At 40.1% G+C, this 144,179-nt stretch overlaps 9 protein-coding genes across 22 annotated transcripts; 7 read left to right on the plus strand and 2 right to left on the minus strand.

Moving 5' to 3' along the window:
• Window positions 1–17,459: 17,459 nt before the first annotated feature.
• On the minus strand, window positions 17,460–44,147 carry LOC123513206 (hepatoma-derived growth factor-related protein 2-like). Of its 7 annotated transcripts, none has more exons than XM_045270202.1 (14): window positions 43,812–44,146; window positions 37,441–37,517; window positions 35,417–35,549; window positions 34,475–34,652; window positions 34,055–34,209; window positions 33,028–33,424; window positions 32,405–32,547; window positions 31,164–31,338; window positions 28,311–28,366; window positions 27,540–27,706; window positions 27,248–27,422; window positions 26,873–26,938; window positions 25,893–26,031; window positions 17,460–18,111 (listed from the first exon to the last, which is right to left on the minus strand). In XM_045270202.1, exons 1-14 carry the CDS (start codon window positions 43,887–43,889, stop codon window positions 18,089–18,091), a joined length of 1,962 nt encoding a protein of 653 aa, XP_045126137.1. In that variant the 5' UTR covers window positions 43,890–44,146; the 3' UTR covers window positions 17,460–18,088. The 7 variants fall into 7 exon arrangements, with proteins under 7 accessions (XP_045126137.1, XP_045126134.1, XP_045126133.1 ...); XM_045270199.1 differs by lacking the exon at window positions 17,460–18,111 and adding an exon at window positions 18,622–20,030 and having other exon boundaries at window positions 32,405–32,544; window positions 43,812–44,147; XM_045270198.1 differs by lacking the exon at window positions 17,460–18,111 and adding an exon at window positions 18,622–20,030 and having other exon boundaries at window positions 33,028–33,421.
• A 1,182-nt stretch (window positions 44,148–45,329) lies between these two features.
• LOC123513207 (ubiquitin-conjugating enzyme E2 G1-like) lies at window positions 45,330–55,577 on the plus strand. Its single transcript, XM_045270205.1, has 6 exons — window positions 45,330–45,626; window positions 48,384–48,486; window positions 48,731–48,828; window positions 51,251–51,429; window positions 51,673–51,773; window positions 53,369–55,577. Exons 1-5 carry the CDS (start codon window positions 45,485–45,487, stop codon window positions 51,745–51,747), a joined length of 597 nt encoding a protein of 198 aa, XP_045126140.1. The 5' UTR covers window positions 45,330–45,484; the 3' UTR covers window positions 51,748–51,773; window positions 53,369–55,577.
• Window positions 55,578–58,658: 3,081 nt separating this feature from the next.
• Window positions 58,659–75,631, minus strand: LOC123513208. 2 transcript variants are annotated; one of them, XM_045270206.1, is made up of 13 exons: window positions 75,518–75,631; window positions 72,534–73,039; window positions 71,690–71,869; window positions 71,432–71,592; window positions 71,246–71,335; window positions 67,126–71,064; window positions 63,645–66,891; window positions 63,196–63,374; window positions 61,473–61,676; window positions 60,772–61,001; window positions 60,303–60,506; window positions 59,736–60,045; window positions 58,659–59,332 (listed from the first exon to the last, which is right to left on the minus strand). In XM_045270206.1, the coding sequence occupies exons 2-13, from the start codon at window positions 72,922–72,924 to the stop codon at window positions 59,162–59,164; spliced, it is 9,306 nt and encodes a 3,101-aa protein (XP_045126141.1). In that variant the 5' UTR covers window positions 72,925–73,039; window positions 75,518–75,631; the 3' UTR covers window positions 58,659–59,161. The 2 variants fall into 2 exon arrangements, with proteins under 2 accessions (XP_045126141.1, XP_045126142.1); XM_045270207.1 differs by lacking the exon at window positions 71,246–71,335.
• On the plus strand, window positions 74,008–76,263 carry LOC123513257. Its single transcript, XM_045270329.1, has 2 exons — window positions 74,008–74,976; window positions 76,177–76,263. The coding sequence occupies exons 1-2, from the start codon at window positions 74,008–74,010 to the stop codon at window positions 76,261–76,263; spliced, it is 1,056 nt and encodes a 351-aa protein (XP_045126264.1).
• On the plus strand, window positions 75,647–77,002 carry LOC123513258. Its single transcript, XM_045270330.1, has one exon. It carries the CDS (start codon window positions 76,304–76,306, stop codon window positions 77,000–77,002), a length of 699 nt encoding a protein of 232 aa, XP_045126265.1. The 5' UTR covers window positions 75,647–76,303.
• Window positions 77,003–81,847: 4,845 nt separating this feature from the next.
• LOC123513209 (translin-associated protein X-like) lies at window positions 81,848–86,705 on the plus strand. Of its 4 annotated transcripts, none has more exons than XM_045270209.1 (5): window positions 81,848–82,048; window positions 83,872–84,062; window positions 84,577–84,808; window positions 84,930–85,069; window positions 85,401–86,705. In XM_045270209.1, exons 3-5 carry the CDS (start codon window positions 84,594–84,596, stop codon window positions 85,868–85,870), a joined length of 825 nt encoding a protein of 274 aa, XP_045126144.1. In that variant the 5' UTR covers window positions 81,848–82,048; window positions 83,872–84,062; window positions 84,577–84,593; the 3' UTR covers window positions 85,871–86,705. The 4 variants fall into 4 exon arrangements, with proteins under 4 accessions (XP_045126144.1, XP_045126143.1, XP_045126146.1 ...); XM_045270208.1 differs by having other exon boundaries at window positions 81,853–81,934; XM_045270211.1 differs by having other exon boundaries at window positions 81,868–81,925.
• A 16,605-nt stretch (window positions 86,706–103,310) lies between these two features.
• On the plus strand, window positions 103,311–113,077 carry LOC123513210 (alkaline phosphatase-like). 4 transcript variants are annotated; one of them, XM_045270216.1, is made up of 11 exons: window positions 103,311–103,574; window positions 105,425–105,564; window positions 105,853–106,073; window positions 107,273–107,462; window positions 107,606–107,769; window positions 108,022–108,238; window positions 108,352–108,485; window positions 109,039–109,155; window positions 111,258–111,339; window positions 111,646–111,834; window positions 112,182–113,077. In XM_045270216.1, the coding sequence occupies exons 2-11, from the start codon at window positions 105,444–105,446 to the stop codon at window positions 112,352–112,354; spliced, it is 1,608 nt and encodes a 535-aa protein (XP_045126151.1). In that variant the 5' UTR covers window positions 103,311–103,574; window positions 105,425–105,443; the 3' UTR covers window positions 112,355–113,077. The 4 variants fall into 4 exon arrangements, with proteins under 4 accessions (XP_045126151.1, XP_045126150.1, XP_045126149.1 ...); XM_045270215.1 differs by having other exon boundaries at window positions 103,356–103,574; window positions 105,422–105,564; XM_045270214.1 differs by having other exon boundaries at window positions 103,357–103,574; window positions 105,397–105,564.
• Window positions 113,078–114,750: 1,673 nt separating this feature from the next.
• On the plus strand, window positions 114,751–115,164 carry LOC123513260. The gene has a single exon (XM_045270331.1). The coding sequence runs from the start codon at window positions 114,751–114,753 to the stop codon at window positions 115,162–115,164; it is 414 nt and encodes a 137-aa protein (XP_045126266.1).
• Window positions 115,165–133,479: 18,315 nt separating this feature from the next.
• On the plus strand, window positions 133,480–134,841 carry LOC123513261. Its single transcript, XM_045270332.1, has 2 exons — window positions 133,480–133,571; window positions 133,679–134,841. The coding sequence occupies exons 1-2, from the start codon at window positions 133,480–133,482 to the stop codon at window positions 134,811–134,813; spliced, it is 1,227 nt and encodes a 408-aa protein (XP_045126267.1). The 3' UTR covers window positions 134,814–134,841.
• Window positions 134,842–144,179: the final 9,338 nt, after the last annotated feature.

The following is a 144,179-nucleotide window of genomic DNA, read 5'->3' on the forward strand; positions in this document are numbered from 1 at the left end:
TTATCTTTTTCTTTTTTAACCCTTGACTGGCCCTCTTTCCTACATAAAAAAGAAAGGTGTATTCATTCTGAAGACATAATACTAAAATGCATACTAAAGTATTTAATCAATCAAATACATATATGAAATTACTGAGCTACTATGTTTTGCTTTGTTTGCCAAGCTGGTGTAATGGTTTCGAGTATGATGATATATACGCTTTCTCTTCGTGTCTTTTTTTTTTTTTTTATACCATGTGGGCTTTTCATGGGAATTTATGGGCTAAATGAAATGAATACTTTTCTCTACGGGAATAAGATGATGAACATTCATAATATCAATCTATGAAACGCGTGCTATGATTTTCACATAGCGATACCTCTGTAAAGCCTGTATTAGATAGACTCTTTCACGTTGCCAGGTGACGATGTTTGCTAACTAGATAACGTCCAGGTTGATTGGTGTCTCAAGAAGAATGGATAAAAACATATACAGTATAGAAAATGGTTTTGAAATAGTGTAGCATTTAATGATTTGAAACATCTGTTACGGCTGTTAAGTAATTATCTATTTACCTTATCCTGACATGGATGTTATCTATTGAATGTTTGGTTTACTTATCTGTTCATTCATATACTCATTAATTAATCTATTTCTATATCTATTTTCTTCTTTTCATTCCAAGGATACGTCAGAAGAAGGTAATGTCCCTTGATCACCAAAGCAAATGGCATCCTTACAGCGGCACACGGTACACGGGGCATGATTTAATGACAGGAAACACACAGTCAGGGACGCGAGCCACCCCATCACTCCCTTCCCTGGAGCCCGGGGTGTGTTGACATCAATGTTTACTTACCACAACTGTGATAGTCCCGCCTGGTCTCCCGGACACGATAATCAAAAGACCATCAGTATCACATCAAAACCCTCTTTTCTTTTTCATGGGTCGACACAACAACGTCATTTTCTCCCGTAATATCCGGCTGGAAAAGAGGTGAATATCCTTCCCCTCCCACCTCCCTGCACCTCCCTCCTTCCCTCCCTCCCTCCCTCCCTCCCTCCCTGCTTCCCTCCCTCCCTCTCTCTCAAAACATTTGCTCCTTTTCGCAGCTAAACTTTACGCATTTTATTTACAAGGAAACTGCACGCAGGGTTGCCCAAGTTTCAGGAGCGGCCTGGACACGAAAGGAAAGTAACTTACCTTTACCAGACACACAAAATGGAAGCCGTCCACTTCATGTCATAAATAAAGGAGCGAAAAAAGCGTACTACACGTGAATAAATATTTGACAGGAAACGCTATACGACCATTTCGTTGAGAATGTGAAGAAAAGTGAGCGAAGCGAGGCCCGGGTTGGCTGGCGGCGTACGTGGCGCGGGGGACACACTACGAACATTACAGAGAAAAAGAGTGAAAAAAAAAAATGTAAGGCGTCATTAACGTCTATCAAATGACCAGTACTAATAACGTTCTCTCTCTCTCTCTCTCTCTCTCTCTCTCTCTCTCTCTCTCTCTCTCTCTCTCTCTCTCCTCCGCCTCATTACTTCCCCTCCCTTGCCTTCCCTCATTCTTCCTCTTCATCCCTACCCTTCCCTGCACCTCTCCCATCCCCACACTTCATTCTTCTTTCACCTCTCCCACTTTCCTGCTTCCCTCCATTCCTCCTCCTCCTCCTCCTCCTCCTCCTTCCTGCATCTTTCTCCTCCTTTCCTCCGACGATTATGGGAGACACGAGGCATGTCCTCATTCACCTTTTCTCTCTCTCTCTCTCTCTCTCTCTCTCTCTCTCTCTCTCTCTCTCTCTGAAAATGTCTCAAGTATATATTTTATTTTCCTTTTTTTTACCATTTCATATTTTTTTTACGTTGAGAGAGAGAGAGAGAGAGAGAGAGAGAGAGAGAGAGAGAGAGAGAGAGAGAGAGAGTAAGGCAAAGTCTACGTCGCATACTGAAAGATTGATGCAATAAAGGGGAACTGATGAGAGAGACTGCCGGGCAAGGGTAACATTGCCCCTCCTCTCTCTCTCTCTCTCTCTCTCTCTCTCTGAATTCATGTTAACTTTCGTCCGGTCCTTTCTCACAGTACCTCTTCTTCCTCCTCCTCCTCCTCCTCCTCCTCCTCCTCCTCCTCCTCCTCCTCTTCCTCTTCTTCTTCCTCCTCATCCTGCTCCTCCTGCTCCTCTTTCCCTTATCTCCTCCTGGTGGCTTCACTAATATATTCCGACCCCCAGCTGACCGATCCTTCCTTTTCCCCCTGAACGGAGAGAACATTTAGTGAAGAGCCTCGGAAAATCACCCCATAAGGGAGCAAAATGGACGGCACTTGTGAGGCGCCGTCAGCTACTATTATTACTCTCCTGCTGGGCGTTTGCTGCTGTTGTTGTTCTTTTTTTTTCCGTTTATACTTTCTTTCCTCCCTCCGATACACGTGTGCAACTGTAACTGGGGATAAAATCCTCCAGGGTTCGTATTTTGAAGCGCTCTCGACTCTCATAAGGGTTCATAAAGGCTACAAAGGTTTTTTTTTTTTTTTTTTTGGTGCTATTTGCTCATGATGATGTAAATGCTTGTCGAATTGTGACTATAGAATCATGAAGACGCTTTTGAAATCCACGATACTTTTCATTTATTTTTTTATCTTATTTTATTTTCATTTTTTTTTTTTACTTGAGACTGTTTGAAGTAGTGAAGATTAAGACGCTGGAATGTTCGAGCACGTATTTCCAAGTCTTTTTTCAGTCTGCTACAGTATCGCATGAATCACGACATTAAAAGCAGTGCCGCAACTCTCGTATAGGCAAGTCATTCAGAGCCCCAGCCTCCCTAGCGCCGCGTGTGAATTAAGGCAAGTGCACGAATAAATAACACGAACAAATGGATAGATAAATATATAAAGCGTTGTGCGTTTGGTCCATAAATGTTGGGATGGGTCTGGAGCAACGCCGCCCGCTCCCAGTGCCGCGTGGTCCTGGCCAGCATGAGTGGGCACCGCACAAGTTTGGCCCGCGGAGTTGACAATGTTGCCAATTAGGAGGAACTCGGAATCAGTCGGTGTGTTTCTACGAGCGTTCATTTTACACGGCGTTAAGCCAGATTTAGTGCGAGTTTCCCAGCTGAGACGCGGACGGACAGCAGAATGAGGGAACGGAGGGAGCGCTGGGCTGGCATCGACGTGACCATCCTCCCCACCGCCTCCCCACCTCCCTTCCTCCCCACCTACCCCCGTCCTCGCCAGCCTCTTCCTCTCCGGTGAGCGTCCTTCCCTACGTCGGGAGGAATGGCCGAAGGGAGCGAGGTGTTCCGGCGGCCCTCGGCAAGCTAATTAATTCCCTAATGCGACAGCGCTCACCAAAGCCTTATGAACGGGGAAGGGCTCGATTCCCAGAAGTGGATCCAGGTAATAGGGTTATTTCTGACGGGGAGGAAAGTGGGGCCGCCCGAACCACCACCCAGTTCCCCACCGCCGCCGCCGCCACCGCCCGCCAGTCAGATCGATGTGGCCTGCTGCGGGGCGCTCCGAGAGATGGTGTCTGCTTGAGAGAGAGAGAGAGAGAGAGAGAGAGAGAGAGAGAGAGAGAGAGAGACGTAGTATGGATGACAAGTTGCAGAACTCCCATTGAAATACTAAGCTTCCGTACATAATACTATTTCCTCTCTCTCTCTCTCTCTCTCTCTCTCTCTCTCTCTCTCTCTCTCTCTCTCTCTCTCTCTCTCTCTCTGCCTCCTCCTCCTTCTCCTCCTCCTCTCCTTTCACCTCCCACGTTAGGACCCGAAGGTAAAGAAATTAATAGAAAGGAGGAGAGAAAAGGAAAGACTTACGTATAAAGAACTGCGCTGGAAGGAGCTTGTGTGTTTTTACCTCTCGTCGATCGCCACCAAGAAAGGAAAAAGGAAAGAAACACCATTGCTCAAACACACACACACACACACACACACACACACACAATAAGGAATAAGCTAAAGAGAGAGAGAGAGAGAGAGAGAGAGAGAGAGAGAGAGAGAGAGAGAGAGAGAGAGAGAGAGAGAGAGAGAGAGAGAGAGCATCAATATATACACTCGCTCTAAAGAAAATAGTAATAATACAAAAGGTTAAAAACTAAAGACTCAATATATACAAGAAATACCTTCCTTACCTCTCTCTCTCTCTCTCTCTCTCTCTCTCTCTCTCTCTCTCTCTCTCTCTCTCTCTCTCTCTTCCTTCCCCCTACATACCTGGATATAAAAGCAGACAACCCCGGCTCACATACTGCTGGCTGCTCCCCAAGGGCTTGTCAAGGCGAGCAGGAACGGTCAATGGCTCCCTGCCCCTCCTGACAACGAGTGTAGGTGATGCGAGGTGTGCTCAAGGGTACAGAACCAACCCGGCTTTCCAAGTACTACACGCATTGCCAGTATAGGGAATGGTGCCTTTTTCTTTCTCTCTCTTTTCTGTTATTGAAACTGTTAAAACTACAAACCTGTGCTATTTTAGTCTCTGGTGTTCTATTTTGACTATTTACATACGGTTCCCTTTTTCTCCTTCGTTTCTTTCTTTTTGTTCTGACGTTGAGGTTGTTAATCTAAGACGTGTATTGTTTGGCTCTTCGGTGTCTTGTCTTGTGTTTTCTTTCTCTCTCTTCTCTGATATTGAAACTTAAACTGAAATCTGTATTATTTATTTCTATACGGTGTCTTCTTTCTTTCCTCCTTCTCTGTTAATGAAAACGTTAAACTGCATTATTCAACACAGAAAGAGATATATATATATATATATATATATATATATATATATATAGAGAGAGAGAGAGAGAGAGAGAGAGAGAGAGAGAGAGAGAGAGAGAGAGAGAGAGAGAGAGAGAGAGAGAGAGAGAGAGAGAGAGAGAGAGCATCAGGTTACGAGACTTCTGGCCTCTACTGTACCTCATTCCTCATGTCGGCTTGAACAGGTGGGCGGTGTGGACTTAGAGAGCTGATAACTGATGTTTGCCGTAGAATGCACTAGATCCTTCTTGATTCCCTTTAGGCTCCCAACAAGGACTATTTTTAAAGGCCACATAGATGACTGGCCCAATGTTTGTTTTTTTCCATTGGCTATGCAAAATTTAGGTTATAGCTTCACTAAAAACATTAATACACTTCTGAAAATCTTGGTGACTTCCACTTCTGAATGTTTAGAGCTGACGAACGAAGATGCTAAGATGTTTGATAAAATTATCTTTGTCGGGCAGACTGTTAGGTTAGGTTTCCTATGATGAATATACAAGAACTGAGGGTTGTGCAATTTGTACTGAAGATATTTTACTGAAGTTCATCTCTTTTCAATGCACAAGTGCTAAGTTTAAAAAGAAAATTGTAGTGGCTTAATTAAGTCAAGTTCTGAAATGAATGGAATATTTTCAGCAGAATTTTGAATGAACAAGAAACTGAAGCGAAATTAGAATTGTGATTTGATTCATATCTGGCACTTGAATTAGTGTGTGTGTGTGTGTGTGTGTGTGTGTGTGTGTGTGTGTGTGTGTGTGTGTGTGTGTGTGTGTGTGTGTGTGTGTGTGTGTGTGTCTCCTACTGCCTCCGCCACCACAAAAATGTTGAAACATGACTTTTATATTTTTACTTTCTACTTTTTTTTTAAGGTACTAATATATTTGCAATGCATATGAGCCGGCTAGCAATTGTGTTGAGGTACTGCTCCAAAACTAATATATTTCAGCTTTTTCTTTTTTCTTTCCTCTCCCCCTGCCTCCCCTGTGACTAAAAATAAAAAAAAAAAAAGCAGGCAGGTGTACCAAGTTTAGAAGACACTGTTTGTAATTTTTATGTTTTGCAGCGCGGGACTGGCATAACTAAGCACTGTTGTGACCTAGTACTGCTCGCGGTTAGGTCATCCCCAGCAACCTTAGTCAAACATTCATATGACCCAGTTGTTGCGATGCCTTAAATTAAGAAGAAAAAAAAAAGCTAAACTCGCACAGCAATCAACCATATTCCCTCTCTCTGTGTCTCTTTCCGCCAATACAAATCTAGATCAATAACTCTTTGTTGAAACGCCTTAGAATCAACCGATAGATCAAAGCAAAGCATCTACATATCCACCATATTCTGTTTGCCTTTCCCTGCCGACGAAGAGCGATACAGGATAAACAGGAGGTAACATTTAACGTGACAACACAAACCTACATCAAAAGAGCAGCCCGCAACTCCCCAACGGCACGCGAGACAAAGAGAGGCCAAATACCACGACCACATGTGATGCCGCCAGACCACAGACCGCTATCAAAACACAGTACGTAGCCGCCTCAGCCCTCCCTCCCTCAGCGCACCCACCACCGCCACCACCATCACAGCCGCCGCCGCCACTGTTACCGTAGCTTGGGTGTTTCAGAAGAGCCCAAGTGCTTTTCTTTCTTTATACTGCCTTTGTGGTGATAATCTTAGTTGATTCTTTGTGTTCTTTGTTTTCTTGGTCTTCCTTTTTTTTTTTATATCTCTTGCTTGTTCTTTTTCGTTTTCTTGTTTTTATCATTTGTTGTTATCTAATAGTGGTGTTATTTTAGTAGTAGTAGTAGTAGTAGTAGTAGTAGTAGTAGTAGTAGTAGTAGTAGTAGTAGTAGTAGTAGTAGTAGTAGTAGTAGCAGTAGTAGTAGTAGTAGTAGTGGTGGTGGTAGTAGTAGTAGTAGTAGTAGTAGTAGTAGTAGTAGTAGTAGTAGTAGTGTAGTAGTAGTAGTGGTAGTAGTAGTAGTGGTAGTAGTAGTAGTAGTAGTAGTAGTAGTAGTAGTAGTGTAGTAGTAGTTGTTGTTGTTGTTGTTGTTGTTGTTGTTGTTGTTGTTGTTGTTGTTGTTGTTGTTGTTGTTGTTGTTGTTGTTGTTGTAGTAGTTGTAGTAGTAGTAGTAGTAGTAGTAGTAGTAGTAGTAGTAGTAGTAGTAGTAGTAGTAGTAGTAGTAGTAGTAGTAGTAGTAGTAGTAGTAGTAGTAGTAGTTAAACAGCTTTGAATTTCAGTCTCCATTAGAAGAACATGACACTTTATAATTCATGCAGTAAAATGCGAATAAACTTTTTTTTTACACAGAAATAATAAATAAATAAATAAATAAATAAAACAATACGGTCTCCGCGAAAAACAAGTGACAGTGTTGACAACTCATTTCGCAACATAAAACAAAACAAAATTATGTTATGAAACACGTGGCTGGAAAAAAAAATAGAATAAAATAACAAAATGAAATAATAAAAAAACAAAACAATGAAAAATACTTGTAATATAGACCAAATAACTTTTTTCTTCGTTATTTTTCATTCATCATATTAGCATTCTGACGTATTTTATGTTCTCTCTCTCTCTCTCTCTCTCTCTCTCTCTCTCTCTCTCTCTCTCTCTCTCTCTCTCTCTCTCTCTCTCTCTTTCTCTCTCCAGTAGCAGACCCTGTACTCCTCCATCTCTCCTCCTCGGGTGAGTGTCTCCATCAATATCCTGTACAGCCTCCATCTATCTAAATCTTCCCCACCATCTGTCCTTCTCCCTCCCCATTACCACAATCAGTCCACTCCATCACGACTGCTCGCACTCCACCACACTAATTAATGGCCTGCGAGAGGAGGAGGAGGAGGAGGAGGAGGAGGAGGAAAAGAAGAAAGAAGGGGATGAAAACGAAGAAAATGTGAAGGAAAAGAAAGAAATGAGATTGAAAATGAATAACAATAATAATGAAAGAAAACTGAAGGCAGATTATTAAACTTCCCTAGAGAGAGAGAGAGAGAGAGAGAGAGAGAGAGAGAGAGAGAGAGAGAGAGAGAGAGAGAGAGAGAGAGAGAATATTTATCCCCCCTCACTCTCCTAACACCACCTGTCCTATTAGTGTCTGTCACCTGCCTCCCCCTCTCCTTCCCCCTCTCCCCGGAGCTGTCACTGTAGGTAATATCACGCTGTCACTCCCCTTGCTTAATGACAGCGCTGTAGAGGAGCCCGAATGAGGGAATGTATTCGTCGCTGCTACACTAATCATGTCTGTTAGTGTTCTTTTTTTCTTTTCGTTCCTTTTTTTTTATTTGAATGAGGTTGTGCATTAGTTTGTCAGTGTTCTTTTGTTTATTTCCTGTATGTGTTTTAATGCTATGGTGTTATTTTCTTCTTTTTATATATTTTTTTTCCTTTTCGTTCTTTTTTTTTTTTTTTTTTTGGTTTGAATGAGGTTGTGCATTAGTTTGTCAGTGTTCTTTTGTCTATTTCCTGTATGTTTTTAATGCTTGGTGTTTTTTCTTCTTTTTATATATATTTTTTCCTTTTCGTTCTTTTTTTTTTTTGATTAGTTTGTCAGTGTTCTTTTGTCTATTTCCTGTGTTTATTTTAAAAGAATGTGTTTTTTTCCCCTTTTCATATTTTTTCCTTCATTTTTTTTAGTTTGAATGAGGTTGTGTATTAGTTTGTTAGTGCTATTTTGTCTATTTCCCATGAGTATGCAGTGGTATGGTGTCTTTCAACTTTTTATATGTTTCTTTTTATTTTTCCTCTTTATCATTCTTTTTTTTAGATTGAGTGAGGCAGTGTATTACTTTCCACATTACTGATCATGTTTCTTGGCGTTCTTTTCTCTATTTCCCACGTGTATTTTAATGGAATGGATGTATTTCTTCCTTTTTATTTATTTTTTCTCTCTTTTTTCTTTTATTTTGAGTTTGAGCGAGGTGGTGCATCAGTTTTCTCACCAGTTATTCATGTTTCTCAGCGTTTTTTTTTTTTTTTTTTTTTATCAATATCCCATGTATTTGTAATGGTATTCTCTTTTTTCCTTTCAATGTTTTTTTTTTTCTTTTTCGTTTCTTTTGATTTTGAATGAGGTGGTGCATCAGTTTTCTCACCAATTATCTTGTTTGTCAGTGTTCTCTTTTCTATTTCCATGCGTATATGATGGTGTGTCTTTTTCCTTTAATGCGTGTTTGTTTTGTTTTGTTTTTCGTTTTTTTTTCTTTTTCGTTCTTTTTTTCTGAGATCGAATGAGGTGGTGCAGTAGTTTTGTCTTGTCATCAGTTATTATGTTTGTTAGCGTTCTTTTGTCCATTTTTCACGTGTTTCTAATGTTATGGTGTCCTTTTCCTTTCAATGTGTGGTTTTCTTTTTCTTTTTCGTTCCTTTTGAGTTTGAATGAGGTGGTGTATTAGTTTCCACATCACTTATGTTTGTTATTTATCTATTTACTATTATCGTTTTTTTCTTTTCTTTTTTCTTTTTTACTATTTCCCATGTGTATTCAGTAATATGGTGTACTTCTTCATTTTGATATGTGTTTTTCCCCCCTTTTTTCGTTCCTTTTTTTTAAGTTTGAATAAGGGGGTACACTAGTTTCCATATCACTAATTATGTTCGCTAGACTTCTTTTTGTCTATTTCCCATGCATATATAACAGTACAGTGCCTTTCCTTCAATGCGTGAGGGGTTTTTTTTTCCACTTTTCGTTCTTTTTTTTTTTTTTTTGAGTTCGAGTGAGGTGTTGCATCAGTTTTCTCATCACTTATTTTGCTTGTTAGTGTTCTTTTGTCTATTCCCTTTGTGTACATAATGATAAGGCGCACGTTTTTTCCTTCTATTTTTTTTTTCTTTTTCTGTTCCTTTTTTTAGTTCCAGTGAGGTGATGTAACAGTTTTCACAAGCAACTATGTGTGTCTCTCTTTTTATTTCATGTTGCCCTTGGCCAGTTTTCCTCCTCTTAGGAAAAAGTAATATCCTGTTCCGTTGTTTATTTTTCATTTGTATATACGTAATGCTATGCTCTCTTTTCTTTTTAATGTGGTTTCCTTCTTCTTCTTTTTCGTTCCTTTTTTTAAGTTCGTGAGGTAATGCATTACTTTCCACATCACTCATCATGTTTGCCAGCGTTCTGTTCTCCATTCTCCATGTATACACCATGTAGTGGTATGCTCTCCTTTCCTTTTTCCAGTGTTTTTTTTTTCTTTTCCTTCTTCTTGAGTTCAATTGAGGCAATGTATCACTTTCCGCACTACCAATCATGTATTTTAGCATTTTCTTACTTCCAACATGTCTATACCAGCATTGTGTGTCTTCTTTTTTTTTTTTTTTCTTTTTCTCTCTCTTTTGTGTGTCGGAATGAGTTTATCAGGGTAGCACCACTAATCATGTGTTGGTATTCTGTTTGACATTTGCTGCGTATAAACTCACATGGTGTCCTTTCCTTTCTTCTTTTCCACGTATTTTGTCGAGCTCGAGGTGTGTATAATGTCTTTATGCGACCGATCATTTTCTATTCACTGTTGTTGTTGTTGTTTTACGTTTTATTTCTTTTTCCCTTATTTTTCTTCCTCAGTAACTTATTATATGTCTTGTATTTCGTTATTTTTTTCATATCTGCAGCCTTTACGTCATCTTTTCTGGGCTTACGAGTTTTTTTTTTTTTTTTTTCTTCTCCCTCTAAGACATATTCTCGGGTTTTAATTCCTTCATTGCAAGTAAAGTTTTCCATTACTACTCAAAACTTCTACAGATACTATTTTTCTACCTTGGAGCACAGAGGAGACAAGACTAAGCTCTCTCTCCATAATCTATTCTGACATCACTGTATATTCCACAATTACATACGTCATTACTCATTTTTTTTCTAGCTAGCTCTAATCAACCTAGTTTAACCTAACCGCCACGCACGAGTACAATTCCCTGACCTATAATAATGATGATAACCGCGACAGTAATGTACGCAACAATCAAGAATATGATGTTTCCAGGACTGGCAGAGTGAGTTGTGCGTAATTTCGTGACAACGCCGTGACGTTTTCATAATGGCATGGATTAACTACGTCAGGGCAAAGGATTCTAACGCAGAGTACCTCGTTAGCATATTATGGGAAATGGCAACAGTGTTTCCTTTTTTTTTTTTTATCTTTCTCTTCACTAAAAAAAAGTTTTAACATAAGAAGCTACGCAATATACTCTTACTTCATATAACCTTTAGCCTGTCCACTCCTAAGCTAGTAATTATTAAATGCAATAGAGAAATTAATGCTTCATGAAGGCTGATGGGCATACACAATAACCATCAGTGTAAGCAAGTGCGCCATCACTCTTAACTGCTACTAGTACTCTCCACACGCCCTCCAGTGTTCATGAGGGAAGTCTGACCTCGGGAGATCCTTGATAACCAAACACTTCTTCCAGCCATCCACTTCGCTTCCACCTTGCCACATGAGTATTTTAGCAGACAGCAACAGAACAAACCGATGCTAGCCTGCCTTATTTCCACAACCACTGATACAGCGACAGTGTGGCGTTGCTTTCTCCCACACGAGGCACCAGCACTCACTGATAAACCCTTTCACTGCGACACGAAACAGTTAACAGCACCAGAAGCAATGCGTTAAATCTAATGAGCATCTACAAGAAAGAAATATATGAACGAAAAAAATGGAGTTTCTTCCCAATTCAAAGAATGGCTGTGGCTGCAGAATTAGCAAAGATGTCTCAGAGTGAATGGTAATAAGGGAAAGATGAACCAAGTGGCATTCAGAAGGTTAACACTACAAAATGAAGCAAAAAATCCGCATCCCAATCACTTCAGAACACAATGACCTGTATTCTGAAACGCTTTATTCTTGTTCTTCCACGTGGACTAATTTGAAAGGAGACAGTCATGATATTTTTTCGGGTTCCCATTAACACCCTAAGTTCCATGACGCGTTTCCATATTCCTTCTGCTTACTATTTAGTGATTTTATACAGCTTTAGGAACCTATCTGAAGGATTAAGATAGTGAAGACTGTGACCGTTAATCTTCTGATCTCCATAGATCTTTCCTAATGTCGATAAAATAGTCCAATGATACACAAATCTCAAGGTAAAAATGTGTCCTAGTATTGTAAGGGTTATAGACGCAGGATCCTTGTTAAACTATCAATGGAATCGTGGAAACAACTTTGACGACCTCGAACAACGCCAGTGATAATGATAAGTCGAACAAGGAAATTAGTACAGTCACTGCCTCTTGTCTTCCCATCGACCTCTCTGACCTCATCCAAATATTTTTAACACGAACAGAATGACTTTTATCAATTACATTTCCTATACCATTAGCATCATCCATACGCTTTCATCTTATTTTTTACCCTGTCACATACGAATTTTTTCTTCTTTTTACTCTTTTTCACCCACTTTCCACAGGCTGATCTGCTGGTCTCTCCGCTAAATACTTCCGGCTTAAACATGAGAGAGTTAGGTGAAAAATAAGTTACTAATTAGACTTGGAAAATGTACGAGACAGTTAATCAGTCACGTTCCGACGCTTATCGAGGCCACGGAGCTCAAGGGAAAGGATGAGCGTGAGCGTGAAAATGGGAGAAGGCAGAATGGGTACAAGAAAGAAAATGGGAGAGAAAATGGGTACGAGAGAAAGAAAATGAGAAGAGAAATAGTAGGAGAAAGAGAAAATGGAAGGGAGAATGGATAGAAGGGAAAGAAATTTAGAAGAGAAATGGAAGGAGAGAGAGACAATGAAAAGGAGAATAAGAAAAATGCTATGAAAGGGAAAATTGGAGGGAAGAATGGATAGGAGAAAGAAAATAGGAGGAGGATAGGTAGGAAAAAGAAAATGGAAGGGAGAAAAGGTAAGAGAGAGAAAATAGAATGGGGAATGAGTGGGAGAGGAAAAATGGAAAAAGAGAAAAGGAAAGAGGGAAAAAATGAGAGGGAATTATAAGTAAGAGAGAGGGAAAATGAATAAATTAATATATGAATAAATAAATAAATGAACAAGCGGAAGGTAAACACAGAGAAAGAATGAAAGACTGCATAAATGATTAAACAAATGAATAAATACGTAAAAGAAAGGAGAATGGTAAAGAAAATGAATGAATGAATGAATGAATGAATGAATGAATGAATGAATGAACACAACAAAAGGAAAATAAATTAAAAGTACAATGCAAAGCCTAAAAAAAGAAGTTTATCTGTGGAACAAGCAAAAGAAAAAAAGAAAACATTTATAAATAAACAAATAAAACAAGAAAAGAATAATGAAATGAAGGTTAGCAGACAGAAAAAGAATGAAATAAACAAACAAACAAGTAAAAAAATACACAAATATAGTCAAAGAAATAAGAAAAATGGCTAAAGCTAAAACAAAAATAATAATAATATGCTAATATAATAAATAACAATAAGCAAATAAAAAAAAAGCTATTCAGAGAGAGAGAGAGAGAGAGAGAGAGAGAGAGAGAGAGAGAGAGAGAGAGAGAGAGAGAGAGAATGTCAATGCGCATCCAATCTGGGGGGGGGTGTTCATGGGTGTTGGCAACCTCACACAGATGGCGGGCGTAAAGGTAATGATGTGCTTAATTACCCGCTGTCGGAAGTTAACGGCGCCAGACTGAGAAAGAGAGATACAATGCGCTTTAAATCTCTCCAGTGTTGGAAGTGTTAACAGCGCCAGACTTAGCGACGGTAAAATAGTGCCTGATTATGCGGTCACAAGACGTTGATCTGCACCCACTCTCGTTCCTGACTTAAGTACGCTACCCCGCCCTACTCCGTCCAGCCCAGCCCCGCCCCGCCTCTCCTCGCCCTTCCCCACTTCTTTCCAACATGTTCAGCAGGACAGGAATGTGGGGGTCGGAGGAGTAAAGGACATGAGAAGCGTGTATGAAAGTTATGAAAATCAGTGATAAAAAACTGATGGTAAAAAAATTCTCTCTCTCTCTCTCTCTCTCTCTCTCTCTCTTATCATTACTATTATCATTATTATTGTTATAAGTAGTAGTAGTAGTAGTAGTAGTAGTAGTAGTAGTAGTAGTAGTAGTAGTTGCTGTTGTTGTTGTTGTTGTTGTTGTAGTTATTATTATTATTATTATTATTATTATTATTATTATTATTATCATTATTATTATTATTATTATCATCATCATCATCATCATTTTACTCTTGTCAGGGAAGCACACGACGTAAGAGTTCAACAAATAAACAAGCGATTGTAAGTGTAAAAGCATAAAAACAAAGACACAGCGACCAGTCAGTCAGAAACGCGAGCGGCGTTGAAACAAGGGATTAACTTCAAATACTGCGCTGTGGAAGTGTTGCGTAGTACAGCCTTTGAACCTGCAGCAAAAAAATGAAGGGTGTTTAATTATCCGAAACTGATTAACTGAGCAGATTCGACAAGGAAGAAACACTACTACTTCCTCCGTGGATGAAGCACAAGGTCGCATTAACCTCTTTAATACTAGAACGCGTTTTCATGCTTATTCTGATCAATATTTAGTCATTTTATGCAGCTTCAGAAACTTATGTTGGGATTAAAATAGCAAAGACTCTGCCTATTTAATCTTTTAACCTCCATAGATCCTTCCTAATGCAAATACATTCATCTAATCATACCCCAAAAAATCGTGGTAAAAATACGTCTCAGTACTGAAGGGGTTAAGCTTAACATGAAGGGCAGACACAACTGAAGTTTCATTATCCAAAGCCAACGAAGAAGAAATACGTTGTAGGAAATGATGGAGATGTTACAATGCGTTACAGATGCAGAGAAATTTTGTGTGTTACGACATTTTAATATCGGTAGTAAAAGTACGAAGGAGAGGGGAGAGAAAAAAAGAGGAAGAAGAATGAAAAATGAAAGGAGGGTTTCGAAATTACGATGGTATTTCAAAGCGTTACATGTAGATATTCTTTTTCATACGGTTGTTATGAAAATTTAATATGAGTTGTAAAAAGTAAAAGAGAGAGAGAGAGAGAGAGAGAGAGAGAGAGAGAGAGAGAGAGAGAGAGAGAGCAAGGGGAGGGGACAAAAAAAAACGAGGTCCCTAAAAAAGTTGGTTTGGAAAAAAATGAGAACGAAAAAAAAAAAAAAAAAAAAAAAAAAGGCAAGGTTCGTCAGGACAAGAGAAGGTTTCGTCTGGAAAAGAAAATGAGAAAAAAAAAATCGTCGGGGAGAGAATGAAAAGTGAGAGAGAAAAGAGGTTCGCTGGGAAACAAGAAGGGAACAGAGAAGGATGACGCTCATCGGGTAGAGGACTAAAAAAAAAGAGGGAGGGTGGGAGGATTCATCGAGAAAATTAGGCAGGGGATAAAAAAGAGATTTCCTTGAAAGTTAAGACCAAATAGAAGAAAAGTATAAATAAACAATAATTGATAGACAGAGCAGGAATTTGTTGCATAAATTAATAAGGTAGTATAAGGAATTTAGGAGACTTTCATTAGCTATCAAGACCAAAAATAAAAATAAATGAATGAATAAATAAATAATGAAAATGAGGATAAATAGGTAAATAAGTGAAATAAAAGGACTACTCTTGAAAAAAAAAGGAGTGAGGGTGAGGGAAGGTATTTCGTCTTCACTGGCAAGATTAACGTATCGGCACTTGACTGGCGTTGAAGGGGAAATAATGCAGTGTCAGGCTGGAGGCGGCGATATGAAGTGATGATAGGATACACTAGCGTCGTGTTAAAGGACTGGGGGGAAGGGGCTGGAAGAAGGGGGATGGAGGGTGGGAGGAGTGGCGGGGAGGCGGCTGGCTTGTACAGGATAACAAAGTGCAGCTCAAGGATACTGACAGTGTTGAAGTGACCCGCACTGCTATCGAGATCGGAGCATTAATCCTCATGACGAGATATACACAGGCTGATACACACACACACACACACACTCTCTCTCTCTCTCTCTCTCTCTCTCTCTACACGTGTGGTAGATCCATAAATTTTGCGAATGTCATTGTAGGTTTCAGAATACGTACAGTGGGAGGATAGTGTGGGCGGCGGTAGGTGGAGCCTGTTGTGTATACAGGCCGCTGGGAGGGCAGTGTGTCGGTGGAGTGGGGGGATGCGAACCTCAGACCTCGACAGGGTGAGAACAGATGGGTTAGGTGGGGCGGCATGGTGGTGGTGTGAGAGGGTGGCAATAGTAGGAGAGATGGGCGGCGTGAGTGGGTGGGATGGGTGGCAGTGTGAGGGCGGGGTTGCAGGCGGTGGGAGGCAGATGGGAATCAATGCGAGGGGCCGAGTAAGCATTTTCCCTTGGCGGACGGCCAGACCCGCACCCTGCCGCCACCGCCGCTGCTCACACTCCTACTGGTGTTGATGATAGCCGCCAAAATCCTTCCATTATAAGAGTTCATTATATTGTAATTGGTGTCCACGCCGACGCCGCTGCTGCCGCCGATCACGACACGCCCGGCACGAGCGCGGCAGTGATCGCGTTAATGCAGCCTCGTGTATAATACAGTGCCCTGCCCATTTGCCGTTATTTATTTTATGTACTATTCGCTCGTTGAGGCGGCCACCATCAACAGAAAAATAGCCTGCACAAAAAAGTGCCCCAGTAATTTATTATCCACACGAGAGCGAACATTCGTTTTTTTTTTTTTTTTTTTTAAAGCCCGAAATTCCATAATCCCTGAATAATGGAGCTGTAATACACCAATTAATCTCCAAACTGAAAGTTCATTATTTTCAAGTTTGCATCCATTTTGCGTCGACGGCTCACAGTTTGACCTTTTTGAGTGTTTGCAAGGGTGAAGCTGGCGTGAGTATCCCTGCAGGGCACAGTTAAAGCCTTACAGCGGCACAGCCTGCCCTCGCCGTCAGTGGGATAAAGCTCATTCTTACAGCGTGCAGCTGGCAGCGAGTGCTCAGCGGTGCTTAAAGATAAAACTGTTTGGACGTTGATTCTGACGTGTGTCCAGTACTGCCGCCCTGAATAACTCACGAAGGGCACGCTTCCCAGAGACCAGCCGAGGCAGGCCTAACTACCTCTCTCGCTCACTCCCATTCCTCTCGTAAGTCTCAACACTTGATCAGACTCGCGCATTTACCAAATTAAAATAGGTACTACTGACTGTGATACGCAGTAAGAGTTGCTGTAATTCTTTCTAATCCTGATCTGCTGTGAATCAGAGTTAATAGATACAAAAGATTTTGAGTTTTAACAGAAAATACCAATGGCGGCTTAAAAAATAAATAAATATATAAAATAAAATAAAAGGTGTAGATGGCAGCAGCACGGGGCCCGCCCTATTCCTTTTTTCCCCTACAGAAACTTAGGATTCCACCCAGGTTTAAGCATACACGCAAACACCAAGCAGCCTAAGCTGACGATAAACTATCTTATAGCAGACTAGATTTCTTACTTTATTCGTGTAAAAATCACACATATCTTTGGCAAGGAATTGAGAAAATGAAATTGAATCTATCCTGGAACGTCACTGACTCAAGTGTGGTGAGTGACACGCCGTCTGAAGTGGTGATGATCTGTGTATGTACGATAATAACAGGAACATTCTCATTTGTTATTCTATAGTAAACGCACGGCGCGCACATCTTGGCGAATCCTTACTAAAGAGGCTTCCAAACCATGGTTGCTCACCAGGCAGCCACAGCAGAATTTAATCCTATCACTGCACCAGCTGCACTGTGGGATGCCTGTGCTGGAAAATATAGGCAGCAGCAGTACTGTAGGTGCTGCACAAGCACAATAAGCCAGGACTCAGCATGGAGGGAAACCCGCCAATCAGTGTACGGCAATTTAACTTTTATTCTGGGAGTGATTCGATACACAGTATAGCACTACTTACTGCACCTTTGTACTTAAAGTCAAGTGCTAATTTCTCTTATGCATAAAATTGAACTAAGCCCTTGATGTGGAATACAATTATTTAAGGGTAAATTTTGGTCACAGATCCATTGGAGAGCTTCCTAATAAACTCAAAAGCCAACTTAAGTATTTGTTGATTTTTTTATTGTAAAAAAGCACAAAATTCATTTGTAGAATTTTCATGAGTGAAATTTAAAAATAGTGGTGCCTCAATGGATCAGACCCTCCAGTAAAAAAAAATAAATAAATAAATAATATATATAAAATAAAATAATCATAATAATAATAGTAATAATAATAATAATAATAATAATAATAATAATAATAATAATTAATAATAATAATAAAAATTAAAAATAAACAAATAAAAAACAAAAATAAAATTAAATTAAAAACCAGCTATAGCATACCACCATCCAGTTTTGAGGAAAATGGCTTAACATAACATTAAAACATTCAATCACAATTACACCTACTGGAAAAAGAAAGATTTGGAGAGCTATCAACAAAAACCTGGTCCTCGTGTGAGTGGAGATCAGCTACTATTACCATCGCTTAACTGATAAATCTGCAAAAAAAACATATCAGCTACCATCAAGTACCAAATTTCCTTCAACAGTTCCATAACAATAAATTCCTGCATATATATATATATATATATATATATATATATATATATATATATATATATATATATATATATATATATATATATATATATATATACTTGTATTTTTTGTACATTTCCAATCGATTAATCCAAGACACTTTTAAAACACAAAATTTAATGCAATTATTCATCAACAAAGCTTCTAATTTGACTTGTTATCACTTCACAGAAAAACCTTCATTTTATCTTTCACACAAACTATGTAAGCCAAAGACAGACAGGTAAGACAAAGAAATATAGAAGGAGAGAAACGTTCACTCCCAGTCAGATGTCTCTGGTCATCCTACTGAATGCCAGACAAGTGTGTGACTGTCTTCACCAATGCTTGTCACAATTAAGGCATTTTCGCTTTCATTACTAAAAGTATACTGACCTTAGAGCTTCTCTTGGTTGACTTAAAAAAATTTATGACTTTAAGACAATATTTAATCCTTATTCATTTCAAATGGATTTTTTTTCTTTAAATAGCTTAATTTTAATCCATCACAAGGAATACATGTTGCACATTATCACCCAGTCTATGAGATTTGTCTTATAAATGCATCATAATGAATGGGTCAATACTGCTCCTACTCTATCACCGACACATGAAAACAACACACCCAGGCATAAGTTTGTGTCTACTTCAACACAGTAGTCTTTCTCTCACTGGCCATGCTCCACTGAGCTTGTATTGGGTCTCCTACACCTGTGCTACTCTTTCTAATCATGATGATATTAACTGCAGACCAAAGGTAGAAATGCTGAAACCCACATACTGATTTGTCATACATCCACTTTAAGGAAATAATGAAATAAAATAAAATATAATAATAATAACCATAATAATGACAATAAAATAATAATAATAATGATGATAATAATAATATCCTGTTCCATAACAAAAGACAACAAAAACAATGTTTTCCATTAGTTTGACTGTCAAATCAAAGCAAAAAGATAAAGTATGTACACACTTTCCATCAGTACATCTCACTACTACATATGCATTAAATAATAAGCTGTATTTCCTGTTTGTGGTTGCTACTAACTCAACATGTGGTGGACAGAATGTGAGCACAGTTACTGCTGTCATTTTTTGGTGGATGGGGATTTTGTTTTCTTTATAGAACATGAACAGTAAAATTTTGTTTTATGCTATGGTTTAATTCTACGTCTTATAGCTTTACAAGTATAGAGAAAATATATTGTATATACACAAGGACACAGGACATGATAAAATCTTGCAACTTTTCTTCTACATTTTAAGATTTCAAAATAGTACATATTTTCACTAAGCATCTACTTCAACCCTTAACATCTGATACAATGGTGGGAGCTACATACAATCCTGAACTCAATAGCATTTACAGCCAATCTAACTAGTCTTTTTTTTTCACATACTAATGAATATAAAGACCTAGGTAAGGCTTAAACTATCATGTGCTATGAAATGTAGTAGTAACCCTATGTTTAGGACCAATTCTCACAGATCCAACCAAGCTTGTAACAGCATTCACATCAGCACAAAACTCTTCTACTCAAAAGGAGTCAATAACCACAGGATGAAGTTATCTGCATACCTGGTTACCTCTTCAGCCACTCAATCTTGAGCCAAATGTGTGATCTTCCAAGAATACAGCTTTACCCACACAAACATTACCTTAAACGCTAAGGTAGCCATGACATTGTTCAGTTGAAGCCTTATTTTAAGTACTAGCTAGATCTTAATTTTGTTGATCTCTTAATACTATGTGGCTTTCCTTCTGTTCAGCTTTTTGACAAAGGACTTGTATTTTCTTTTCCCCTTTTCCCAGCCTCTTCCTGAGGGCCTTCAACTGAAAGGTAAGTAAGGAGGTGTCTAGTGAGTAACTGTCATGGCACCAATCACTTATAGCACCTACCAACCAGCATGGTAGATTATTACAATGTTGTAATATAGGCTACTTTACCATATAATGAAGAAAAATATTGGAGGAAAAAAAAAAAAAAAATTCAGTGCATATCCTCAACAAAGTTTACTTAGCAGCAATGAAAGAAAACCTCTGGAGCAATGGAAAAGACAAGCATGACAGAACAGTTGCAGTAAATACCCATTCATCCACAAGCACACTGACATACATGCTACAAGATATTCATCAACTTGGGGATTTTGAGATTTACTGATATCAGTCTTCCACATCTGTTGATCTAAATATTTCTGAAAATAAAGACATAAGAACTTCAGCCAACATGTTCCACTGTAGCACAAAAAAATATCCAGCAAATAATCATCTCAGATAAAATTATTGCTTCCTTTCAAGTTATGACATCAAATACAATAGAAAATATAAACTTTAAAACTGTAGTATACACTTAACTTTAGGATGTATCTTATGGGATCTTAAGCTATGCATTTCTAGAGTGTGGCCTGAGTTAACTATTCTATACTTCACTGCCAATAGCTGCTTCTCAAAACTATTCCCACAAGATGAATGAGACATAAGACTCTATTGCATTCCCTCCTTATATTCTCAAACCTTCTCATCACAACATCAGAAAAGCACATGTCATCTAAGGTTCACTGAACTGGATTCAGTGTTGCTCATCCTGTTTTCATATAACACCATAAAAACATATCTACATTACTGTGTACTTACAACTTTACTTCCTTGCATAACTCTTTCATCTCACCTTCCATACATTCATATATACACATAACTGAATCTAAATCATTCAATTCCCCCAACTAATGTGCTAAATAGAGAAAACAATTCATACAGCAGCAACTGATCATTTCAAAGACAACAGCTAAAATAAAGAGCAGAACTTTGTGGGGAAAACTAAGTATATGTAGGCTCATTATGGGTTATGATGATTATACCAAGCTCAATATTCAATGAAATAGTGACCACAATTATTGGAACCAAAAATGTTCATCTAAGTGAATGCAAATAATGTATCAGTTTCAAAAATTGCTAAATCTGTTTGTTAATATTTTGAAAACAGTGCTAGCCCCATAGGTTAGAACACTGCTACCATACTCCTTGTGTGTTGTATAAGAGTGGTAGAGACAAGAGACTGGAACTCCATCCTGTTTTTTTTCTTTTTTTTCTTTTTTTCAATGACAAAAGCTAGTCTTGGCTATCCCCCACCTAAGATAAATGCTATATCAAATAAGAGGCATCTAGAATCAAAACATTATAAGCACCATCAAAAATAAATAAATAAAAACAATTGTCTAGTCTGATGTGTGACAACATAACCATTCAAGGCATTACAGACTGCAAATAGTATACCCTCTTTCAATCAATAAATGCAGTCTAAAAGATAAAAGTGCATGATTCCCTTTAACTCACCCACCAATGGCCTGTGCTATTATGATTGGCTGGGAGGCTACACATGTAATTTACATTCCTATAATTCTACTTCTTCACCCAGGAGAATCTAAGACCAGCAAAAATCAGTTACCTATATCCTTTATATAGTGAAAATTATCATACTTATAGTTTTACAAAGATAAGGCAATGATAACTGGATAGAGCAAGCTTTGGTGAGGTACTTGGTATGTACCAGCAACTCAGTGTCCCCCTGCAGCAACAGCAGCAGCAGCAGTGCTTACTATGTTGTGATTCTAGATACCTAGTATGATGTTTCAGCTAACTTTATACATAATCTTTTAACAGCATTCAATCTCAACATAAAATTTCCAGTGTTACCAAATGTTTGATCTGGACCTTTATGGAACTCCTGAAGACCATTCACCAGCATCACTTACAATGCTAGTGTTGTGTATAACCTAAAAGCTTATATATATATATTGTAGTCACAAAGTATTTTGAGGTACTGTTACGAAGAAATACTGAGATGAAACTTTTGTACTCTCAATAATTAATCATCAAAGAGCTCTTTAACCACAAGAAAACGCTAAATCTATAAAGAGCAACTCCTTGAACACTTAATAATATGCACATTTGTGATTGACTATTTGTCAGGTACTAAATTTGCCCTTTCTTCCCACTGAATTGGATTATCTTGCATTTATTTATTACCCATGTATAGAAAATGGTAAGTTTATATATGCAAACATAGCAATTTGTAATAACATAATGACTCACATCCACAATAAATCCAGTATCACTTATTTCAATTAAATGTTTTATCCAGAAACAAAAATAACATCCTGTTTAATTGTAACAGGTAACCTTTTCTGGAAACCTGCAGCACCAACAGAGATCATGGCAACTAGCCACACCCAACAATCCCTATTGGCTCGGCTTATATCATGACAATACTTGTACTTTAGGTAGGTTTCAAATCCCAGCAGCTGAAATGTGTTTTGCCTCATCTATCTTCGCTTTGGTTTGGGACTCATGAAGGGTGCAGACCTCTTACCCACTCCAAGGCCAAGTATAGTAACTGGATTATCACAAGCTAACTTTTCCAGGTTTTTCAAAATTCATTTACTGATCATTCTGCAAGGAAGGATAAGCAGATGTAAAGATTGAATGCCATTTTTCCTGACTAGACATGAATCCAAGTCAATAAACTATATATGTACCATGATACCACATGATTATACAACAATATACTCTCTCAAATTAATCTTTTATTCTACGACCAGTACTGGTATCCCACAACCTACAATCTACATAACTTCATTAACAGAGGAATAGAAACCATGAGTGCAATCTCAAATATATAAGAATCACAACGCTCTTCAAAATAAAGCTCTTTTAATAAACATGTTTACAAAGGTATAAGCCATTATCAAATTTGTAAGTGGAACAGCTTGTTTTACAAAATATTATGTTGTCTGTATTGGGCATTCTCACTAAACATTCTTAAAAATGAAGCTGCATGTCTCTTTGATCACTGTGCTGTCTCAACTGGGACCAAGGATTCCTAAAGAATAAAAGCTTGGGCTTAAGGTCAATTCCTAATGCAAAAAATCAATATTTCTCCTTTTTAAGAAGGAAGTATTTAAGAAGGAAGTATTGCAGGAGACTCAAATTACTGATCTTCACTTCACACATACATTTCTTGCATTCCCAATTTTTTTTTTCTTTAAACTTTCAATTACTGCCTGATAATATAAACATCATCTCACACCTGTCACCTCATTTTCTAAACATATTTGTTTTCCTTTCCTCCTAATTACAAACTTCTCCAATTTTGTAATTAATTTTTCCATTCTTACAATTCAAACACTTTCATAATGACCAATTCAAACAAGTTATTCACTTTAATTGATTCATAATTAGACTACCAAATTTCCATCTTCCTTCCATGCCATAAAACAGAACAAACTTGCTTTCTGTTCTCCTCAGAAAGTGTGCAGTAAATACATTAAACAAGCACCAACTCATACGAGATATTGTAAGAACATTAGTATTTACAATACACTTACATAATGATTCTTAATCAAAGAATGTATAAATTATATCAAATACCAAAGATCACATAAGTGGTCAACAATTCCAGTCATCTACTGACCTCTTATGACAGTCTAAACACATTGCATATCCCCTTGACTTTTCCTGAGAGACAGTTTATATAATGTTCCTAATGCTAAGATAGTTCTAATGATGCAATCCCCTCACTTCCAGTAAGATTTTTTTTCTGAGAATTTAAACACAAAGTCTTGAAGTGGAAAGATTGAGTGTATTATCATCAATGTATGATACATACTACCATGTTGTACAAATGGTGTTCTTGTCACCAATTCTCCCCCCCACCATACTTTTAACACCATTATGGGAATATCAGCCTAGTGTATGGGTCATATATATCATAATATAAATTTAGGCTTCTATGCCCTAAAGTGATCTGGCATGACTACCTTCCTTAAAAAAAAAAAAAAAAAAAAAAAAATAAATATATATATATATATATATATATATATATATATATATATATATATATATATATATATATATATATATATATATATATATATATATATGGATAGAACCCATAACTTAGTTGTGATTTTCACATACATAGATAAGGGCAAAATAAACTTACCTAGCAAGTCATTCTAATATCTGCTATTTGTGATTCTTTCAAGATGGCTATGGCAGTAATTCCGTTATTTCACTGCAGCAGAATACTCTTCCTTATTGGCAATTTCCAACATACCATTCCTGATGTCCCTTACTTTTCATCAAACTTATTGAAAAGTACAATTCCTGTTTGTAAATTGTCATTTATATCATCAATTCTATTCAGATGCACAGACAGCAGTTAGATTAAGTTGGATTCAGAACCTTCTTAGGAACTAAATCATGGAGTGGTACACAAGCTCACTTAAAATTTTAAGATTTCTTCAAAAAGGAAACAATTTCAACATTGTTAATGGAAATCTGTAGGTATGTTTTACCAACATATAAGACAATGCCGGATGTGGTTGATGATACTCAGTGTGATCATGACTAATCAAATATTCAGCATTATATCAGCAGTTAACATAACTGTGGTCACAATCATCCTTTCCCTCCTAATCATTTCTTCTTGAATAGTCAACTGCTGCTCTCTGGATTCCTATCCCTCTGATACAACTCAATTTGGTTTGAAGATATTGATAAACCTGAGAAATGAATTTCTAAAATGTTTGCTGATTGTATTGTTCCCATCTATTAGTGCTATTAATTATGATAATTAATTTCATTTAATTAAGACCTGTAATATCCAAAAAAAACTTTTCTCAAAATTTTGCGATTCTTAAACAACCAACAAGCTCTGTGTACTAGGCCAGGAAGCTTTTACATGCACACACATATACACACACTCACACAAACTCACACCATCCTGTTTATAGAATTCATTTTAATAGTTTTATCATAACCAAAGACATCTAACCAGAGCATATCACAAATAAAGAATCACTACAGCTATTGTCTTACTACAGAAAAATAATAATTTTAATGGAAAATTCATCCAAGAAGAAAGTGCATAAAGTTTTGAAATTTGGTATTCACCAACTTAGAAGCTACATTTATTTTAATAGTTTTATTGTAATGTACCATCTCATTTGTTTGTGAGATCAGCCATATGAAAACAAATAACTGATTGATGCTATTACTCTTAAAATGAAGATTAAAAAAAACAGGCAATTAAAAATTGTACCAACAAAATTAGAGTAAGGTCCTGATATGAACAAATTACATTAACTCTTATCCTAAGATGACATGTTAAATGGTGACATGAAATAGTAATGGAGCCAAATCCAGTGCTTTGGACAAAGGATCAAACACTAAATCAATTCCATACCCCACACACTCCCTCAATCCCCTCATTACTTAGGTAAAAATAAAACATAAAGTTTTGGATTGACTAAAAGCCTATGGATCTATTGAATCCTGCAAATGAGATTGTTAAGCATTCAGACACTTGACCACTTCCCTCATTACCAAGAGAAACAGGAGTTGGAGTGGGATGAGTAGAGGGTTAATTTCAGGTGTTCAATCATCATAGCCACAATAACTGGATTTGGCTGTGGAACTATTTTACATCAGATATTAACATTTCATTTTGGGAAAGAAAAAAATGTGTAATTCATTCATTATGCCAGGAACTCACCCTTAAATCTTAATGGTATAGTTTTCAATCAAACTTCCAATAACTCAATTTGTGCAGAATTTGGAATTGAGCACAGCTTGTAAGTGGGAGAATATGGTATATGTAATAGTATTTCAACAAAAGTATATCTTGTTACTTACTGTGGTGAGTTGGGTCTCTAACAAGTGAGATTTTGCTTTCCTCAGAAATACCCGACCGATGACAAGCATCATCAAATTCAGCTACTTTTTCAGCAAACATTGTGTCCCATTCTTGACTTTCAGGCACCACAAACAGCAGCTGGTGGAAATAAAGAAATGTTTAGCACAACTTGAGGTGTATCACATAAACATACGTAAATCCATATCCTTTAATTATCCAAATCCTATTTTCTATTACAAACAAAAGTGGCATAATTACATAGGCTGGTCATTTATATTCTTGCACAACTTACATGTCAAACATTCGTTTACCAAATAAGTATGTGTCAGTAATCATAGTGATAGTTCTATGTCAATTGGGAGTTTAAAAAATTACACAAAATTATAGATGGGGATGATAGGAGAATTTAGGGACTATCACTTGTAGGCCTGGCTGCCTCTTGCAGTTTCTCTCATTTTATATTTCTTATGTACCAATCTGATCCCCATGCAGAAAGACAGTCAGGAAATGCCACAATATCCATTGTCATGCAATAATAAGGCCCTCCATTATAATAGCTGTCAAAACTTTTATGAGAATCTAGATCAAGTCTTTTGGTTTAAGTCTTATAAAACTTAGATAGGTATTAAAAATGCAGCAGTCCTCTCCTACTGGCAACATTCTGTTTAAATTTTCACTAGAGAACATGTAAATCCAAAAAAATTCAACAAAGCAAAAAAATTCCTGTAATTTTTTAAACTGGTAATCATAAATACACTGAATCTATGAGGCCAAGGTTCATCATAAAAAGTAACAATAAACCACTTAAAAAGATAGATATAAAAAAAAAAAAAAAAAAAAAAAAAAAATATATATATATATATATATATATATATATATATATATATATATATATATATATATATATATATATATATATATATATATATATATATATATATTTAGGTCATAATTTAAAAATCAGGCTGTTGTGACAAACCTTAAATCTGTTGTACACCATATCTGCCTTCAGCCGAACCTCATCATCATACTTGTATCTGCGGCACTGAAAAGACAAGACCTCTTAGCAACAGTGGTGGACTTCAACTTCATTCTTCAGCACAAATGATGAACAGAGTATTATAGTTTTGTTTCTAAATGTAAATCAACCCCCTTGTACTTCCCAAAATTAAACCCTTTCCTTCCTCTCCCCTTTCATCTCCAGCCACTCTGATGTTAGCTCTCTTACCCTAATCTAAAGAGTACCTCCTCTCCATTCCTTTTTACAATATTTTGTCAAATTTTCTTCAGAGATTTCTTAATATCATGCAAACTAATCAGCTTTAATACAACCAGAAACCTTTCATTTACTTACTTTTTTAATAGCATCCACAACATGAGGATTCTTCTTTAGCATTAATCCAGAAATGACTAATTTTGACATTTTTTCTAGGTAGAGTTTGGCATCATCCTTCCTAGGATTCGTTACAGACAAGGCCTCGCGGATCTTCTGGTCCAGGTCAAGCAGCTGTGCTTCCATGTCCAGGGTCCTGTTCACAAATACCCATCAATCCATTACCTGTGACAATCTCATATGAAGACAAGTACCCACATTGACAACACATACTGCCACATATTCTATCAGAGGCACTTGTGACTCCACTTACTTGGCTTTACATGTCTCTGTATATCTTCTGTTTTCTTCTACAATTGCTGCATGCATTTCATCTTTCTCACTTGCTTTTGAAAGTTCCTTAAGTTCATCAGCATTTAGTGTTCCAGACTCAATATCAGTTTTTAGTTTCAAAAATGTCTGCTTACTTGAAACATCCGTCTGAAAAACAGTAAGTTTTGTAATCTTATATAAGATGCAACATAATAGAGCCTTGATGCATAACTACATAAATTTTTCCTATCCATAATATATGCAAAAAACCCGATGGTTAAAATGTTCTGTTACAGAATATAAATGAAATGTAGTAAAACATTCTCAGGGATTGAATAAAATGCATCATACGAATTTCCATTTCAGTAAAACATGTATTTCTAACCAACATCAGGGTTAAGTAGTAGGAGACTTCTACACCTACAGCCCTAGCTTAATGAAACCATGGACAGTGACAATGGGAAAATAAGATTTAAAAAAATAAGTAAAATCATAATAAAATCAAATACAATGAAGTTTGGACTTCAAATAGCAGAGAATTAAAAAAGAAAACATATGCAAAGAGATCTAAATGTAGAACAAAACTTACAAGTTTAATTTTCAAGCTAGTCAGATTTTTGAGTATCACTACTTTTAGCAGAATGAATGGTAAGATGCTATATTTGGAGCATCTAATATCACTATAATGGCACTATTAACTACCAATTAAACTAAGAACTAAAATCAATACAAATGTGAAGTAAATCTGTCTTTTATACATATAATTACATACCTCTTTAGGGAGTTCTATTTCATTCTGTTTCAACTGATTTTTCCCCTTTTCTCTTGCTGAAATAGATAAGAAAAATTTGACGATTTCACTAGATACTAATATACTGATACCAACACTAGGCTAGTCAAGACTATTATAGAGGACAAGTAAAGCTACCATAAAAAAATAAAGACAGTAAAGATAGTTCAATATTCCATATACTTACATATGTGCTTTATTAAATGATATTAGAAATATCAGCAAAATGTAGCTGGTTACTATTCACAGATACTGTTGAACCTCGATAACTCAGATTTCACGACAAGTCAGACTCTGATCGATCCAGGAACTAAAGTTAGAGTTGAACTGTCCGCCACAGCCCACCCTGCCCCACGCTTTTTTCCTGTATCTCGTTTTCTATTGACATTATCAAAAATCTAATTCCAACCAAAAATTGCATTTTAGTTGTACAGTAAGGTCCCGGGTTACGTCAAACTCGTAGTTACGTCAGTCCACTATAAGGCAATTTAAGATTTTAAAAAATTGAAAATTTATAAATCGTAAAGCGCGAGATTTATTGTTATTGTTGGCCGCCAGGCATCACTAGTGGTTACCCACCACACCGCCCACCTCACGCTTGAATACAATAACACCCTGCCTCAGTTCCACCACACAGTCGTCCCTGGCAAGTGTTATCCTACTTCTGCGTTTACTGACTCAAGTTCTTAGTATCTTGCTCAATGGCAGAATGAGTGAGCGAGTGAGGCAGCAGCTGTGTGAGGGAGGGAAGAAGAAAATGGGAAGCCCGTTACCATGACAACAGGGAGGTTGACGAACATCACAACAATAACAACTCTGGAGCCTTCGCCTGGGCCACACGACACTCGCAGCTAACTTGCACCGTCTGCGCCTGTCTGCTGATCCCTATTGCATTTCCTGCTCCGCTGCCCACACTTCTACTCCCACCGCACTGCACTACGCTCCCAGCTGTCTGCCCTGGGCGTCACAACATTCAACCTGCCCACCCTCCTGGCGGCCTCAGGTGTCCACCCCTCTCAGCAACCTGCAGTCCTTCGCGTTTGCGGCCCTTATCAACAACAAAAACAAGCTTGTGTTTCATATTCCTACATAGTTGTAAATAATATAACAATATAACCTTTAACTTACCTGAATGACCATAAACAATGATTGGTTGAAAACTTGATAATATGCTTTGAAATGTACGGAAACTCGAGTTACGTACAAAAATCAACTTATGTCATGTTTCAGGAACGTAACTCTGACGTAAACCGAGACCTTACTGTAGTTAAAAATTATACCAAAAAAAAAGTTGATCAGAGTTTAGACCAGTTTAGTGAAAATTTTTTAAGTGTAAAAAAACAGTAAGAAATATTTGCTCCTAATGATTTTTCATAATTTCATCTTTGTTTTGTTAGGTTAGGTTAGGTTTGTATTCATCTGATTGTCATGAAATTTTCACACATGATTGTGTATACAATACTGACTTCCTGGAGCATGATACGATGATAACAGTGGTACAGTAGAACCATGCGTGCTTTAGGGTCTGAGGGGTCTTCAAGCGCACAGGTTCAAATCCTGTCCACTGTCCGAGTGTAGGTTGGGCATCCTCACTCGAGGCAACGGTTTCCTAGTGGGTGGGCTTTGAGATAGGAGGTACCCTAAAAAGTATCCACTTTAGCCCATAAATTCCCATGAAAAGTCCACATGGTATGGAGAGAGAGAAAAAAAAAAAAAAAAAAAAAAATTCACTCATATGTGAGGGTTGGGAAGACTCCATCAGCAGCGTCATGGCAATCTGCTGTATTACAACTGAATTAGACTCTCTCTGAGTTGCCCTGAAGTGAGATAAAGATACAGTGAAGTATTTATTACTTGTCTGGTCCAGCTTTATACCTGTCTCAACATAATCTTTTGTAATAGTGTTATTGTGAGTTATGTGATGTATAGTTGTGATGATGAAGGTAGTGAAAAAAAAACAGTGTTTGAAAAGATAATAGCAGTATTATGATGTAGAGAGATGGTGAATGAGGTGGCAGTGAGGCATGGGGAGGCGAGGGTCTTGGAAGGGGAGATATCATACATGATGGAGGGGAGAGGGGAGGAAAGGATTCAAGGTCCAGCTGTCTTCCAATGATGCATTTGTTTGTTTGTTTCTTTTATCTTCTCTTAAAGTTTCTGATTCTAATTCTCTTCAATTTATGCCTGTAAGGACGTTATTTCTGAAAAGTAGAGAGCACCTCTCCTCATGACGCTCGGCCATGTACTGTAAAGGGTGTAAGTCAGGTTATGACGCAACCGCACTAGACATTTAAAAATCGCTTCCTGGTGGGAAGGGTATTTAAATATCAATAAAAAAAATAAAAAAAACTACACCATCTGGTAATTTAGGGTCTGAAGATTTCAGAGAGACAACTGTAATCCCAAAATTTTAAATCCTCCCAAAATTAATTAAATAGTGTGTGTGTGTGTGTGTGTGTGTGTGTGTGTGTGTGTGTGTGTGTGTGTGTGTGTGTGTGTGTGTGTGTGTGTGTGTGTGAGAGAGAGAGAGAGAGAGAGAGAGAGAGAGAGAGAGAGAGAGAGAGAGAGAGAGAGAGAGAGAGAGAGAGAGAGAGAGAGAGAGAGAGAGAGAGAGAGAGAGAGCAATTCATATAAGCTGGACAAACATATTTGTCAGACAAACCTTTCCACCTAATTATTAGTCCAAGTTAGCGAGGGTCAACAGTAATGGAAAATTTTAAATCCATCCAACAGAAGCCTGAGTTAGAGAAATATGGGATGAAGTTCTTGTGTTGAATCGCAACTGCCAATAAAATGCAGATAACAGTGCTAACAAATACTACAACAAACAATCACCTGGCAACTGTTTCACACTGTCTCCAAGAGCCTTAGTGGCTGGTGAGAATGACTTTGAGGTAGTATCTTGTGATGCAGGAGTCTTGGGTGTGGAGACAGAGTTTGCAGCGACTTTTGGGGAAGCATCAACATCTCGATTCTTTGCAGGACGGCCTCTCTTCTTAGGAGGAGGGGCCTGTACATAAAGACTAAGTGTCAAGCATGTAAAAAAAAAGGTTGTTAGGTGAGAAGGATAATCCTAATGTCACAATCTCTAAAGATAGTAAGCTATGCATTTGAGCTGTTGAAGAATCAATTAGATTTTTATTACGCACTTCTGCCTTAAAATATAATCAGGTTGCCATTAACACACAATATACTTAGATGAATTGTGTCTATGGTTAAGATTAGTTTGCTTCTAAATCATACTCTAACATAGGGATTTTACAAGCCTTATGCATGAACACACCATAAGCTGCAGAGAACTCCATAACAAAGAGGAAAGAACACACCACTTTCACAACCTACAGTAACACAAAATATATGAGAAGGCAGGGTGCTGCTGTTACTGCTACTGCTGCCATCCACTCCTACATCAACTGTGAGCGTTCACCAATTTGATATGCAAACAATGGCTCAGCTTGGGTTTTTTAATGATTTTGGGGATGTCTTAACCAGAATGGAAACATAGTCATTTACTCAATGTTCTAACTGAACAAGAATTGCATCTAGCACAGGCTGATAGTGGAAATGATACCCTGCAGAGTTACCTGACTATACTCACTTGCAAATGCAATATTATAAGCAAATTCCTTAAATATTTCTTAGATATCATTTTTTTATCCACCAGACTTTTCTGGTATTCCATAAACACTGTTAGTGCAGCTTGAACATCCATGAATATTTAAGATGGATATTGACACAATAACAAAAATATATGACCTGAGATTGATGCAGGCTAAAGTAATGTTAGATCAGAAAAAAAATAATAAATAAATAAATAAAAAATAATAATAATAATACAAGATTGGCATATGCTTTGTAAAAAAAAACAAAAAAAAAAAAACAAAAAAAAAAAAAAACTGAATATGTAAGGAATATGTGTTCACTGTATGTATAAGAAAAGTACATCCAGAAATAGGAAAGAATCCAGAGTTCCCTATGCACTAATGTACTCAATCTGGTTCTCTAAAAACAAAGGAAAGGCAATAAAAGCAAACTCAACACACAACACACATTCCTCACTGCATCCTGCTGCTTACCGTTGGTGTAGACACTTCTGGTGTTGCTGGAGTCTCCTCAGCAGTGGCCTGTGACAACCTCTTCTTGTTGGTGGCTGCTGCTGGTGGGGGTGAGCTTGGGGTCTTGATAGCATTGGTGTTATTCACTGGGGTATCCTTGCCTTCTGAAACAGAAATGAATTTGTTGTATTACAACACCTCCCTGCTTTAACACAAGACAGGTTCAACACTTCACACAAGAGCACACTTCTAATGACAAACTGTTATATTACAAGATGATCAATTTTTTCTCTCTCTGCTGTTCAGTTAAAAACAATTTCTCAGAAACTATCCACTCACAGTTCCCCAGCCACTGCCAGTACAAGTCAATGCAACTCTGCCAGTCCCAGGCCCAGACAAACAATAAGGATATCAGATAGGAGACCCAGCATCAAACCTATACTAAATGACCAAGCACATTAGATTTGCACAAAGACCCCCAGAGATAAGCTAAAAGAATATTGGATTTAAATCAGAACAAGTAATCATAATGGTACTAATTACAAAAGAGTGTTGGGGGGGGTGGAACTAAAATGTCTACAGATGGTCTATTACCTAAGTTATTCAATCAAGATGTCATGAAAGCAAATAAATAATATACTCACCTGGCAGCGAGGCCTCAGCTGGTGCTTTAGAAACAGGAGTGTCTGCTGGAGTGGGTGTGTCTTCACCAGCAGCAGAAGGAGCCACACCTGATGATGGAGCTGCAGCAGCAGCAGAATTAGGGGCTGAAGAAGAGACTGAACTTGCATCAGATTCAGGAACAGAGGTGTGGGTGGAAATAGGGGTTGTGGCAGGAGTGGGTGCAAGTGTGGCACGAGTGGCAGGAGTTCCAGAAGCTGGTGTACCAGGGGCTCCCACAGGAGTCCCTACTGGAGCAGATGTCGGGGTTGCAGCAGCAGATGGTGGACGGGAAGCTTCCTCCCCTTCATCTAGGAACTTTTTAGGCTTAATCAACCGACCACTCCTGCTAACTTGTGGCTCAGCTGTTTCTGTTGCCTGCTGAAATGACAACACAAATCAATACCAAATAAATCAATATTAACCATCACATTTCTAGTTTACTAAACAACTGAAAGTAGGTTTTTGACTAAACCACCTGCTTCTGACCTAAGCCAGTTCTCTTGAAAGAGAGAGACACACAGGCACAGGTAACCAATATCACTCCCAACCAGTTTGTCAATTGTCTCCACCAAACTGGAGTGATTTCTTTTCTTTTTTCCACTCTATATTTGAGGAAAGAAAAAAAATAAAAAATAAATAAATAATTGACTCATTGCACTTACCTGTAAAGCCTAATTCAGTGTTAATTTCAGTTCATAATAACCTATTACTACAGATTTCATTGGCATGTTGCTTATACCCATGCCAGCAGTGTCTTAAAGACTTTTACAATCAATCAGGAGTTCCAGACCTATCCGTGTATGGCTGAAGAGATTGGCAAAAATTACCCAAGGAAACAAAAAATCAGGTTCATGGCAGCTGCAACCATCACCATGCTCAAACCCACTTTATAATATGTGCCTGTACATTTGTTTACATGGCTTACTTTTTGCCAGCAGAATGGAACTGGAATGACTGCTTTCCTAGCGTACATACTGACTAAGACTCCTGAAGACAAATGGCACTCACCCCTTCCTTGGCTCCAAGCCGTGTCTTGGGAGTGTCTTTGGGAGTTTCTTTCTGAAGGCCTCTGGTCTGCTTTGGTGTGTCTTTGGGAGTCTTCTTTACCTCAGCTGGTGTGCCGTCTGAATCTTGTCTCTTACGTTTTCTACCAGCTCTTTTCTCTGCATTGAAGCAATACATAGTTCAATTTGTAAATACTGCAGTAACAAATCATAATACAGAACTTTACCACAATCACACTGCACCCATGTCTATTTTCTTGTAAGTACTCAGGAGTCCCTTTATCGTTTTGTTGAATCATTTCAACAACATTCCTTTGTATACATTCCCTACCACATATTTCACCTATTCTATGACCTTTAATTGTGATTATCAAACAGGTCATTGTTCTTATACCTCGATCATCTTCATTCACTCATGACTAACCTTTACCACTGGACTCATCAATAACCAGATCAGCAACTTCTTCATCAGACTCTTCTGTCTTTATCTTCACTCCATCAACTGGAGTAGAGTCCACAGATTTTGTCCCAGGTTTCCCAAGAGGAGTCCTTGGTGTACTTGGTGCTGAATTACAGCTTGCCAATATTTCAGGAGGTATGGGCTGAAATACAGATAGATAGGAGATATCCATACTTACATTCTTTTCACAACAAGCAAGCCATTTCAAATGAAAGGTGATACTCTAAGAATAAGCAAGAAAATATTTTTGTAACAACAATAACCAACAGTCCCATACATGGTGGTACGGATATAAAACCACACACTCAAACACACAACATTCATCCTCTTAATCTTGTTAGCTCCTGATGGAAAATGATAGGAATATTTACATACATACACCAAAATTATCTCTTCCCATAAAAGAGAACTAGCCAAGACAAGACACGCAACTTGCACATTAACTCTCATTTACACTACTCTTAGCCCCTTGGCCTACAACGGAAAGGGGAAAGTACTCCATCCTCACTTTATAGGGATCAGCAACAGTTTGGTCAAGGACAAGCCTCCTTCACAGCATCACTAGTATGAGACTATTGATGTGTGGTGCCTCCCTCAGGTCACTGGGCCATGACAGTTCCTCACACACTCACAACTGTCCTCCACTTGCTTCTGTCAGACACAATCATTCTACTATGCCTCAGTGTAAGTCCTCTTTCCTCCAAGACCTCTTTTACTTACACTATCTACAAAACCCTTCAACAGCCTACCTTGCAAGTTCACACCTAATTCCTAATCTTACTCTCTTCTTCACTAGTCTATCATCCTCTATTTCCTCAACATGTTCGTACCATCTCAGCATATACTGCTCTGCTTATCTTACCAAGTCTCTCACAACGCCCACTCTAAAAGCTGAAGCCAACTTACAATATTTGGGTCAAAGTTAGGATTGTGTACAATCTGCCATAAGCCTTCATTGAAGCCTTTCCTCTTCTGAGCCTTTCCAAATTTTTCTAAATTTTCTTCATATGGATAGATATCATCTGGCTTCAATGTTGCCCTGAAAATATGATACATTCATAATCAGTAACTGTAGATAAGTTAGTAATAATATGAAAACAAATAAATGCAATTTATACATAGAATGCCACTGTTTGTACACACAAACAACTATAAAGTTTTTATCTATCCATCTACATCTAAAAAAGCTGTAAAAACTAAATTGATGAAATTAATGCAAAAAAATTACAAAATCAAAAAACAAAATTGTCCTAAAAGATGGCTATAGGTGCTTTCTACAGGAGAGCACCCAATAATCTCAAAAGAAGACTGCTAGAACACATTAAGGTAATGGTGACAGCTACAAGCCCTGATGACAGCCTTGCATCACAGCTACAACAATACCCATGGTTCAAAAGTTAATCGGGTGGACAGATTTCAATGTCCAAAAACTAAAAAAAAAGTGCAATTATTACATCTCCTGTCACTTATATCTAGCTGCCAAGAAAACTTGGCCAATACACAGTACAGTAATTCATATGTGATAAGAAATCTACAAGAAAGCATTACATTATAAAGAATAATACACTTTGGAAGATATATATATTCCATATCTTTGAAGATAAGGCACTGACATGTTTGTAGCAATCGCACATTCTGCCTGTTCTTCAGACTAGACTGTCGGCAAGCTACATGTTGCTCTGAGCTCTCTTATCACCGACATTAGATCCTCCTTAATGTCACTCCTATGAGAGCTAACATACTTCAAAGTGTATAGACTGAATTTTTAAGGTAAAATAATCAGGTAATTGGAATCAGGTAATTGGTGATTAATTTTTATATACAGATTAAATTTTTCAAGTTGAAAATCCTGGAATTCAAACCAGGTATAAAAAGCCAGTAGCAACTGTTGCATCTCTTTCTATCTTTTATCACTATTTTCATGCTAACTGCCCTACTGATCTTGCTAACTGCATGCCTCCCCTCCTCCTGTGGCCTCGCTGCACAAGGCTTTCTTCTTCCTCTCACCCCTATTTTGTCCAACTCTCTAATGCAAGAGTTAACCAGTGTTTTCAATCATTCATACCTTTCTCTCTCTCTCTCTCTCTCTCTCTCTCTCTCTCTCTCTCTCTTACCATGTGGGCTTTTCATGGGAATTTATGGGCTAAAGGGGGTACTTTTTAGGGTACCTCCTATCTCAAAGTCCACCCGTTAGGAAACCCTTACCCACGAGTGAGGAACCCCAACCTACACTCAGACCATGAACAGGATTCGAACCCATGCACTCGGGAGACCCCAAAGCACGCATGGTTCCAATGTACCACAGTGGCCCTCTGGTAAACTCTGGAACTTCCTGCCTGCTTCTGTATTTCCACATTCCTACAACTTGACTGGCCAAGGACAACAAAAATATAAAGAAAAAAAGGGCCACTCAGTTTTCAGCCTCCTTAAAGAGCCAATAGAATTAGCCAAAGGATAGGAACAAATGTCTTCAAACCTCCCTCTTGAATGAAGTCAAGTCATAGGAAATTGGAAATACAGACACAGGCAGGAAGTTCCAGAGTTTACCAGAGAAAGGTATGAAAGACTGAGAGTACTGGTTAACTCTTGCATTAAAGAGTTGGACAATATGGGTGAGAGGAAGAAGAAAGCCTTGTGCAGCAAGGCTGCAGGAGGAAGGAAGGCATGCATTTAGCAAGATCATAAAAGCAGTCTGCATAAAAATAGCAATAAAAGACAGCAAGATATGCAACATTCCAGTGATGAGAAAGAGGCTGAAGACAGTCAGTTAGAGGGGAATTGATGAGACAAAAAGTTTTGGATTCCACCCTATCTAATAAAGCTATATGAGTGGAACCCCTCAAACATGCAAAGAGTACTCCATACAAGGGCAGATAAGGCCCTTGTACTAAGTTAGTAGTCGGGGGAGGTGAGAAAAACTGTTTACTTACGTTTCATATGTTCCATAAAACAATACTGGATATTTCTTCAGTGCTTTCCCAGATGGATCTGGCTCAAAGTTTTCAACCTGAAAGTAAAAGCATAAATAAATAAACATTCTTTTCAAGCTAATTCGTAAGTAAATTACAAATTACGTTTTTAATAAGTTCCCCTACCCAACAAATACACACACAGCATGCATATATATATATATATATATATATATATATATATATATATATATATATATATATATATATATATATATATATCAAGCAGTAACATCTGATACACTGTGGCTACAAGAGAATGGAAGGTGTTTGGATATCACAAAACTTTACACATGTCAATGTGAAGAGTGGCTTGTAGAGTAAATACCCTTGCCAAGACCAATTATGATGATACAACATTCATCACTTGGCACGGACTTTGTGTGTGTGTGTGTGTGTGTGTGTGTGTGTGTGTGTGTGTGTGTGTGTGTGTGTGTGTGTGTGTGTGTGTGTGTGTGTGTGTGTGTGTATTTACCTAGTTGTATTTACCTAGTTGTAGTTTTACAGGGCCTGGGCTTTATGCTCGTGTGGTCCCGTCTCCATATCTACACTTATCCAATTTTTCTTTAAAACTATGCACACTCTTTGCTGACACCACTTCCTCACTCAAACTGTTCCAAGTCTCAAGTGTGTGTGTGTGTGTGTGTGTGTGTGTGTGTGTGTTTACCTAGTTGTAGTTTTACAGGGCCTGGGCTTTATGCTCGTGCTCCATATCTACACTTATCCAATTTTTCTTTAAAACTATGCACACTCGTTGCAGACACCAGTTCTTCACTCAAACTGTTCCACGTCTCAACACATCTTTGTGGGAAACTATATTTTTTAACATCTCTCAGACATCTTCCCTTTCTCAGCTTTTTACTGTGCAATGCTTCGAATGTCATATTCTTCTCTCAGGATCAGTTTCTCATTATCCACTTGATCCATTCCATTGATCAATTTATAAACTTGTATCAGATCCCCTCTCTCCCTTCTCTGTTCCAGGGTTGATATATCCACAGTCTCTCCTCATATGTCATCCCTTCAAATTCTGGAACCATTCTTGTAGCCATTTTTTGTAGTCTCTCCAGCTTCCTTAAGGCGGCGTCACACTAGCACTTTTTCCGTCGTCTCAGGCGATTTCCATCGTCTTTTTACTCTTCCATCGTCTTGAGTCAGTCGGAACGCATCGTTTTCGTCTAGCGCCAATTTTTAGTCAAAATAAGAACTATAGTTTCTAATCAACACTTTTATTAAAAAAATATTTTTTGTTAAACGGAAGAATGCTATTATCATGGCATGAAATTTAAATGAGTTGGTGAATATATGTTTGTATACATTTTTTTTTTCTTCTAGCCTAGCAATGAAAAGTTCCTCAGTTGTTTGTGTACATTTCAAGGGGAGTGCGAATGTGCGATGCTTTTGAATATTTCCAAGGCAACTTCCAAGTAGCTGGCCAAGATGAGCAGTGGACAAAACACACTGACGAATTTCTCATAGAGAGTATTAGAGGTCACCGTTGCCTTTGGGATCACAGAACAGCTGATTAGATTATAAGGTGCAAAAAAGCCACGGCTTGCTGGGGTGAATGAGGAGCCATGTTTGTTTACAATCGCCAAGCACGGCAAAGGCGGAAGCAAGCTTGTGTGTGACGGCCACCGTCTGCAAAAGTTGACAGTCGTCAGAAAATTGACGGAAAAAGAAGACGGAAAAGTGCTAGTGTGACGCCGCCTTTATGTGTTGTTTCTTTTTATGAGGGGTCCACACTACTCCTGCATATTCCAATCTGGGTCTTATTATAGTACTTATCAATTTCTTCATCACTTCTTTGTCCATGTAGTGAAATGCTTATTCAATATTCCTTAGCAAATTATGTCTCTGAAAATTCTATCAATATGGCTTACCGGTTGATTGTTTTCTTTCATCGTCACTCCTAAGTCCTTTTCCTTTTTTTACTTTCTCCAGTTCTACTCCATCTCCCATCTTATAGATTCCCACGGGTCGTCTTTCACTCTTTCCTATTTCCATGACATGGCTTTTGTCCACACTGAATTCCATTTCCCACTTTTTACTCTATTCCCAGATCTTATTTAGGTCTTCCTGCAGTATTTCATAATCCTCTTTTTGCTTTATAACTCTGCACAGTTTTGTATCATCCACAAACAGATTTATGTAGCTGCTCACTCCTTCTGGCATGTCGTTATATATAATGAGGAAAAGTATTGGTGCCAATACTGACCCTGTGGCACTCCGCTTTCTACTGCTCTCCACTTGGACTTCATATCTTTAACTACCGTCCTTATTTCTCTCCCCTCAAATAATTTTCCATCCATCTCAATGTGCTTCCTTTTAAGCCACCCTTCTCCTCTAACTTCCACAGTAATCTTGCATGTGGCACTTTGTCAAACGCCTTTTTAAATCCAAATAAATACAGTCAACCCATCCTCTCTCTCTTGTACTCTATCAACTATTCTAGAATAGAAACTCAATAAATTAGTTACACACGACCGTCTTTTCTAAAACCAAATTGGCTATTTGATATTAATTTGTTGTCTTCAAGGAACTCGATCCATTGTTTCTTTATTATTCTTTCACACATCTTGCATATTACACTAGTTAGTGATACCGGTCTGTAATTTAAAGGTTCTTCCTTCCTTCCGCTCTTATATATGGGAACCACCTCAGCTCTTTTCCATTCTACTGGTACTGTTCCATTTTCTATTGAGCATTTTATGATGTTGTATATAGGACTTGCTAGTTCTTCCCTACATTCTTTCAGTATTCTGCCTGAGACTTCATCCGGTCCCATTGCCTTCTCTTCATCCAGTTCCTTCATTAACTCTTTTATTTCAAGCTTGGTTACTTTAATCTCTTTCATATAGACAGTCTCTCTATTACCCTGTGGCCTTTCAAATTTGGATTCCTTAGTAAAGACCTCCTGGAATTTATTATTTAATAGTTCTGCCATACTTTTTGGGTCTTCCACCATCCCGTTCTCTCCTTTTAACCTTTCTATTGTTTCTTTTTGCCTAATTTTTCCATTTATGAATCTGTAGAACAATTTTGGTTGCTCCTTACATTTTTCGACAATGTCCTTTTCATAGTTCTTTTCCTCTTCCTTCCTCACCTTAACATATTCATTTCTCGCTGCCTTGAAGTTTTCCTTATTTACTGGATTTCTATTTCTCCTCCACCTTTTCCATGCTCCATCTCTTTTCTCCTTTGCCCTAGCACACCTTGCATTAAACCAATCTTTCTTTCCTTCTTCTTTAGGTCTATATTTTGGGACATATTCCCTGACTCCTGTTTTGTATATTTCCAAAAATAAGTTATACTTCTCTTGCACTGTCTCTGAGTTTTCCATCTCCTCCCAGTTAACGTTTTAAAATAGTTCTTGAGATTCTCAATATCAGCCTTTCTGTAATTTAATCAGTCTCCTTTGTATGATTCGTCTCTATCTTCCTTTCCCTCTTCTATATCCATTTCTAATATTACATGGTCACTCTTTCCCAATGGGCACTTATATCTTATATCATCGTTCATTTGTATACCCCTTGTAAAAACTAGGTCCAATCTCGCCGGCTCGTCATTTTCTCTGAATCTTGTGTTTTCCTTTACTCTCTGGTCCATCACATTATCTATCATTAGGTTCAGGAATCTTTCTCCCCGAGCTTCTTCCCCCATACCACTATCATAATTTTCCCAGTCCACTTCTTTACAATTTAAATCTCCTACTAATATAACTTTTCTCCTTTCTTTAATGATTCTCGTTAGACTCCTTATTGTGTCATTTATCATGTCTTTATATTCTTGATTGGTCCATGAATTTGTTTTTTGTGGCACATTTGTTACAATAATTGTTAACTCTTTTTTATTAATATGTATCTTAACATACAGTACTTTTGCTTTTCCTTCCCTACATTCCACTTTGTTTACCACCATCTCCTTCCTTAACATTATCATGACTCCTCCTCCTCCTCCTTTATCCCCTCTGTCTCTCCTCCATACATTATACCTATTATCCAAGTCTATTTTGAATGCCTCATTTAGTTTTGTTTCAGCCAGGCATACAATATCCAGTTCTTCTTTCTTTATGTAATCTCTTAATTCTAATTTACTTGATAAAACCCTGTCTATGTCCATTTACATAATTTTTAGCCTCTTGCATTTATCACGTTTAGTTAAACTTGTTCCACTTTTGTGTGTGTGTGTGTGTGTGTGTGTGTGTGTGTGTGTGTGTGTGTGTGTGTGTGTGTGTGTGTTGATTCAACATGGGTCAGTGGGTGCAAACCTATCTAAAATATACTTGAGGACTTATCTCACATTAACAGAGGCTTAATTATTGTTTATAATCTACTTCTGATATCATAAAGTTGGCAATACATTCAATACTCTCAAACACATATATACTCCTCTAAACTTCAAAATTCAGTTACAATTTCAAGACACGTAAAATGAAATAATTATATTCAATCATTATAACATACAAAGACTGAGCCATAAGCAAGACTCATTTCCATTTGTGTACGTTTAGTTGTTAAATTCACAAGTGCATAGTTCTCATTCACCATACCTTTAGCTTCATCTCACCACACACACACACACACACACACACACACACACACACACACACACACACACACACACAGCACAAGATCACATAGTAAGAAACTGAGGAAGGGAAGATGTCAGAGAGATGTTAAAAAATATAGTTTCCCGCAAAGATGTGTTGAGACTTGGAACAGTTTGAGTGAGGAAGTGGTGTCAGCAACGAGTGTGCATGGTTTTAAAGAAAAATTGGATAAGTGTAGATATGGAGATGGGGCCACATGAGCATAAAGCCCAGGCCCTGTAAAACTACAACTACAACTACAACTACGTAAATACACACACACACACACACACACACACACACACACACACACACACACACACACACACACACACACAGAATGGTGAAAAAGTGGAATGCTTTAAATGATGAAGTTGTTGCTGCACATAATGTGCATAGCTTTAAAGAAAAATTAGATAAATGGAGATATGAAGACAGGACAGTATGAGCCCTGCTCAAATCCTGTACAATACAACTAGGTAAACTCGGTAAATACACACAGATCCTAAATTTATAAACGAAACTACCAACACATGGAATTAATAATACCTGCAAAACAAGGTGTCAAATTACAAGCAATCTTCAGTGTGTATAGATACACACTGAATTATATATCATGTGCCTTCACTCTGGCAAGTGCCATATCCAAGTGCTTAACAGCGTGCCACGTAATCATACATATTATAATCAGTAACATGCATGCCTTCCACTTGCTAAATATGGGAATCCCAGTGATAATAGTCACCAGCATTGCATTCACCCCTCATTTCCTCCGGCAATCTGACAAAAAGGTTTGCCTCAACACTCCCCAGACACTTTATGTACTTTCCAGTTTCTGCCACACCTTGCGTATCATAAAAGTTAGTTTCATACACAGCCTTCTGCTGTGTTCATCCTCCCTCCCCCAACCTATGAGGCATCTCTGTATTTGTCTGCCCAGCCTTGGAGATAAACATGACTGGTGGCTCTGACATATTTCTGTACAGCACTGTAAATTTACCATACTCCAGATCTTTACCAAATGGTGTCCTATCTCACTGTGTCTAAATTAGTCCACACCACTGGAACAAAATTAATGATGAAGAAATAATAATACTTAAGTATTACAGCTTATCATCAATATGAGTATGTGGAAATGTTCACTGCATCTTCTAGAATATTCCACAATAATTTTGGATTATCCTTAACCTAACCTAATACCTGGCACTTATTTACTAATGTTTGGAAGGAAATAGACGAAAATTAACGCGCATGAGCTATACTGGACATTTACCGTGATGTGCAAGTGGTTAAGGAACAACACCTGACAAGTAATCCTTAACATGTAAATAGTTCCATGTACAACCAAAACAAATTCCCATGCAGTGAAGGGCATAGCAGGATTACTCACTCCATCTACACACCACTCGTATTGGGGAAGGCAGGAATAACCAAGATAAACAAAGACGAGATACTGCTACTCTCATATACACTCTTGAACCAAACATCCTCCATATTCTTTGTGTCACGGGGAAAACAGTCACGCTAAGATGCTGACACTGAAGAAATGAGAAGCAAATGCGGGAGAAATAAGTACACCATAAGCTAGAGCCAGGCAAAAATTCTCCTTCAAGGACTCCCTAGGCGCGGCTCCCGGTCCTCGTCCCGCCCTCCCTTTGCCCTCCCTCCTCCATGTGCCCGCCGCTGCTACACTCCTCCTGCCTCTTATACTACCCCATGACAACACTGCCACTGTACTCACCCTCGCCGGCCAGTGTGGGTAGCCCTTCACCTTGGCAAACACCGGGTCGCCGGGCTTAAACACGTCTTTCTTGGGCATTTTGAATTTGCTTAGATGACTATGTTGTCCCACGTCCCCGAGTGGCGCCAACACCTCTTCCGCCGCTCACTTGGTCTGCCGCGCTCTATCTAAGCCCCTCCTAACGTCCAGGGTGATTACGGTTCACCGAGGTCCTGTAGGAAGCCGGTAATACCAATTTCTTTGTGTATTTGATGCGAAAACTGTGTTGTAATAAAGGACACACTCAGCGGGGCCTGGTCGCCATAATGGTAAACAACGTCTTCAAATGAGCGTCGTCTTGCGTCACTGTACACGCCGCTTCCCGCTACACGCGTTTTTTTTCATACATAATTTATAATTTTATTCACAATTATATGAACAAAAATCATTCATAGAATTAATCGAAACAATATAATGCAAAGGCAATTGTTTCATGTTACAGTAGGATATATTTTTACAAGGACACTTAGGAAATTTAAGCAAAATTTTACCATATATTATCGATATTGTAGTTCAGTTTATATGCTTACACATATAAAGCAAAAGAAAATACTTATTTCCATATATAATTAAATAAACAAACAATAGATCCGCGAGATATGTTTTATGTATAACCAATGACCAAATTTGTGTCTAAACTTTTCTTTTATACGAATACGATACAATACACAAAATAGTCCTTAAAGTTAACCTAATGCAGGAACGTTTGCATTTCGTCCATCATCACCTACATACGTGCTTACAAGTAAACAATTAACGTGCGACAGAATTATAGGCAATGGTTTGACACAATTAAGGCTGAAAAGATACGTACCATAAGAATACATTGTACTGTATGGAGTCAGTCTCTGATAGTTTCTGTGAGTCAAGAAATTCAGTACTCGGACATTTCATGTATTACAAACTGATAGGTATTAATGTAAATGCACACAGACAGGTAGATGGATAATTTGATATGTGTATATACCTACTGTACTTGTGTAGATGCATAAGTCACTAATTGATTGACTGGAGGAGAATTCTCATATACGTACTACAATCCACCTATAAAATTACTTGATAACTTTCTACATCCAACGCGACTGCATTATCACAAGTTGTGTACAGTACATGTACGTACCAGTGCGTGATAATTTAATTATGTTATAACTTGATTAAAACCACAAATATGATCCTAATAACTTGATAATATTACTAGACTGCTTTAATTTTTGTTTAAAGGTCTAATATGAGTGATTATTGGGATTGATTATTCTCATTAATTCAAATTCTAATTCATTGTTGTATTTCATTCAGTGCCTCATTGTACCATCATTTTACTCGACTTCACCATGTACAGTATCAATCTACAGGTAATATGAAGGTTTTCAAAAGTAACTCTTCTTATTACTAATCATTAATAACTTATTGTATTACCAAAATGCAAAAAAAAAAAAATAAATAAATAAATATTCGCATTTTTTCACGTCAAACCCTCACAAATCACATGCAACGATCCTGCCTTCCCAGAGCCATGAGCCAGGCACAGGGAGGCTGCTGTAATACATAGGGTGTAGGCACACGCCTTGGCGGCACTACACACCACATGCAGGCCTACGAGATACAGTGAAGTGGGGAAAAAACGCTTTACATTAATGAAGGTGAGGGCGGCGGTGCGCATGCGCGGCGGAAGGTGCGGGACAGTGATAACACAGCCTCGCCGCTCCTCTATATTGCCATTTTTCTCCACCATGGGGGAGCCACAGAGTGCTTTATTGCTTCGGAAACAGCTCGCAGGTAATTTTTCTTTCCTTCCCAGGCATTTAATGGTATTTATTTGCTCGATGGAAGGACATAATGGGGCAGTATGAGCAGTGTCCTTCAGGCAGACGATGGTGTACGGGGGGAAAGAAAAACAAAGCATGTGTTGTTTTCTGTGTCAATGATGGCTTGTGTGTGTCCTGTTTCCTCCTGGCGAGGTAACTGAGGTCTAATACTGCCACCAGGACTAGCCATGGCCTGATAAATAAGGAAGAAAGGGCGGCCTTTGTCATGCAGGATTGAGGTCGGTCAGGGTCACCAAGGGAGTCTTAGACATTCTCCGTAACCAACGTTATGTCTTTTCTGACTCCAAACTTCAAATTACTCACGTTATAAAAACATAAATATGAAAGTGTTCGTGCCACAGTATTTAAATGGCGGTTGGTGCTTGGAATTCCATGTAAATTAATTAACTTCTAGGTGGCCAAGGACCTCTCACTCGCCACCACTTTGCCTTGATCATTGAATTCTCAAGTCCACGGAGACCTTATATCCTTGACCTGAATAACAAAGAATGAAACGCCACAGAGGATGAACAGCGGCTGCATCAGGCGCCAGTAGAGCATGGTATTCGATGTGCTGGAAGGCTTGCTTATTTATTGATGCATAATGAGAAGGACTGCTCATTATCTTACTATTACATGTGTTGATGCTTGGCGGGTTAATAGTACTGGTTAGACTTTGAGCGTTGGTTGGCCTGGTGAAGGGAGAAGTATTGTGGCTTTGTTAGTGTACCCAATTGAGCCACGAGGGTGAGGCTGAGTCACCTGGCTGAGTAAGGGTCATGTGGGAAATGCCAAGTACTTTCTGCCTACCTTGCCTCATCATCCCCCCCTTCCATCCCCACAACTACCTTGACTCCTAGCTTCCCAACACACTCTCCTACCTTACTTTTCTCAATCCTGCCCATTACATTTAGGTGGTTGAAGTTTTCTTTGTGATTGTGCACCTTAAGGCTAATCTGCTAATCCCCACACAGCTGGAAGACTTGCTGCTGCAGAAAGATTGATGTTGTAGAAGGGATATGACAGCAAAGCCAATTCTAATATACCAAAGTTTCATGAACTAGATTATTTTTGGCGAGAAAAATTAATAAGAAAGTAGGAAATGTTTAATGACAATTTTGTCCATTATATATGTGAATATTTGGATCACATTAAGTTTAGTTATCTTTGGTGCTTTATGGTTGGATAGCTCTGGTGGTATAGCAACAGGGACATTCAGAGGACACATTCTCTCCGCATGAGAATTATCACCCTGAGGTGCCCCATGCCTGTCACAGCAGCCATATACCACTCTTGCTGTACATTTTAATGTAGCATCAGTATTCCTCTGACTTCCACTTCCCTTGTGTTCCTGCACACTCCACTGTGACTCCCCTCCATTGATAGACAGCCACACCACTTTGTATCATATTTGTTAACCAAGCTTTAACCAATCTAATTAGCTCTACTGAACAAAAAGACAGCTTATCTTCACATGATCCAGCATTTCATACAGGAAGTATGTGTATCCACATTCTTTTTCAAGTAACAAATTATTACATAATGATGTAGTTCAGTATAGTACTAAATTACATTTCTTGGGGGAATGGGTTGATTGTGGTTTTCTATGTTCCCACTTACACACCCAAAAAACCCTCCATCTGTAATCTTCCTCAGTATTTTAGCTATAATATTGTCATGTAAAAATGTTCCTTTCATATCTTCAACATTTTGCCTTTGAACATCATCATCATCATATTTAATTCCAGTCTCCCATTATGATTTTTTTCATCTACTACACATTTCAGTCAATTAATTTTTCATAGACACTTTGAACATTCATCATGTTCACACCACAAATATTTAGAAATTTACCTGCTGTATGAATCCTAACTCTTTATGAGCTATTGGTTCATCAGTATATATAAGACATACTTGAAGAATTGTGCCTTCTATATCTCTGAAGTCATTTTATTTCTTTGTTCATTATGATCAGTTGTTATCTAGCAAAATGAAGCATTCTGGCAAGACACTTTAGCATTGTAACATTATTTTAAAGATCCTTCCAAGCAAGGGTTTTAACAGAAGCCAATAGTGGCTAAGCCACTAATTGCTATGCTCACCAAGCAACCACTGCCAGTTGCTACCTGGCATCAGGTGTTAGGCTGCAATTGTGCTTTTGGTTACTATGTAAATGGTGTTTGGTGAATTTGAAGTATTAAAAATTAGCTGAGTTCATTACATTTAAAGTTTTGCACAGTTTTGTTTGTTTACTCTGATCAACTGTTACTAAGGAACTTTGAGAAGGGTTTCCATGTCATTTCATGTTATTTCACCATAAACCACTTACAAGGTTTCTTATATTTCATTTATCAATTGTTAATGGAAATTGTTAATGGCCTTGCTACGTACATATTGTATTCAACACCATTTTTCTTATGAATTTCATGTTTGTCATTATATTGCACGATAATTGTGGTTTTTCTGTTTTGCATTTTCATAGACAAAATTAAGAAGATACTTTTGTCACACATCTTGCCATGTCAAAGGATGGTGACTATGGCTGTCATTGATACCACTGGTTATGTATAGCTGGAATAGAGAAGTCTTTGCTCTGGCAAGGCAGTGATATTTTACAGAACAAGTATATATATTTGATATTTACTCATTGTCTTGACTCAGAAATTCATTCATAAACTTATCATTTTACATGGATATCTATTTTAAAATATGTTTTGTTCTTCCGCAGAATTAAACAAGAATCCTGTCGAAGGCTTCTCAGCGGGACTTATTGATGACAACGACATTTTCAAGTGGGAAGTTCTCATTATAGGTCCTCCAGACACACTTTAGTAAGGCCATCTCTATTTTGTTTCTGTGATAAAACTTACTTATTTTCTGTAAAGCATCTCATATATTGCATATTCTTATAGATGATGACCATTATTATATTCAATTTTTTCACTATTTTGTAATTTTTTAAATGTTTATTTATATATTTATTTTTGTTTTTATAAATTGTGTCTTGTCTTTGTGTGTGCATAGATGCATGTATGTTTGTGTTGATGATATTAAGAAATTCATTATGCTTTTCAGTGAAGGAGGATTTTTCAAAGCACATTTAATATTTCCCCGAGAGTATCCTCTCCGACCGCCCAAAATGAAATTCATCACAGACATTTGGCATCCAAATAGTAAGTCAAATGTGTTGTCTGTAAATTATGAGATTTCTAGTATTATATTGCCTTATAGAGTGAGCAAATAGGATATTCCTCTTGTAGGATAGTTTGGGTTTGAATTTTGTGTGTGGTACTTAAGATATGCTGTCTCCACATATTAATGATGAGTTATTGTCTTGTTGCATCTTTGAAAACTTTTATTTATTTATTATTATTTTATTTTTAAATATTCTGACGACATACCTACACTATAACTTTGATTTCCTGTATATACCTAAAGCTTTTTAGTCTACTCTAAATCTCTTCTCTTTCTTCTCTATCTTGAATTACTCATTCATTGCTGCAATGTTTCATATCTTTCTCTCTTCTATCTTTATATCCAAGATTACTGGTCTTTAGAACTTTCTGACTGCATGCCTCAGCTCATCCAATAACCTTACTGCAAGAAATGTTCTACATTCACACTTGTTTTACCCATCTCACTAATGTAAAAATAACCAGTACAGTGGAGACTCAACACTAACTTAATTTGTTCCAAATGGCTGTTTGAGTATTAAAAAGTTTGACTATTGATACTTATAAATCAGATAATTTGTTCTAATCTTAGTAAAACCTCAAGTTTATAGAAATTTCAGTGTTTCTACAATTTTGATTTGTACATACCATAAGTGAAGGCTGGTGATGGATAACTTAGAAGAAGCGAGGAGAAGGGTAGGGAGAAGGAGGAAGATAGCCGGAGAATTAGACACCTTCCATGATTTTCTCCTGATTCCTGTGAATCCACTAGTGCAGGGCTGTGGCTCACTAACACTTGCACTCTCACTAAATTCCTTATTTTCATTACTAATAAGCCTCTTTGGTGCCATTGTAAGCAGGGGTGTGGAGTCGGAGTCGAGGAGTCAAGGAGTCGGTTACTTTTGGCCGAAGTCGGAGTCTGAGTCAGAGTCAGTAAAAATATTAACAACTCAGACTCCTTTACGTGATAAATTTTCGAGTAAAGATTCCACTTCATGGAGATTGGAAATTCCTACAAATTGGGAGAAATTGACTTTGTGGAGGATGTGTCCAATCAAGCACTACATATAAAGATAATTTTATTAATTTATGATAATTATATAATCGTCAAGTACACTTTTATTATGGATTGACTCGAAAATATGTAAGTATTGATTCTTTTAACTTTCGTCTTTTTTGGGTGTGGCAAGTAGCAGGCTTTTTGCTTAATCTTTTCTGTTGGCCACCATCCCTGATGTAAAAAAATAGACTATATCGTTGTACTGTAAAAAAAAAATAAATAAATAAAAAAACAGAGTCGGAGTCGGAGTCGCAACATTTAAATTTACTGGAGTCAGAGTCGGACTTTTGAAAATCCGACTCCACACCCCTGATTGTAAGTCTCCAAATGAAAAACTACCGACAGAATGCAGAAGATTATTGCTTTTCCCAAGACACGGTAGAACAATGGAATGCACACCGGCATCCAGTATACAGGTATTACGGTAATACCGATATTACCAGTAATATGGTATCAAACAGTACAGTGGCGGCTGCGAGAAGGGAGATGACAAAGCTTTGTATATGACCAAATGTGCAACCAGCTATTTTCACCACTAATAAGCCTTTGGTGTTAATGTAAGTTTATAAATGAAAGACTACAGATAGAATGCAGGAAAATGTTATTCTGATGACTGCAGCAGCACAAGTCACAACTGGCGGTGGGGAGGGGGATGCCAGAGAGACTTTGTTTACAACCACGTGTGTGGACGTTCAACTATCAGATTTTTTTTTTTTTTAGTATTAAATCAAACTTTTGCATTCAAGTATTGGGTCTCCACTGTATCTTTACTCTTTTATCCCTTCCATTGCTAAACTCTGGAATATCTTCCTGTTTCTATTTCCATTTTTTTCTTGTTTGCCATGACTTGCAACGTTTTCAAAAGATGAGTGTCTAGACAATTTGCAACAAATCGACCAACCCTTTAGATTCTTCTTGTGCTGCTTTTTATGAGAACTTGAGAACATTTTACTCATAAGCTCACTTTTGTGCCCTTATTTTAGACACAAACACACAGAAAAAGGGGAGAAGGAATCTTTCAGAAATAAAATTGAAATTACAATTGTAAATTTAAATTTAAATTTAAATTAGTTCTTGCTCACATGGAGCAGGTTTTATAATTTTACTGATAAAATAACTGCAGTAGGTTATTTCCTGCACATAACTTGTTGGTCCTTTAAAAAATCTTGCAATAAATGGAATGGTTTGGGGGAAATGTCTTTGCATTCTTGAAATATAGGAAATCTATTAACACATTTTGTGGGAAGAAATTCACCAATTTTAGAGGGATTTGAATGAAGGGAGAAAAATGGTGATACAGCAGACAGTTAAGAAGGCATTAACCAAACAGTGTGAAGTCAAAAACTAATTTTTCATTTTCAGTTGAGAAGAATGGAGATGTATGTATCTCAATCCTCCATGAACCTGGAGATGATAAGTGGGGTTATGAAAAAGCCTCGGAGCGTTGGCTTCCTGTGCATACGGTTGAAACCATCCTCATCTCCGTCATTAGTATGCTAGCAGATCCCAATGATGAAAGTCCAGCAAATGTTGATGCAGCGGTAAGTCAAAATATTGCACCCATGACCACTATTGTGTTTGTGAAAGTTTAGGCACTGCTTGTTTAGGACAGCTTTTTCAAATACATAATGCATTAACGTCCAGTACTTCTGTCCTGGTAAAAGTCAAGGCTTGACATTTAGCACAGATTTTTAAATTATTAAGAAAAAAGTAAACATTGACTAATTGATTTAAGTATTTCTTTCTATATGTAGTTACTCAATAACATTTACTATCCATTACAGAAAGATTGGCGTGAAGATTACAATATCTTTAAGAAGAAAGTAGCGCGTTGTGTTCGGAGAAGTCAAGAGGAATAGGATCTCTAGACATTAGCATATCCCTGGTAAGTATTATTACTTTCTGTAGTGATAGTTATAGTTTATCATTCCCTTTATGTTTAGGAAATGCAACAAATATCTCTTAAGAAGCTTTTGCTTCTTGTTTTTATTTGTTTCTGATGAAAGTTTGATTTCATTAGAGGAAATCAATGGATTGAAACCTTGAATAATTACAAAGAGATTGAGTTTAATTCGTTCTGTGATGCAGCTCATATCTCAAAAAGCTCGTATCAAAAAAATTTTTCCCATTGAAATTCCATTAATTCATTCCAGCCTCCCCAAAAAAGAGCACCCCTATTTTTTTGGTGTGATTTCAGGTAAGAAAAAGGTATCTTTAAATAATGATTGTTAACAGAAACATGATAAAACATAACAAAAGATAATATAAATAGATAAACTACTTATATAAAGTATATTTATCTCGGCGGATGCATTTCACAGGACGTTACTTCATTCCCAATCCTCACTTGGGACTGTCAGTCAGCTGGTGTGTACAAATATAGCCATCCACAAAAGACTGGGTGCTCTAATAATCACAGAAGAGGTCATTGACAACCCTGTAAACATTACTCACTGAATAGATGAAGTTTTAAGTAGGAGAGAGAGAGGGGGGGGGAGAGGAGCACTGCCTTAGCCCTTAGCTGTAGAGGTTTGTTTACATTGTTCTCCCGCCCTCTGTGATAAGCATGGAGGAGGTAGGGGGAGACAGGAGAAATTTGTTTTGTCTTTTCAGTTACGTACACATGCATACTTTATTGATGCATGAAAATATATAAATGAGCAGCAAATGTTTATTTAGTGTTCTTACCTTGGAGACACGTTTTTTGCTAGCTAATGGTGGTAAATGGTGGAGGAGGAGGAGGGAAGGAGGAAAGGATGCAGGCATCATTCACACGTAAACATTAAACATAAATTAAAATTGCACTTCCTTAAAAAAAATTTAAAAAATAAAAAAAAAATAAAATAACAATCACAGTGCATGAGATCCACGGGAAACATGTAAATACTAGCTCAGCTGAGGTTGGACTGACACACCGAGCTGCCAACTACAGTGGCAACATCCCCAAGCGTGACTTGTATCTCAAAATTTTGCTCATAGCTATTTCAAAAAACTTGTATCTCAAGGTACCACTGTACTTAAATATAATTTTATCCTTCCTAGTGCTCTAATATTATTATTATTGTTCAGTGCAAAGATACATCATATGGTATAAATTAAGCAGAATTTGGAAAAAAAAAAGTGAGTGAGGTTATAGTACTTTTGAAGCATTAGGCACTTAATTTCAAAACCTTCAGTTTCACACACACTTTTTTTAATAAACTCTTGGTCCTCAGTATGATCAACCCCTCTTTTTGTATTTTGTATTACTCTAAGGATGATTTCAGCATGACATAAATATGAAGTGGAATCTCCTTATGACAAACTGATTCCATGCCAAATTTGTAGCCAACCTCCTGACTATTGTGAGAACGTGTCTCCTATATCCTTGTGACATTATTACTAAGAAAAGTGTTCTTGATTTACATTTTTCAGGGATAATTCATAAAGAATAATGTTAAGGACACCATTTAATTAATTGAATGAACTATCTTGTTTCAGGTTTAAGACTGTGAATGGGTGTGGTAGTGAGTCCCAGAAGGCCACATATGGTCAGGAATCTGGACAGTAACAACTCCCAAGCTGCAACACACCTCTGATAAACTGATGTTGAAATACCTTGCAATTATGAGCAAGCACAATACTTAGTGATATAGGTCACTGATATGACCATTTTAACTTGCAAGATGGAAATTGGGTTTACAAGTTATAAACAACAAAAATAAACAAAAAAAATACTTTGTGGTTTAGTGGTGCAAGATCTGGGACCAGATGATGGAGTGAGACAAGTGTTGAACAGCACCCTTGTGGCATTATTTCTGATCAGGGTCACATTGTGAATAACGAGTGATCATTTTTTTAATAAAAGTGAAAACTCTTCGACCTACCCCAGGGAGAGAACAGCAGTGGAAAAGTTCACAGCCATTTCTACGACACTTAACGAGACCTGATTATGTCAGAGCAAAATTGATATAAGTATATCTCCCTGTCATTGATTTTTTAATGTAACAGCATGAAAATTTAAATAAATTTAACTTTTCTTCATCACACAGGTCTTCTAAAATTTCGAATGATACTGTGTCATTTGAAATATTCGGGTAAGAAGAAAAGTTTGTTACTTTGCTATGATAAAATTAGGCAAGTTAAGGTCTAGAGTGGATAGTTTGTGGAAGTACATACAGGAAGGAGTGACTGCCTTTCCTTACTCAAATCCACAGTGCTCTTATAGATATTAAACTACTTGGTCAAGCCCTACTGTTAAAGAAATTTAGATTTTGTTAGGTATTTTGATAATTACTTCATTTGCAGCTTTGTATCAACAGGTAGCATTAAATCTAAGTTGGTCCTGAGCAAGACAGTTAACTGATAATTTAGCAATGAGATTCTTAATGGCTCCCATATAATTAAAATTTTCATACTGTTCCATTCACTCGGCTATTGGGTTAGGGCTGTACCTTTGCCCATTAGGAAAATAAATAAATAAAATAACTAAAAGTGTGGTGTTACATGAAACAAGTTCCATGCTGTTATGATGCAGCTGATTCATCATTAATAGGATCCTGCTATTGAGCTGAAGGAATCTATCTCCTCAAGATAGCACTATCAAAGTTGTTTTGAAAAAACATTTTTTTTTGTAATGAAATTAGAATAAGATCATAGTTGCTGTCTTGAGTCTTAAACTTTGTAATGAAAATGTGTTGCAAATTTTCAGCTTTATATATATATATATATATATATATATATATATATATATATATATATATATATATATATATATATATATATATATATATATATATATATACACACACTGAAAGGGAATATGTAAACTTTGCTCACTTATCATGGTGGTGATGGACGTAGTCAAAACTCAAAACTGCAAATTTTCCGGTGTACTTCACTATTGATATTCAGCTTGAGGAATGAGAGCTCAAGGAACCACTACTTGTTACCACCCTTTTTCCTTTCCTTCATATCACACTAAGTACCTTCAGCAGCAGGAAACAAGGCTGTTTACAAGGAATGCTTTCATTTTGTTATTACATGAATGGGTTAGTGGCTCATCATTGTTATATATGCCTTCAGATGGAGCACCCTTTAACTGGCAGATTTGGTAGCTTTTAGTTTGTGCCAAAAAAGAAGCCTTCTTCATACATTGTAAATTTCTTAATTGATTCACAAACATTTCTAAGTACTGCTGCTTTTGTCCAATATACAAATGGTAAACTATCAGCAGCAATATCTTCTCATCACTTATGCTGCCAAAAGGGCGTCTTCCTGAAGTGTATCTTCAGGTCAGTAAATCAACAATTTAAAAATTTTATTTGCAACTCATCCAACCTGGCTTGATTTTGCCATGATAGTTGACTACATGTTCTGTAGAAACCCCATGAAAGATTTAATACCTCAAGTGTTAAGTTGTCTCATTGTTCATGTGTTGGGTCGGGAGATGATGGTGTCACCTAGCCATAGGGGAATTTAAGAATCTGTCACTGTTAAGCCTTAAGGAGGTAAAGGTGGAACACAATCATTCCCCTGACCCAGCAATAAATGGAAACCCCAGTATGGAAAAGAAAAACACGTGTGATATTATACTGGACATATGAACTGCTACTGTGAACATTTGTTTTCTACTTTTTTCCATATTACTGCAATATGTTTTAAGTAACAGTTTGTAGTTGTCCTTCAATTCAATAAACACCAAGCTTCAGTGATTATTTTTAGTGATAGTATCTAATTATTTATTGACTGAGAGGAAGAACAAAAATATTTTTTCAAGGGCACCACCATTACAAGAAACAACTGTTACCAAAACCAGCCCCTGGTGGATTGAAAATTTAGAATTAGAGAGACAACTTGTGATGAAAACTGAACGTCAAGGATGGATGTAAGGTTACAGTTATGAGAATTAATGACACACACACACACACACCCGGTAGCTCAGTGGTTAGAGCGCTGGCTTCACAAGCCAGAGGACCAGGGTTCGATTCCCCGGCCGGGTGGAGATATTTGGGTGTGTTTCCTTTCACGTGTAGCCCCTGTTCACCTAGCAGTGAGTAGGTACGGGATGTAAATCGAGGAGTTGTGACCTTGTTGTCCCGGTGTGTGGTGTGTGCCTGGTCTCAGGCCTATCCGAAGATCGGAAAAAATGAGCTCTGAGCTCATTCCGTAGGGTAACGTCTGGTTGTTTCGTCAGAGACTGCAGCAGATCAAACAGTGAAACACAGTGCCACATGCAAGATTACTATGGAAGTTAGAGGAGAAGGGTGGCTTAAAAGGAAGCACATTGAGATGGATAGAAAATTATTTGAGGGGGAGAGAAATAAGGACGGTAGTTAAAGATATGAAGTCCAAGTGGAGAGCAGTAGAAAGCGGAGTGCCACAGGGGTCAGTATTGGCACCAATACTTTTCCTCATTTATATTAACGACATGCCAGAACCAGGAGTGAACAGCTACATAAATCTGTTTGCAGATGATACAAAACTGTGCAGAGTTATAAAGCAAAAAGAGGATTGTGAAATACTGCAAGAAGACCTAAATAAGATCTGGGAATGGAGTAAAATGTGGGAAATGGAATTCAATGTGAACAAAAGCCATGTCATGGAAATGGGAAAGAGTGAAAGATGACCCGTGGGAATCTATAAGATGGGAGATGGAGTAGAACTGGAGAAAGTAAAAAAAAAAAAAGGACTTAAGAGTGACGATGGAAGAAAACAATCAACCAGTAAGCCATATTGATAGAATTTTTTGAAGGAATATTGGAGTAGCATATAATTTGCTAAGGAATATTGGAGTAGCATTTCACTACATGGACAAAGAAATGATGAAGAAATTGATAAGTACTATAATAAGACCCAGATTGGAATATGCAGGAGTAGTGTGGACCCCTCATAAAAAGAAACACATAAGGAAGTTGGAGAGACTACAAAAAATGGCTACAAGAATGGTTCCAGAATTTGAAGGGATGACATGTGAGGAGAGACTAAAGGCTATGGATCTACCAACCCTGGAACAAAGAAGGGAGAGAGGAGATCTGATACAAGTTTATAAATTGATCAACGAAATGGACCAAGTGGATAATGAGAAACTGATCTTGAGAGAAGAATATGACAATCAAAGCACAAGATCACATAGTAAAAAGCTGAGAAAAGGAAGATGTCTGAGAGATGTTAAAAAATATAGTTTCCCGCACAGGTGCATTGAGACATGGAACAGTTTAAATGAAGAAGTAGTGTCTGCAACGAGTGTGCATACTTTTAAAGTAAGATTGGATAAGTGTAGATATGGAGACGGGGCCACACGAGCATAAAGCCCAGGCCCTGTAAAACTACAACTAGGTAAGTACACACAGGGCCACACGAGCATAAAGCCCAGGCCCTGTAAAACTACAACTAGGTAAATACACACACACACACACAGTGTCATCTGACCTTGATGTGAAGATGCCTGAGTAATATTGACCCTTAGTGTAGTCAATGTCTTCTATTTCCTAGAGGCTTAAATGCTACAATATGGGATAAAAAAAAAAAAAAAAAAAAAATGTAAATGTGAAAGCATTCATATAGATGCTTTATCTCAGCTACCTTCCCTAAAAGGGAACATTGATTTGGTATATTTATTTGTCTGTATATTAGGTTGCTGACATTTCCACAAAGTTGGCTGAGAAAAAGCAGCTGCCAACATAGTCACACATTGAAGTATCCCCATAAGTTACTTAAAGTCTGTCTGGAGGCCTCCAATGTGGTGAGGACTGATCCTCTCTGTGTAAGTCAGTGGCATACCACCTACAGGTCTTCAATACCAGCAACCAACAAATGTACTGCAATAACACCAAACCCCTCTCTGCATGACATAGTCAGCTGGCAAAGCTACGTAAATGCAGAGATGAACTTGCCAAAGGTGTATATGTTCTCAAGGCTCTCTTCTCATTCCATCGGTGATCTTCCTTTTAGCTTACACTATTAATGTTTAATTGTCATTTTCAAAAATGTCAATCCTCTCATGTTCTTTACATGCCCAAACCATTGTAACATGCTTAGCTCTGCATCATCAACCAGTCCTCATCCAATCCCTCACATTTCCTTGTTCTTCACAACACATTTCCTTATTTTCAATCACTTTTGTTATTCATTTCTGGCCCATCAAATGTAGCTACCACTAAACCCTAAGCTTTTCTTAGCATTCATTCCAAGTGATCCATGATAAGTTTAAAATTTTTACTCTAACCTTTCTTGCATCATTCATTCTGAACATAAATGTACAAATTAATAAGGGGAGGAATATCTTTCAGTAGCAAGCAAAGCTAAATGCTTGAAAAAGTCTACTTCATCAAACAAACCCATCCTTGAAAGCCACATTCATCCACCAACCACCTCTCATCCTTGTACAACTATTACTTTAGGGTCAATTTCCTGCTTACACACCTTTCAACTCCCTTACTAGCTGTCTTAATCTCTTTCTGAATCACCTATAAGTTGATAATAATCTGCAAACAGCAGTAAATTCAGATTCAACTCTACCATCACCAGTCACCAAACCAGAGCCTCTATTTAACATTTGCATACATTTCCCTACAAATTTAAACTATAGAGAAATTAAACAACTAGGGGAATATCACAGATCACAACAAAGTCCAGTTTGAGCTGAAATACTACTGGTTTACCCTGCTACACCTGTTGCAGTTCTCTCTAAATCCAAGAATACTAAAAACACCTTATCTTACCAAATGCATACTTAAAACTCCTCTCTTACAGCTAACAAGAGGTTCATGCATAAACATATACACAGTACTGCATCCCAGAAATAAATATTTACTTTTTGAAACTATAAACAAATACAAAAATATAAAAACTTAAACCTACTCAGTCTATTCCTTGTATTCAAACATGTCTTACTTGTTTAACACATACTTTCTACAGTTAAAAATAGGTTGCATTTAAAATTAGTAATTATATTGACACACTCCATCCACATTTTATATTTTCAAGATATATAAGGAAAACTTTCACACACTTATATTTTGTTAGGTTAGTTATTATTGCTAAAATATCACAAATAACATATCCACAGAACTGGAAATCATCTGGCACTGAGGTTATCACTACGTCTTTTACATTTGGTGAACATGAAGGGAGATGTAAAGCCTGTGAGAAGTCTGCATCAGTCTACTCACTTGTGAATCTACTTGGCAGCCGTAAGAGATGCTCCCTTTATATTCACTATGTATATGGTACACTGATTACTTACCTATTTATGACAAGTGGACACACTTTTTGAGTACTTGGATGCATAATCTAGTGAGCAATGTATCCTAACTTTCTGACTAAGATGCTTGATATCAAGGCAACTGTTTCTGATAGTAAAGCATCAAAGATTTCACTGGCAACTTTAGTCTTGACAGCTGCCTCATCTTCATCATAGTTGGTCCAGCTGGCTTCCTCTGCCTGCAGTTCTTTCACCAGCACCTGGAGGAGGGAAAAAAAAAAAAAAAAAAAAAAAAATGAAGAGCTTTAAGTAATTCATCAAACTGGTTAATGTGCACTATCACATCCTAAATAGGATATAGAGTTCTTAAAACGATCTTTGCACCTCCAGAGCTGTCTGTAATTGTGGCTAGTATTTTGTGACTTGCTCATTCAGTTAGCTCATACTCTACAAAATTTCTCAAATGTTAACAAATTATAACATACTGTAACCTTCCACAACCCTGTCTTTTTAAAGACTGCATCATACCTATGCAGAAAATTATTTACTACTACAGTCCAGAAAAAAATTAATGAATGAATAAGTAAAAATAAATAAATAAATAAATCTAAATAAATAATAATTTTATGAAGCCTAGGTATTCAGAGGAGCCTATAAACTTACCTGATCCACAAGATCCCGATGCTTTTGTGCCCAACGGATCATAAGGGATTCTTTACGCAGTGGTGGCTTCCAGCTAAACAGTACCTTGACTTGCTCTTGGATATGAGAGAACCGCTCAGTAGGAGACTTTGTATGCAGCATGCTCAACATATGCCCCTGGGGCAGTGCCTGCTTCATCCAAGGTGGGGGAAGGGAGGCATTCTGCATCTTGTAAGGCACGCTGAGCAGCTCTCGAGCCAAACAGAACAGCAGAAGATGAAATGCTCTGGTGCTAGTCTTTTCATCTTCATGCATTCCTTCCTCAATGAGGCTGTTAATCAACAATTAAAATAAATACTTTATAATCCTGAATACTGCAACACCATTCTAATGTAAATTCCCCTGAACTTAATCCAGTGCTACTATGACACACACACACAAACACACAAAACTACATATAATACAGAAAAGCATGCAGGGAAATAAAATCATGGTTAAGTTAAAAGTATCCAACAATTATTTTTTCATTCACACAGGAAAATATTCGCAGTCAAACTGATTGTGAATTTCTGTAATAATGTTGCTTACCTGTTTTGAGAAAACACATCTGCCATTACGGTGTGAGGTGGTGGAGGTATGTCTCCTGGATCAACGTTATTGCGCCATGCTTCATAGAGGATGTCAAGGGCACTGTTAATGATGGGCAAGGCTTCCTCCTCTGTGATGGGGACCACCTGGGTTACATGAGCAGCCAACCTCCGCTGGTCTGCCTTACTGAGGCGATGTGAGATGCTGAAAGTAAGTCACACACACACACAAACACAAAATATTAAGTATATTGCATGTGGCTATACATGTTAAATGTTTTTAAATGTCACATTCTCTAATGATGTGTCATTAAATAAAGAAAAACAAGCTTACTTTTTTTTTTTATAGAAAGCACACTTCACACTTACATGTCACATCTAGCAACATAACATTTGAAGAGGAAAGAAAAATTAAGTAAAATCATGTTCATTGCGTAGACATGTCTGCACTCCATACACTATACATATACCTGGAGGACTGTGTGGAAGTGAGGGGTTCTGTCTCAGGTAGAACAGGACTGCTAGGTGGGCTGCTATAGGCTGGGGGTCTGACAGGAGTAGGTGAGGTGACTGGTGAGGAGGTGGGTGGAGAGATAACTTGTGGAGGTGTGTATGGAGGTGGTGGTTTGTCAGGGACCTCCCGAAATATCAGGCCTGGATACTTTTGTTGTAGGTGCTGAAGCTCTTCTAGGCGAGCAATCTAAGGAAGAAAAGATAATTTCACTGCTATCATTTCCTTCTATCTTCAGATGCATCTCAGATGCTGTATCTTCTAGAATTTAGACTTTAACAAACACAATATATAGCTGTAGTCACTTTGTGCATACATGATCAAAGTACACAACGAAAACATTTTTTTTTCCTGAAACAACTGTAACATGTTTAGGTTTAATCCAATGAAAGGTTATGTCTACAATTCTACAAGCTTCTGCTAAATACTTGTTTCTTTTGATGAAGTACTCTATTGAGGAGGGTAAATGTCTGATATAACAAGACTTAAACTAGACTTTTTTTTTCAAATATTGAGGTGTTTCTTATGAGTTCCTTCATAAAGCATAATGGTATTACCTTTCCAAATCAATAAGACAATGGTATTCTTCAACAATGGCTTTCCACTACTCCAAGAATATACATACATAACTTGATAACCTGATTTTCACTTATTACTCACCTCAGCAGTAATTCTCTCCTCTTCTGCTTTCAACTGTTGCTGCTTCTTTTTGTTATCAGAAGATGTCCAAAAATTATCATCAAACCAATTTCCCTCAATTCCCTCCACAGAAAATTCAGTGTTTTCAGCCAGCTGACCAAGCCGTGCCTCCAGCTCCAGCTCCGGGACAGAGGCCAGGTTCAACAGCCGGTCAGTCAAGGTCTCCTGAAGCACAATCACACATGATGTCATTATTGTTACACCAAAACTATGAAACCTACCAAAATAAGGACCGCCATCTCCAAGAATTACAGTACACTTAACCCTCGGCTATCACGCCCAATTGGGGCCGAAATGGCCGCGCCATAGCCGAAAATGCGATAGCCAAATTCAACAACTAATGGTGAAAATTGTTATTGGTGCTGCAATCACATACTTTACTCCTAGTATCCCTCATTTTTACCTTTTTTTTTAATTACTGTATAATCCATTGGTACCAATTAAAACATGTCAAGGTTATAACAAAAAAAATTACATCAGCTCATTGTATTTACTGTAAATTTCTCGTACAGTCGATTCATTTATCCCAAACTTTTCCCAACACTTCTTTTCGTCTCACCACTGTCTATGCACTTCACTATTTCAAGTTTCTGCGCGGATGTTAAGTTCTTTCTTTACTTTATTTCCCTGCCAGGTGCCGCTGCCTTACGTTCGGCAATGGTAAGTCATGGCTGGGCACGCGATAGCAGGCATCTGAGGTCACAATAATGAAATTTTAGCAGCTTTTCATGGGTGCGTGATAGCAATAAAACGCGATAGCTCAAGTCGCGATACCCGAGGGTTGACTGTAGTGTATTTTAGGAATAATTCAACAATTCACTGGTTTTGCATGTTTTTTGTACAATTCAACAATTTCCTAAGATTCTCAATGTTTTCTGATTATATAATTCAATGGCTAAAGCATTTAAACTTTTAATCATGATGGTTAGAATTTCTTTTTGTTTAATGTAGATTCTAGTAGATGTTGATTCTGATACAAAATAACTGAAAATCATCAAATTACAGTATATCAATTCTGAGATAATATACCTGTAATGTATTAGGTATGTTCTGACGTTTGCATGCATTAGGGATGAAAAAAATTTACAAATACATCAGTGATTCTCGAAGAACATTTACAGGGTTTGGTGCAAGAAAGAACTGCAGTGCTGTCCTGTACAAACACATATAAAGCCATTGTAAGTCTAGCAGCTCACCGGATCAATAGCAAAACTATCGCCTTCCATATCCTTTGTTGCATACAGAAAGTGATAAAATAAAAAATCATCTCAATTAAACACAACTTTTTAGTAAAGAAATTGAATCTTTTGTCATTCCAACTTTTCTCCACAATAAACTTTAAACGAATTATTGTATACACATTAAAGCAATATCAATAATACTGCAGAGAATAAATTTCAGTGACAGTAGGAAAAAAAAGTAACATTAAGGAATAGACAGTCTTCAAGACAGAGCACGCACTAGCCAAACATGTTTACACTTGTGAAATCTACAACTACTATGTATAATACAAAGAGTCTGAAACAAAGAATGCAGCTTGAGAGAGAGAGAGAGAGAGAGAGAGAGAGAGAGAGAGAGAGAGAGAGAGAGAGAGAGAGAGAGAGAGAGAGAGAGAGAGAGAGAGAGAGAGAGAGAGAGAGAGAGAGAGAGAGAGAGAGAGAGAGAGAGACTAGGGATTACTTACTGTATCTAGTTTGTACTCTTCAGCTTTAACAATATCATGACTTGGAGAGAGAGAGTCGTGTTGCTCTTCTTCGTTGGGTTTGGACTGGGTGGCAGGGAGACTGGGGATAGTTGTTTCTTCACCAGAATAACTTTTTGATTCTTCTGCCTCTTCATGTTTTTCCACATCGGATGGTTTTGCTAAAATAAAAAAAATATTAATAGACAACAACAATAACAACAACAACAATGATAATAATAATAATAATAAATCAACAAAAATTAACTATCTTTGATTGTCAGTGAAAGATAGGGAAAAATAAATAAATATAAAAAGTTTAACTTTAAGATGTTCTGCCTTTAGCACAAGAAATGGTTCAAGTTGAAAAATATGCAATATATACATTAATGCAAGAGGTATTTTTCTGCATACAGCATTCAACTATCACATCTATTTGAGATTCAACTAACCTGTGGTCAGAGAAACTGGTGAAGAGCTCTCAGAACTTAAGTTAAAAGTCATTTGAAGATTCAGCTGTACATTTCCAGATTTTAGAGAAGTGGCAGAGGGAAGATGTGGAGATACAGATCCACCCTCGCCAATGAATTCATTCACTTGTTGAAGAATCTCTGGCTTGTTGTTAGAAACTGGCCGGGCAACAGTGGAATCCTCTTCTAGCACTGACAATGAGGAGTGTCGGCACTGTGGACCACCATCCCTCTGAGGTTCTGGAGTTTTTCCACTTACATCTGGAGATGTGGAATCCTTAACTTCAACAAAGCTATCAGTTTCTGACAATTTAGAGGTTCCAATCTTATCTTTTACAATAGTAGTAAAGAGCTGGTTGGTTTCTTTCATCATAACAGCAAGAATGTTATTAGAAATGTCATCAACCAGTCTCTGTCGGTCAGGGGTTGGAGGAAGTCTCTTGCTTTCATTCTCAGAAGGAATCTCCTTTGCTTCTGGAGTGTGGCTTGTTGATGTTTCCACTTCAGTGGCAGATTCAGTCTTTATGGAAGATTCCTTATCTTCTGAGAAAGAAGATGAATAACTAACATCATCTTTTTTATGAGATTCAAGCTCAGTATCTGTAACCACTGGGGGAGGTTTATCTTCGAAACCTTCTTTTTCTTGACTGAAGCCTTCACTTTCAGCTTCCTCAAAGTCATCAAGTACTTCCTCACACATGCTTTGCTCAGCACTCGTATTTGTATTCCCTTCCATAAAGTCTTCTGCCTCTGAAGATTTTAAACCAGATGTTGGTATATATATTTCCAACTTCTTATCACCTTCATCTTTGACTTCATACTCATTATCATCACCTTTTCTAAGACTTGTGGGTTCATTTCTGTAATTGTCTTTCAGTACTTCTAGAAGTGCTGCATTTACTTCATTCATGGAGATGGCAGTTTCATCCTTCGGTGATGAATCAAGCTTCTGTGGACTATGAACTATTGTCTCTGTGCTTGAGGCTTGAGACTGAGTTGGGTCAGTTTCAACACTAGATTCTTGAGAGAAGGATTGTTTGGAAGAGGCTTCATCTTCTGTGTGCTCCGAAACTGATTCTTCATATAAACTTTCTGAGATTGATGATGTGAGAGATGTCTTTTCTGATTCGTTCTCCTTTTGTGACTCTACAGCCTCTGTTATTACTTTCTTGCTGGATGAGGACAGCTCTTTGGTCTCCACTTCCTTACTAATACCAGATGATACTGTTTGCTCTTTAGCTGAAACAACTCCCATGTGTTTAAGATGCAACTCTTGTGCTTTAATTATTTCAAGAGGTTTGACATGTTGTAGCTCCTTTAAGCTTGTATCTAGAGACTTTGAAACACTTGAGTGATCTGATTTTGAACCCTCTGAGATCAAAGACACATCTGAATGATCAGACTTTTCTGGACTAACTGTAAAAGATTCTGAAAGTCTTGATTTCTTGGTTTCTGCAACTTGAGGTTTCTTGATTAGAGGCCTGACCATAGATGCCTGCTGCAATTCTTTTGATTCTTTCTCTAGTTCCATGCGTGCATGCTGTATGTAGGCATCATAGGTTGAAATTTGCTGTCTAAGGGCTCTCTCCTGAGAAGCCAAACGCTCTCGACGCAGCCTCCTCTTCTCCTTCTTAAGGCGCTCAGCCTCAGCTCGTCTGACAGCTAATTCCTCTTTGAGAGCGAGGAGCTTACCCTCTCCATCCGACATATCGGAGGCTGTTTCTGTCTGGGAGAGAGTAAAAGAGTCGTCTGATTCACTGGAATAGCGTCTATGTTGCCTGTGTGGAGACCTGGGAGACAAAGGGACCTTCAAAGGCAAGGGAAGCCCTCTTGTGGATGATTTCTGGCTAAATGACTTGCCTTCTACTGACTTACTATCACTAGATTTTGCCCCAGAGTCTGTCCTTGTCTCAGTGCTGCACCATGAAGAACTAGTGGTAACTTTTGTCTTTGAATTATCTGTGATATCCTCAGGGATCAGGGAGTCTGACTTGTTACTCACACACCCAGACTTGGCTGATCCAGTGGAGCCAAATTTAGTTTTTATGGATGATTCTTGAGACTCTGGACATTTTTCAGATATTTCTGACTTTGCAATACTTGCCTTTTCAGAGCATCTAGAGTTTCTTTCACTTTTATCATGGTCTAGTCTCTTTTCTTTTGAATCAGTGGTATCTCCACCAGTAATAATTTTACTTGAGCTACTTCTTTCAGTGCTTTTAGAGTCAATATCTGAATATTGTTCTTTAATGGTCTCAGATTCACTGGATGTCACTTTGGTTTTGGAGCCGTGGGACTCACTTATTTTCCTCTCAGTTACTGCATATGACAGTGGCCTCTTCGAACCATTACTCTCCTTGGATTGGGAATTCCCTGTTCTATGACTTGTGCTTGTCAGCCCCTCCTGCTCTGACACAGATGATGCAACATCACTGTGTGATATCACTTCACTGCTCATTTCTTCATGAACAGAACTCTGGCTGTTGTGAGTTGTAGCAACTATACTTTCTGAAGGAACTGAACTGTCTGTTGATGTTCTGCTGCCTTGTTTCATGAATGAGTGAGGAGAAACTGATCCAGAATTTTTTTCCTTTTTCTCTCGAGATCTCTTTGTTATGAAATCTCCCTTTCTTTTTGGCTTTACAGAATCTTTATCATGAATATCATATGGAGACTTGGCCTTTAGACGAAGAATCTCTTTATCCTCATGTAATAATTGTTGCTGCAAAGCTTCAATTTCAGCTGTCCGTCTCTTTTCATGAAGTCTACCAGAAACAATTTTCTGTCTGTCTTCTGAATGGGATCTTCTTTTCTCACGACCACCACCACTTTCTGAGGGGCTGGTTGAGTCAGAATCTCGGCCTCTCACCAACAAGTTGAGAGTCACATCATCTGGAGCATCACTGGAGGATGAACTGTACATTTCCATTACTCTGGGAGTCAAGCGTGGAGAGCTTGGATTAGGAGACTGTCCTCTGGGTGTAGTTAAATAATTTTTTGTGCTAAATCCTGGCAGATGTGTGGTTGTCCCAAGAAGGTGATGGAGCTGCATCAGCATAAGTTTTCTCTGCTGTGCTCCAATATTCTGTGTTTCTCTGAGGCGCTTGAGGTATGCTTTCTGCTCCCGTAGTTGCAACACAATGACTCGCTGGCGCCGCCGCATCCCTGGTCCTCCTTCAGACTGCAGGGCAGCCAGTTTCCACCTTGTTTCCTCAACTAATGATTGCTCCTTTGGGATGAAACAACAGAGCTCTAATTAAATACAAATAACAGGTTAAATGTAAGTCAAATAAATTTAGAAAAAAAATGTAAACTTAATAGGTAAATCCAACAGTTTTAAATGTTTCTTGACAAATAAGATCGGATACATACAGTCTTGTTATTTTGTGGCATTACATATAAGGGAATCAATGGAATGAATTATATAATCTTAATACACATGGTTCATGAGAAACACTCTTACCTGAAGCTTCAAAAGGGCTTTCTGATGTTGATGATGGACCTCTTCTTCTTTAAGCAGTGATTCTACCACACTAAGTGTTACTCCCAAGGCACTCTCTCCTCCCCCTGGCATTGGTGCAGTCACTCCTCCAACACCATGAGCAGAGGTCCTATAACCCATATCACTCAAGATGTTGCCAGATGACACCACTAGGGCCAGGTCTCCCCCATATGTTCCTTGACTCCGCCCTTGAAATTGGGATGACAAAGTATTTGAATTTTCATTCTCTGAGTCAACCTCAAACGATTCTGAATAAATGTCTGATGTGTTTCTTTCTTCTTTCTTTCTTTCTTTTTCTTTAGATTTAGAAACCAAACTGATAAAGGGAGATCCATGGTTCTTTTTTGAAGCCACAGATTCCTTCATCTGTTGTTTCTTGTCTTTGAAATTTGAGCTCTTCTGTGTTGGGGAATGAGACTTAACATTACTGGCAACATCACTTTTATTATTTTTGGTGGCACTGGACACATCAGTCTTTGATATGGCTTCACTCACTGTATCTGAAGTTTTGCAATGCAAAATGTCTTCAGGCACTAAATTTGAAGCAGACATCACTTCATCTGAACTGGCTTTCATTTGTGAATTGGACACAATGTCAATCTTTTCTGATATAGAATTTACATATTCATTTCCTTTTGGTAAAAGTTCTTTGTCACCTTGTGCTATGGATTCACCGTACGACTGTGTGAAACCATTACTCTTCGTTTTGATGGTGGATGCACTTACAGAATTCTGCTGATCCGTTGTGGGGACAGAGCCTTCCAAACTGGCAATACTTTCTGGTACAGATTCCTGTGTTGAGTTAATTTCTAATTCAGTTCCACTTTTGCTTGCAGACTGCTCCTCAATTACTGAGCTATTCAACAATTTTTTATCTAATTTTTCAGAAACAGAGTATGATGTCTTATCAGCAGCAGATTGGTTGTCCCTGGAGGAAGGTGAGACACTGTAAGTTCTTGGATGAGATTCATCACTAAACAGATTGGAAGAGAAAGCATTATTTTGATTTGAAGCAGATTCAGGAGAAATGGATTCTTCTGTCAGTATGACTGAACCATGAGACTTATGACCAGACACTGGTCTTAACTGCTTCCACTGTGATATTGTTGCCCCAACTGCAGCAACTGCTGCTGCTGCTATGACATCTGACTGTGCACTGCTTGGCTGAGGAATTCTTTCTGTAGCTTGAGCAATCATCTGTTCAGCTCTTGCACGAACTTCCCTCTCTAACTCTGCAAAACGATTCCTGGCTTCCCTTTCAGTCTTTTCAACTTTCTGCAGTGCCTCTTCTTGCTGTTTCAGCTTTTCTTTCAGTCGCCTTTCGTAATCCTCTCTTCGTTTTGTTTCCTCTTCTTGAGTTCTCGTTTCATCTTCAGTCTTCCACTGAGCAGTTAATTCTACTTTTTGTTGTTGTAAAGCAAAGGACTGAGACAAAGCCATTGCTTCTTGTCGACTTCGATTAAGTATGTTGAGCTGCTCTACATTATGCAATTCATTTAGAGCTTTGCCCAAAGTATCCTGGTACATAAGTTCAGCATTAAGTCTTAACCTGAGACTTGCTGGGCCAATATGCATACCCTCTCCTAATAATTCATGAGGAGCAGATACTTCTTCAACCAAAGCAGAGGTATTGTCATTTGATGATTCTGTAATTCCTGAAGTTTCCACAGGAGGTCCTTCTTCAGTGACGAGCTGAGGTTCAATGCTGCCCGATTCAAGAGTTCCATTTTCTAATGCCTGAAATGAATTATCTTCTTCCAAAGCTTCCTCTATAAGGCCTTCTTCCAGTGTGTTTTCATCATTTCTTTGTGAAAAAACTGATTGTACTGCATCCACGGCATCACTTGCAAAGGTTTCCAACATTTCTCCTTTCTGGATATTATTAATGCTATTTCTATTTTGTGATGACAAAGCTTTTTTTCTCGATAACTTTTTTAAATCTACAAATTCAGCTTCATTGGCTTCTGGCATTACATTTCTCTTATTTTCTTCATCCATGTATTTATTATAACTAGTCTGAGTTTCTTTATTAAAACAGGAAACTGTATCTTTTTCTAAATCTGATAATGGTCCTTCTGTCAAAGTAACATTATGCATTGGCTTTTCAAAATCTGACTGTGGATGGTTCTGGGTGCCAACAACTTGACTTTCAGAATTAATCATACAACTGCTTTTGTCATTTTCAGTCCCTTCACCTGCACCTGAATCATGATGATCTATCTGTGTTTCAAGGAAGTGCTTTATATCTCCAGTTTCACTGAGCACAAAATATGGTTGAATCCATCTTGGCAAATCAGATCTCTGGGAAATGTAATAAGATTCCTTGTGAGGTTTTAAAGTTTTGCTTTCAAGCACTGACTGAATTTCCTTCCAATTTACTTGTTCTCTTCCTTCTTTGGATTTCTGTTTTGAGTCATTACTTTCCTCAACATTGGTGTCATTGTTTCTAGAAAGCCTACAAGATCCTGGGACAGCAATGAACTGGGCACTACTGGGCCCTTTTACAGAATTAATCTCAGTGGCATCCTTTACTTTTCTAGGAGTCAGGTGACTTATCAATACATTTGTAATTTTCCTTACTCGATAGCCTCTATATGTGGCCTGGATGACAGTGGCAGCATGTTCCAGTCTCTTTTTACTAATATTCAGATATCTACCAGGGTTATGCAATAAATGTGACTGATCCTGCAGTCTTCCAGTCAGATAACTTTCAGACTGAGGGATCACATACCTGTGTTGCAATCTGTGGGTGGGTGTCATTTTCACAAACACTTGTTTCTCTTCATCTGTCTGAGACTTGAGATCCTTCCCACACTGCACCACATTATGTCCCGGCAACATGGAAAGGTCCTCATGCTGGGCACTCTTCAGTGGTTCTTTTACTTTCCTGTCTATATCTGACAATTTCAGCTTTGGAACATCTGGAACAACCAGCTTGGGCAACTGCTCCATTAACATTTCCTGTATGCCTCCCCTTGCTGGCATGTCTCCACTGTGTTCACGTGTCACGTTTTCACTTCTAATTTGATTTTGAGTATTGCATTCAAACTCCTGATTTTCATCAAGAACATTTCTATTTATGCCTTGATGGTCAGTTTGAAGTATATTTGACTTCCCTTCATTCAAAAATTTATTTGGCAGCATTGCAGTCATTTTGGCAATCAGTTCTTCCACAGACATTTTTTCTATCTGGGAAAGAGAGAGAGATGCTCCTGGATCATTTTTAATATTGGAACTTTTTGCTGAAGCTCTTCTCATTGCCTGCTTTTCAGTACTTGTGCCTGTTGCCTTATGAGGTGTAGTAGTTACATCCTTACTCTGCTTTTCCCAGTGAGTTAAATTACTGGTTTCCTGAGTGACTCTGCTTGTGAGCTTCTGTGCTAGCTGGCCCAGTGCCAATGCCCGCTCCTTTGGTGCTAAGTCCAAATCAGAGCTGAGAGGTTCCAACTGACTACTTCTTGACTCAACATCTGATGAGCTACAAGAAAATGAGGACAGTGAAGATAAACTTTCCACGGATACACTGGAGGACTTCACTTGTCGTTCACATTCCTCCACAGTGCGACTAACTATGTCACTGATGGCCTCACTGTCACTCATGGAATGCCTCTTTTTCCTTCTTTTGTTGTCCTTTTTGCTCCTTTTCTTAACATTAAAATCCTCATGCTTCTCTTTCTCTTCCATAGCAAACCTTTGAGACACTTCTGCAACTTTGCTGATTTGTCTTTCTGTTTCAACTTGTTTGGTTGGCTTTCCTGCTCTGCTAACAGGGTTGTGAGACACACCCGGTGACAGGCTCTGCTCCTTGAGATGTGTTTGCATGTGCTTGGGAGATGATATCCATGGATGTGCATCAGACTGGTTGCCCCAGTCTATGGAAGGCTGTTGCTTCAACTGATTCTAGCAAAAAAAGTAAAAATGTGTAACTAAATTATGGGTTTGATCATCGATATGTAATAAATTTCATATGGAAAATTACAGATATTAGCAAAGAAAATTAAGTGACCAGTTCTTTTAAAAAGTTCAATACTTCACATATTTAAGTCACAAGTAAAGTAAGGATGTTAAAAGAATAAAATACCTGTTTTTTATTAAGTACTTCAGGAGTCTTTGAACTGTAGTTGCTTTTTTTGTTTGCCTGTGACAATTGCTTGGTTTTGATGGCTAATTCCTTGAAAAGAAGAAAAAAAAAAGACTCATGGATTGCTTATTCACATTAATATTATACTATAGTTTACATTAAGAAAGGTCACACTCAGTCACTCACCTTCATTCTCTCACTTTTCACAATCTTCTCTTGTTCTTGCCTCTTCTGTAGCTCCTTAATGGTCTTGGAGCGCTCACACTGCTTCTCCCTCATGTACTTCCTCACTTGATCCACTTCATAGTGCCTCACACGGGACTGAGGCTTCTCTATTCTTTCAACCTCTGTAAAAAAAAACACACCTCCATAGCAAAAGGAGCACAAAAGAGATATCCAATACAGGGTTAAAAAAGAACACATGTGGTCACATGATAACCTTACCTTCCTGACTAGCCACTGCATGCCTTTTCTTCTCAGCATCAGCTTGGGTCTGGGATGTAGACAGATCTCTCTTGCCATTCTTTTCTTTTGTTGACTCTTTCTCATGTTTTTCCTCCTCTTCATTTTTATTTCTTTCCTTGTAAAGCTTGTCTCCTGGCCACCAGCTTATACTTGAAATGGCTAGAATTTTAGAAAAAATTACATATTATCTCTGACTTTTTTTATGCAAGAGTGAAGAAAAAAAAAAGCCCACTGGAACTGCAGGTTCCCTAAAGGGTCCAAAAGTCTGCAGAAAATCAGCTCACTTCCTTCAAGAGTCACCTCATTTAATGGAACACAGGTGTCTTAAGCCACAAGCAACAATCCTTTACTATTTTCTCTTTCTATTCCTTTAAAGCAAAATTGGCTACTGTGGCTATGTGTACAATGATATCACCTGCTCTCATGTTGACTCTCTTAAATCTTCACACTTTCCATCAAATAGAGCAGCTTATCCACCTCTTCCAACTATACAACTTGTTCATGTATATGACTTCCAGTATGTTGTATATCATAAGTTGAACTTCTCTTACTGGTCTCTCTATTTGCATTTGACTATTCTAGCATACACTAACAGCTTTGGTTATAATGATCTTTCACTCATCTATGTTCATTTACATTCAATACAAATGCATCTTTGTTGTCACATATCCTACATTTTTCAATGTAATGAAAAATTAAATGGTTTCTTTTTATAAAAGCATGTAATAAAAAACCAATACACAGATCTCACTTACAATATATGTAGTACAATGCTGAAGAAAGAAAGAAGATAAATAAATAAAAGATTTTTCTTAACACTTACTATCATTATCTATTCTGCCACCATAAATCTTCTTCATGATAGGTTTTGGTCCCTCTTGATTTACTAATGCATTATCTTGAGGGTTACCATTCCCACTTTGTATGGGAGGGGCAGCATCCTGACTTGAAAAGTTTCCAGGGTTGTCTTGATGAGGAGGTTCTTGGGAACATGAGGTCTGGTCAACATGCTTCTGGTTTGTGTGGTGTGCCTGAGAGATCTCTTCTCCACACGGAGCTTCTGAGAGCATCATGTTTTCTTCCTGATGATCCTTGTGACTAGAGGGACTCTCAAGTTGATGATGGAATGGAGTGTCATGTGCTGCATTTGGAACAATGTGGCAATTTCTTCTCAAGATTTTATTGAGTCTCTCAGCCTTACTCTTGAGACACATTTCCTCACCCTCACTGGTACTCCCTCTTGGGCTATCAATGAAGATGTTACTATGTTCCAGAGGATAAAATTCTTGCAGCTATCTTTCACATCCTCCCATACTGCTTGCACTTTACCTAGTGAAGGTCACACATTTAATGGAAAGAAATATTCACCTAAATAAGTCATATTATACATTATTACAGTATATCTATTCCAAAATACCTCATATTCATAATTCACAGACACTTCATGAGCATTCAATATCACACAGGAAATGGAAAACTCATACCAAAACTTCACAAACAAAAAGTAATAGATTGGCATAATGCAATATCTCAAAGGGAAGATTAGGAGAGGCTTTCTTCACCAACAGACGGTAAAAATGCACAGGTAAAAATGGCACAGTAAAATTGTCACTGGTAAAAATGGCACAGGTAAAAATGCCACAATGTAAAAAGTAGGAAAAATGGCACAAAATTATAATTGAAGTCAGAATTTTGAGAAAATATGTATGTTTCTTTGAATTTCTTGAATTCTTGAGTTAGTGAGTTTAACTCAAAACATATTTCGAAACTCGAAGCATTAGTGTTTCATGAATTTGTCTCGAAGCAGGCTCATTGTTTATTTCTTGAATTCTTTAGTGAGTTTAACTCAAACCATATTTCGATACTCGAAGCATTAGTGTTTCACGAATTTGTCTCGAAGCAAGTTCATTGTTTACTTTATGTATTTCACACTACACAGCCACAGACAAGTTGTAGAAGCAGTCAATAACACATCTCAGATCTCAGTGGCTCTACCAAATCTTTAATCATGGAAGTTATACAGAGCAATAAAGGAAAAGAGAAGATCTGCCTCCAGGGATATATGTACACAAAACAGATTACAAGATCAACTATCAGATGGAAATGTGTTAAGAGAACATCTTTTTGTAAAGGCACCATGACCACTAGCCTTAATATGACTGATCCTCTACCAGCAAATGAACACAACCACGCTCCTGATCATGCAGCCATCTGAGCAACAAAATGTATTACGAACATGAAGAGAAAAGCAGCTGAAACAGAAGATAAACCTAGCCAGATTTACAACAATAACCTGCATGACTTATCAGCTAAAGCAAAGGTGGCACTACCAAGTGAAGACATCAATCATAAAGAGAACTTTGCACAACCAAAGATCAAAACTCTATCCACCAGTACCAGAAAGCCTTAAGGATCTGAAACTTATTGGGGAATGGACAACTACTGCAGCTCCAGAACCAAAGCCTTTCCTGTTTTTCGACAATGGCCCAGACACTGAGGACCGTATCATTGCTTTTGGTTCTGATGAATCGTTGAGTCTACTTGCTTCGGCTGATACATGGCTGATGGATGGCAACTATGCAATGGCTCCACAAGGCTTTCTACAGCTTTATGTCATAAGGGTTCCAATCGGAAATACTGCAGTTTCTACTATTTTTGCTTGCCTGCAGAACAAAACACAACATACCTATGAAACATTCTTACAAGCATTGATGGATCACTGTCATGAGATTGAACTCTACCCAGACCCAACAACCATAATTGTTGACTTTGAGCAGGCGGTCATCCAAGCCATTAGCAATATTTTTGGGCCGGAAACACATACACAAGGCTGCTTCTATCACCTAACTCAAAGTACCTGGCGAAAAATACAGGACCTTGGTCTGACCACTCACTACAAAGACAGTGAGGCTTTTTGTCAGTTCTGTGGACAGATAGACTCACTGGCATTTCTACCAGTTGAAGATGTTACAGTGGGAATACAGCTACTGAAGGATAGATGTACTGAAGAGGCAGCTCCCCTGTTAGAATACTTTGACCAAACATATGTTTCTGGTACATATGTTCAAAGAAGATGCCACCAGCAGCGACGTATTCCACCAAGATTTCCTCCTGAACTTTGGAACATACATGAAGCTACCTTGAATGACTGTCCCAGGACCAACAACCTATGTGAAGGATGGAACAACAAATTTTACCATCTTGTTGGCTACCAGCACCTGTCTATTTGGAAACTTATACGGGTGATCCAACAGGAAGAGGCAGCTGTGAGTGCAGTTATTGCAAAGGACTCAGTTGGTGAACCACCCAAAAAGAAAACAAAAAAGACATATGTTGATCTACAACAATTTCTCAAAAATCTGTGCAAAGATTACATAAAAGGAATAAAAAACCTTGATCAAGTGTTGTGTGGACTTGGTCACAACATAAGATTCTATGCTTTTATTTTTTAAAGTTTAACAACAAAAGATTTTAAGCTTCATTGTTTTAAGGTTTGACGTAAAAAAATTGTTCTTGTGTTTGAACGTTCAGTGTTTCTAAATTACCTTTACCTCAATAAAACTTTTGTAGTTGTGCCATTTTTTTCCTACTTTTTACATTGTGCCATTTTTACCTGTGTTATTTTTACCTGTGCCATTTTTACCGTGCCATTTTTACCTGAGCCATTTTTACTTAAATTCGCTTATGACTGGTGACTGAAATAGATTACATGCACACAAAATAGCATGATGCTCACCAATAATTCACTTAACATTTGTATAGCAAGGGGAAACATCATCAAGTTGATAGCTTGTTAATTTCACTTACTTGATTTTTTGTTTGTGTTTCTGTGAGTAACATTTGATGTCAGTGGAGTGCTGGAATAGGGATGATGCCTAAATGGATTTGTGCCACCTGGAAGAGAGAGAGAGAGAGAGAGAGAGAGAGAGAGAGAGAGAGAGAGAGAGAGAGAGAGAGAGAGAGAGAGAGAGAGAGAGAGAGAGTAATTAATATTCCTTTGAAAAGACATGAGAAAAATTATAAATATTACTACCATTCAGTTTAACATGTTCAGACTTGTTATATTCATTCACAAACAGAGCAAATTTCTCAATGGTGAATATATTTAATAAGCTATGGTAATAACAAAATTCTTCGTTATTCAAAAATGCATACTTGGTCCATAATGATTAAGTTAGGGTAATGGTAACAAAGATTCTTTCAACTTTCATAGCTATTATCAAACATATGAGGAATATATGAGGCGCCCCGTGCCATATTGTCGTAACCCAGGAAATTTGAGATTCTTAGTTAACGGTTGCTCGGTGTAGGGGAAGGGTGTAAAAGTCATATGCTAAGGTCGGCCAAGCCAAACTCGACCATTTGGTCACCTAAAACAAGGTGCAAAGTCGCGCAAATTATGACAGGGAAAGTCGAGACTAACATGTTGTATCCCGAGTGGTTTTGTCATTTCTCCATGCTAACAGCTGCTGGCAGCCAGCCAATCAGCAGCGCATAAGCGCATGACGTCACACCCACGCCTCGCCACGTGCATCGCGGCCATTGCCCTTTAATTCGCCACGGCAAGACCTACGCTACTCTTTTCCTGAACTTATGGCTTCTACCAGCGCCCCTTCAACTTCCCCAGCCTTGGAAGAGCCTCGTCGACCTGCTGAAGGCCTCCAGAAGAAAAGGAAGGCTGATAAGTCTCAGTGGGAGAAAGTTGTTGCCAAGAAGAGGAGAGACAGCGGTTTGGAGTACGTCAGATTGGCAACAAAGAAGGTTGTGGCTGCTCGTAAGGTTGGGGAGCCATGTGAGTGTCCTAAGGCCTGCTTTACCATGCTTGGAGACTGCACTGTGCAGGAGATCTTCAGTGGATATTGGAAGATGGCAGACAGCAACGCCCAGTCTGCTTACCTGTCAAAGGCGGTGATCTCAAGGGAGGTCAGCGATCCACGTGTGGGACCCAACAGCAGGAGGAAGGTGACGTTCGAATATGCTGTGTATGTGGACAACACTAGGACCGTGGTGTGCAAGAAAGCATTCCTCAGCATACACAGCATCAGTGAGAGGCGTGTGTCCTACGCGTTGAAGAGGATGGGGGAGACTGGTGTGCCCCCTGTTGATCGTCGTGGGAAGACAGCAGCACCGCACAACAAGGCTCCTGATGATGTGATGCAGCTTGTCCACGACCACATCATGTCCTTGCCCGCGTGTACCTCTTACTACTCACGTGCGAAGAGCCAATATCGCGTCTACCTTCCTCCTGGCTACTCTCACAAACGCTTCAGTCAACCCTACTTGGTGGGTTGAAGGGGGATTTATTTGGTTGGAAATTCCGCTAAGGGCATTGTTGGGATCATAGAAACCTTGATCCTGATAATGAACTTAAGTGTCTCAAGCCAGTGTAAAGGATGAGAGCCAACCATCATTTATTTTTGTCATAAAAATCAAATTGATAAGAAAAAAATATTTCTTAACAATAATTAAAAATTAATAGAAACTTTCATTATTGTATTTTAGGTAAAGACAATGCATAAATACATACTTTTACCTTCAGTCAACCCTTACGAACAATAATAAAAAATGAAACATACTTGGAAGGAGAATGAAAGTTGCGCTAATAATAAATTATTTATTTTTCGCTCGAAAAAAATTCATATAAAATCGAGTTTTGCAGCTGTCATCATGAAATCTTCACACACTCCTAATTTTAACATGTATTCTTAAACTAGCACCTTAGAAACTATTTCACCTAAAAAGAATTTACCGGTACGGAAATAGGCTAAAAAAAAAATACGGACATGAACCCGATATTTTCGGATTTACTATTGAAAACCACCATAACTAAATAGAACTACCCGAGATCTTTCATTTGATGTATAGTACTTATATATTCTGACTGATTTCATGCGCGTTTTCAGTGTTTAACTTTGAGCGCGTTTTACTCGCAAGTAGGATTGACGGGATTACATTAAGTAATTAATAAATACAGACTTGTCCGTCTTACTTTCTCATTCAAGTCCATCCCTGACATCAGTTTCACAGGTGCAATGGTGTCTCACTAGCCCAGCGTATCTACGAACCTCTTTGCCTTCCTTTTACTACTGCTTTCCTTTGACCACAATGCTCCTAAGCTTTATAAGTGGAAACAATCCAATAAGCTCCCCACCATTGCCTACTGTACGCCACTTCACCACTCCTCTTTGCCTGCTTCCTTACCTATTAGCGTTGCTTGTCACATGTTGGTCACCTCAACCCAAGTCACTGATTATGTTACACTGAACACTTCACTTGAAATGTCTTGTCTTCCTCCAAAAATCGGAATATTTCTGGAAAGATTTAAAATATTCACGTAAACATTCAGGCATTCCAGGCAACAGACTTAACGGCCGTCTTCAACCGTGTACTGAAACTTTATTTACATAATCCAGCTTTTTGTATCAACATTTTCATGAAAACATACAAAATAAAAAGTCAAGGATTTTTTACTAACATCATTTAAAAAAAAGTGTGTCCATTTCATACATGAAGTGAAAAAAAGTTCAAAATTTACCTAGGTGGGTAGGTAGGTAGGTAGGATGACGTCTGATGCTGTAGATTGGGAAGATTGGCCTTTATATCAGCGCATCCTTAATACTGTTTCTTGTCTTATCCATGGAGTGTGCCACATAAAGCAATGAAATACTGAGCTAGAATACAATTACAACTCGACCACTCAACTCAGTAATACCTCCCCGCAAAAAAAAAAAAAAAAAAAAAACGACAACCATGGGCCAATTCACATTCTTGCCACCCCTCATCCATGCCAGTTTGTTGATATTTAGCAATTGCATGCTTGTGTGAAGATAGATATACAGATACTTTGAATGATTGATAGATAGCTTTATTTATTTATTTTATCTTTTTTTATGTCATGGCCTATAGCGCCTGTAGGTATACTTGAAACGTATGGAAAGCACTGTTCAGCTTCCACCCATTAGTGGCGCGGGCAATTTCATTCATAGCGGTACCCATATTAGAGTCCATATCACCACCCAAGCGCATCTTTGGTGTAACCACCTAAAACCTAGGTATCATGGTGACCTGTAGGTAACTTTAAACCTCTCCACAAATGACCAACAAGTTTCAAGGCGGTATGTGGTGGCGCGGTTTGAACCTACGCATGGACGTCTGTCCGATCCCACACTTACCACCTTATCCACTATGCCGCCGCCTCCCTGTCAATGAAATCTAAAGCTTTTCGTCTCATCAACTCCCCTCTTATGACTGACTGCAGTCTTCAGCCTCTTTCTTACCGCCGAAAGGTTGCATCTCTTCATATCTTTTATCGATATTTTCATGCTGACTGCTCTACTGATCTTGCTAACTGCATGCCTCCCCTCTTCCTCCGTCCTCGCTGCAGAAGATTTTCTTCATCCTCTCACCCCTATTCTGTCGAACTCTCCAATGCAAGAGTTAAACAGCATTCTCAATCATTCATACCTTTCACTGGTAAACCCTGGAAATACCTGCCTGCTTCTGTATTTCCATCTTCCTGCGATTTCATTTATTCTAAGAGGGAGGTCTCAAGACATTTATCCCTCAATTTTGGTTAACTCGTGTCTTTTAAGGGAACTGTCAACTCAGTGGGCCTTTATTTATTTATTTTTTTCCATATTTTGTTGCCCTTGGCCAGTTGTTTTTCCTGCATAAAAAAAAAAAGGAAAACAGTGGTCGTCTACCACAGCTGCAATAGAACGGTAGGAAAGGAAACTTTAGATAAAGTTGCAGGGAGAAAGGTAGAAACCGTAGGAGGACAGTTTTGAAATAAAAGTTTTGTGCCAGACTTAATCAAAAGATTTATTTATGTCTAACGCGACAGCAAAAGTTTCACCGAAATCTCTCAGTAAGGAAAGCCAACACCAGTAGAACTACCTTGATGGAAGCCATACTGGCGATCAAATAGAAGATTGTGAAGTGACGGATGTTTAAGAATCTTCCTATTGAGGATAGATTAAAAAATGTTACACAAGCAAGAAATCAAAGCTCTAGGGCGGTAGTTTGAGGGATTAGAACGGTCACCTTTTATAGAAACAGGTTGAATGTAGGCAAACTTCCAGCATGAAGGAAAGGTAGAAATCGACAGGCATAGTTGTGTACCGGTGCACTTATTTTGCTACCACCACTGTACTGGTCCCAAGTACCAGATACAGACCATTTACTCCTTCTGCCCTCCCTGGAACAAGTCAAAACTAACGCAGTAAAGAAAAATATGAATTTTAATAACAAAAATAACAATAATATACTTTCTCTATTGGTTGACAATGCCCTTACATAAAAAAGTACGCTACGAACACCAGTCCTCAACCACCCCTACCACTAGCCTATCTAACCTGACAAATGGCCTATGTGGGGACTAAAGGTGGGGGGTAATAGACTCATTTGGCAGCGCCGCGGAGATCCTCCTCTTGGCGTCTCCCTCGTCACTCGATCGTCTCTCTCTCCTGTTTTTCCTACTTGCTGGGCGTCTCTAGACGGCCGCACATATTTTTAAGGCCATTCACTTATTTGTAGGAATTCTTTACATATGATAGTAAAAGCAGTTCCCAAATATTGAAAAAAGTTGTAGGTACTACGAGTATTATTTGCTTCTTTCATTTATTGTAAGGCAAGTATGTCTCAGAATGGAGCCACTAATTCAGCATTTCATATCCCGGGGTCAAACATTCTCGATATGGCTTAATTTTGGTGATTTGAGAGTATAAAAGCAACATAAGGAGCCGGTTGTTCCACTGATGTTGACCCCTCCTTGGCGTCCCCCCCCCTCCTCTAGGAATCCTGCAGGTTCCAATACTTTTTTCATAAATTTTCCAACAATAATATTGCATTTCCATGGTATGTTTTTATAGTTTCTATAAATATTTAGTTCCCTTTGATATGTATTCTGCTTCTCTGTTTGATAAATGCGTGGCGTTTAGTAATATTTTATGGCGTAAAACGGTCAGAATTTACAATTGCCCATTTGAAGAATTTTCATTTCACGCTATAACTGGGGCTTTATGGTATAAAAAAAAAAAAAAAAATCGCCTATATGCTCCTTTAATTGTAAAATCAATCTATTGAGTGAAATATGTGGACCTTGAAATGGTGAATTGTTTAGTCATGTTAACAGTAAATTAAATATATATTTCTTATTTTATCTGTAAATGTTCTGCTTCACAGTTTAACTCGTAGTAGAATACCTTAAAATATAGCTCAGACTCTGCAAAATGTACGTGTTAAAATGCTCGCCAAATAAAAATGGCTGGACTTCACAAGAGTTTTCAATGAATTTAGATTTTAATGTTCTTGTTTTACATAAATATTTGTTCATTCGTTCACTTCTACTTCTAAGTAGGTATTGAATGCCAGAGAAAAGTTTTTACTGCCTGATATCTTTCAAAAGAAATATAAAGTCAAAATGGCTGGATGTTTTAGGAGTTTTATATTATGTGAAAATGTTTTTTATGCTTTTAACAAATTCAACTTACAAAATTCTTTAAAGTCAGTTAGGCAGGTAATGTTTTGATATTGTGGAGATTAGTTAAAATATCAAATCATGAAATACAAAGCATTCAGCAGTGGCTTTTTTTATATATAGTATTTTATCTATTATTTTTTTCTTTTTATCATCTACGTAATATAGCCGAGTCACCGCTATTCACACTCACCTTGATGACGTCACAGCCAAGCTCTGGGCTGGCATCTCTCTTTTTCAATCCCCCAGTTCGTCAGTATTTTGCCTAATATCTAGTTATTTATACGTGTTTTTGTGTGTTTCTAAGATCAGGTGTGTAGATGGTAGCAGTAGAAGGATGGTAACAGTAGAAGGAAGAAAAAAGGAGATATAAAGGAAGATGAGAAGGAAGGAAGGATAAAGAGAAGAGGAAGAGGAGGAACAACCAAGCCACAATACTGAACTCTCTCCACCTCCTCAATACTTTATCTAATATCTAATGCTTTGATGTGTTTATAGATTCAGACGTGTGAACGAAACCAATACAAGGAAGAAAATGGAGAAACAAAGGAGAAGGACGAAGAAGAAAAAAGAAAAGAGGAAGAGGAAAAAAAAAAAAAGGGAGCCAAGGTGCAATATTTAGCTAGGTATCCCTTGAAATCTTGTCGTTCTTTATAATAATTCATTCTGATGTTTTTACTTTTTAGGCATATTTGGGGTGTTTTAATTGTGTTTAGTAATATTGCAAGATGTTTTGGGTATTATAAGTGTGTTTTGGGTGCATTTTGTGTTTTCTTCAGTATATATTAGATGTTTTTAGGTATATTTAACTACAATATACATATCTTCAGGGTGGTATGGAGATGCGATTGAGTATTTGGGTTTGTTTTGAGTGTGTTTATGGGCATTTAGAGGGGTTGTATGGTATTTTGAGTGTTTTCTTCTTTAGGGGGGATAGAAATAAGTGTTTTAGGTGCTTTGGGTGCGTGTGTGTGAGGGTTCTTTGGGTGTTTAGTTGTGTGGGGGTGGTTTTGTGTATATTGGGTGTATTTGGTGTGTGTTTGAGGGCATTTTATGATTTTGCATGATGTTTGATTGTGTTTTGGGACATTTTTGAGTGTTTAAAAGGGATTTGGGTGTGTTGAATTATCTTGGGTGCTTTGGGGGTGTAGTCTTGGTGTATATATGGTGTTTTTAGGGAATTTTATTGTTTGAGGGCATTTTGAGGTGTTGCGTAGTGTTTTGAATGTGTTTTTGGATAACTTTGAGTGTTTTAAGTGGTGTAGATGTTTGAGGGATGTTTTGCTATGTGAGGAAATTATTTTTGGTATAGTGTTTCTAGTGAGTTTTGGGTGTGTTTTTTGGTATTGAGGTGTTGCATGATGTTTTGAGTGTTTCAAATGGTTTGTGTGTGGGGGGGTATATTTTGTGGTGTCTGGGTGGTATAGGTGTATATTATGTGGTTTTAGTGAGCTATAAGTGTCTTTGTTGGTATTTTGAGATGATGTTTGATGTTTCTGGTTAGTTTTGAGTGTTTCAAGTGTTTTGGGTGTGTTTGTGTGTGAGACCAGTGTTTTGATTATTTATGTGTGTGGGAATGGTGTTCTGGGTGTTTCTGAGCGTATGTGTAGGTCTTCTGAATGTGTTACTATTATGAAAGGTTTTGTTGCGTATAAGTGCATATACATACATGTGTATACGTACATTGATATTTCCTTAGAAAATTTCCTTGACAAAGCCAGATTTTCTTATATTTCCCTTGATTTTTACATTTCCTAAAAAATTTCCCTAAAACAAGAAAATTTCCTTGAAAGGGGAAACAGTTTCAACCTATTGTTCATCTCATTTGCATTTGACTATGGTGGGTGTTTTTTCACTGCACACACACCCAGATCTACAACTACATCTTTTCTTTTCATTAGTCAGAGGTGCATAATAGAACATTAGGTAACTGTAGTCTGAACACATTGCCTAACACAGTTTTTCACACGTTTGGTAAGAAATTTACAAGAGGTCCTTCCTTTGCCAAACATTATTATTTATCTCCTTAAACATTTTAGGAAATGCTAAATTTGCTCTATTTTGGTTTTCACGACCAACTACACCAAAACAAATTTAATCTAACCTAATCTAACTCTTTATCTGGCACGATATGTTGATTTTTCAAAAGTATCAATATGAATCAATAATAGCTGGCCGTATGAAAAAAAAGTCATGAATGTAAAGTATAGTTCTGTCATGAGTTACTGACAAGGAATAATTGTAAACATGAACTCTGTGGGGAGAGCATCTATCACTCCACGTGTCCTCTTGCGACTCACTGACTAGCCATGACAAGACAGAAGTGATGTACAGGAACATCCTTAAGTCATGGTTATATTAATCCCTGTTCTTATTTATTTCTGTACTGTACACCAGTCACTACGCACCTGCCCCTACTTTCCAGCCTCACCCACTGAAGGATATTCATTAATGTACAAAGGTTTCCTTCCATAATGTTTACAAATATTAATCTCTTAGCACCAGATATGCTAACAGATTTTGGGTTCACTTGTTGCCTTAACCATTTCTTCTATTGCAGTTTTTATATTTTCAGGTTATTCTCTACTAGATTATTTTGTGTCAGTGAATGTCACTACAATTTCCTATTGATCTTGCAAATTCCTCAGACACTGAACATGTTCCATTCATCCTTTTTCCGCAGGCATTATGGAATAGAATAAGCACAGGAGAATAATGTGATTCCTTAAGAGACCCTAAGATTCAAGCTTCTGCTTTTATCCTGGAGAGGTGTTCCCATCAACCTGTTGCCTCTGTCCTGAGGATGTAATAAAGCTGACCCAGTTTCTTTGTGCTGTCAATCACACCAAATTACATAATTACCTCGGTACCCATGTAAGTTTTTAGTTAAATTCTGTACTGTTAATTTTAGCAGTATAACCTGTTGGCCTAGGAATGGAAATAGTATGTAGTCAATGATTCAAAATTAAAGTAATTTGAATTACTTAGTTAATTAATTAGTTTTAATTTAAGTGGTTCAGTTGAGATTTGTAATCCAACTTTCCATTTGTACTTTGCAAAATGAATAATATGCCAATCACCACACTCCTAAATTTCTTTTTAAAAGGTGTTAATATTAGCATAGTCAACTAACTGTTGTGAGTGTTGACTAAATAGTCTTAGAAACTATTCTGTTATGACCATACAAATAACCTCTTTATATATATATATATATATATATATATATATATATATATATATATATATATATATATATATATATATATATATATATATATTTTTTTTTTTTTTTTTTTTTTTTTTGTCTTTATTTATTTATTTATTTATTCATTTATTTTTCTTTTCAAATCAAAGAACATGCACTTTAAATTAATTATCTGTATTCCAGAAGTGAGCCAAGGCACTATGGCAGAATTGCAGGAGCCAGTGCTGAAGCCAGAGCGCAAGGGCTCTCGGGAAGTTCCAGAGATCTGCCAGGACTCCCAACTGATGATGAAATTTCGGGAGTACTCAAAAATGCTCGACGAGAAAAATGACAAGTATGAGCGCATTTACAAGACCAGCAGAGATGTCACTGTCCGCAGCAAGAGGGTCATCTTCACTCTTCATAGAATTCCAGGGTAACAGCAAAGAAGCAGCTCTCTGCCATGGGATCTTCCACAACTTAGAGCTTTTTGAAGTTGCTAGTGAATCTTTATATGACCAATCAATTATATAATTGATCTTATTTTCATTTTTTAGTGTGACGGAAGAAGTTAAGGAAAACCTGATGTCATCTGCTGCTAATGAACTGAGAGACATTGAGCAGACTTTGATGAAGCACATAGCAATGGAATTAAGGGATGAAGACCCACATCAGTTTGTTTATGCTTATACGTCAGGTGAGGCTGAAGGTTTTCAGAAGTAAATGAGCAATGCTTCCGTAAAGGATGCATGTTATATTCATGTCTTATATTTTCATGCCTGTTTCTCTGTTCTCTATAGTGATTGGAAATCAATCAATCTCTCTCTCTCTCTCTCTCTCTCTCTCTCTCTCTCTCTCTCTCTCTCTCTCTCTCTCTCTCTCTCTCTCTCTCTCTCTCTCTCTCTCTCTCTCTCTCTCTCTCTCTCTCTCTCTCTCTCTCTCTCTCTCTCTCTCTCTCTCGCTGAAGGTTAATTTAACTTTTTGCCTTTGTTATCTTCTATCTACTATAAATACTAAAATAATTTCAGGTATTCAAGAATACATTGAAGCCCTGTCATTTCATTACTTCTTGATGAGTGGCACAATAGTCAGTCACAATGAGGCACAGAAGAAAGTGACCTTCGGGGATGGGGAGGAGGACAAAGCAGATGTGGTGCCCCTTAGTGTCCTTCTGCAGCCCAAGGAATACATTCTGGGCATTGCTGACCTCACAGGCGAACTCATGCGTTTCTGTATTAAGTGTGTCAGCACTGGAGACTTTGACAAATGTTACAAGATCTGTGACATTCTCAAAACAATGCATGGAGGCTTCCTCTCTCTAGGTTACATTCCAGCCAAGGAGCTGTACCACAAAATGATGGTGTTCAAGTCAAGTTTACACAAAGTAGAAGAGGCATGTTATTCTTTGCAGCTACGGAAGTCTGAAGTTCCTGCTGATATGCTGAGTGATGTATTTGAGATGTATGATGCTGATGAAAACCATGCTCATTTCATGTAATGTTTATTGCTTTTATCATTATCAGAATCTTATATTTAATGTGGAGGTTCAGAAGTTCGTAGAAAATTTGCAACTGCTAAGAGGAAGTGAAGGCCAAAAAATTAATGATAAAAGTGCAGAACAGTACATGATGTGTGAAGGATTTCTTATAGATTGAGGGATTTATGAGTCAAATATATTGAATGAGATGACTAGTCAAGATATATGAATAAATGACCAAGAAAATGCAATCCAATATTAAGGAGGATGTATGAATGTTTTCAGAAAGGGATTAGCAGATCTGAGGACTGAGGTGCAGTCAACTTACAGTTTATAACATTTGAAGATGTTAGGGCATAGAATTAGTTTCTTTTCTCTTTCTTTTTGTTCACACAAAAAGCTATGTTGCCATGTGGTCTAAAGGATGGAGCCCCTGCTCTGTATCTCAATGGCCCTCTTAAGCAAAGGTAGAAACCTCATTGAATTTTTATACTTTACTGATACAGTGACAGGTGATGGAAAGGTTGTTACACTATAACCAAGAGATGCACAGTTCAAATCACTGTTCACTTAAATATAGTGTCTTCTATCATACTGTGGTTCTTTAACCATTTCAGAGAAAAGAGATTATTATCAAGTCATAACATAACTGTCTAATAGAAATGAGTGTGTAGAGCCTATACAAGTGGAAAGACAACAATCATGTGTGTGTGTGTGTGTGTGTGTGTGTGTGTGTGTGTGTGTGTAGAGTTTGCATGTATGGATGTTTGCTGTAAGAGATCAAGAATCTATAGTATGTTATTAATGATGGCAAACAAATAAAAAATCTTAAAATAAAGATATCCATCTTAATATACACAGTTGTTCATTATCCATCAATTCCTTAAAACTGACAGGTTCCTGACGATTATATATACAAACATCATGGTGGAGGGCGAGTTGGATGTGGATGTGAGGTGTGTGAATTGACAGCTGGTGTGAAGCCTGCTTGCTTTGGCACTGGGACGAAGTGAGGAACTGTAATTCTGTCCAGCCTCTGTTGCTCTTACTACACTATTAGAATCTGCTATGTGGATTGGCTAGTCATACACACACAAAATAAATAATTGATAAAATCAAATTGTCATTAGTAATACATAGTAAATAATTAGGTAACATTAATTTGTTAATTATAAAACTAATAACAATAGTATACTAGGGACATTCTCATTGTAATCCATGCGATGTAACCTAAAAGAAAAATAATGCTAATCAAATTAAATGTACAAATACAATGAAATAGAAAAAAAAAAAAAATAAAGAGAAAAAAACAACAAATGGCAACAAAATCCACGACACAACCTATCAACAACCTATCGTACAAGATCACACATTATGATTAGGTTACTGGATCAGATAATGTCAGTATGTGTGTCGTAATATCATTGTTCCCAGGTGTGTGTGTGTGTGTACTTAAGATTTCCTGATAAGAGCTTGGGTGTTGACTTAGAAGGGACGGCCGGGTGAAGGGTAGATTTTCTGAGACTTGAAATTGCTTAGACTTATTATAATTTGTCTACTTTTGCTATTAGATTTTAGTAGTAGTAGTAGTAGTAGTAGTAGTAGTAGTAGTAGTAGTAGTAGTAGTAGTAGTAGTTGTTGTTGTTGTTGTTGTAATAATAATAATAATAATAATAATAATAATAATAATAATAATAATAACAATAATTACAACACTGCAATATGGATAATCAAGCAATCATAGTAATTTCTTTATAAATATCAGTTACAACTTTCCATTATGGTGAATCTCTGAAAGCTAAACCAAGAGGCTTTCCAGTGATAGGCCTGTCTGCGTAAAAGGTCGCTGAGGACTTGTAGAGACAAAGCTGCCACTAATGAAGCTAGTGGCATTGTAGCCTTGAACTCTGGGCCTTGAGGTCCTTATAATCTCTTATGATGCCCTTGAAATCTCTGTAAGTTGGCTGTTGGCAGGTGTGACCCTCAATCTCCTATTGTTTATCAACACACACACACACACCGTGTAGTCACTGTAGTGTAATGGTTAGCACGCTCGACTCACACTCGAGAGAGTCCGGGTTCGAATCCCTGAGGCGGCGAGGCAAATGGGCAAGCCTCTTAATGTGTAGCCCCCGTTCACCTAGCAGTAAATAGGTACGGGATGTAACTCGAGTGGGTTGTGGCCTCGCTTTCCCGGTGTGTGGAGTGTGTTGTGGTCTCAGTCCTACCCGAAGATCGGTCTATGAGCTCTGAGCTCGCTCCGTAATGGGGAAGACTGGCTGGGTGACCATTAGGCGACCGAGGTGAATTACACACGCTTACCGAGACAACCTTTGGCGAGGGCAGCCTTCACAGTGGCGCGAGGGCCAGGCAGGCAGACTAGGCACTAATGATGCACTCTAGAGATAGCGTTGTACGTAATTAAACTTTATCGTAACACTTGATCGTCAGCTATCCTTCCAGTCTTTCCCCATACACTCTGTAGATAGAGGTGGTTATACGTTATCTGCACGACACCTGTGTTATGGTGGTGGGAAGATACTGAATTCAGTGATAAATAGATCTTCGAGAAGGGATTGACAGTGAAATCTAATCAAACCTATGCGGTGCCTGTGCCCACTGGCAGGTAGACATCCGAAACAATCTCGCCATTTCAGAATGATTATTATTATTATTTTTATTTATTTATTATTTTTTTTTTACCTCACTCGAGTCGTTTATACTATAGCTCGTGCTATTTTACCTCTCTTTACTTTTTCTCCATATAATTATACAATCTATTTTATTGATTTCACTATATTACGCTATTTTAGTGTAAGCAATTCTATAATAAGTTTTGCCTCTCTACATCAAAATCACCTTGTCTATAGTATCAATAAAGATGAACACTGAAAGAGCGGTGTACTGATGTTGTGTGCAGCGCGCACCTCTTGAATATCATTGTTGAATTGCAATCCAGTTTCTCTCCTCTAAACAGAATGATCACTAGTGAACTGATAAAAATGTTATAATGAATATTCGAGGGGCGGCGTACCACATGGAGATACAATACAATAGTCTAACCTATACGTATACCACGGAGCGTGCCGCCCTGCTGATAACTCGTTCAATGATGCACAATAAGCTGACTAAAAGAATAAATGTTTGAATAAATAATACTCCCACTTGTCACAGACGCGCAGTTAACGTCTGACACACTGCAGAGATAGGTCGTTGTATTCTCTATTATTTCTTGTCTCGGAAGATAACAATAGCTGTTAAACACGAGAACTTATCCTGGTAATTGGTTAGTTTCAAGAGAGAGAGAGAGAGAGAGAGAGAGAGAGAGAGAGAGAGAGAGAGAGAGAATCTATAAATATACAAAAGTATCTATCTGAAGAGCAGTAACCCCTTTGTTTTATGGTGAGATACTGTCACGCGTGTAAATATAAGTAGGTACTTAACCCCGCCCGCGTCCCACTTACTTATCGTATTCACATATGTACCTAATAGAAAAAAATTAATAACAATAATAAATACCCCAGACAAACTACCCTACTCCTATATCGACGAACAACTACTCCTCACACACACACACACACACACACACACACACTTAAATGTACGAGTATATGCTTTGGGTCCAGCTCCCTCCCCCTCACCCCCCCCTCTCTCTCTCTCTCTCTCTCTCTCTCTCTCTCTCTCTCTCTCTCTCTCTCTCTCTTTCCTTACTTCATCTCACTCGTGTCATGAAATGCTTTGGACTCATAAATGCATTCTCAAGAGCCACAGACCAACTAATAGAGTTTTCACGGGTGTTTTTTTTTTTTTTTTTTCATTAGAATACAATTATGAGCTTCCACTCTATCCGTTAAACGTTATCAGGATAAAGAGTTCAAACTTTTAAGAATACAGGCAAATATCTGAATTATTCGTTGTTTTGATGGGATCAGAGAGAGAGAGAGAGAGAGAGAGAGAGAGAGAGAGAGAGAGAGAGAGAGAGAGAGAGAGCAGTATCTGAACATTATCTCTGCAAAAAAAAAAAAAAAAAAAAAACTGATAATCTTTACACATTAAATAAACCCTAGTCGTCAACAGTCCTTGAATGCAAATGTCGGAAGCCTATACACATTCCATCTGAAACGTCAACCAATCTAAACATCACACGAGTAACAGACAGCATAAGACAGTACCACATAATTTCAAAACGTGCGCAACATAGATTTATCCTTTTTCTCATTAAACATTTCATCACAATATTTGATCCCCTATTATCTTTCTTTCTTTTTTTTTTCTTTCTTTGTTTTTGTGGTTTTGTTGCCAGCGTGTGAACCCATTACTTTCCTCACCACAAGTAGGTATATAGCTTTACACAAGGAGAGATAAACATGAAGAGGCACAAGATAAAAACACGAGTAAATGACCAATGTCCGTTTGTCTGGATGCGTCGGTAATCAGAAGTGGTTTTTAATATTATAAGGACTGTTTTTAAAGACCACAGAGATGACAATTTAGATTCTCAAGGCGCCTCTTCTCCACGGATGACGCAGAATTCTTTTATAATCATCACCAAAATCATGAAAGCATCCTAGGTAGAGAATCTTCGTAAATAGGGCCCCATGTGTAATTCACCTCGGTCGTCTGCTGGTCGCCCGACCAGTCTTCCCCATTACGGAGCGAGCTCAGAGCTCATAGACCGATCTTCGGGTAGGACTGAGACCACAACACACTCCACACACCGGGACAGCGAAGTCACAACCCCTCGAGTTACATTCCGTACCTGTTTACTGCAAGGCGACACATTAAGAGGCTTGCCCATTTGCCTCACCGCTTCCCGGAACTCGAACCCAGTCCTCTCGATTGTGAGTCGAGCGTGCTAACCACTACACTACGCAGTGTGTGTGTGTGTGTGTGTGTAATTCACCTCCGTCGCCTTGCTGGTCACCCAGCCAGTCTTCCCCATTACGGAGCGAGCTCAGAGCTCATCGACCGATCTTCGGGTAGGATTGAGACCACATCAACACACCGGGAAAGCGAGGCCACAACCCCTCGAGTGACATCCCGTATCTATTTACTGCTAGGTGAACAGGGCCACACATTAAGAGGCTTGCCCATTTGCCTCGCCGCTTACCGGAACTCGAACCCGGCTTTCTCGATTGTGAGTCGAGCGTGCTAACCACTACTCTACGCGGTAGTGTGTGTGTGTGTGTGTGTGTGTGTGTGTGTGTGTGTGTGTTTCTTCCTTCTTCGTTATTCTGCACACTCAGGCATACTCCATCCCGCTATTAAAAGCAAAAAGCTGACTTCAAAATTTACCGCACTTTTGTCGTCTTCTTGTTTACTAATAGGGATAATTTAAAATCTCTCTCTCTCTCTCTCTCTCTCTCTCTCTCTCTCTCTCTCTGTGTGTGTGTGTGTTATGTGCTACCATAACATCATGATAAGCCTCAGAGGATCATAAGATTATTTATTCAGTGACCCATAACCTTATCTATTAATTCGCCTTAAGATTGTTGAGTCTCTGAAGAAATTTTCCTTGGTGAAACAGGACGCCCTCAATATCATAAAAACTCAAGGAATCTGACGAATTATACAAGAATTATAAATAAGATAAATACTGACCATAAGAGAAGAAATATATGCAGTGATGCGCATATAATGGATGTGATATTTATTAAGTAGATGAAGGCACCAAAGAATATGATAAATAATAATTGCAAGTGAAGAAGTATGTATAGTGATGCGTATGATGCTTGTGCTCTTAGAAGAAAAAAAAAAAAAAAAAAAAGCAAGATCGACTGGGTTGTCATGAAAACAAGGTAGCTACAACAAACTGTAGTGGTTATGGTGTAACCTAAGATGAGCATATTCAGAGAGAAATAATGAATGGCAAGAAGGCTGTTAAATGAAGTTGATTGATTGAGTTGTCGTGAAAATATAGATATCGCATAGTGTTGATGAATTTGACGTGTTAATTATGATAAATAGTGAATACATTTAGAAGTTATTTTCAATTTATTGTTATCGAAGCTGTTTTTGTGTCCTAAATTTGAATGTCGGCAATATGACCCTCACATTCTCGAGCTTGTATTATCAAAAGTTTCGACATTTTTCTCTTTACATGCCATAAATACGATTTTTCGAGAATGCTTTCAAGAGTCCGGTGGAATAGTTTTACAAGGACTTTACTCTCTCAAAGAAAAAAAAAAAAATTCCAGGAGAACCTGAATTATCATCTATGTGGCCTTCGTAAATACTCCTTTGTATTCTTTCATGTAAGAGGGGAAATTTGGCCCAAGGAAGAAGAAAAAAAAAATAAAACTATTAAACAAAAAAACCCACTTAGATGCCTGTTCCCGAGTAGCTGAAATATACAAATGCTTTTCAACAGCTGCACCATGAACTAAAGTCTCAGGCCGAGGTATACTGAAGAGATGCAAGGAAATCATGAGGCACAGAAGAGCAATAACATGATGGAGAAGTTACAGCACTGTGTTTCTTATCATAAACATGAGATACGACTGGTGCAGAGATTACTGACTGATTGTAACATATCTGAGTCCTGAACTCTTCTGAAAAACAATTATGTAACCTATATAGATAGGAATAAAAGATGTTATTTTTTACACACACACACACACACATTATACATTTTACACACACACCGCGCAGTGTAGTGGTTAGCACGCTCAACTCACAATTGAGAGGGCCGGGTTCGAATCCCGGTAAGTGGCGAAGCAAATGGGCAAGTCTCTTAATGTGTGGCCCCTGTTCACCTAGCAGTAAATAGGTACGGGATGTAACTCAAGGGATTGACCTCACTTTCCCGGTGTGTGGAGTGTGTTGTGGTCTCAGTCCTACCCGAAGATCGGTCTATGAGCTCTGAGGTCGCTCCGTAATGGGGAAGACTGGCAGGGTGATCAACAGACGACCGAGGTGAATCACACACATCCGTAAAAACTATATTAGTTATTTCCGTGGCTCTTGATAATACATTTATGAGAATTTACAGCATTTCCTGAGTGGGATGAAGTAAGATAAAATAGAGAGAGAGAGAGAGAGAGAGAGAGAGAGAGAGACCGTGTGCTTGTGTAGTACTATAGTGTGGTGGAACAGTAGGATCTAGTTACGATGGGTGAATAAATGATGCTGAAGCGTATGGCATGCTATTGACTAGTTTTGCCCTTGTAAGGTCCTTTGTCAAGGGATCGATGGCCGGAAGAAAATACAAGACCTCTTTGTGGATCACTTTATCGGTCGTCCACTGCCGCTACGAGTAACCAACTGAGTTTGTCACCTCCTTTAATTCCCTGGCGAAGCTTTGGTCTTAGTGTAGAACAGTCACGTTCCTGCATAGCGTGACGAACTCATATAAGCAAATATAAGCTAAACTTACGACTAACAACCCTTTAACACACACACACACACACACACACACACACGTCCGGTAGCTCAGTGGTTAGAGCGCTGGCCAGAGCTGTCTCGTCAGAGACTGCAGCAAATCAAACAGTGAAACACACACACACACACACACACACACACGGCCCGGTAGCTCAGTGGTTAGAGCGCTGGCTTCACAAGCCAGATGACCGGGGTTCGATTCCCCGGCCGGGTGGAGATATTTGGGTGTGTCTCCTTTCACGTGTAGCCCCTGTTCACCTAGCAGTGAGTAGGTACGGGATATAAATCGAGGAGTTGTGACCTTGTTGTCCCGGTGTGTGGTGTGTGCCTGGTCTCAGACCTATCCCAAGATCGGAAATAATGAGCTCTGAGCTCGTTCCGTAGGGTAACGTCTGGCTGTCTCGTCAGGGACTGCAGCAGATCAAACAGTGAATTACACACACACACACAGCGGTCATCAATAGTAGTTATATATCCTCTAATTACCAGATACACCGCTGGCTTTCATGAGACTATACCAGTGACAATCATCCCCGGTGGGTGGGGGGTGCATGAATTTCTCACAGGATACTTGAAATAATGCATAGGTAAAATGGATGGATATCGTGCTTACAGTATGTAATGTAAATGTGTCACGGGGCGTATACTGTACTGTACACGTAGGTACTACGTGACGCCACTGTATGCATGTAAGAATGCTCAACAATAAAACGGTTCGGGAAGAAGGATGTGTTAGGTAAGAGTTTAATCTGAATTGAGATTAAAGTATTAAGATTTTCTGTATGTGTATTATTATAATACTGCACTTGAGGCAACTTGTCATTATTGTCTTATAGGTTTAAGGTGTGGCATTTGGTTTTACTATACACTTAACACTACTTAATAACTATTTAGAACTGAGTAGCCAATTTCCTTCTTTCTTCAATACTTTTATCTATATACTACCAATCTTAAAGACGGAGAAAATGTGAAACACTAATGTAATTTCTTGTAATTGATGATCCTCGGGACGTTATAGGATGCATGAATTTTTCACAAGCCGCAAGAGGGATGAATGGATTTAAGGAAGGTTGGGAACCACTGCTGTATCCTACACCGTAATAACGAATTATGATTCTGACTTGTCTTGAATACTATCCCGACCCTCACTGGAAAGTGCACACACACACACACACACACCGGGTAGTGTAGTGGTTAGCACGCTCGACTCACAATCGAGAGGCCCAGGTTCGAGTCCCGGGAAGCGGCGAGGCAAATGGGCAAGCCTCTTAATGTGTGGTCCCTGTTCACCTAACAGTAAATAGGTACGGGATGTAACTCGAGGGGTTGTGACCTCGCTTTCCCGGTGTATGGAGTGTGTTGTGGTCTCAGTCCTACCCGAAGATCGGTCTATGAGCTCTGAGCTCGCTCCGTAATGGGGAAGACTGGCTGGATGACCAGCAGACGACCGAGGTGAAAAAAACACCATTCACGTCTTTACCACATGCACGCCGCCTGCCGGGCATCTGGTCTGCACCGTGTGTCCGACAACACAGTTGCGTGGAGCCATGTTACACAAGCACCGCTCACCGATACCACCAAGATTCTCACTGGAGACCTTCATGACGGCCACTTACTCTCCCTTTAATCATATTGAATCTTTTAACCACTTTATAATGTACATTTTCAGTGTCATCATTGTTTCATCAATACACAGTATATCATTGTTATATGATGACTACTTGCCCTAGCTGGGATATTTTCCTCACCTAAACCATCACAAGATAACACCTTTATGTACACTACAAGATGTTACGATGGCGTTCCACTGACTTTCACGCTAACCAAACTCTTTGTTAGTGTGGGCCAGGTAATATCAGTCTCCATTGCTATATTAACAATTTAAGACACCATACACCATACCTCATGTGATCTTGCTGTTGTGGCGGAAATTGTTCAGACAATCAATCATTCAATCAGTCAGTCAGTCATTTCCTCACTCACTGTTTGATCTGCTGCAGTCTCTGACGAGACAGCCAGGCGTTACCTTACAGAACGAGCTCAGACCTCATTATTTCCGATCTTCGGATAGGCCTGAGACCAGGCACACACCACACACCGGGACAACACTCATTCACTTACTCATGCATAATTCTCGAGTGTCAATTTCTTGACAAAGAAAAAAAAGAGGGATTACACGATCGTCACGACAGTTCATATAATGCTTGCCTTTGGTGAGTGCACTGTGGCATCTGGAAAGGGAAACATCCTACGATGCAGGGAACGCAATCAACACGGTACAAGGAACACAATCAACACGGTACAAGGAACACAATCAACACGGTACAAGGAACACAATCAACACAGTACAAGGAACACAATCAACACGGTACAAGGAACACAATCAACACGGTACAAGGAACACAATCAACACGGTACAAGGAACACAATCAACACGGTACAAGGAACACAATCAACACGGTACAAGGAACACAATCAACACGGTACAAGGAACACAATCAACACAGCACAAGGAACACAATCAACACGGTACAAGGAACACAATCAACACGGTACAAGGAACACAATCAACACGGTACAAGGAACACAATCAACACGGTACAAGAAACACAATCAACACAACACAAGGAACACAATCAACACAGCACAAGGAACACAATCAACACGGTACAAGGAACACAATCAACACGGTACAAGGAACACAATCAACACGGTACAAGGAACACAATCAACACGGTACAAGAAACACAATCAACACAACACAAGGAACACAATCAACACAGCACAAGGAACACAATCAACACGGTACAAGGAACACAATCAACACGGTACAAGGAACACAATCAACACGGTACAAGGAACACAATCAACACGGTACAAGGAACACAATCAACTGTACAGTACAAGCAATACAATTAACACAGCACAAGGAACACAATCAACACAGTACAAGGAACACAATCAACACAGTACAAGGAACACAATTAACACCGCACAAGGAACACAATCAACTGTACAGTACAAGCAATACAATTAACACGGCACAAGGAACACAATCAACACAGCACAAGGAACACAATCAACACAGCACAAGGAACACAATCAACACACCCTGCCGAGGCCACCAGCGTACAGTACCTCATGACGCAGTGAGAGTACAGCAATAGTTACACGCTGTGCTATGTGCAGTATGAACTTTCACTTAATAGAATGTAGGTATCTCGGATTTTTCTCCACCAAAGCCATGCCCTTCCTCACGTCCTTGCTATATGCTCTGGCCGCGGATATCAAGAGGTGTTGTTTTAGATTACTGTACAATATAAAGGTGTTGTGAAGGTTTGGTTGAGCAATGCAGGACATGTACATATTATAAGCACGTTCCTAACGTTTGCCTTCCACGTTTCTCACTATAATAACTAGCCCGCCTCCTCCACTACTACTGGCACAGGAAGTCACACTGCTGCAAGAAGCGTTCAAGGACATTTGATCAGCAGCGGCTAGGTTTTTTTTTTTTTTTTTTTTTTTACATTACAAGGGCACTGGCCAAGGGCAAACAAAGTGTTGGAAAAAAAAAAATCCCGCTGGTTGCCAGGCCCTGTTAAGAAGAAAGTAGAAAGAGAAAAAACAAAAAAAATCTAAAAGGAGGGTCCAGTTAACGTAAGAGGTGTCTTGACACTCCTCTTTTGAAAGAGTTTAAGTCATAGGCAGGTGGAAATACAGACACAGGTAGAGAGTTCCAGAGTTTACCAGTGTAGGGAATGAAGGAGTGAAGATACTGGTTAACTCTTGCATTAGGAAGATGGACAGAATAGGGATGAGAAGAAGTAGAGAGTCTTGTGCAGCGAGGCCGCAGGAGGGGAAGGCATGCAGTTAGCAAGTTCAGAAGAGCAGACAGCATGAAAACAGCGGTAGAAGACAGATAAAGATGCAACATTGCGGCGGTGACTTAAAGAATCAAGACAGTCAGTTAGAGGAGAAGAGTTGATAAGACGAAAAGCTTTAGATTCCACCTTGTTTAGTAAAGCTGTGTGTGGATCCCCCAGACATGAGAGCCATACTCCATACACGGGCGGATAAGGCCCTTGTACAGAGCAAGCAGCTGGGAGGGAGAGAAAATGGACGAAGACGCCATAGGACACCTAACTTCTTGGAAGCTGATTTAGCAAGAGTAGAGATGTGAAATTTCCAGTTTAGATTTTTAGTGAAGGATAGACCGAGTGTGTTTAATGTAGAGGAGAGGGAAGTTGAGTGTTATTGAAGAAGAGAGGATAGTTGTCTGGAAGGTTATGTCGAGTAGATAGTTGTAGAAATTGAGTTTTTGAGGCATTGAACAAAACCAGGTTTTCTCTGCCCCAATCAGAAACAAGTGAAAGATCAGAAGTTAGGCGTCCTATAGCATCTCGCCTTGAGTCATTTAATTGTTGTTGGGTTGGGCGTCTGTTGAACGCTGTTGAATAATGCAGGGTGGTATCATCAGCATAGGAGTGGATAGGGCATTGAGTCAGATTTAGGAGATCATTGATGAATAATAGAAAGAGAGTGGGTGATAGGACAGAACCCTGTGGAACACCACTGTTGATAGTTTTAGGGAAGAACAGTGACCGTCTACTACAGCAGCAATAGAACGATCGGAAAGGAAACTGGAGATGAAGGTACAGAGAGAAGGATAGAATCCGTAGGAGGGTAGTTTAGAAATTAAAGATTTGTGCCAGACTCTATCGAAGGCTTTCGATATGTCAAGGCCGACAGCAAAGGTTTCACCGAAGTCCCTAAAAGAGGATGACCAAGATTCAGTTAGGAAAGTAAGAAGATCACCAGTAGATCTGCCTTTACGGAAACCATACTGGCAATCAGAGAGAAGGTTGTGAGCTGATAGATGCCTCATTATCTTCCTATTAAGGATAGACTCAAAGGCTTTAGAAAGGCAGGAAATCAAAGCTATAGGGCGGTAGTTAGAAGGATTGGAGTGGTCACCTTTTTAGGGACAGGTTGAATGTGAGCAAACTTCCAGCAAGAAGGATAAATAGAAGTAGAGAGACACAGATGAAAGAGTTTGACCAGGCAGTGAGCGAGTTCGGAAGCACAGTTTTGAGAACAACAGGAGGGACTCCATCCGGACCGTAAGCCTTCCGAGAATCAAGGCCAGAGAGGGCCAGGAAAACGTCTTTATAAAGAATTTTAATTTTAGGGATGAAGTAGTCAGAGGGTGGAGGAGTAGGAGGAATATGCCCAGAATCATCCAAAGTTGAGTTGGTAGCAAAGGTTTGAGCGAAGAGTTCAGCTTTAGAAAAGAAGAGACAGCTGTAGAGCCATCTGGATGAAGTAAAGGAGGGAAAGACGAAGAAGTAAAGTTGTTAGAGATATTATTGGCTAGATGCCAGAAATCTCGAGAGGAGTTAGAATTGGAAAGACTTTGACATTTTCTATTGATGAAAGAGTTTTTAGTAAGTTGGAGAATAGATTTGGCATGATTACGGGCAGAAATATATAGGGCATGAGTTTCAGCAGTTGGATGGCTACGGAACCGTTTGTGAGCCGCCTCTCTATCATTGACAGCACGAGAACAAGCAGAGTTAAACCAAGGCTTTTTAGCTTTAGGGTTAGAGAAAGTATGAGGAATGTATAGCTCCATGCCAGAGATAATCACCTCTGTTATGCGCTCGGCACAAAGAGAAGGATCTCTGACATGAAAACAATAATCATCCCAAGGAAATCAGAATAGTACTGCCTTAGTTCCTCCCACTTAGCAGAGTTAAAATGCCAGAAGCACCTCCGCTTAGGCGGGTCCTGAGGCTGCACTGGAGTGATAGAACTGGTAACGGAAATTAGATTGTGGTCGGAGGAGCCCAACGGAGAGGAAAGTTTAACAGAGTAAGCAGAAGGGTTGGAGGTTAGGAAAAGATCAAGAATGTTGGGCGTGTCTCCAAGGCGGTCAGGAATACGGGTAGGGAACTTCACTAGCTGCTCTAGGTCATGAAGGATAGCAAAGTTGAAGGTTTGTTCACCAGGTTGGTCAGTGAAAGAAGATGAAAGCCAAAGCTGGTGGTGAACATTGAAATCCCTAAAATGGAGATCTCAGCAAAGGAAAGTGAGATAAGATGTGCTCCACCTTGGAAGTCAAATAGTCAAAGAATTTTACATAGTCAGAGGAATTAGGTGAGAGGTATACAGCACAGATGAATTTAGTTAGAGAGTGACATTGAAGTCTTAGCCAGATGGTAGAAAATTCTGAAGATTCAAGATTGTGGGCACGAGAGCAAGTGGTGTCGTTACGCACGTATGCGCAACATCCAGCTTTGGATTGAAAATGAGGATAGAGCAAGTAGGAGGGAACAGAAAAGGGGCTGCTGTCAGTAGTCACAGACAACTGTGTTTCGGTTAGGAAGAGAAGATGAGGTTTAGTAGAGGAGAGGTGGTGTTCCACAGATTGAAAATTAGAACGAAGGCCACGAATGTTGCAGAAATTGATAGTGAAAGTATTAGATGAAGTGTCAAGACACCCAAGGTCGACAGCAGAGGGCAGTCCGACCTGGGGACATTTATGGTCCCCTCCCCAGAGGGGGACTCCGAGGCAGGGCGTGGTGAAGCCATTATTAAATTTTGATTTGAAGAGAGTGTAAAAGTGTAAGGTGTTGTAGTGTAGTGTAGGAAGTAGTAGAAGTTGTCTTTAGAGGGCAGGCTGCAGCTGCTCAATTGTATAAATGAGACCACAAAGGGAACCGGGAAGAGAGGACACGGGGAATCACTCAGTCTGCAGCACTGCCTACATCCCCGTAAGTACCTCTCCTGGAGTATTCCACCGGGCGGCAGGTGACTACTGCCTACTCCAAGACTTTTCCTTTTTTTTTTATTAAATTCTTCTTGTACGTATTTTCAAGTTTTTTTTTCTATTTTATTATTGCTATTATCATTAATAATAATAATAATAACAATAATAATAATAATAATAATAATAATAATAATAATAATAATAATAATAATAATAATAATAATAATAATAATAATAATAATAATAATAATAATAATAATAATAATAATAATAATATTAATAATAATAATAATAATAATAATAATAATAATAATAATAATAATAATATTATTATTATTATTATTATTATTATCATTATTATCATCATCAGCAGCATTATTCTTATTACCTGTTTATCTATCTCTATTAATTTACTTATCTATTCATTCTTTTAGCCTAATCAAGAATCTGTTTGTTTCAATCAGACAATTTTTTTTCGAGGTGGACGCAGCAGTTCGTGGGTGTGGCTGGAGGGAGACGCGGATGTGCATCCTATAAATATTGGACAAACTACATACTTGCAGAGACGTATCGTGTCTCCTTTCAGACATGCCCTATAGGCCAGTGTCACGTTCAGAAGCGAGATGCAGAGGAAGAATGGATGAGAGCACAGGTTTCCTGCTAATTGTTCTATGTGCCATCCCCTCCCTCCGTCCCCTCTCTCTTCCTCTCTTCGACATAACGTATTTACATAACATCCTTGTTCATCCTCACACAGGACAAAAGCGATTCGCGGAATGAGGATTCCAGTATTCCGGTGGTGTCACCTTCAGTGTTCACTTCACCAACCGAGCTGCTGAGTCCCTCTCATCCAGTCGTAACTACTGATAGCTGGCTGTCAATCAATGCCAGAAAACACTTCAACTGATTAAGAAAATGCAAAAGATACATTTCGAGCATTGTCCTTCAGATCACTACATGCGGATGGAAATGTTGGAGACATAATTTCCTTTATAATATTGCCCGGGTGGTGCCTGTCACAACTGAATTTCTGTTTTGCACATTCAACACACGTAGGTGGGTATGGGTGTTCTGCTTAGTTAGGTCTAGCAGGCGCCTCGCGGCGAGTGTCACAGCTCACTTCCCGACACGTTAATTGACTCGCTCTAAAAGGAAACTGAGGGAAGGGAATTTATCACCACTGAGAAGCCACTGAGTTAATAAATTAATGTTAATGCTAACTAACCGAGATCATGCATGCAGAACAACCACATCCCAATACCTAACGGATACTTAACATCATCTAAATATAGTGGTCAAGTGAAAGGTGCGTAATGACAATCCCTAATCCCAATGGTGCTGCTGGTGGGCCACCGGCCAGACATCCTCTCAGTGGTGAGGGTCGTTGGATCTGTGTCGAAGGTCTGACTTGTGATAGTGACACTGATAGTCTTAGATATCAACAATGTGGTGATGTTATTGCAAATAAAACTAATGGATATTTTCTTATGTAGTGAAATTTACGTTACTAATTCATCATGGTCCTCCACGCCCGTCATCATCAACTAACAAAACTAAAGGCAGTCTTGTGTGTGTGTGTGTGTGTGTGTGTGTGTGTGTGTGTGTGTGTGTGTGTGTGTGTGTGTGTGTGTGTGTGTGTGTGTGTGTGTGTGTGTGTGTGTGTGTGTGTGTGTGTGTGTGTGTGTGTGTGTGTGTGTGAGTGAGAGTGTGAGAGAGAGAGAGAGAGAGAGAGAGATAATGTAAACTGTTGTAATTTTAGTAATTTATGCATTTCAAGATCACCATTTCTCTCTCTCTCTCTCTCTCTCTCTCTCTCTCTCTCTCTCTCTCTCTCTCTCTCTATATATATATATATATATATATATATATATATATATATATATATACATATACATATACATAAAGAATCAGACATGATTGGGCAATGAAAAGATAAAAAATAATCTCCCAACAATGAGATGTGGTTTTGAGAACACTGTTGTCCGTAGCATGATTGCAGCGCCAACAGGCGTTCTTGGTAGAATAATCATGAACACTTCACTCACTGATAACATTCTTATTACGTAATTAGTCTTTTTCACGATCACGACCATCGTGACTATTCGCCCAAGGGTGCGGTTATTGCTGTTTCTCCTGACTTCTGGAAACAGGAAGGAAAAAGGAGAGCGTTGCAGCAATATCTCACACCACGCGCGCACACGCAGAGAAACGGAATTTGTATTTACATTATTGCTCTCTCTCTCTCTCTCTCTCTCTCTCTCTCTCTCTCTCTCTCTCTCACACACACACACACACACATGATGGTGGACATCTGGAATGGATTGAGTGAAGAGATTGTAACATCAGAAAGTGCGCACAAATTTAAGGAAAAATTGGATAAATGTAGATATGGAGACAGGTCACTGTGAGCCTCGCTCGCAAACCCTGTAATATACAACTGGGTAAATACAAGTAGTTAACACACACACACACACACACACACACACACACGGTAGCTCAGTGGTTAGAGCGCTGGGTTCACAAGCCTGAGGCTCGGAGTTCGATTCCCCGGCCGGGTGGAGATATTTGGGTGTGTCTCCTTTCACGTGTAGCCCCTGTTCACCTAGCAGTGAGTAGGAACGGGATGTAAATCGAGGAGTTGTGACCTTGTTTGTTGTCCTGGTGTGTGGTGTGTACCTGGTCTCAGGCCTATCCGAAGATCGGAAATAATGAGCTCTGAGCTCGCTCCGTAGGGTAACGTCTGGCTGTCTCGTCAGAGACTGCAGCAGATCAAACAGTGAAACACACACACACACATTTTTTCTTTTTAGTTCTACTGTTTTTTCTCGCTATTATGAAGAGCAGTGGCCTATTTATTGTATGTAGGATGTACAGGTACAACACTATTATGCAGTTGCATATCCACCTGTATATCCACTACCAGCTCACCACATCACATCTAACAGACTCCTCCTCTACAGACAGATCTCTTCCTCTACAAGCAAACGCCACATCTCCAACCCGGTATCATATTCTATGTTGTCTTTTGACTCCTGGGACTTTTCCTTATGCAGGGTTCCACCAAATGTTAATCAGCGAGACTCGAATACATGCTTTTCTTCTGACCAATCACAACCTGTTCCACTGATCCACCTGCCAATCCACGAACTCAATTAAACCATTAGCGTCATGTAGCCACGTATTCTGAAACGCTTTGCTCTCTCATCACGAATATCTTCAAAGGTCACCGAGATGATAAGCTGTGTTCTCAAGAGTGGTTCTTCTGTTAACAGCGTAGAAATCTTGTTATTCGATCACTATAAACGTAAACACATTCTTAGAAGCACGTATCACCTCATCGAGAGCCTATTGAATGTAGTAGTGGTGCGATGAAGTGTTTTATAATAAGCGAACTAACTCCTGCTGCAGTGACGGAAGGCTTACCCATAACACCGTGCCTATCTTAAGTTGCGCACAGGTTATTAAAACCAGTGGGCCGCGGATGCATAGATCAGTGTGATACCAGTGCTCGTGGCGGACGCTCTCAAGTAACCGAAGTCCCCAAACGACGCAACACGGACCAGTAGTGACCTGCATGTGTGTACTGTTGTGGTATATTGGCACGAGTTTTACTCTCTCTCTCTCTCTCTCTCTCTCTCTGTGTGTGTGTGTGTGTGTGTGTGTGTGTGTGTGTAATTCAATACCACGGTCATCTGATAGTAATACAACAGGCCGTTCTCCTACACGGCCTACGGAAAGAGCTCAAAGCTCATACTGACCGATCTTCGGGTAAGACCAATACCACACCACACATCACATACCGGGATAGCGAGGCCGCAACCTCCTCAGTTACATCCTGTGCCTACTTGCTGTTAGGTGAACAGGAGCTACAAATTAGTAGGTGAACAGAAGCTACAAATAAGAGGCTAGCTCATTTGCCCTACCGCGCCTGGGACTTGATCCTAGACCTTCTTGGTTGTGAGTCGAGTGTGCTAGCCACTCCATAACGTGTGAGCGTGTGTGTGTGTGTGTGATTCACTGTTTGATCTGCTGCAGTCTCTGACGAGACAGCCAGACGTTACCCTACGGAAAGAGCTCAGAGCTCATTATTTCCGATCTTCGGATAGGCCCGAGACCAGGCACACACCACACACCGGGACAACAAGGTCACAACTTCTCGATTTACATCCCGTACCTACTCACTGCTAGGTGAACAGGGGCTACACGTGAAAGGAGACACACCCAAATATCTCCACCCGGCCGGGGAATCGAACCCCGGTCCTCTGGCTTGTGAAGCCAGCGCTCTAACCACTGAGCTACCGGGCCGTGTGGATAAGTGTAGATGTGTGTGTGTGTGTGTGTGTGTGTTATTCACCACGGTCGTCTACTGGTCACCCAGCCAGTCTTTTCCCTAAGGAAAGACCTTAGAGCTCATACTGACCGATCTTCGGGTAGGACTGAGACCACATCATATACCACACACACCGGGAAAGAGAGGCCACAACCTCTCGAATTACATCCCGTACCTATTTACTGCTAGGTGAATAAAGGCTACACATTAAGAAGCTTGCCCATTTGCCTCGTTGTTTCCCGGAACTTGAATCCGGGCCATCTCGGTTGTGAGCCGAGCATGCTAACCCCTACATTACGCGGTGTGTGTGTATGTGTGTGTGTATTTACCTAGTTGTAGTTTTACAGGGCCTGGGCTTTATGCTCGTGTGGCCCCGTCTCCATATCTACACTTTTCCAATTTTTCTTTAAAACTATGCACACTCGTTGCTGACACCACTTCCTCACTCAAACTGTTCCAAGTCTCAACACATATATAGTTTCCCGCATTGTGTGTGTGTGTGTGTGCGTGTGTGTGTGTGAGAGAGAGAGAGAGAGAGAGAGAGAGAGAGAGAGAGGAGTATGTTTGCCACATCTGAGGTAAGCACAGACAGGTGGGGCGCTTCAAGCTTGGATGTGGTGTCCTGTCGGAACCTTTATGGTGGTCAAGTACTGCTTATTCTTAAAAGAGTATATCAACTTTTAACGCAATACGGAATATGAAAGCAGATGTGTATCTGACATAATTTGTTATAGAGAAATCTTGTAGTTGTAGCGTTGATACGCACTTTTGTTATAATTTTTCAAGTTTATTTGTTTCTACCCACGTAATATTCCTTAAATATCTTAAAGCATTCTTACTTATATTCCCTTAACCCCACTTCAGAGACATCATTTCTCACTATAACACATAATTAGTCTTCTCTTTCAATGGATGAGGTTACCAAGACAGAACTACATGTTCCACACAGAATTTAGACAAAACCAAAACAAATACCTAATCAAACAAATAGCCCAACCTTTTAGTCTTTACAACTGTTACACCACACGACAATGTTTCTCAAGTCTAAAGGAATGGAGCGCATTTCAGGCTCCACTGATGGCTTTCCTTACAGCAGACCTGTAATTGAGAGCAAGATGCGGCTGTCTCTCCGGTTGGTGGTGGCGCTGGCAGCACTAAGCATGCTGTTCCAGTTCTGCCTCTCCACACCTCTGTATCAAGTCAGGAGGTTCAAGAAGACGTCGAATGAAGAGCAGAGTGAGTTTCCACGAGCACTGTAAAGGCTTTAATACGTTTACTATCTTTGCTTGGACTTTGGTATGGTACAGTACTGTAGTACATCTAACGTTGTGGCGGCAGGTTGTTGCATAATCCAAATCATTTACTTACACTTAGCTATTTACATATTTACCTTCGTTACCATACTCTTCTACATACCTTGATATACCAGCAAGAAGTCTTTATTGCAAAACATGACCCATAAGATTATAAACACATATAGTTAAAAACAAAGACGTCAATCTTGCTTTCTCATCTTGCCCACAGCACAAAATTATTGGAAGAGGATAGCTGATGAAGAGCTGAACCGCGCCATCAGGATGAAGCACAACACTAACGTGGCCAAGAACGTGATCCTATTCCTGGGTGACGGCATGAGCATTCCCACCATCACGGCGGGCAGGATCTACAAGGGGCAGCAGTTCTCACACAGCGGGGAGGAAGGCTGGCTCAACTTTGAACAATTTCCGCACGTTGGACTAGTGAAGGTCAGACTCTATTTCGTTTTTAGTTTTTATAATTTTTCTATATTCTCAGCAATCTTCGACTCGAGATTTGAAAGTAACGGCTTGAATATGAAGCGCAGGACTTGAGGGAAAGGGAAAAAAATATGTGTCCATTCTTCACTGCAAATGATAAAAGTGTGTATATAAAGCGTGATCTGGGTTTGTTTTGTATTCTACACGCACAACACCAAACATGATGTGGTAATGCATTAGCATTAAAACAGGATGTAATGCTGTATGCATTTAATTCGCCCAACACTTGCCTCGCTGCTGTAATTACTAAAATATACAGCATGCACTAGTCAGCCGCGTGTTATCTATTCAGGATTAGAGTAAATGAAATCCATCCGGCTCAATGCAGTGCCATCATTTGCATTGATTCTGCGTGTACAAACAGATTATAGGTAACGACCGTCCTTTACTGAATAATGCTTGCACACACACACACACACACACAGAGAGAGAGAGAGAGAGAGAGAGAGAGAGAGAGAGAGAGAGAGAGAGAGAGAGAGAGAGAGAGAGAGAGAGAGAGAGAGAGAGAGAGAGAGAGAGAGAGAGAGAGAGAGAGAGAGAGAGAGAGAGAGAGAGAGAGAGAGAGAGAGAGAGAGAGAGAGAGAGAGAGAGAGAGAGAGAGAGAAGATTTGAACATTTACTAATAACTAACAATTACAATTGGGAGGTATATACATATATACATAGTGAGGATTAATGTGACATAGTTGGCCCTTTTAAAGCAGAGCTTTTCAGGCAGAGAGAGAGAGAGAGAGAGAGAGAGAGAGAGAGAGAGAGAGAGAGAGAGACGTTGTGATAACAAGTCATTTCTTTAGCAGTTATAGATATGAGTCATTCTAATAGGAATAAAAAGATAAAAAGAAAATTTGGAAAAACGTTTGACGCGTGAGGATAGAAAGAAAAAGAAAGAAAGAGAGAAAAAAAAACTGCAGGAGTTGAATGATCACAAAACTGTGTTGATGTGAACACTGCTGTACATAGGCTTGGCTCTATCCGGGATCACCACGTTATCACGTGTTGTTGGTATTATACTAGGGAATTAAAGAGGAATTTCCTTGAGCATTTGACAGTTAGTAGGTATTTACAATAATTTATCTTAAGAAAAGTGTAGTCAGGAAATACTTATGATTATTACCTCCGTCTATACTTCTTGTTTCCGTCACTTTCAGACCTACAACGTTAACAAGCAAGTCTCTGACAGCGCCAGCACTGCCACAGCCTACCTCGGGGGCGTCAAGACCAACTACAAGACCCTGGGCGTGGACGCGTCAGCCATCTACCAGAAATGCCACACCGTCACGGAAGATAACAAGGTGTACTCAATTGTCAAGTGGGCTCAGGATGCCGGCAAAAAGACAGGTGAGAGCATCACAAAGACTGACTCCATATTTGTATTTGTCATTAATAATTCACAAGGATCAGGTAGAGACAAATGTTGCCATTGATTTGATAATGAGTATGTTATCTTATGAACACTTGTCTATCGTTCCCTGCGGCATCAGGTGTGGTGACGTCTACGAGGATAACACACGCCACGCCAGCCGGGACCTACGCTCACGTTGCAGATCGAGACTGGGAGTGTGACGGTAACCTTCCCGAGGGCTGCGATTCCATAAAGGACATCGCTAGACAGCTGGTGGAGGACGAACCTGGCTCCTTGATAAACGTGAGTAACAGCGGGACGGAATAAAGGAGTGCAAGATGGAATGCATGGTGCGACTATATAAAAAATATCAATTAATACTGATTTTTTTACAATAATCTAGGAAAGTATTCTGATTTATTGTGTCTTATCAAAATTCAAAATTATTCTCTTTCCTATGAAGTCCCTTTGTTGCATTTACTTCTGTCCATATTAAAAACTATTTCATTTGTACTAACGTGAAGCAATGCCATAATGCCAATAACAACACTGCAGGTGTTGATGGGTGGTGGGTACCAGAGTCTGAACTCCGACGCTATAGGAACGGAAGATGACCCTCTTGATGACCTATACGGTTGCACCCGCCTCGATGGAAGGAATCTTACCGAAGATTGGGTTAATGCGAAGAAGAATAGCGGTGTTAAGTACGCCTTCGTCAGGAACAAGACACAGCTACTGACTGTGGACACCAACAATGTGGATTATCTTTTGGGTAAGTCTTGGCCATAATTATCATAAGTATTACCTACTAATATTTCTTCGATGACATATTGTTTGTTGAAACCGATTATCAAATCTACTAGAACACGACTTCCTCCGCCGCAGGGATCTTTGCGAATGGCCACTTGCAGTATGAGCACGAAAAGAGGGATAAGAACCTGAACGTTCCAACTCTGGCCAACATGACCAAGGCGGCACTGGAGATATTGGGAAAGGGGCCCGAAGGCTACTTCCTGCTGGTGAGTTTCTCCTCACTATGTATGAAGTATACATAGTTTTACTGATTTTGTGATAACAATAGAGCATAGTCATGTTCTTATTGGAATATGCAAATTTTCTAGAAATAAACAAAAATAATAAAATAGTAACAATAAAAATGATAACAATAATAATAATAATAATAATAATAATAATAATAATAATAATAATGAAAACTAATAATATATGAAAACAATGATGATGATGATGATGATAATAATAATAATAATAATAATAATAATAATAATAATAATAATAATAATTATTATTATTATTATAATGATAATTTCACTATTACTACTACTACTACTACTACTACTACTACTACTATTCTTATTACTATTATCACTATTACTACTACTACTACTACTCATTATTATTATTATTATTATTACTTTTATTACCAATGTTATTAAAGTCATTACTCTTATCGTTGTGGGTGAAGCTCAAGAGGCGAGTTTATTCCTGATTTAACATGCTCTGCCCATTTTCAACTTGTATGAAGTTCATCATCATTAAATCTCCTTTGTTCAGGTGGAGGGTGGAAGGATCGACCACGCCCACCACGACACCATGGCACATCGCGCTCTGGATGAGCTGGTTGCCATGGACGACGCTATTGGGGTGGCAATGCAGATGACTGATGAGAAAGTAAGTGGTCAGGGTTTGAACCAAACTATTTTCAAATTATTCTACTCAACATCCTCATATTACAGTGGGTTCTATGCACCACCAACTATTACATGACATCTATATCAAGATTTCCAAGTTTTCGTGGTTGCAGTGAAAAAGCAGCTATAATTTCCAATCAAAACCTTATTATAGAAGTTCGTTACTGGTTTATAAGAGTCGCGGACGTCACGCATTTATTTTATGCATGTCCTGCGTTCCATTTCGCCCGGCCCTCTCCAGGGACACCTTAATTGTCACCTTTTTTCAAGATAGTTTCAGAAAGAAATCTAGATCGAGAAAAAAGTAATAATAAAAAGGCATTTTAGGACTATATCGGTAAATAATAACATTTTAATGAAATCTTACAAAATACTGGGCAGACCGCGGGCCTGCCAGGTACGTATTTGCTTATATTGGATCTGGTTCATCTTTTTTTCTAACTTACATTTATCTCCTTGTCTGAGGGCGATAGTAGTGTTCGAACATCAGTGATAACGTACTGTTACGTACTCATATAATTTACGTAGCTAGTTTTTATGATGTATCTCAAATAATGAAATTAGGCTATGTGGTCTCTCTTCCACCAGTTTTTTTTTTCTTTTAATATTCTATATAATCTGTTGTATAAAGGTTTTTTTTTCTTTTGATATATTATATAATTTATTGTCTCAGTTTTCTACTGACTCCCGTCCGTGATCGGCGCGCAAAAACCCTTCGCCAGACCTTTTTTTTTTTTTTTTTCTCATGAACTATTAATTTCATGGTAGTTCACTAGCCACTTACGTATGTCTTTTCAAGTGTTCTGACGGATTTTGTTGACGAAATTTATACTATTGAAGTGAAAATTATATTAAGTGACCCGAAACGTTTAAATAAATCAAACGATAAAAAAAAAAAAAAAAAAAAAATTTGCCTACTAACATGGTAGAGATAACATTGGTGTTTAGTTGCATCAGTTCACTTTCAAGGGTCATGTAACACTCAGTATGACTTATCAGAACAAGAAAAGGTCATGATGTAACGCTTGTCAATCGCCACCACCCAAGCCTACCTTCCCAATATCCTTGAAACACAAGATGTTAAATTAGACAATAGTTGCTACAGAGTCATGAAAAGCATACAAACCGGAAAAAAAAAAAAAACGTATCATCAGTAATAAGTGACGTAGGCAGTACTTCATCGGTTCTGTTAATTATGTCTTACATAAAGAATATACAGTACCAAGGAAATGTCCCCAAACTCTTTCAAACTAAAGGTACCAATCAATCAGTCTATCACTTCATGAAAATCATACAAACCAGAACAGTTATGTCCTATGAATGGTCAACAAGTGGAGATATGCGCAGGTAACAGAAATTTTATACCACCATTATAGTTATACTCTGGTACGTCATCAGCAATGAAGGCGTTAATTATTAATATAATTGAGTCGGTTTTAAAATAAGCCTTATTAAAGGCGTCTTTTTTTTCTGTACTGCTGGGCCTTTCTTCCTCAAATTTTGCCAGTTAACCTAAATTGGGGAAGCTCATTCAAAATAAGTAAGTAGCTGGCATATATGTCTATCTCAGTCTCAATAGCTGGTTATTATTTCATGATAGAAATTCAATGGACATTGCCAACCATCTTGGCTTAAGTCAAACAACTAAAACATCAATTGTCTAAATATGCATCATGCCAATATTGATGAAAAGATTTTAGCATAAAACACACACACACACACACACACACACACACACAGTATTCCCTAGATATAGATGACAATTGTAGTCTAGTTCAGTTTTCACCTCAGCTTACCATCCAAGGAAGCACATTTCATGTTATTTAAGTGACCACTGATCAACTAAATATAAAGCAAGAATGATAATGTGTGTGACCACACAAGTTCAGTTGATAAAAATTAATTCCATTATTTCCATTTCACCACAATGGTTCCACAGCCAATCCCTGTCATATCAGCAATCATCTCAATCCAGAAACCAACAATCCAAGACATGTAAAACACTTAACATATCCATTCAAGTAACTCTTCTAATTAGCAAAGAAAAAAGGCAAAAAACTTTGACGCAACTGTCTCCCTCAGAACACCCTCATTGTAGTGACGGCTGACCATGCCCACACCATGTCTTTTAGTGGTTATCCACAACGTGGCCAGGAAATTATTGGTAAGATCTCTCTCTCTCTCTCTCTCTCAATAGTCTAATGAATACTAATCTTATTAACAATTACTTGTAAGAACTGAGTAAACATTGCTACTTTTGCAAATATTACAGCTTAATTGCATATGACAGTACATCAGATTAAAAACTTAGTTTTGAGTTTTACCCTCATAAATGAATAATGTATCCACAGAAGTTCATCCACCAACATCCACAAGTGTATATACCATAATACACATAAGAGTGGAAAGTGTATATCCTAAAGGATTTCTTTTCAAAATATTAAAGCATGTATTTTCAATGGTTGCATAGGACTAGCAGGCCTGGATGAGGAAGGTGTTGGTTACACCACCCTCATGTATGCCAATGGGCCAGGGTACAACAATACGCGACCTAACATTACTGCAGAGGATACCAGAGACTGGGAGTACACACAATTGGCAACTGTCCCCAGAGACTCTGAAACTCATGGTGGAGATGATGTTGCCATCTATGCTAGAGGTGAGGGAGCAATCTTTTCATTTATGCTAGAGGTGAGGGAGCAATCTTTTCAAACAGTAAGTCCACACAAGAGTTTGTGAGGTAAGAGTAGAGAAAAATGTAAACATCTTACATCACAGTTCTGTACAAAGATTAACAAAATCCCTTAAGATTTGAGACGTAAGTGCCACAAAATTCTTAATTTGCTTTGAGTTCTAAAAAGTTAAGGAAGATCTGATATAGCTTCTTAAGTGAATGAAAAATTATATCAAACTTTTTATTATTTTTTTCTGGAGAACAACATATATCATATTTTGTGATTTCATGTCTAACTCATAAACATGGTTTAAACAGTTACATATTTTCAGGTCCTATGGCACACCTCTTCCATGGACTTCATGAACAGAACTACATCCCCTTTATGATGGCTTATACATCATGCATTGGTGATTATAAAGATCACTGTCATGGTGGGGCAGAGAAAGCTGTACCTGCCCTCACCCTCATCCTCCTAGCAATCTCCACCTGGATGTTATCTTGATATGCCTCAAGTTTTCCAATTCAGTATCTAGACTTAATCATGAGCCTGCTGTAGAGGGCATATTTTGAGGCTGTTTAGCTAGACAACACAGCTGGCATCCTGATGTAGTAATTTGTGACTAAACATTTCAAGTGTAGGACCTGGTAATATGTTTCAGACTTTGATCAGATACCAAAGGATCAGTCACAGCCCTTGGAAATTGTTACATGTGAGCAGAGGACTGTAATTATTTGTTAAGAGATCAATTATCAAGCAACAAAAACCACATAGACTTTACATTCCAATGATAATCCCATTTCATTAACAATTTTCTGCTCTTAAAGATGAATTTAAGAAGTATCTTTTTATATCAAAGATTAGACTGACATTGTTTTATGATAAGGCATCGATACATTTGCACATCTTTTCATCCACAAACATTCCCTACAATTAAGTTGAAATCCTCACAGTAATGAGATATTAAGGATAACAAGACTATTATGTATACTTATTGCAAACTGAGAGAGAGAGAGAGAGAGAGAGAGAGAGAGAGAGAGAGAGAGAGAGAGAGAGAGAGAGAGAGAGAGAGAGAGAGATTAACAAGATGCAAACAACAGAATCTAACATTCAAAATGCAAATTCTATATCATCACCATACATCACTGCATTAATCATAAATCTGTATGTAGTAAGTGTATACAGAAAACATTGTTTAGTATGGAATAATAAAGTACATGTAATGCACCATGTCAGTTTTATTTTGCTATTTTCTCCTGTTTACCTGTCTTGTTTACTTCAAAAAGGTGTTGCAAAGACCATTTCTGTTCTTGTACCATGTACACACACAAAAGGATTTGCAGGAGAAATGGAACAAGTTTATCAAGATATATAATACTGCAGTGGAGAAGTATGTACCGAAGGGAAGAGTAAACTGTAAATAAGGGAAGGAGTGGTACAATGCTATATGTGAAAGGGCTAGACAATGCAAGACAAATGCATGGAATAGATGGAGGAAAATGCGAACGCAAAGTAGATGGAAAGATTATGTTGATGCTAGAAATGAATGTGTGAGAATTATGAGGGTTGAAAAACAGAACTATGAGAAGGATATAATGGACAAATGTAAAAGTAACCCAAAATAGTTTTATAGACGTATAGATGGATAAATGAAGAAACGAGAGGGTATAACTGGCCTGAGGGTTGATGGAAAACTATATGAAGAAGTACAAGAAATGGCTGAGGTGATGAATGAAAGGTTTCAAACAGTCTTTACTGAAGAAGGAGATTTTGACTTAGCAGATAATGAATTGGATGGATACAAACTAATTGGAGTAGAGGTAAATCAGGAGGATGTTATGAGACTGATGGAGAATCTAGATATAAATAAGGCACCTGGTCCAGATGGAATTTCAAATTGGATACTGAAAGAATGTAGGGGACAGTTGGCAGAGAAGATTCATAGCCTGGTGAAGACGTTGTTGCAAGGGAAAGTACCAAAGGACTGGAAAAGAGCAAACATTGTACCTATATATAAAGGTGGTAGTAGGGAAGACCCTTTAAATTACAGACCAGTATTACTGATGAGTGTAGTGGGGAAGCTGTGTGAGAAAATTATTAAAGACGTCTGGATGGAACACCTAGAAAGCAGCAATATGCTGACAAACTGTCAGTTTGGTTTCAGAAGAGGAAGGTCATGCTCCTTAAATTTGTTGTCGTTTTATTCAAAAGTAATAGATGCTGCACAGGAAAGGGATGGTTGGGTAGACAGTGTCTACCTAGATTTATAAAAAGCTTTTGACAAGGTACCACACAAGAGGTTACTATGGAAGATTAAGAACAATGGAGGAGTTGGAGGACAATTACTGGAATGGATGAAGGATTACCTTAGTGAGAGGGAAATGAGAACAGTGATAAGAAACAGTAGTTCTTCCTGGCTAAAGGTCACTAGTGGAGTACCTCAAGGGTCGGTGTTGGGACCAGTCATGTTCGGCATCTATGTGAATGACCTGCCTGAAGGAATTGAGAGTCATATCAATTTGTTTGCGGATGATGCCAAGATAATGAGGAGAGTGAAAAATGTAAATGACTGTATGAAATTGCAAGAGGACCTTGATAAAATTGGTAGATGGAGTAGAACTTGGCAAATGGAATTCAATCTGAATAAGTGTAAAGTCATGGAACTTGGAAAAAGTAAATGGAGAGTACACGGCAATTACAAAATGGAAAATTTTAGTTTGGAAAGGTCTAAAGAGGAAGTGAATTTAGGGGTGACAATTACAGAAGGCTTAGCCCCAGACAGGCATATAAATAAAATCACGGGAGAAGTAACAAATCTGCCTTCTCATATTTGGATGCTGATATGACGAAAAAAGTTAATTAGTTCTATGATAAGACCAAGACTGGAGTATGCGGCAATCATGTGGTCCCCTCACACTAAGAAGAATATTAGAAAATTGGAGAGGGTGCAAAGGGCAGCCACAAAGTTAGTACCGGAACTGAAGGATTTGACTTACGAGGAGCGGTTGAGAAAACTGGAAATTCCAACACTTGAAAGTAGGAGAGAAAGGGGAGACTTGATAGGTATTTATAAAATGGTGAATAACCTGGATAAAGTGGATGGAGACTTTTTAAGCCTGGAAACAAGGGCTACAAGGGGACATGGGAAGAAATTGAAGAAGGTCCAGTGTATAAGAGACATTAAGAAGTACAGTTTCCCTCATAGAGCTGTGGACACCTGGAATGGATTAGATATAGACATCGTAAATGCAGTCAGTGTTCACAGTTTCAAAGCTAAGCTGGACGAAACAAGGTATAAAGACGGGTTAATATGAGCTTGCTCCCCTCCCGTAAACTACAACTAGATAAACTAGGTAAATACACACATACACACACACACATTGAGTGAGGAAGTGGTGTCAGCAACGAGTGTGCATAGTTTTAAAGAAAAATTGGATAAGTGTAGATATGGAGACGGGGCCACACGAGCATAAAGCCCAAGCCCTGTAAAACTACAATTAGGTAAATACACACACACACACACACACACACACGTAGCCATCGGGCCGACCAGATGCACCTTTTTTCTTACCAAGATGAGGGTCTTGATCCCTCATCAGTCTCTTCTGTATCTTCCAACCAAAACTACTAGTGTACCGCTGGAAGACTGCAGGACGGTTGGCTAGTTTTAGATGCAGAACTTAACTCACATAAGGAAATAGCTAACAATAATCATAAAGACGATGACCCAGGAATTGTTCAAGCAAATATTTGAAGGACTGAAGAGATTGAGCTGACACAATTATTTCTGGTAGAGAATTCCAGTTCTTGATGACCCGTAATGAGAAGAAACGACTTTTAACGTCAATGGAATGATGAGGCACTAAGATCTTCAAACTGTGGCCCCTTGTTCCACTCAAAGTGGCTCTAGAAAATACACCATTCAGTTGAGGACTCAAACCACTCAATATCTTCCATGCTTGAATTAAATCAGCTCTCAGCAATCTACCCTTAATAGAGAACAATTTCAGTCTAGATAATCTTTCTGAGTATGGTAGGTTACCAAAACCTTCCAACCTTTTTAGTCCACCTCTTCTGAACAGATTCCAGCATGCGTATATAACCCAGGAAGCCAGTATTCCAAACACTAGCAAAGTCAATGATAGGCCGAACATGTATGACAAAAATCTGATACAGGCAACCCCAACTTAACGAACGGGTTATGTTCCTAAAAAAACGTTCGTTAAGCGAATTTTCGTTAAGCGAACCAATTATAACAAGTTTGACCCCTGACTAGAACTTCCATTGAGAGTAAACAAAGCGAGAGTTTAATGAAAGTAAATATTATGAAATTAAACATTTAGGCACTTTAATTTAAGTCATTAAGATGTACACTAATGTATGTATGTACGTAATTTTATAATGTTGTTGATCTTAAATTTATGAAGGGAGGGAGAGTGGAGCGGGAAAGATACTAACTGGCAACCTGTGGAATGTAAACAAAGGGAGCATCATTGTAACGCATACAAAACTTGATGTACCAAATTTCCACAAGCCTTTCCATTTTATCCATTGCAGAGTCACGAGTTCAGGTGGTTCTTTTAGCTTGCTAGGAAGATACGGTCTCACCAGCCTTCTTAATAGAGTCTGCTGACTTGAAAATAGTAGAGGCAGTAGATGGAGTCAAGCCATGGTGGCGAGCAATGCTATTAGTTTTCTCACCTCACTCGTGTCTGTGAATAATATTCAGCTTCACTTCGAGAGTAAGAGACTTCCTGGTCTTCTTAGCAATGCTAGGCGACATTGCAGGGGGTTTTGATGGCATGTTGAGCGAGGGATGGCGAGCTGCTGCTGACGTTGTTATTGTTTTGAAATAGGAGGAGTGAGTGGTGTGCGTGTTGTCCATGAGAGGCACTGGTGTATTCAAAAGCCTGTCGGCTTGCGTGATATGGCGGGGCTTTCAAACTTGGAAAAAATTACCTGGATAAAATTTCGTTAAAGGGAGTTTGGTGTTCGTTAAACAAGCAGATGGCAGTAAAAGGAAACATTCGTTGTAGAGAAATTTCGTTGTGAGAACCTTTGTTTAGCAGGGGTTGCCTGTACATGAAAGAAGGTGATCTGCATAAGGTTGAATGTTGCTGGCAACACCATTAGCTTTGCAGAAAATTTCACGGATGTGAAGGTGGAACTTCAGTGTTGAGTCGACTAGAATACCAAGGTCTTTAACAGAATCTTCCTAGGAGGTAGTCATGGTGAGAAGCTGGAATGTGTCTTGAGAAATGTATACAAGCACATTTGTTGATGGAAAAGGAAAGACCCCAAGATAGACTTCTTTGGTATAGCAATGAGACATAATTTTGTAAAGACATAATAGCATCACAAGCATTTGATTTTTTTGATGGAACGGCAAGATACAGTTTGAGATCGTTGGAAAATAAAACTGATTTGCAATTAAGATGAGGGGTGACAATAAGGGACCTAGGACTGAGCCCTGAGGAACACCACTAAGAACATCAGATACATGACTAGAGGAGTGATGAACAACAACTTTCATTTTCCGACTACAGTAAGCCCCGCATTTGGCGAATTAATTAGTCTGGCGAAATGCGAATTTTGCCAAGCACGAGTTCTTTATACCATATAAACTGCCTAAAAAATGCCTCAATCAGTCTTTGGTCATTGCCAAAGTCCCTCTTTTGACCCCTAAAATACCATCTTTCGAGTTGAAATAAAATCTTTAGCCTTCACATATTAGAACACATGTATAAAACAGACCAATAAACAATAAATAAAGCTAATAAAACATGATATAAAGGCCTTTCGTTGACTCTGTTGACTCTGGTACATTTAATGCTCTAACTTTGTCACAGCTTCTGCTTCCTTCGTCTATCATCTTGATAATTTTCTCCTTTTCACTCACACCGTACAATTTGTGATGCTTTCCTTGTCTGTACTCCCATTTTTCCACCCGTATCCCTCGCCCACTTTCATCCTTGCCACCACCAGCATTGTCTTTACCCCACCGGTACCACCTGTTACATTGGTAGAAGCCATGTTGGCGGTAAATCGCCAGAATTCGTTCACACACTAGCAGAACAGAGGGTAGCACAAACAAAATGGCTGAAGGGGTCTCTCACACTGCGTTCTAATAAGTTTAGAGAGAGGTCTGACGTCACCGGGAGCCACGTGGTTCACCGTGCGACTGCTAGGGCACCGCCAAGATTGAATTCAAATTACTAAGTGTGCACTCAGTGGTCTGTGGCCACACTACCGCCAAAAGTGAATTTCGCCAAGCTGAGATTCGCCAAGTGCGGGGCTTACTGTAGTAAGAAAATCACAGATCCAGCCAAGCAGTGGATTTCTGATACCAATTTGAAATAATTTTAATAATAAGACTTGGTGGTTCACATCGAAGGCCTTACTGTAGTCAAAAAGTAGAACATCCACATGCAAGCCTTGGTCAAGATGAAAACTAACAAAATCATAGGTAAGGAGAAGTTGATCAGAAACAGAAAATCCAGAACGAAAACCAAATTGAGATACAGGTAACTCTCAATTTACGCGATAGATGTGTTCCAAAAGGCATCGCGTATATCAAAATTCGCGTAAAACAAACATGTAATTCTCATAAGAAACAATAGATAATAGGGGGATGCGGGATGTGGTCCAAAAAAATTTGTACAAAATACTCTATTTATTTGGCTAAATTAACATGTTTTTATTATTTACCATTCTAAATGCTAGAAGTGTATTTAAAGTAAACGGAAAAGCAAGAAATAATAAGAGAAATAAAAAACTAATAAGAGAAAATGACAAAAGAATACGTAAACAAAACACTCACTCTGTCACTGCCTTCACCACTCACATCACAGTCAGTCACCATCTTCCTCTGAGCTTTACCACTTTATCAAAAATCCACTTATCAAAAATAACCCCACACGCAGAAGATGATGAAGGATGTTTTGGGGCCATCTTAGTGAATTATAGGCAGATTGAAGAGATTCTCCGTCTGTACTCAGTGCTGGCAGACTGCAAATGAGGCACGAGAAGAGAAGGAGCTGGATCCAAGATTCTTTAACAACGTCAGAACAACCTCCTGCCGTGAAATGGCATCCATGGATGCTTGGAGGGACAGTAATGAGGTTGCTATCAGGTTGCTGGGAACACCACCTCTTGAGGTGGTGTTACTGTCTTATACGGTAGGTCCTCGTTATACGGTAAATTCACAGTTACGGTACGTATTTGGAAATTACTAGCCTCGATTCGATATACGGTAAGAAAAATTCACAGATACGGTATCCGCTCATGTCATCCGAGAGGGACCAGCGCGGGGGACCAGGGGTGATGACGTCATCCATGCCACACCTCCCCGCCACTCACAATACTGACTTTAACTTGACCAACCTTGGAGCCTATTATCTCTTCCTGTCCCCCCCTTTTTTTTTTTCAACTGCATAACATATTATGTACATGCATTACTAATTAGATGAATAAATGGAATACTAAAGGGTCTAATGTAAGCACAAATATATTTATAATAATCATGGCAAACACTAAAAAACTACTACCAGCAGCAAACCATACAGCAACTGATAAAGGACACAGATGGGCCTGGCAAGCACACTATCAGTGAATGGTGGAAGTCGTATAACATCAAACACGCCTTAGATAACATCAAGTCATCTTGGGACGAAGCGAAGACGTCTACCATGAACTTGGCGTGCCACTGACTTTAACTAGACCACCCTTGGAGCCTATTATCTCTTCCCCTCGCCCCCATTCTTTTAACTGCATTACATATTACTTACATGCATCACTAATTAGATGAATAAATGGAATATTAAAGGGTCTATTGTAAGCACAAATATATTCATAATAATCATGGCAAACACTAAAAACTTACTACAAGCGGCAAACTATGCAGCAACTGATAAAGGGCACAGATGGGCCTGGCAAACCCACTATCAGTGAATGGTGGAAGTCGTATAACATTAAGCATGCCTTAAATAACATCAAGTCATCTTGGGAAGAAGTGAAGACGTCTACCATGAACTTGGCATGGAATAAAGTATGGCCAGAATGCGCACATGACTTCCCAGGCTTCGCTGAAGACGACATCGGTGTGATCAGAAATGACAAAGTAAATCTGTGCCATAGGGCTGGCTTCAATTAAGTTGATGATGATGATATTCAAGATCTTTTGGAAAGCCATGCTGAATCTCTCTCAAATGATGAACTTATAGAGTTAGAGAAGGCATCACAGGAGGCAGAAGAGGGTGATGAGGAAGAAGAACTATGCGTGGTCTGGGCATCAAAACTCTTAGAGAATGTCTTGGTGGTATTGAAAAAGCTCTGGAAACTCTGAAGAAATGTGACCCAAATCCTGCCAGGAGTAGCAAAGTGGCTCATGACGTAGAGAAAAGTATCAAGATTTATCAAGAAATCTATGATGAAAAAACAAGAAAAACTAAACAGTCCTCCATCTACTCGTTCTTCAAGCCAGTCCAGACATGCCATCCCTGTCACACCTGCCGATCCTACTACAGCTGGCCCTTCCTCTATATCTTCTTTCTTCAAACCATTGAAACGTGCCGATCCTGCTACAGCTGGCCCTTATACATCTGCTGGCTTCCGACAGCGCAGACGACGACGTCTTGTCCTTGTCTGCCCACTCGGCGGCAGGTGAGTAAGGGCTGAAATCCCTGCTGTCCCTTAGCCTCAGGAAGGACATCATCTGATAGAATACATGGCGATTGAAAGGTAAATAAAAACATTTTAAGTTTACTTCTTTTACGCAGTACTTTACTTTTTTTTATGATTATTTTCATGTATTTTCATTTCTGTAGGGGTGACTTTTGACGTGCTGGAACGCATTCACTATTATTACATGTTATAATGGGTTCGGTATATGGTAAATTCGAGAAGTGATTTGGAGTGAACACGCCTACTCAGTGGCTACTGAGGGAGGTCTAGGCCCGTTTTGCCAGCCAGAAACAAGCCAGAAGAAGACAGAAAATAAGCGTCTGTGCCTGGGTTTGGTGGTGCCTCCCGCCACAAAGCCTGCTGCTTCCCACGTGGGCCCAGCACAAAGGACTATGCTCGTCGCAGGCACTGTTGAGGTGGAGGTAGGCGTAGCAGCCCTAGAGGACATGGAGATTGTTGAAGAGCCTCGTCCTGCACCATCTGGCAAGGCAAAACACCAGGGAAATGCTGCTGCTGACCAGATTCCCTGTCGAGATGAACCTGCCCCGGCCACCTCGGATCGTAAACAAAGGCGTCGTCTGTTCTTCCCTGCTGGCCATGGGAAGACAGCCAGTGAGCTTTTCAGCTGGTTTGCTGTCCTGCTGAAACAACATCCAGACCTGCAGCCACTCTACAAGGAGGGACGGAACCAGCCCTATATAACGGTCAGTACTGACTCCTCCTTTTACGCCACCCTGGTGAGTGAGGGCTTTCTGGGCCTGGTTATGGAGTGCCCTGGTGATGATGGCACTCACCACTCACCACTCATCATCTATGGAGTGGCGACCCACATCAATGTCAACCTGATAGAGGTACCAGCTGGATTCCATGGGCTGAAGAGGAGGATGGTGGGGCAGATGGCAAGGCCCCAACTGTTGGGAGTGGTGACAGGCAAGGTGCCCACTGAGGTGAATCTCCTGGGCCTTGGACGTCGGCGTGTGGAGCGGTATACACCTGAACCTGACCTGTGCCGCCACTGTAGCCGCTGGGGACACAAGGAGTGGCGCTGCCAGTCTGCCCCTCGCTGCAGGTACTGTGCTGGGCCCCATAAGTCAGCACATTGCCGAGATAAGATCAAGGAGGGCACCAAAATCCCTCCTCACTGCTGCAATTGTCGGGGTGACCACAACGCCTACTCCACCCTCTGCACTGTCAGGCCTCGGCCCCAAAGGGAACCTGCCACGGATGAGGTGAGTCGACCCAGGCTTTTTTTCCGCCAGGCTCCACCTCCTCAGACCAACGCATGGGCGATGAAGCCCTCCTTCACGGCCACTGCCCCTCACCTGTCTCAGCCTTCCTGCCCCACCGCTGGCCCTTCAACCACACCTGCTGTGTTACCACCTTTGCTGCAGTGCACTGCTACAGTGCCTCCTGTGCCTCTAAACACAGTGTCCCAGGCAGGCATCACTCAGGAACTGCCTGGCACCGACGCTACCCACCAGCTAGTGGCGGTGGTGAGTGCACTAGTCGCCAAAGTGGACAATCTAACTGCAACGGTCTCTGGTCTCAGTACCGAGTTTGCCGCCTTCAAGAACCAGCAGCACACATTATGCAGTGAGACCTCCATTGTGGCCCCAACCCCATCCCTAGCCAGCAGTGCTCAACAGGGCCAAGGAGAGAGTGCCTTGTGTCAGCATAGCCTGTGTGACCCACCCACGATAAAGGACAAGGCTGCAGGGCAATGTGCAATTGCTGCTGCACCCACACCGAGGATGGATATCCCCGACAAGCCAGTCAAGGGAGCCACACGATAGCCCCGGAGCCTCTCAGGGATGGCCCCTGCTCCCCCTGCTTCAGAGAGCAAGTCACCTGTGGCAGACTGTGAGGAGGATGCTGCAGGTGAATGGACACTGGTCAGCCGAAAGAAGAAGCGGTGCCACAGCCCAATCCCAGCCCGGACTGCCAGCCCCAAGCCGGACCAGGGACACCTGAAGACTGCCAGCCCCGAGCCAGACCAGGGACATCTGAAGACTACCAGCTCCGAGCCAGACCAGGGAAATCTGAAGACTGCCAGCCCCGAGCCAGACCAGGGACATCTGATGGCACCCATGCAGATGCTGATGGAGCAGATGTCTCGCCTGACACAGGAAGTGGATGGCCTGAAAACACAGATGCAACACCATCGCGATGAACGGTAAGACTTTCCGCACCCTAACATGGAATGTCAATGGTCTACATGCCCGTTTCACTGACTTACACTCTCATGTCCTTCTCCATAAGCCTGACATTATTGCCTTACAGGAGGTAGGGCCAAGGGTGCCTGAGCTGCGGGGTTATGCCTCCCACACCCTCAGTTGTGGTGATGGCAGTAGTCAGGGGATGGCCACTTACATTAAACATGGGATTCCAGTTAACTTCATGGAAAGGGGGGTCACTGAGGGTATTGAATTTATTACTGTTTGCTTACACACTGTGGGTGAAATTATTTATTTTGTAAACATGTACATTCATGCTGGTGCCTTAAATATTGCAAATTTTCCTGAGTATGTTCTTGAAGAGCAGAGTGTTATCATGGGTGACCTTAATGCCAGGCATAAGGAACTAGGAAGCCACCTCACCACCAATGCCAATGGTGTGCGCTGGAAGGCTTTCCTTGACACCACAGATACAGCTGTACTTACTGGGGACCACACACCCACACATGTTTAAGGAGGCAGACTTGATTATGTAGCCCTCATCAATACTGCCCAAACTTATCTTGTCAGGTCATTGCTGAGCGATCACTTCGCCCTGGAGACGACCCTCCCAGTGCAGTCCGCCCTGGCAGTGCCCAGGAAGCGCTTGACGGTGCCACCATCCAGGATGACGGACCTCGTCGTCCATGCGGTGGCGTGGTACGCTGCCATGAAGGGCTCCTTTGCTGATGCAGAGGCACTGTACGACGGACTCCTGCACACCATCGAGGGATTCATCGCGACTCCAAGAGTTCCAGCAAGGGCCCATGCTCCAAGCCGCTGGACTTACGCTACCGACCCTGTCATACTGAACTGCCAACAGACGCTCGCTGCCTACCAGAGACGTTGGCAGCTCAATCCAGCAGACACAGAGTCACGGGATGCCATGGTTACCGTGGCTCGACACCTCACGGATCTGCAGCAGCAGGAAAGGAAGAAATACTGGGTCTCCTTCCTGGACAAGCTGCGCAGGAGCCGGTCCCTCCGGGAGGTGTGGCACCATGTCAACAGCGTCCGGGGCAAGTCCAGACGGCAGGTGTGTGACCCTGATCCTGCAGGCAGGGCACAAGAACTCGTCTTGCAGTGGAAGGAAGCCTCATCCTTCTCTGGCCTTCCTGTGGAACACCAGGTGCTTGATCAGCAAAAACCACGAAGGATGGAGTTGCTTTGCCACAGTGTTCCTCTGCTGGACGACACCTGTGTGCCTATCACGCATGACGAACTCCTCTCGGCAGTCAAGTTGGGCAAGTCAACAGCTCCTGGCAAGGATGGCATCACCTATGATATCCTCAATGCTCTCCTGGAGGTAAAGGTAGACAACCCTATCTTGGATTTATTTAACATGTCTTTTACTGCAGGCAAGCTTCCCCGTTCTTGGAAAACAGCCATCGTCATCCCAATACCCAAAGGTGATGGCACTTTTCGCCCTATTTCTCTCACCAGCTGTCTGTGTAAGATGATGGAACGGGTAATATTGAACAGTCTTATATACTAGGTGGGCCATATACTCTCTGGCAATGTACATGGCTTCCTAAAAGATCACTCTACAAGTCACTGTTTTGTTGAGTGTCTTATAAATAAGGATGCTACCTGCAGAGCTTTCGTTGATCTCAAGGGTGCCTTTGACAGCGCCAACAAAGATGTTATTATGGAGGAACTCATTCTCAAAGGTGTCAAAGGTAGATTATTAGGATGGATCAGGGACTATTTGTACAATAGAACAGCACAGGTTTGGTTTCAAGGTGCAGTCTCCTCTGAGGAAGTTTTGAGCTTGGAACACCACAGGGTGGAGTCCTTAGTCCAATGCTTTTCAATGTTTTAATGGACAAAATTGCATGCTGTTCCTTTCCACAGGGCACCCAGGTCCTCATCTATGCTGATGACATACTCCTCCAATGCCCCACACCCAGGATTCTCCAGGTTGCTTTGTCACAACTGGCAGTGTTGTGTGTCCAAATGGGACTAGTGATTAATGAATGTAAAACAAAATTTCAAGCTAAAGGGAAGGTCTCTCGGCTGTCCACTGTAAATAACATCCCCATCCCTAGAGTTCATATACACAAGTACCTGGGTATCCAGATGAGCTTTAGGAAGTCTCCTCAAGCCGTCCACTATGTTCAAGACCTCTGTCTGCCACGGCTAGCACCACTTCGGCTGCTAGCCAACAGGGGCCTGGGGGCGGGCATTCCAGTCCTAAGAATGTTCTATACATCTGTCATACGGTCCCTTATTGATTATGCCGCCCCTGTTTTAATGCAGTTTAGTGCCACTCAACTCCATGCCCTGGAGCTTGTACAGAATGAAGCCATGCGGATAATCTTGGGATGCCCCAGGACTGCACAGATTGAAGTCCTCAGAGCTGAACTGCATCTGCTGAGTATTATGTGTAGGGTACAGGAAATTACTTGTTGCACAATTAGTCGGATGCTATGCACGGGCTCTGACTCTCTAAAGGGATCACTGACCCCCCTGTATCATGATCCTCGCACTCCTACAACACCATACCTCAGGAAGATCTTGGGAGTACTGACAAGTGTAGGTGTAGGTGAGGCTTGTATTAACGTTGTTATGTCACCGCTGCAACCCGCCTGGAACCCTCACCGTGTCAGTGTTGATATTCACTCACTGCATCAGCCCAAGAGGGACTGGCTCTCTCATGTGCTGCAAGACATGTTCATGACTAAATTGTCCAAGTATCCACACGTTGAGGCTATTCATGTTTATTGTGATGGGTCAGTCAATGGCAGCAGGTCTGGATGTGGGCTGTTCATCCGTGACTACATCTCTGCCAGTCTCTACACTGACACTGAGGTTTCCAGGTGGCTCCCTGCACCCATGTCTTCCACTAGAGCAGAACTGTATGCTGTTCTGGAGGCGCTCCACATTGTGGCGCCTCTCCATAAGAATGTATATTTCTTTATTGACAGTCAGGCTGCATTGTATGCCCTTCAATCCACCTCCCCCATGGACTGTGATCTAGTTAATAAGTGTCTTGATCACATCCATGCCCTTGAAGGTGCTGGTGCCACGGTCCATTTCATCTGGATACCCTCTCATGTGGGTATCCCACTAAATGAAAAAGCAGACCACCTTGCTCAGTGTGCCCTACAAGATGACACAGTGAACCCTGGCACTGAGTACACTCTGGGTTATGTTAAGAGTAGCATTAAGGACTTTGTACAAAGTAGCATTAGTGATCAGTTGGAGCTTTGTTGCCATAGGGGCAGTAGCACTAGTCTTCACTATGCACGTGTGCTTACATCTACGGGAGACATACTGCATCACATGACAGGGTGGCAATGAGGCTCAGATTAGGTTACAAATACTTTTGGGAAGTCAGTGCTTCTCCTGGTGTGTGCTGTGTGCTGCACCAAGGGGACACACTCTGCGTCACTATATCATAGAATGTCCTCTCATTGCTAAATTTAGGCCACAAGGTCAGCATGACTTGTACAGCCTCATTGACCATCTCCTAGACTCTGCCACCCTCAAGGAAATACTCAGGGAATATCCTCAGTTTGCTCCCAGACTGTAGGATGTCTTAGGCAATAAGGTGTGCAATATGTATTTATTTATTGAAATACAGGCAACCCCCGTTTAACGAAGGGGTTACGTTCCTAAAAAACACTTCGTTAAGCGAAACTTCGTTAAGCGAGCCGATTATAACAAGTATAACCCCTGATTTGAACTTTCATTGAGAGTAAGCAAAGTGAGAGTGCATCATAGTACAGTAAAAGGTTTAATGAAAGTAAAAATTATGAAGTTAAACATTTAGGTAGTTTAATTTAAGTCATTATAATGTACACTAATGTATGTATGTACGTAACTTTATAATGTTGATGATCTTAACTTTATGAAGGGAGGGAGAGTGAAACGGGAAATACACTAACCGGCAACCTGTGGAATGTAAACAAAGTGCACATCATGGTACTGCATACAAAACTTATGTACCACATTTCCACAAGGCTTTCCATTTTATCCATTGTAGAGTCACAAGTTTTGGTGGTTCTTTTAGCTTGCAAGGAAGATGAGGTCTCACTAGCCTTCTTAATAGAGTATCTTGACTTGAAAATAGTAGACAGTAGATGGAGTCAAGCCATGGTGGGAAGCAATGTTATTAGTTTTCTGGCCTCTCTCTTGTCTGTGAATAATACCCAGCTTCACTTCGAGAGTAAGACACTTCCTGGTCTTCTTAGGAACGTTAGGCCACATTGCAGGGTGTTTTGGTGGTAAGTTGAACTAAGGAAGATGAGCTGCTGGTGACGCTGTTATGTTTTGACTAGGCAGTGAGTGGTGCATGTGATCTTGATCTTGATCTTAATGCTACAGGTGACAGAATTTCTTCTGAGTCAGGCCTTTGTATCGGCAGAGCCTGTGTTGTCCACGAGAGGCTTGATCTTGATCTTTATTCTATAGGTGTCTCAGGATTTCTCCTGAGGCAGGCCTTAGTACCAGCAGCTCCTGATGTATTCAAAAGCCTGTCAGCTTGCATGATACAGTGGGGCTTTCAAATTTGGAAAAAAATTACCTGGATAAAACTTCGTTAAAGCGAATTTGGTGTTCGTTAAATGGGCAGATGGTATTAAAATGAAACCTTCGTTATAGCGAAATTTCGTTGTGTGAACCTTCGTTAAACGGGGGTTGCCTGTACTTGTATTCTTGCTGTGTATACTGTCCAGAGTTATTTTTGTGATACTTTGACCTTAAGTCCTTACCCAGGGAGTGGGTGGCAAAGCCCATCCTCCTCCTTTGTTGTAATTATTTATTAATTCAACAATAAATGTATCAATCAATCAATCAGGTTTTCAGGAACGCATATGTACTGTATAACGAGGACTTACTGTATATGCATTTATGTTCACAAAACAATATTTTCATTAGGTTTTAACAAACTTTGCCCCCAAGAAAGGATTGATTTGTAATGCATAAAGTGAAATCTTACATGGAATACCAAAAAATAAAGTCGCTACGAGTCTCCGCCTTGTCTGTGGTCGATCTCATCTCTGCTTTATTTTTTGGTATGCCATGTAAGATTTCACTTTATGCATTACAAAACAATCCTTTCTTGGGGCAAGGTTTGTAAAAAGCTAATAGAAATGTTGTTTTGTGAACATAAATGCATATATAAGACAGTAACACCACCTCAAGAGGTGGTGTTCCCAGCAACCTGAGAGCAACCTCATAGCAACCTTGTTATTGTCCCTCCAAGCGTTCATGGATGCCATTTCGCGGCAGGAGGTTGCTCTAACATTGTTAAAGTTTCTTGAATCCAGCTCCTGGCAGCCAATGACCACTTTTAGGCAGGCTACCAACCTCCACCCGCCAACAGCAACGAATCTTTGCGTATGCTATTTTACAAAGGTTGGTATATGAGCAGGAGGTTGCTGTGGAGGTTGTCTGTACCAACATAGACAACAACCTGCTTCTTGGATCCGGCCATGGAGCTCCCACCTATCGGCCAGCTGCAGAACTCTCTGGCACGCAGTTTGAAATTGCGTCTGGCGCTCAGTTTAAAAATGCAATTGGGCCAAATCGCGTATAAGCAAACTGATCACGCAAATTAAATTAATTATAATATTTTTTCAGTCGCGTTATAACAAAAATGCGTAAATCAAACATGCATAAATTGAGAGTTACCTGTACAGAGAGCAAGTTATTTCTGTCCAGGTAACTATAAAGTTGAGAGGTAATGAGCCTTTCAAGAGTCTTAGAACAGACAGAGGTTAGACTTATAGGCCTGTAGTTTGAAGGACTGAAATGTGAGCCCCTTTAAAAAGAGGCATAAGGTTAGCAAATTTCCAGACAGAGGGAACCTTCATAGAAGAAATGCTTTTGCAGAAGATTAGATACAAAGAATAGCATAAGGCAGGGGCACACTTTCTGAAAACAATACAGGGGAGGCCATCAGGACCACAACTAGGAGATAATTCAATCTTTTATAAAGCCACCATAACATCACTTACTGTGAATTCTGAGCAGCTTGCAGAGAAAAGCTACAACGGGAGTTGGCGACTGGCCTAGATGTAGTATGTACAGAGGGGACGGGGGCCATAGGTTCTCCTGTCTCCAAATTAAACAAGTGTTGGATTGTATGTACGAAACGAATATCAAGAGAGTGATGGAACAGAGTAGTGCTGCTAGACGCACGATGGAATCAAACATATGCCATCGTATGGAAACCAACAGTACAGGCAACCCCTGCTTAACGAAGGGGTTACGTTCCTAAAAAAAACTTCGTTAAGCGAAACTTCGTTAAATGAACCGATTATAACCCCTGACTTGAACTTCCACTGAGAGCAAGCAAAGCAAGAGTGCATCATAGTACAGTGAAAGGTTTAATGAAAGTAAAAAATTATGAAGTTTAACATTTAGGCAGTTAAATTTAATTTATTAAAGTCATTATAATGTACAATAATGTATGTATATACATAACTTTATAATGTTGATGATCTTAAATTTATGAAGGGAGGGAAAATGAAACGGGAAAGACACTAACCAGCAACCTGTGGAATGTAAACAAAGGGCGCATCACTGTACCACATACAAAACTTTAAAACTTATGTACCACATTTCCACAAGGCTTTCCATTTTATCTATTGTAGTCATGAGTTCAGGTGGTTCTTTTAGTTTCCAAGGAAGATACAGTCTCACCAGCCTTCTTAATAGTCTGCTGACTTGAAAATAGTAGAGACAGTATATGGATTTGGACTCTGCAAGGAGCTAGGACACGGAGAGGACGTGTGATCACAGCTCATACTCTCTCCACCTCTCCCACGGAACTCTACTTACCTGCTTGTGTGACACACATTTCGGACTATCCTGTGTTCCATCAGCGCCTATTTTAGTGCCTTTACGCTTCGGGGCCATGCCACCTGGCCCTGCCGGCCCCGTGGCCATGGACCATGACCCAGCCTCCCAGAAGCGGGGACTGTCCCCCTCCCCATCCATAGAAGGTTCTGGCAAGACCCCTCGCACCCTTCCCGACCAGGACCCTCCTCACACCATGTCAACCACAGCCTCCTTCCTTCTGAGAGCGACCAATGGCACCTGGGTTTTCTCCAATCTCACCAAGGTGTCCCAGGCCCTCCACTCTTCCACCTTGGGCAAGTACATCTTGGAGGGGGAAACTCGCTCACTGGGTCATCGTCGCCATTGGGGAATCCAACATCTCTAAGGTTCCCGAATTCCAGCTATCCACCTTCCAACTAGGAGACTGGACAGTCACCAGCCGCCGGGCAGACAAAGGAGGTGACACCTTCATGTACGCCAGGGTGGGGCTGCTGGCAGATGATGTTGACCTGGAGGCCGTGAGGAGGGCTTCAATACCTTTGATGGAGGTGAGGTGGTTGAGATCACCTGGCTCCCTCCCCATTGTCTGCCCCGGACCACCACAGGGAGGTGGCTGCGCCTTAAGGTAAGCGGGACCCTTCCCACTCGTGTAGCCATACATCAGCTGGTATACAGGCCCATACCTTACCTCCTGCCTCTGCTTCGCTGTCCGGGGTGCTTGAAGATTGGCCACTCCATCAACACCTGCAGGTCAAATGTCCATTGCTCTAGGTGCAGTGGCCCTCATTCCTCCCGGACAGACGACCAAATGTCCATTGCTCCAGGTGCAGTGGCCCTCATTCCTCCCGGACAGACGACGTCACATGCACCCGACCATTCCACTGTTTTCAGTATGGTGGACCACACGGACCCAGGTCAGTCTACTGTCCCCTCAACCGCCAGGCCCAACAGACTTACATCAATCTGACTCAGGAAGGACACTCTCTCACTGACATCAACAGGCACCTGAGGTCCTTACAGCTCCCCAAGCAGCAGGCCACCCACAAGCCTACCCCTCCTAATGCTACACTGCCACCATCACACCCTCAGCCTCCATGACAAGTTCAGCCAGGTATACCCTACTCCACAGTAGTCACCACAGGAAACAGGTTCGCACTTCTGCAGGACCTTGAAGATGGAAATGCCCCAGACGTTGCTCCGGCCCCTGCACCTAACAGTACAGCCACCTACTCCTCCAGCAGGCGCAGCCGCTCACGACGTCCTTCCCCCAGGTGGCAGCGACATCCACCAGCCCCGCCACCTCCCACTCCATAAACCCTGGACTGTGACCTCATGCACTCTCTCACAGTGGCTGACGTCCATCCACCTCCTGCCAGCCCCACTCACCTAATCGAGGAGATTGCTCCCCCACCCTAACCGCCCCGCCTACCTACACCAACCGGTCCTGCACCTCTTCCAAGTCATACTGCTGCTCTTGTTCACCTTTCTCAGTCACCTGAAGGTATGTTCTCCGCATCCCCCAAAGGAAGACACCATCTCCCAACTGCTCATCCTCTTCTGGAAAGGGCTTCACCTTTACCAGAATGGTACTCCTATTCCCACCATACTCACCTCTCTGTGGCCCACTCTCTCCAGACTACCGACCTCTCTCTTCCAATAATGGCCTTCACAGTTATGTTCTGGAATGCTAGATCTCTCCTCCGCAAGTCCCATGAGCTCCAGACATACCTAAAGGACACCCTTCCATCCATCATCGGAATATGTGAGACGTGGCTGCCCCCTCACATCTCTCTTACCCTCCCTGGATACACCATCATCCGTAGGGACCGCCCTCAAGGACGCGGTGGAGGTGTCCTTCTTGCTTTTCGCAACAGCCTCATCCACATCCAGCTTACCCTTTCTCAGTGGCAGGGCGGCAGCATGGAGGTGGTTGCCTCCACTCGGACTGGCTCACTGTGGTGGCGTGCTACAACCCTGCCGGTAATGCCACCCAACAAGAGTATGACCACTACTTTTCCACCCTTCCACAGCCAGTACTCATCATGGGGGATTTCAACGCACACCACCAACGCTGGAATCCTTCCTTACTGCCACACAACCACAACCCCACAGGAACTGCTCTCTTCCAAACCCTTCTGGACTCTCCTCACCTTTACCTCCTCAGTCCACCTGGCCTGGCTAGTATCTCCACCCTCACACAGGAGCCCCTTCTGTCCTTGACTTATTCCTGGGTGACTCAACTTTCCAGTCCTCACAGTTTTCCACAGGACCCTACATGGGCAGCGACCATCTCCCGCTACTGGCCACTTTACCACACACCCATCCCAGACCCCACCCTGGCCGTCTACCTTGTTGGATCCTGACACCATCAGCCTGGCCTCGGTTCCAAGAAACCTTATCTAATCCCGATGTCACCACACTCCAACTTGACTAAGCAGTTCTAGCCCTCAGCCAGTCATTAGATGCAGCAGGACGGGCAGCCTTTTCCCTTTCCACCAGACAGTCGCCTCGTCGTTCTGGGAAACCATGGTGGGACGAGGCATGTGCCAAGGCTGTCCAAGACCGTCGACATGCTTGGTCTCAATGGAGGCGAACCCCAACACCACAGGTAGGGAGAGAATATCGCCGCCTCGATGCCATCTGTGCCAAGACCATCCTCAAGGCCAAGTGACGTGCTTGGAGGGCACACTGCTCCTCTCTCTCCTTCTCCTCCTCTTCAAAACAAACCTGGGACTTCCTGCACATCATGGAAGGTAAACAGGTTCGCCAAGCCATCCCCCTAACTGGTCACTCCCAGACACCACTGGACAATCAGAAGGCTGAGCTGCTGGCATGCCATTATCACCACCAAATTGGCATTCCTCCAACTCTCCAACCTCCGCAAGACTTGCACTCCGTCATCATCACAGCTGTCACCACTCCTGGCATCCCAGACCTTATCCAGCCCTTCACCCCACAAGAACTGGCAGCAGCCACCTCCACTCTCAAGACTGGCAAGGCTCTGGGCCCAGACCTGCTCCCATCAGAGTTCCTCATCCACCTCACTCCTCCCTTACAAGTTGGCCTCTTTCACATCTTCAACACCAATTGGCTGTCAGGATACTTCCCTACAAGTTGGAAGTCCTCCATTCTCATCCCTATCCCCAAACCAGGGAAGGACCCAACACGACCATCCTCCTACAGACCCATCGCCCTCCTCTCCAACATAGGCAAGCTATTGGGAGCGCCTGGTAACCACCCCGTCTCACCTGGTGGCTGGAGATGAAACACCTACTGAGTGATCAGCAGTGTGGTTTCCGTCCCCACAGGGGTACCCTGGACGTGCTGGGTCAGATGGAGTATCCCATTTGTGACACTTACCGCAAGCGGCAGGTCATGATATCCCTCTTCGTTGACCTCGAGGGAGCATTTGACTCAGCACCACACATGGGAATCCTCTACAAGCTGGCCAACATGGGCATTACAGGCACCACTCTTTCCTGGGTGAAGGACTTCCTTTCTGGTCGCTCTTTCCAGGTTGCAGTGGATGCCTCCAAGTCTGCCCTGCACTTCATACAGCGAGGTGTCCCCCAGGGGTCTGTACTCAGCCCACTCCTCTTCAACATCATTCTGGCAGACCTCCACCTCCCTCCCCATACAAACCTACTTATTTATGCAGATGACATCACCATTGTCAGCAGGGCAGCAACACTAGACCAGTCCTCCACCCATCTCCAGGAAGCTGCCACATCACTGGGAAGCTGGCTGACCACCTGGGGACTCACAGTCAGTGCCCAGAAAAGCACACTCATGTGCTTCACGCTCAAAAAACTCTGCACCCACCCTACAGTCACCATCCCACCATCCCACCCACACCTTCCTTGGGCTTCATCTGGAGGGTCCACGCCTGTCATGGCATGCGCATGTTGATTACCTCGGTTTACCTGCTCCAAACGTGTAGATGTCATGAAGAGGCTCTCTGGTATAGGCTGGGGTGCCAACAGGGACCTCCTCATCAAATACTACATGGCTGCCATCCGATCTAAGCTGATGTATGGGTGCTGTTTTTATGGGTCAGCTGCACCATCCACCCTTGCAAAGCTTGACCCCATTCAGAATGCTGCTCTGGGGATCTCTTTGGGTGCCATGAGCTCCTCACCAACAGTCTCCATCCATGCAGAGAGTGGCATTCTCCCCCTAAGTGCCTACAGGAGACAAGCTCTTTGCCACCAATACCACCGCATCATGAGCCTACCTCCTCACATCCTCTCATCACTCTATACACCACCTCTGGAGTGGACCAGCACTCACCTGTATGGTTTCCTGGTGCCAGGCAACCACTGCTTGTGAGAGCTCTCCTAGCTCATGCCATCCTAGGCTTGCCTCCACCACCTCCACAACCCATCAGCCCACACTCACCACTACCACCCTGGCTGGACATCTCAGACAAGATTAACCTGCACCTTCCTGGCCTCCCTCCCACTCATGGTTCTGCTGGTGTCCTAGCTCCCACCCTCTTTCTACAGCTGGACAGAACCTTATACCACCACCATCTCAGAATATATACTGATGGCTCCCACTCCCCTTCACCTCCCTCCACAGCTGCAGCCATCTATTTACCTGCATCCTCTACCTGCACGACATGGAGGTTCCCACCAGACACCGATGTCCTGACAGCGGAACTCTATGCCCTTCAGCAAGCCCTCAACCACCTCACCACACTCTCCTCTACAGGCTCAGCAGTTATTTACACTGACTCCCTCTCCTCCCTGCACCTCCTTCAATCCCGCCATCCAACCTCATTCACCTTCCTCGTTCACTCCATCCAGCGGACGCTGCTACAGCTTCCCACTATGGGTTGGGGGGTAACCCTACAGTGGGTTCCATCCCACTCAGGCATTCGAGGAAATGAGGTTGCCGATGCTGCGGCCAAGATGGGCTTGTCGGAGGTAAACATCACTCTGCTCCCTCTCCCTCTCTCCACCGCCAAGTGCATTATCTCCAGAAAATGTCACTCCACCTGGGACACCTCCCTCAACACTGCTCTCCTCACCACTTCTCTGGGCCAGTACAGGTGTAATTCCTCCCCACAACCCTGGATGCGACAGCAGTCCCGTGTACTAGACGTCGCCCTCACCCGTCTCCGCCTGGGCCACACCAGACTCACAGCTCACCTGCATCGCCTGCATCTGTCTCCTGACCCATACTGCCCCTGGTGCAGGACTGTACCTGAAACCATCGAACACTTCCTTCTCCACTGCCCACGCTTTCACTCACACCGTGTTGTGCTATGTTCCTGACTCCTTGCCCTGGACGTGGCAACATTCGACCTCCCCACCCTGCTGGCGGCAGCAGGCGTTCACCCGTCACGGCAAACCACTGTCAACTGCCTCACCTATGCCTTCCTCAGGAAGACTGATCAGCTGTCACGCCTGTGATAACATTATGGGCCTCCTCCAGGGCTCATAGGATCCAGCGGATCTTCATGGCCCTCAACACGAAGAAGAAGAAGAAGAAGTATATGGAGTCAAGATGGTAGCCAGCAATGCTATAGTTTTCTCTCCTCTTTCGTGTCTGTGAATAATATCCAGCTTCACTTCCAGAGTAAGAGACTTCCTGGTCTTCTTAGGAACACTAGGCCACATTGCAGGGCGTTTTGGTGGTAAGTTGAGCGAGTTAAGACGAGCTGCTGCTGACGCTGTTATGTGGTGCGTGTTGTCCACGAGAGGCTTGATCTTGATCTTGATCTTGATCTTGATTCTACAGATGTCACAGAATTTCTCCTGAGGCAGGCCTTAGTATTTGCAGCTCCTGGTGTATTCAAAAGCTTGTCGGCTTGCGTGATACAACGGGGCTTTCAAACTTGGAAAAAAATTACCTGGATAAAACTTCGTTAAAGTGAGTTAGGTGTTCGTTAAATGAGCAGATGGTAGTAAAATGAAACCTTCGTTGTAGCGAAATTTTGTTGTGTGAACCTTTGTTAAACGGGGGTTGCCTGTACATTGAAACTCCTGTTGGTCTAAAGAAACTAACAGATATTATGGACAAGGATTTTTCTGGATTCATGGACGAACTAGGTAATATGCTTCTAGAAGGTTAATCAACATAGAAAGGGAGTTAAGGTATATGAACGAAGTGATGTCGAGTCTAATGGACAAACAGGACCGACTGGCAACGGAAAACACACGATCTGAAATTGAGGTTGGTAGAATGTGAAAAGACCAGTGCAATCAATCAGGGATTAAAAAAGGAGATACAAGAAATAAAGAAACAAAATGACATACTAAACGCTACATGCCAATACTACGAAAGCTCCTTAACCCTTTCAGTACTGGGACACATTTTTACCTTAGGTTTTGTATACCATTAGACCATTCTATTGACATTAGAAAGGGTCTATGGAGGTCAGAAGATTAATGACCACAGTCTTAACTATTTTAACTCCCTACATGAGTTTCTGAAGCTGTATAGAGTCACTAAATAGTCACCAGAATGAATATGGAAACATGTCATGGTACTGAAGGGGTTAAGGAGCTTGTAAGTTAAAGTGCAGGATGGGATTATGGACAGGGTAGAAGGTGGATTGGGTGAAAACAAGCTCAAAGAACTACAAAATAAATGGCAGCAGGAGCAAGAAGAGAAAAAAAAGTTAAATTTTCAGAGGTTGTAAAGAGACAAATTCAGGAGAACAGGAAAGTTGCTGTAATTGAAGTTATTAAAGAGAAAGACCTAGTGTGGGATACAGCAGACAAGATAAAAAGCTTCATGATTTTTGGGATGAAGAAAAAGAAAAATCCAAATAAATTCATGAGAGAATGTGAAGAGAGAGAATTAGTCAAAACTTATGAAACGAGTACAAGACAGCACACAAGAACTAGACCAGGAGGTGGAGGAAGTGATCAGGCTAGGAAGATACAGTGAAGGGGGTAGGAGACCAATGAAGGTGAGAATGAGATCCAAAGTGGCTGTAGAAGAAATTATGGCTAGGAAAGGGAAGCTGGCCGATGATATTGAACATAAGGAGATATATGGATAAAAAGAGATATGAACTTAGAGGAGGGAAAAGGAGAAAGTGCTAAGAAGTGAAGCTAAAGGAAAAAAACAAAAAACAAGAAAAGGACAGAGATAGAGAAGAATTTTTACTGGAGGGTTCTGGATATGAGACTAAAAATGTGGTACCTAAGGAAGAAAGAGGAGGTCATGGAGGAGGCAAGAAATTAAGAGTAACTTGTACTAATATAGATGGGTTGTAATCAAGCATATTGGAAGTTAGGGATTATTTGAAAGAGAAAAAGCCGGATGTAATGTGCATTGTTGAAACAAAATTAAGAGAAAGGATCCATGTTAACTTTAAAGAAGAGGGATATAATACCTGGAGGAAAGACAGGAAGGATAAAGGGGGAGGAGGAGTGCTAATAATGGTTCATGATAATATATGTGTGGAGGATGTGCAATATGGTGAGGACAAAGTGGAAGTAATGGGACTAACAATAAAACAGAAGAATTGAGGAAGAGAAAAATTATAGTTACATATGTTCCACCAAAGATTAATACATGGGGAACAGAAGAACATAAAGATATGCACAGAGAGGTGATAAAGCGGCTAGATAACATGATAAGAAGATGGAAGAATATTTTTAGTTGGAGACTTTAACTGTAAAAAAGTAAACTGGAGAGAGATGGAAGTAATGGATAATGTTGGGCAGTGGAGCGAGAAAGTGTTACAGTTGACTATAGTTAATGTAATTGTCCAGTGGGTGAAGGAGTCAACAAGGTACAGGGGTGAAAAAGAACCATCGATGCTTGACCTAGTTTTTACAAAGAAACCAGAGTCCCCTCTAATCATACAATACCTTAGTCCAATGGGGAGAAGTGATCATGTGACATTAGAGATGCAAATTCAGGAGGAAGATGGGATAAGTTACAGAGATGACTATAAAGGAGAGAAATTAAATTATGCAAGAGCGGATTTTGAAAAATTAAGGATCGATTTTGCTGACATTGAGTGGAGAAACACTATGTACAGAAAGACAGTACAAGGGAAAAATGACATTCTTACAGAAATATAATGAAGGAGTAAAAAAATTTGTACCTGTTTATAGAGTTAAGAAAAAAATACATGCTTGGCACAATGCTAGATGCATACAAGCTAAAAAGGCAAAACATAAAGCATGGAAGAAACTCATAAAACAGAGAAATTATTATAACAGACAGCAGTACATAGATGCCAGAAATGAATATATTAGAGGGTAAACATGCCCTGAAACACTCGGACCTTTTTTGTGATTTTTTTGTGCTTGCTGCGACCCTGTGTGGATATCTTGTGTGTACAAGATGCCTGTGTGCAACTGTGGCGTGTGTGGTGAAGCCCTGACTGTCAGAGTGAGTGCAGTGGCGTGTGAGGTATGTGAGGTCTGGTATCATGTGGCTTGTGTTGGATTCAAGTCCAACACCAAGCCACTGGTCAACGACAACCTCATGTACTTCTGTGATCCCTGCAAGGTCCTCATGTACTTCTGTGATCCCTGCAAGGTCACCAGAAACATGTGGAGGAGCTACCGGTGCCAGAAAGAGGAGAAGAGTGTACAGACAGAAGATTCTAGTGAGAAGACCGAGAAAAGTATCCAGACCGAAGAGAAACCCAAGGAAGTGAAGAGCAGCCAGACTGAAGAGGAAGGACCAAGACAGCAACACACCATGAAAATGAGGAAAAAGAAGGCGCCCATCAGAATTATTGGAGACAGCATGGTGAAGACGATGTCCAGCCAAGTGAAGTGCAGGATGAGAGGAAGTGGCTGCACCAGCCTGAGTGGTGCCAAGATCATGGACATCAGGAAGAAAGTAGAAGAGGAAGCAGCCAGCATGGAGGACGGGATGCTGATCATCCAAGGAGGTGGAAATGGCCTAGAATATGTTGGTGGATATGAGACGGTGAGGAATGTTGTGGATGCCGTGAGGAGTGTAGAAGGCAAGGGCATGAGTGTGGCCGTCGTGGGTGTCATGCAGAGACCCAGGGAAGGCCCGTTCTACGAGCGTCTGAGAAGATCCACCAACAGAAGACTGCAAGAGGAATTGCTGAAAATGAAGATAGAGTGGATGAAGGAGAAAAAAGGCAAGCTGAGCTTCATCGACATGGACGGCGTGGTAGACCGGTTCAGCTTGTATGAGAAGGATGGCGTGCACCTGAACGACGCAGGGACTGCCAGGATGGGTCGACGGCTGTGTGAGTGGGTGAGGGCGAAGTTGCTGCAGCCGATGGACCTGTGACGGGAGACGACAAAAGCATGCCAGGAAGAAGACACCAGCTAGGCAAGTGAGAGTGTGAGGATTGGATGCATGAATGTGAGAGGATGGGGTGTGGGTAAGTTTGAGGATATTTCAAGGGAGCTCCAGGAATGGAAGTTCGACATAGTCGGGCTTACAGAGACACACCTGAGAGGTGAGGTACAAATGGAAGGATGTGAGTTTGCTATGATTGGGAAGGGACATAAGACTCAGGAGACACAGGGAGGAGGCGTAGCCTTTCTCTATAGGAAAGAAAGTGGACTGAAAGTAGAGGAGCTTGGTGTGGGAATGTGTGGGAGCAGTGAGGATGTGTTGGCAGTGAGAGTGGAGTGCACAGATGGTCGGGGCAGAGTGGAGAAGATGGTTCTGGTGGTGGTGTACATGACTGTCATGGGTGAAAGAGCTGAGAGGGAGAACAGGAGGAAGTATGACATACTGAAGAAAGTTGTGAGAGAACATGGAGGGGAGAGAGTGCTGGTGATGAGTGATATGAATGCACATGTAGGAATTCTGGGAGAACGTGTGAACAGGAATGGTGAGATGCTTGGGGATTTTGTGGATGAAATGGAGTTAGAGAATCTGAATGTAACTTTGGCTGAGGGACGTGTGACTTGGAGTACAAGGGAGCAGGAGTCAGCGATAGACTGTGTTGATGAATGGAAGAATGCGTGAAATTGTGTCACACATTTGGACAGATGAGGATGGTATGGTGGATATTGTGTCTGATCACAATATGCTGGTTGTGGAGTGCCTGTTGCATGGTAGGAAAGAAGTGAAAGTGGCGAGTAAGAAGAGAAAGTGGAGACTGAGAGATGTAGGGTGGGAAAACTTCCAGGTGTGGACCTGACTGCAAGAAGCTGGGATGATGGAGGTATGCATGATGTGGAGCACGTGAATGAAAGACTGGTAAAGGATGTGCGGAGTGCTGCAGAGAGCAAGATAGGGTATGTGAGAGTAGGCAGAAGAAAGAAAGTATGTAAACCATGGTGGAATGATGAAATCAGAGAGGCTAGAAAGGAGCGAAAGAGAAGGAGTAGACAATGTAGGTGGCTGAGGAAAAAGAGGCATGAAAGTGATGAGGCAGAGAATGAGTACCAGAATGCATGGGAAATGTATGTAAAGCAGCAGAGAATGACAAAGCGAATGATAGTGAAGGCCAAAGTAAAGTGTGAAAGGAGTGTGATTGAATCTTTAAGAGAGAAAGGTATGGAAGGTGGCCGTGAATGGTACAAGTTCTTGAGAGGTGAGAATATGGCAGACAGTGTTGGAGTGGAGAGTTTGAAGGTGAACAGTGAAGTTGTAACAGAGAAGGAAGGAATGAGAGAGGCAATCAGACAGTTCTGGGAAGAAGTGGGTGGTGTAGGTGAGGTGTTTGGTGCGAGAGAAGGATGTGTGACACTGGAGAGAATGAATGCAGATGAACTGGATGAAAGGATCAGCAGGGAGGAGGTGGAGAAGTGTGTGAAAAGGCAGAAGAATGGGAAGGCAGCAGGGCCGGATGAAATACCATATGAGCTGTATAAGAATGGAGGTGATGTTGTGATTGACAGGATGACTGAGCTTTTTAACCAGGTGTGGGAGGAGAGAGTGCCAAGAATGTGGAATGAGTGCAGGGTGACTCTGCTGCATAAGGGCGGACACAAGAGTAAGAATGAGTTGAAAAATTACAGGCTGATCGCGTTGGTCAATACAGTAGGCAAAGTGTTCAGTGAGGTGTTGAATGCCAGATTGTGTAAGTGGATTGAAAGAGCTGGAGTATTAGGTGAGGAGCAAAATGGTTTCCATGCGGACAGGAGAGCTGAGGATAACATGTTTGTGGTGAATGAAATGATTGAGAAAAAAAAAAGAGGGATGGAGGTCAATTGTATTTGGGTTTCCTGGATATAGAGAAAGCTTATGATAGGGTGAATAGAGAAATGCTAGGTAGAGTCCTAGAAAAGATTGGGTTGAGTGCCAAGATAGTCAACATAGTGCGTAGCATGTATGTTGATACCAGAGCTAAGTACAGTTTAGGAGATATAGAAACAGACTGGGTGAGGAGTGAGAGAGGAGTTAGGCAAGGATGTATTTTGTCACCAACCCTTTTTAGCCTGTACACAGAGGAGTTAGCAGCCAGAATGAAAAAGATGAATGCAGGAGTGAATGTGGGGAATGATAAGATAGGTGTGCTTCTTTATGCAGATGACGTAGTGGTTATGAGTGAGTCAGCAGAGGAGCTGCAAAGTCTGCTGGATGTGGTTGATGGGTATGGAAGAGATTTTGGAGTTAGGTTTAGTAGTGAGAAGAGTAAGGTGATGATTGTGAATAGGTCGGAGGATGAATATAATGCAGCATGGAGGCTGGGAGAGAATGAGTTGAAGCAGGCACAAGAATACAAGTACTTAGAGATGTGGATGAGTCTGAATGGGAGTGAAAAGTCAAAGAATGAAAAAACAAGCTTGGTGAACCAGTGGGTGGGTCGTTTAGGAAGCGCGACTGAGAGAAGTGTGGAAGAGTGTGGCTGTCCCCAGTATAGGTAATGTATGGTATGGATGTGATTGCATGGAACGAGAGTGAAATTGACAAGTTAGAAGTGGGGCAGTGTAGAGTAGCTAGGCTGGCACTGAATGCACCGAGGTACATGGCAGTAGAAGCCTTAAGAGGGGATATGGGATGGAGCTCTTTTAGGGAAAGACTTATAAAAGCGACACTTAGGTACAAGATTAGGCTTGAGAGAATGGATGATGCAAGAATAGCAAGGAAGGTGTATCTGTGAAGTGAAAGTGGAAGCAAATGGAGGAAAAGGTGTATGAGAATGACAGAGAGGAATGGTCTACAGGTTGGGTGGGCAGTGAGAATGGCTGGGGTGAATCAGAATGAGCTGGAATGGGTCGTGACAAGAGGAGGCAGAGTGGGAACAGAATGGGATGTGAAGAAGTGGAAGAGTGAGATAGACAGAGATGTGAAGAGTATGGGACTGAATGAATGGAGGAATGGGATGGAATGAAAGACTACTCTGGAATGGTACAAGGTGAAAGAGGCCCCGATGTATGAGAGGTGGTACGATGGAAGCCTGGGTGGTGATCTTCTCTTCAGAGCTAGTGCACAGTGTATGGATGTAAATGCAAGGAGTTACAGGTGGTCTGAGTTCCACAGCAAAGTGTGCCAGATGTGTGACTCTGGAGAGGACGAGACGGTGGAGCATGTGATACTGGAGTGTGTGAAGTATGCCAGAGACAGGTATGAGATGATGCAAGTGGTGTTGACTGAGTTAGGGCATAATAGGAACGAAAGAGTGGAAAAGATGTGGAGGGAGTGGATGGTGGTGCTGCTGGGACTGAGTAGAGAAACGAATGATAGGATGATTGAGGTGGTGAAGGAGTTTCTGGAGAGAATGTGGTGTGCCAGATATACAGACGGTTAGAGCAAAGGACCCTGTTTCCTTTTTCTTCTTCTTTTTTTCTGTGTGCCTTTCTTTTGTCGTCTACAGGAGCTGCCGATCCAAAGGCCCGGCTCAGGAGTGATCCCGAGTCGCCTGTAGTATCAAGATCAAGATCAAGATCAGAGTAAGGAGAGAGGAAGAAAGCAACTTTGAGAAAGATGTAGAGAATAAAAGAAAAGATGAACCCAAACTTTTTTACAAGTTTACAAATGGCAAAACAAAGAATAAGGATACAATTGAAAAAATTAAATTAAAGAAGAGAAGACATACCAAGCAGAGAAGGAAATGTGTGAAATAATGAATGAGAGCTTCAAAACAGTGTTCAATGAAGATGATTTCACAAAACCTAATAGGACATGGGATTGCCAAGGATTACAGGAGATCGCAGTGCACAAAGAGGATATTGGAAGATTATTGGATAAGATGGAAGTTAGAAAAGCAATAGGGCCAGATGGTATATCAGGCTGGGTGTTAAAAGAATGTAAATAACAACTACTGGATCCAATTAGGGAAATAATTACAAGTTCATTAAATGAAGGGAGTTCCACTAGAATGGAAGAGAGCCAACATAATACCGATATTTAAAGGAGGAAAGGCAACTGAACCACTAAACTATGGACCAATGTCACTTACAAGTGTCTTGGGGAAATTGTGTGAAATAATTATCAAAGAAAAATGGGTTAAATTTCTAGAAGAGGAGCAAGTCATATCGAACAAACAATTTGGGTTCAGGACAGGGCAGTCATGTGTATCAAACTTATTAAGCTTCTATTTGAGAGTTACTGCAGATCTTGAAAACAGAGACGGATAGGTAGACATAGTATACCCGGATATTAAAAAAGCTTTTGATAAAGTCCCTCATGGAAGACTACTTTGTAAACTAGAGAACACAGGAGGACTGCGAGGAACTTTGCTAGAATAGACAAGAGATTATTTGAAGGATAGGCAAATGAGAACTGTGATCAGAGATACATACTCAACTTGGGGTAAAGTAACTAGTGGAGTGCCACAAGGGTCAGTGTTAGCCCCCATTATGTTTCAGATTTATGTAAACAACATTCACATTGGGATAAACAGTTACATAAATTTATTTACTGATGATGCAAAGCACCTGAGAGTTATCAAAACCAGAGAGGACTGTCTGCTGTTGCAGGAAGATATAAACAAGATCTATGAGTGGAGCAGGAAGTGGAAATTGGAGTTTAATGCCAAGAAATGTCACATAATGAAACTAGGAAAGACTAAGAGAAGACCACTATGGAACTATTTGATGGGAGAGGAATAAATAATGAAGACTAAAAAGGAAAAAGATCTGGGACTGATCATACAGGAAAATCTCAGCCCCAAAAAACACATAAGCAAGATATTTGGACTATCATATAAAATGTTGACAGAGTGGCATTTCATTACATAGACAAAAGATATGATAAAAAAAAATCATCACAAGCATGATATGTCCAAGGCTGAAATATGCAGTAGTGGTATGGTCTCCGAGCTCTGAAAAGGATATAAGAAAATTGGAAAGAATACAGAATATTGCTACAAAGATGGTGCCGGGATTAAAGGACCTCACATATGAAGAACGACTGAAGGAAATGGGACTGCCAACCTTACTAGATAGAAAAGAATATGGGACCTAATAACAATGTACAGTAAGCCCCTGCACTTGGCGAATTAATTAGTCTGGTGAAACTACTGCCAAATGCGGCAGCCAGGGGACTGCCAAGTTTTAATTCAAATCGCCAAGCGTGCACTTGGTGGTCTGTGACCACCCTATCGCCAAAAGTGAATTTCACCAAGCTGAGATTTGCCAAGTGCGAGGCCTTACTGTAGAAGATAGTCAAAGATATTGAAAAGATAGACAAAGAAGACTTGGTGGTGTTGACAGAAGAAGATGGAAGGACAAGAGGACATGAAAAGAGATCAGGATGAGGCAGTGTGTGAAGGATACTGGAAAATA

Source organism: Portunus trituberculatus, chromosome 35 (genome assembly GCF_017591435.1).
Source record: "Portunus trituberculatus isolate SZX2019 chromosome 35, ASM1759143v1, whole genome shotgun sequence".
NCBI lineage: Eukaryota > Metazoa > Arthropoda > Malacostraca > Decapoda > Portunidae > Portunus > Portunus trituberculatus.

Excerpts from the sequence above, each read along its gene's own strand:
- LOC123513206 (XM_045270197.1), bottom strand. The coding sequence starts at position 43,889 with ATGCCCAAGAAAGACGTGTTTAAGCCCGGCGACCCGGTGTTTGCCAAG. Across the intron at positions 31,339-32,404 it reads CAGAAGTGTCTACACCAACG|GCCCCTCCTCCTAAGAAGAG; the intron begins GTAAGCAGCAGG and ends CTTTATGTACAG. Across the intron at positions 26,939-27,247 it reads TTGTGGATGCTATTAAAAAA|TGCCGCAGATACAAGTATGA; the intron begins GTAAGTAAATGA and ends TTGTCTTTTCAG.
- LOC123513207 (XM_045270205.1), top strand. The coding sequence starts at position 45,485 with ATGAAGGTGAGGGCGGCGGTGCGCATGCGCGGCGGAAGGTGCGGGACA. Across the intron at positions 45,627-48,383 it reads GCTTCGGAAACAGCTCGCAG|AATTAAACAAGAATCCTGTC; the intron begins GTAATTTTTCTT and ends GTTCTTCCGCAG. Across the intron at positions 51,430-51,672 it reads CAGCAAATGTTGATGCAGCG|AAAGATTGGCGTGAAGATTA; the intron begins GTAAGTCAAAAT and ends TATCCATTACAG.
- LOC123513208 (XM_045270206.1), bottom strand. The coding sequence starts at position 72,924 with ATGTGTCTCAAGAGTAAGGCTGAGAGACTCAATAAAATCTTGAGAAGA. Across the intron at positions 71,065-71,245 it reads AAGTACTTAATAAAAAACAG|AATCAGTTGAAGCAACAGCC; the intron begins GTATTTTATTCT and ends TTTTTTTGCTAG. Across the intron at positions 63,375-63,644 it reads ACCAGTTTCTCTGACCACAG|CAAAACCATCCGATGTGGAA; the intron begins GTTAGTTGAATC and ends TTTTTATTTTAG.
- LOC123513257 (XM_045270329.1), top strand. The coding sequence starts at position 74,008 with ATGACTTATCAGCTAAAGCAAAGGTGGCACTACCAAGTGAAGACATCA. Across the intron at positions 74,977-76,176 it reads TCCAACAGGAAGAGGCAGCT|CTGCTGGCAGCCAGCCAATC; the intron begins GTGAGTGCAGTT and ends CCATGCTAACAG.
- LOC123513258 (XM_045270330.1), top strand. The coding sequence starts at position 76,304 with ATGGCTTCTACCAGCGCCCCTTCAACTTCCCCAGCCTTGGAAGAGCCT.
- LOC123513209 (XM_045270209.1), top strand. The coding sequence starts at position 84,594 with ATGGCAGAATTGCAGGAGCCAGTGCTGAAGCCAGAGCGCAAGGGCTCT. Across the intron at positions 84,809-84,929 it reads ACTCTTCATAGAATTCCAGG|TGTGACGGAAGAAGTTAAGG; the intron begins GTAACAGCAAAG and ends TTCATTTTTTAG. Across the intron at positions 85,070-85,400 it reads TGTTTATGCTTATACGTCAG|GTATTCAAGAATACATTGAA; the intron begins GTGAGGCTGAAG and ends AAATAATTTCAG.
- LOC123513210 (XM_045270213.1), top strand. Across the intron at positions 105,565-105,852 it reads GACGTCGAATGAAGAGCAGA|CACAAAATTATTGGAAGAGG; the intron begins GTGAGTTTCCAC and ends TCTTGCCCACAG. Across the intron at positions 107,770-108,021 it reads AACCTGGCTCCTTGATAAAC|GTGTTGATGGGTGGTGGGTA; the intron begins GTGAGTAACAGC and ends ACAACACTGCAG.
- LOC123513260 (XM_045270331.1), top strand. The coding sequence starts at position 114,751 with ATGTGGTCCCCTCACACTAAGAAGAATATTAGAAAATTGGAGAGGGTG.
- LOC123513261 (XM_045270332.1), top strand. The coding sequence starts at position 133,480 with ATGAAGAGGCTCTCTGGTATAGGCTGGGGTGCCAACAGGGACCTCCTC. Across the intron at positions 133,572-133,678 it reads CGATCTAAGCTGATGTATGG|TCTCCATCCATGCAGAGAGT; the intron begins GTGCTGTTTTTA and ends CCTCACCAACAG.